The sequence below is a fragment of the Streptopelia decaocto genome (assembly GCF_964273445.1).
Source record: "Streptopelia decaocto genome assembly, chromosome: 14".
NCBI classification, from domain to species: domain Eukaryota; kingdom Metazoa; phylum Chordata; class Aves; order Columbiformes; family Columbidae; genus Streptopelia; species Streptopelia decaocto.
In genome coordinates, this window is record NC_138669.1 from 12873072 (window position 1) to 13017250 (window position 144179).

Genomic DNA, 144179 nt, shown 5'->3' on the forward strand with positions numbered 1-144179 from the left:
GTTCTCCTGTGGAAAGCAAACCTGAGGGCAATAAATATGTTCTTATATACTTTCTTAAATGTAACATCACAGAGCCTGGTACAAGTCTTTCACACTGATGAAATGCAAGGTATTTCCGTATGCTACCAGGTAATAAAATGGTAGTTCAAGTAGAAAGGAATGTTAATTGAAAGGACAGGAAACCGTATCTTATTAGCAACACTTCTGAATTGCTGTAAGAAGAAATGCTGGTTAAATAGCAAGGCACTTCACTTTGTGCTTCATATTTCTAAAGCGCTTTTAAAACCAAGCATATGACATTAAGTCCTCAGAGACAAATTTATCTCCTGTTTGAGAGGGAAAGTACACAAGTGATCTATCATAGCTGCACAAGGAGCCTGAATTCTCAAATCTTGGCTGCAATCTTGCCTCTCCAAGAACCAGCTGTACCATTTCTCACATACCTCTACAGCATCCAAGAACAATACTGTTACCGTCCAACACATTTTTCCTCATGCTAGTCTTGGAAGCCATTTATGAAGCTACCTTGAAGCTGATTATTCCTCTCTAGCATTACCACATGCAACAACTACCTAGTAGTATCTAAATATTGATACTTGTATTGCAAGGAACACAAGTTTATCAGAAGTAATTCGGACAGGTCTGAAACTAGAATGCCACAGCTAGTTTTAAGATAACGAGAAAATTCGAAGGAGTATTTGGCACAAGCCTAAATCTTTCTCCTGTTGTTGTTGTTGTATCAAAGAGAGGAGGATTTTCAATTGATTACTTACGAAAACCCCAGAAAGTCTTTGTATCTGCAACCATACATGAGTTTTCAATTTTGTAACATAACCGAAGTCCTAGAGATCTTGTTAAGAGCTCATCACCTTGTGAAAAGTGAAGTACTGGTGGCATTTCAAGGACTGATGTGTTCTTGCACGGTACTTAACAGCAACATTCCTCCCTCAAGGAGGCAGCACTAGGGTAAGTTAGGGTCTTCCTTTACAGTTAGTAGTTTCTTAGTTCAGGAAAACTACCAGTGGGGATTACAGTGATTTGTAGCGTTGCTGACTTGCATGAATATGCATGTTAGTTTCATTCCCTTAAATTGTCCTGGATTAGCTTCTGTACCGCCCCTCCACTGCAGATTTAGTCCAGGTGAATATTAGCATTAATCTTTCAGTTCTCATACAGCCTAAAGCCCCCTATCAAGCTCACTTTATCTGCATGAATATACAGGTTCCTTAGTCTTTTATCCTGTAGTGCTGTTCTCCATCTTTTTGTCACTTTCCCACAGCTCCATAGGCCAGTATGAAAAGTACTGAACCACAGAAATAAAACTAGTCACGCATATATGAAAGGAAGGTATAGAACAGAAGTCATATGATTGGCCCCGACACCAGCAGTCACAAAAGCCCTACACAAAGGCTGAACAAAACTCAAGTCTTTTATCACTAGGTAAATGTTTACAAGGGCTGTCAAGGCACTAGATAAGGGAGAAAAGTGGAAAGGGTTCAAGTTAAAACTTCAGTACAGACAGTTATACCAAATACTTACAGTAACAGTGAAAAGCTCCACGTCACCAGCAGCACTTGACAAAGGTGACGGAAGATGAGGAACCATCTCCCGGGCCTCAGGACCTAAACTTTGCTGTGAGCAGTCCTCAGGTGAGTGATACAATGCAAGATTCGTTATTTGCAGCTGCTGTAGGAACAAGCACATCACAGGTTAGTGAATGGGACTGAAGAACTAAAGTGTTGAGCACTTGCTCTGTCCATGTGTAGAGATTTGCTCCAGAGAAGGGAGCAGAGGAAGGAAACGTCTGCAACTGCTCTGAAAACAGAGCCTGCACAGCTGCCCGAGAGAAAAAAAATAAACATTAACAAAAAATGAAGCCATCTACTTTCATACTTGAGAGTAAGAAGATACATTCTTCCTCATTTTTACTTATCTGACAAAGTAATTGGAAAAAAAAACAACCCACAACATTTTATTTCTATTTCTGTTTATTATTCCAGTCTGTAAAAATATAAGACTAATATACAACTACAACTAGCTTGATTTTGTAAAATCAGTCTTCATTCAGTGAGATACCAATGTACATTATACATTGAAGTTGTAAGAAAAATACTGATATTTGACATTTTAAACAAGTTCATTCATGTAAAAATCACATTGCAAGTAAAATTTAATTAGAAAATACATAATATTCACAAAAATACACATGTTAAAGACAGCTTGTGAGAACATTGTCCTAAATTTAATTCAGCTGTGGAAAAACACATATGATTCACAGTTAGGCTTGACTTATCCAGTACCATAGCAGAACTTCCAAGTAAATGCATCTTAATTCTATCAAGAATTTGTTCTTTTTCCTATTAAGGTGCACTTAAATCTCCCAGTCACAAGTAAGGAATGACTTGTCCCCCCATTGTGCATGTACACAACATATAACACTAGTCAAAGGAATTTCAGTTGTCCATTCCATTTGGAAATAATTTGGATATTTATAAATTAATTTATAAAAATCTGGATTGGAAATACAATTTACATACACAGGATACTTAATACACAAAGATTACATTAATAGCAGCGTAATATTGTCAATCATGCATAGCATCCTCACTATCGCTTTTGGATTTTTTCTTCTTTCTAAAGATAAAATCGATATAAAACAGTCAAGCCTTTAAGTATTTTCTTCCAAGGAGAAAATTGTAAAGGTGTTAAAAATTTAGGAGGTAGTGAATGAAAGGCTAACAATATCAGCATATTTTTAAAAACCATATACTGAACCCCAGTACCATTTATATATAAAATTAAGTTTAGCCACTCATAATCAGCCGTTGATCATCCTGAAGCAACAATTTACAATATTTGTAATTAACAGTGTACGTATTAGTAAGATATGGAAGAACTTTAGATATTTTGTGGTAACTGCAGCATTAAGCAATTGCATGCTGTGCAGTCTGTCACTGTAACTGTAAATACACACTTTTAAAATCCCATTTTTATGTTATTCTTTAAAGTTTTTATCAAGTCCCAAATTCTTAGTTTTACTACACATCATCAAATTTCTTGAAAACAGACCATGGTATATGTCAAAAAGAATATTACCCCGCATTTAGATTAATCAGTTTGCAGGAAAGCTCCTAAGAGATGAATTCTCATGCAATTTAGAGTAGGACCCTAGGTAAATTTCTACAAGTCCTTAATACTGGCATATATATATTCAAAATATTAATGCAGCTGTGGTAAGCACAGATTGGGTAACACAGGGAGTTTGGCAGCTGGCTAACCTGGCTGTTTGTACCTGCGCCATCAGTTACCTCGCAACACCAGCATGCTCAGACTCCACCCTCCTGTGTAAGTTAATAGCTCAGGGCCATTATCCAAGCTGCAAAATACTAACGTACCGCATTAGACCCATCGTGTATTTCCACTGAAAACATTACACTGTATTAAGTGCGCTACCAGTTCATCCTCTGTATCTGTGGGCCTCCTTTCTCTTCTCATCCAAGTGCCTTTATCTTTATTCTTTAGTTTATTCACAATACATTCAAGTAAAAAAAAAAAAAAAAAAAGGCACAGAAGTGCAAACTAGCATAATAAACGAAAAGTCACTCTCCACTGATGACTTCATACAGGAAGGAAAATATTTTGATAAAGGAAAAAACCAAGACATTTTAAGGTAAACAATCTTCCTTGAATAAAGGAAGTGTAGAGCAGCATGGCCAGAAAACGTATATTTAAAGCCTACATTGCAAAATGAACATTTATTCTCCTCATTTCACACTGAGGATGTAGTTACTTTATTTTTTAATAATTATTAGCAAAATAAGTAAAACACTTCAAAATTCTTGCTCGTGTTGGAAACGATTCCAGGGCCTTTCCACATGCGCACTGAAGAAACCATAAATAAATCCAATGAAGCAGAACTTCAACCTGTATTTACAGAGTACCATTGTCTGTTATGTCAACTCTCCATAAATCAAAAAGGGCACGAATGCAACCTTCCTTGACATCTACCAGACTTGAACTCCAATGGCATTGAAGGCTCGAATATATTACTGCTCTTGAGATACAAATTTGAAATTTACATTTAGTAAAATTAAGCAGCAGTAATTTCTGATGTTTATATCATTACAAAAGTCTTAAATGCAGTTTTAGCCTCTGATATCCCATAAAGACTTTTACAGATGCCTTAACATTAAACTTATAGTTAGCGTCTTGTTAGTAAAGTTATCAGAGGTAGATGTTTCCCTAAGACAGACGGAGGGACAGAAAGAAAGGGGTTTGTCTCTTTTCCCACTCATCCTGTCTCCCCACAGGGTAGAACACACTTGAAGAACCTCGACTCCCGGCTCTGGCAAGGACAAGACCACAGCACAGCCCTGGCAGCATCCCACTTCTTTCCCAGCAGCTGGCACAGGCTGCTGGAGCCCTGGCGAGACGCTCTGTCCATCCTTCTCCCCAGCCCTGTTCAGTCCCCATCTCATTTTCCTGCCACAACTGATGTTCCCAGAGAAGAGTCAGGTTGGGACCCGAGTGCTCAAGTGGTAATGCAGGAGATACTAAAATGGGAAAGGGGAAAAACAATGCCAGAAGCCTCTCCCTGCAGTTCTCCTAGGAAGCTTGCAGCTGATTATATGCATACTTATGCGTTTGCAGCATCAGGACTTGTCATCAGTATTTTGTTTTACATACAGCAACTTTGTAATATTCAAAACGCCCAGCCAGCGGTACACAGATCAGCATTTACAGTTCACTTAATTATACTGAATAATTTAATATCACATGGCTCAAGCAAGTTCTATCAAAGCCTCATTCTGATTTACAACTTTTTTTTTTTAATCCAGGGATTTCACTTAATTTAAGGTGTCCTAACTTGTTCAGGTTTGAAGAGAACTGCTTTTTACATAATTCAGACTCACTACAACAAACCTTTGCTAGTAGAAACCTTTAAACTTCTACCAGGACTGCAATTTTAACTTAGATTGTGTTATGTCATTTCCATAGCATTAAGTTTACATTTGATTTCTTTGAAATTTACTGGGATTAGCAACTAAATCAAACAATATTCTTAAATATTGCAAACTAAGATGAGAACAGGTCTTTGATACGTAAGTGTTAAGACTTTCACATTCGGATTTCAAAATCATAGTCATTAAAAGTAAACTTACCTGGCCGTTAAAAACAGCAAAGGTGCATGACTAACGAGGCTGCGGTTGCACATTCAATGGAACACCCAACTTCAGAAGCCCCCGCCTTCAAATCCTGACCGTTGTCAAGGTGCTGACCACTATCACACATCCCTCTTGCTCAACTACACTAACCAAGAACATCTCTTCCCACCCCACCTCCTGTTTGTTTTTCGGTTTCCTCCCACACAGAGCTTTGCCAGCTAAATAACAGTCCGGAACAGGAATGAAGTGGCTAAAGCAGCTCCGTCATATGTAAGCAGCACTTCAGATGAACATGAGACCACAGCACATTAGATAATCAACCTTGCACAATAATGGAAGTTTACTTCTATAAAACCAGTAGTATTCTGCATTAAAAACAAAATAATCAAGTACCTTTAAAAGAAAGCTCACAGCCATCTCTTAGCTATCCTTCATTTTCAGTTTAAATTTCCCTCATCCAGTTCCAGTTGTTTATCAGTTATCTTCTCTCTTTGTGAAATATTTACACTGAAGTGCAGAATTAACCGAAGTTAGTCAACTTACAAAATTCTGAACTTCCTGCATTTACTTTTTTCCCTCCTTTTAATCTAACTGCAGTGCTCGGTAGATGGAGAGGTATAAAATGTATTACATATTAAGCCAAATTCAACCATGTATGGCATCCTTACTTCATACAAAGTCACTTCATAGCGTTATTATAGTTCCATCCTCTTCTAATGACTTATGATCTGGATCTTGTACTTCATGTTCCATGCTGATGCTGCCTGCTGAATGATTCAAGTTCATCTCAGCGGAAGGAAGGAATCCATTTTGTGTTGACTCATGGAGTTCAATTTGCGTCAATGATTCCAGGCTTTCGCTGGCAGGTGCGGCTTTTGGAATCTGCTGTGGTTCACCACTGTCTTCAATAATAATGTCCTCTTCATCGCTCTCCTCTTCTCCTTGCAAGAAGTTTGCTAAAATATTTGGCGTGCTGCTCGGAAGGCTCGATTCAGTAGACTGACCAGAGCTGCCAGAAGTCCGACTGTTCCTCACAACGTTATTTCTCTGGTTTGCCGGTCTTACCGTAATGATCAGGTTACGGCTGTTTGCAATCATCATGTCTGTAACCTGATCAAGGCTTTTTCCTGAAACCTCGATTCCATTCACCTCCAGTACTTCATCATTGACAGCCAGCAAGCCTGTGCTTTGAGCCAGACCTCCAGGGACAAGTCTGGATATGAAAATCCCGGGAACTTTCTCTAATCCATGTGGCGTTACTCTGACACTAGAGCCATCTCGTATATAGAATCCAAGGGGTTTGTCAGTTCCGTATTTGTAAAGTCGTACCCTACGATGGGTTTCTGGAAGAATATCTACATCTATAATAGAAGACACGGGTCTGAAGTCTTGTGGCATGCTAATGACAATGTGTGGCTTCTTCTTGTGATTATCCGGACGTAACACATTTGATAAGACATTTTTCTTCCGTGTCATAGTATCCGTACCAAAGGCACTGTAGTCTGCGTCTTCTGTAAGACAGAGCACATTGATTATTAGATTACTTTATACATGGTCCATACCACATTGCTACTGTGGTTTTGGTTAGCAGAATGAAGTATCTAATCTAGGAGGTTTCTGGCTTACTATTGTAGAAATGTTTCTCTCTACACCTGAAACAAAAATTCTAACATTATGAGATTCCAAGTTTGCAATACTTTTGGTTTCCTACTACCAAAGACAGCACACAAAAAAATTAAAGCAAGCTAGCAGCAGTAGAGACACAAAGAACAATAGTCTAGCTGCTTGGAAAAAAAAAAAAGGTTAGAATGGAAAGAGTATGTTCCTAGAAACATTTTAATTTTATTCAGAATAATTCCACTTGTTAGTTTTCTATCCTCAGGTTTCAGATCGTTGGAAAAGAGAATGAAAGAGGGAAAGCAGCCAGGGTGCCGCTGATTGCCCAGCTCCTGGCAGCCGGCCAGGTGACCTGGATTCAAACTCCAGAAAGCTTATTCCATTCTGCACCCTCCTCCCGCCCCCAGGAACAGAGGGAAAATGGCTGGGGAGCAGAAACAAAGAGATCTTGCACACAAATACTTCAAGCAAAACTGTTCATACAAGCAACGCTGTAACTGCCACAATTGGACACAAGTATGCAAGTAGCCTAGAATTTTAAGGGGGAAAGCATATGCAAGTCATACAAAAATTTTAAGCGGAGAGTATGTTCTGCAGAAGAAATTCTGATGTCTGAAATGCCTATTTACTAAAGGAAGCTGCCATTTTTCTCTTTAACATGCTGTAACTCTCCAAAACCAACAAGACAAAGCAAATTCAGATCTGAGTTTCCTTGGATTTACACTTGTATTTTTGCAACGTTGCGGATTTTTTTCCACAGCGGATTAAAAAAATAATAAAGCAGAATGGGTTTGCACTAACCCCAGGACTCAGAGAAGCTGGGATTTCTTTGTAGTATCACATTAAGATGCCATTGGTACAGCCAAGAAAGTAACATAATTGCTATACATTTCAACTGTAAATTGAAATAACTATGCAAATGCTGTTGCGTGAAACTGCAGGAGAGCTGTCAATTGCTGGTGAAAAAAGTACACATTGAGAGCTGGTAAGTTACCAGACTTTATTCTGGGCTAAGAGGAAGAAATATGGACACGTACCAGTTGTATTTAGACTCTTCAGATGCTTTAAGCAAAACAGAGAAAGCAGCTAGCTATGCTCGAGAACATTACATCAGATCATTGTGAATAGAGGAAATAGTTTTTAGTTTATTTGGGAATCTGAAGGGTTCTCTTGGAAAAGCATGTTCTTCAGCAAAAGAGGCTCAGGAGGAAAAAAAGTGATATAACATTAAATTAAAATAACATTAGATCTCAACATCAAGCAAGAAAGCTTTAGAAATAGCCTATAATCTGTTCTTCAGATGCTTAAGTGTGTTAAGTCAGTTGTGTTGAAGAACAGGTTGATAAAAAACAATCCAACCTCTCAAACAAAAGCATAGAACATGTGGACTATGTCTGAAGGGCAAAACACCTAAAAACATGCAAACTTACCATTTTCACTATAAAATGCATTTTGGGATATATGACTGAAACCATTAAAAATGCTGTACTGCGTTGCTGAAAACAGGTCAGTTTTTCAGACGTGAAGCAATTCTTTTAATATGTGCTTAAAATTTACGATCTGAGAAAAAAAAAAAGTGAAAAGCTTTGCCCTTCTCTCTCCTGACAACCCATCCAACCAGTTTCAAGTTAGACATCTGGTTGTTGTTATACACTGGGAGGATTTTTGCAATTCAATGAGTTGCAACAGCTTCTCTTTTTATTTTGGAACTACAATTACTTTCAAAACAGCTCAGAAAGGACAATTGTGAAATAAGATACTGGACAGAGGGGTCTTGCTTTAAATATCTTTTACTGCTAAATACAAAGTAACACAATGACAGCAAGAAAGTGATAGTATAGGAGAAGATTGTAGACAAACAAAAGACAATAGTGACTTGGATATTAGAATTAGGAGTGTTAATGAGTGCAAAGGTTATTTTTTGAGGCCATGGATTTCCCCTGGCCACAGCAGCTGCTGTGCAGCTCAGTGCTCTCAAAAACTACATACAAACTTTCCTGTGCGGTGCTGTCTAATTAGTGTAGATCTCTGATACTTTGGAACTCTGGTTTTAAGGCTGCACAATCAACGGCAAATTCAACAAGACTAAAGAAAAATATTCCAAGGACCAGAGAGGCATTGCGTGGACATGACATATCATTTTGCCTCGTTTCAAAAGCTTCACTTCTTTCTGGTTTGTCGTGTGACACATTTCTAGGCATCTAACACCAGATTTCTCCAGAGGAGCTCTGTTCATTGGGAAGTTCTCCAGAGATCCAAGGATTAAGTTGGAAGCATTTTGACTGGTTCGTTCCATATTGTTCAGACATTAAGCCATTTTACGCCTTTTTTTTTTTTTTTTTTTTTTTTTTGAGTAAGGTCATCTGAGGAAAACAGCAAAATTTCACATGCAGAATTTACTTGTGCTGGAGTTCAAGCTGCTGATGAAAACTGTACATTGATGAAACTGGGGCTGTTTAGCTTGGAGAAAAAGAGGCTGAGGGAGACCTTATCACTCTCTACAACTGCCTGAAAGGAGGTTGCAGCATGGAGGGTGTTGGTCTCTTCTCCCAAGTAGCAAGTGACAGGACCAGAGGAAACGGCCTCAAGTTGCACCAGGGAAGGTTCAGATTGGATATTGGGAAAAAATTCTTCATGGAAAGGGCTGTGGGGCATTGGAACAGGCTGCCCAGGGCAGTGCTGGAGTCACCATCCCTGGAGGGGTTTAAAAGGCGTTTAGACGAGGTTCTTAGGGACATAGGTTAGTGCTAGAGTTAGATCATTGGTTGTACTCTATGATCCTGAGGGTCTCTTCCAAACGAAATGACTCTATGATACAGGTACTAACATTGGTACCAGTGAAACACTAGGTTTCTGCTGCTTTTATTACAAGATTTGGCTTAGAAACGGTACACAGAAAAAAAAAAAAAAGTGTATCAAAACATTGTCAGTATTGATGTTCTTTCAAGTACTCTTCCACGTATATCACAACATTAAAAGGTATTCATTTTGGGTTTTTTTCTCCTTAAATGTGTGAACATTCAGATTGTTGTCAAAGAATCAGACAAAATGTCTGGCATGTTAGACGTTATATCCTCCTTGACGTTCCCAGCTTGCCACAGTGGGTTATAAAGCTTCTTCACCTCGGTAGCAGGTGACGTACCAGGATCCCGTCCTGCCCCACACGGCAAGTCTGGCCACCCTCCCCAGCAGGAACAGTTCACTAAAGTCAGCACCCAACCCGCCTTCCCGCAGCCACCAGTGGACCGGGCTTAAAACTTTGGTCCACATCAAATCTTTCACAGTCAGTAGAGAAACATGAAGATCAGTTGCAAAAGGACTGGCTTTAAAAATATTATGTAAATATATCTATATATGAACTAGCTAATTCAAAAGTGCTTTTAAAACAAAAACTAAGATCAGAAAAACATTTATTGGAAAAGATGATCTTGAAAATGCTCTTTCATAAGACAAATATACAATCAGAAATCTTAACAGTGAGCTGGTGCTTTTGCTTTTAGAAACTGAAGTTACATGGCACATTGTTGAAATAAAATCATCCCAGAATTGCAAGTCACCTGTCAAAACATTTAAGAAACTATAAAGCACCAGAGGGTAGTTGGTTTGCGTTGTATTAATACCTAGTCTTAGTGGCCTAATAATTCAAAACCACTACAAACCTTACGATACACAGTTAAGGTTACAGAATTTGTGGGAAAAAGAAATAGTGAAAGGTTGATGAAAACTCATCTCTCCAGATCTCAGCCAAGCACCATGACTCTGTTTAACCTCTCCTTCCACTGCTAAACAAATTTTCTAAAGCAATATCCTTGAGTACAAAGGCATCTTTGTTCGGGCACCTAGCTAATCAGTTTAAAGCCGCAGCGGAAAAATATTCTGGCGTAAAGCCAAAGGACAAGGTGTTAACTGCAGATCGTGTTAAGGAGAACGTCCACATAGGGCAAGAATGAGTTTTCCCTTCGCAGTTTCATGCTCAAGGTGGCACCAACCTATATATGCTTATTCCATGAGATTTAAAACAAAAGCCCACAAATGCCAAATCTGCTTTCAATTCAACATTGTTCAACAGATGTATTTAAAATGTTTTCCTGCTCTAAATGCAAAGCAGTGTAGAGTTACGCCTCATGAATTAAATTTTCAAAACCCCCAAATCATGAGTACATTTGAATATAGATGCAATTTAGCATTTTTTAAATAAGCCCAAACAAATTCTGTCTCTCATTTAGTCAGAAGTTATAACAAAACATGGGTTTAGGAAATTAACCTGCCAGCTTGTCTTACTTTTCAACAAAATAAAACTTCTCCATGAAAAAGCCTCTCTCAAGAGGCACAATGAATTAACCAAACAACCCACACTTTACTGTATTCAGCCATGTACACGCAGAGCTTGCAGGAGTTGTATATTATAATTTAATATCCTGCAAGCGAGTTTTAACAAAAGATATATCTCATTATCATGTCTTTAAGTTCTCTCTATTTTTCTTATATTTACAATGCAAAATTCCCCATGTTGAACTGCCCTTCAGGGCCTGTGCAAACTACATCCCCCCACACACCATTTTATCTTCAGTAAGATTTTTCTCACAGACAGAGCGACTCCCATACATCTGGATTTAATCAGAATACATCAGTTTAACCTTTAAATTCCAGATGTCAACAGTACCTGTTAATCCGTTAAACTGCAGAATGAAATTCCAATAAGCAACTGTTTTCCACAAACCAATAGCCATTCTTGGCTTGTGCAATATCAAGCTCCAATTTACATTTAGCACTGGAACTCTTTAAAATATTTCAAAGGAATTTAGTTAAATACAATCAGAAGAGTCTAAGGGGAATAATGTGACTTGATTTTTTCCACTCCAGGATCTCTAGGTTTCTTACCACATGAACCAATACACATAAATGCTCAGGGCTGACAGCCTTCTAGGTTTTGTAAATAAGGAGTAAAAAATAATTGAAAAGAACACTTACTCTGGCATTCCAAAATGTCTGAAATTTTCGAGTTATGTTACTACAATTGTCACTTATTAATAAAATTGCAAAAGCATCCTGCTGCTCTTATTTCAACCCCTTAAGATGCTCTTTAGATGCAATATAGTAAGAAGTTAATACTATTTATCCTAGATTTTATTGTAGTCTGCTCATACCTTATGTTAGCTTTTCACAAATTACACATAGCTTCTAAATAGGTAAGACAATATAAGATTTAATATCTTTCAAGACAGCAAAAACTTTCTTTTCTGCACAGTAGCTTTTTGCCTTGCATGTGGGAAAGTAACTTGTGTCACTTATCAGCTATAGTTCCAGAACAGCACAGATCAAAGCAGCCCCATCAATAGCAGGTATTTGTTCAGACATTTGATTTTCAATTTCAGAAGTGCAGTCAATTAAGATCTGTGCAATCCTATTAATCACACTAAACAAATTATGCTGCACAAACTATCGCATGTCATTAATTCCTGCAGTTCAGCTTTCATTACAGGTAAATTCTCACAAATAAAATACAGAGTCAAGCTATTTCCTTATTATCCATCAAATCAACCTCTGTTCCATATGGCAAAGGTATGAATGAAGTCAAAGCCTCAGTTTAATCAACAGAAGCAATCAAAGCGGTCACAATTAGTTCAGAACAAAGTACAGTGCTGGACATAGATGCCAGGTCTGAGTTCTTTATCCCCTAAACTCTACAGCCTGAAGACTCTCGTGTCACAAGGAAAGTGACGATAATCAATACTTTCTTACACGGCTTTTCCTACTAATCAATTCTTGGCATGATAAACTTAAGTGGGTTCATCTTATTTCTAGTTCTGTGTATTATATCCATCTATATCTATTCTATTATCAATTCCTCACACCAGAGTAATAAGAAACAATCTATCATCCTTTAAAATAAAGGTACATTGAATAAAGGTATAAGGTGTTATAAATGTAACACTAGTAACAGCATTAAACATATAACACTAGTAACAATCTAAAAACATATGGTGTTAAAATATAACCTCAATAATCCCAGTCTGACAAAGTGGCTTATCTGTTCTCGTCATATGGCTACTGTAAGAGATTAAATGGAATCATAGACCTTTTTTACCTCTAGGTTCTACTAAAACAAATAGTTCATTCCTTTGGCAATTCAAGACTGAAAACACAGGCCTTACTAGACTATACTATCCTCAGTAGAAACAAAGCAAACGTATTTTGCCAGCAACACATCAACTGGCAAGCAGCCACACTGCTTTTGAATATTGGGTTTGTGTCAGGCTGTTGTGGAGCTCGTTCATTTTTTTGGAGTGGGTAAGTTGATAAAAGCTTCCAATGCCCAAGTATTTTCTGAGGGAAAAAAAAAGCCTTGTCTTAGCAACAACCACAAACAGTGCACATCTTTGTAAACCAGCTCAGCAATGAGCAGTCTCCTATTCAAAGATCAGGTGACTGCCTTTTGATAGGAGCTGTGCATGCACATGCTTGTTTATCTACACACAATACATGCGCACTCACACCCGTACGTAAGTAAGCAGAAAACCAAGAAGTGCAGAAATCAGGTTTTCTTGGCTTCTCTGGATTAAAAAATTTCAAATCACATCACTAGATTTCTCCTCTCCCCTTCAGTTCCATGTACTGAATATGTTCTCCTGGACAAGTTTGATCTCTTTTCCTTCATGAACAAAAGCAGAAAAGACATTGGAAAAAGGCAACAAGAAATTTGTGCCTAGAAGACATCCTATTTTTAAACGTAAATCAACGAATTGAGCAGCATTCACATTTAAGGTTTGCTACCCAAAATAAGCTTGTAATTTTGAAAGCTTCAGAATGTTTTTACTAGGAAAGTGTGATAAGAGTAGCATATTACAAAGTTAGTCTTTAATTTATACTGACATTTAATACTTCATGTAATAAGACTTTCAAGGTTCCTTTCCATCCTGTAATGGCCTCTCTTCTTGTCTGATCAAGATCAGAATTTTAAAGTGAAAGGCATCCAACATACAGAGCAGAAAACCCTAGAGGTGTAAAGTTTATTTTCATTTGCTTACATTAAACCAGAAAGGAGCATTTGCTAGAGAACTGACTTTATCTAACTGAACTAAATACAAGCAGAAGAGCACAAAGTATGAACAGGTTGCCTGAGGAAGCTCTTGCAAGAGAGATGAGTTGTGAATACCTTTCATGATCTATAATTATTATGGAATTCAACATGATGAAATAGGACTGAGGGGTTTTTTTCCTCTATACATCTCAATGTTTACTGTAACACAGCAAAACAGGATAAACAGGTGATTCACAGACTTCAGCTGCACTTACCTTTCCTCTGAATGAAAATCCTGAGTAGAGGATTGGCCGTGGAAACTGCTTTATGATAATTGTCATCATTGTTGATAGGCAGCAGGTCTCCATGAATGTCCGTATATCCCACCAGAACATCAACGTTTGGTATCTTGTGCACATGCTGCAATAATCCATAGAACTCCTCAAACTTGCCAGGTTTGGATCTCTCCAGAGAAAACCGTCGGAATTCAGCTCCAAACTACAACAAAATATATCTTATATCATTAATATGGAAATCTCACATCCGCAAGCAATAGAATGATTTGAATGTTAAACCAAAAGTGTTGTGGAATTGGAAGTGCTCTAAAAACTACAATCGGTAATTTCAAAGTGGCATAAGAAGGTCAGATTAAAGTGGTTTGTTTGTTTTCCTACTTTTTTTTTCTTAAAAAAAATTATAACTATTTTTGGACCTGATAAAACATGTACTTTTGAATATGCAAAAGTTGATTTCATTGTTCCATTTCAGTCAGAGCATTTACTAATATGGGAGCTTAGCATTAAAGTGAAAAACTAGTGCAAGAATACTTGCAGATTTTTATATGCATATGAAAAGCCATGTTCTCAGTAAGGGACAGAATTCATAGCCAGTACTGATGTTGGTGGCTCAAACCCAAGATTATGATTAACCTCTCATGGTATGTGATTACCTGGAACTTCTTCAAATGAATTTCAGTGCACTTTAGAATGGCAGGTATAGTAGTTACACAGCTATGATTAACCTATGCAAGACTGAGTAGTTTTCAGATTCCCGGTTGTTTGGACAAGAAAAGAAAAAGCCACTTTGACCTGAAGACTACAAAGAATGGCTGCTGCTTTTCAGTACAGACTACTTGCAGTAAAGCTTTAGTGACCTGATCTCAAGTCGATTCTGCTCTTACCTAAAGAGAGATTTAAAGGGGGCAACCAGCCACTACTTCTTGAGAGCGTTCAGAAGATTTCCCTGCATGATCAAGACTCAAATCTTGATTGCATAGTCTTTTAAAATGTCTATTTTATACCCTGGATATAACCACAAGATTCAGATTTGCAACAAACCATTCAATCACTGGCACTTATCAAAAAACAAAGCTAGCAAGGATTTGGTGGTGGTAGGCAAAAGACAAAATTAGGTGCAAATAAAGGAGTAAGCATTTGATGTACACCAGACAATTGGAAACTTTAGCAAGAATAACTGGTAAAAATAGTGTGTTCTGCCCCACATGGGTGGGACCCAAAGCAAACAGAACAATGGATTAAAATTACTCAAAAACCCCCATATCAGGCACACAAAACATACCAAAGAGCTAAAGGGAATTAAGAGATAGCAGCAGTCAGGTTACTAAAAGCAGAACAGCTTGTTTATGAATTAAAAGGGTCATAAACTAAACACTTTTAATAAGTCGGTTAGTGGCATTTTTTGTTAATTCTATAGCTGACCTACAGTGAACTTAAAGACTTCAAATAATTTCTTTAGCAAGTTTAACTTTAAGCAGAACAGAAGGGCACATGGAACAAAACACTCACTGAAAGTTTGAGCCTCAGTATCACATACTTGGAGATACCTTACACAGTGTAGATGTGAAGGTGCACATTATCAAGCCTCCAGACCAACTTTACCTCACATTTGATTACAGCCTTTTGGAGAATAACAGCTTTAGAGTTCTCACATATAAACAAAGGAATGAAAATAAGGAGACAAGGACCCCATTGCTGGCACATTAGCACCACACTAACTCAAACACAGTGCAGGAAAAACAGCTACACCTTCCCCCAGCCCACTTCATTCACAAGTTTCAAATAAAGGCATTATGTGGGAACATTCCTCTTCTAGAAATACTCCAGTTACTACATTAACTAACAATAAGGCAGAAGGGATGATTCATACATGCTTAGAAAAGCCTGTAGGAGGAACTCCCATCACGGCAGGAGCAGCACACTTCATCATGACGTCAGTGAAAGACTTTATCCGTGTCCCTCCTAGATCTTTCTTCAGCTATGTGAAGTATGAATACCGCAGGAATTGCCACTGCATGGCATCAGTTCCAGTTGTTTGGCTTCAAAAGACAATGTAGTTTAAACATAATCCGGTAATAAAAGTCTGAAAAGCCCACAAGCTCGCTCGCAATTTGAAGTGAGTTAAATCTTCTTGTGACAAGCAAAGGGCCAGATTTTCAAACGTGTGATTTTCATTTTTTTCCACATTATTTTATACATGGTTGGTAAAAACACCAAGACACTAATAAGCTAGCTATTATTTCCTAACACTGTTTGCCATATGCTCGATACTATTATAAAGACAAAAGTAAAACTACGCAATTTTATAGTTTCTTTTAAGTCCCTGAAATGCTTTGATATCAAATGTTGCACTCAATTTGATTAAACAGGCTGCACTTACAACTTTTAAGACGTTTAGGGGAGATGAAAGACTGGAGGAGACAAACTTAAAGAGAAGGCTTCTTGCCACCTGAGCTCTTTACAGCCACATGCTGTTACACGGTAACTCATCTGGGGCAGCACACTACAAGCAATGTCAGCATACTAGGAAGTTACTAGAGATACTCACTAAAGTAAGACTTACTTATCAGAGACAGCTTCAAGTCCTCTGTAACACAGCATACTGGTGCTGTAGGTCTCCAGCAGTTATAGAACATTAACTACAGTAACCATCTGTTTTACTGGTCTATTAGATTTTTTTTTTTTTTTCAGAATGAAATCCAAGTCATAAAAGCAAGGAAAGAAAAACCTGAATTATATATCTAGAGAACTTGAACTTTATTTTGGAGCTTTTATACTATCCCCAAGAACTCTAGTTTGGGGTATAAATCTTGATTTTCTATGACAAGAGAAAAGGCTAACTAGAATTAAAATACCTCAGGGATTCCCCAGGGTAAGTTCAGACCAGTTACCCAAATTGAATAAACTAGACCAACAAAAGGATTTTGTTCATACAACTGCAACTACAGTTGGTCTGTACTGGCATAGCTTTGTCAGATTATTGATTTGGAGTATCTAAATAAAGAGCCATACATTGCTGATAAGCCTTCAAAGCCTAGACCTCTCCACAGTAATGGGTCCCCTCCACCTCCCACATGAGCCTTTCTTCTTTCTCTGTAGAATTGTTTATTTTCATAAAAAGAAGATGGCTCCTATGCTATATTAAATCAAGGTGCTGTTACATAGTGCATTAGTGACAAGTAGTTCTAGGAATGCCTTGAAACCTGCTTCATAATATGCACTAAGAGACAGTCCCTATCCATTAGAACTTCTACACTTCCCTGTACAAACACCAAAGAACGCATCACACAGGTGATCTCCAGACAGACTTAAATCAAGGAAAACACAATGGGGGAACAGTAAGCCTAGAGTATGGGGCTGAGGCAACAAGTATTTTGTTTATAATCACAAGGTACTGATTGTTTTCAACCTTACAAGAGCACAGGTGAAAACAGACTCCACCAAGCATAGCAACAGCTACCCTTAACTAGTATTTGAAATCATGGCTATCAGGTATTCCTGTGCCTTCTGGTTTTGTCCAAATGAAAGTTAATTTAACACTTTAAAGAAATGAGTATCATTCAAGCTGTAGAGACCAACCATATGTTTCCTAGAAGTTTCAGCATTATGTTACGTGATCCTTAAAAAAACCCACACAACTAAGTCCTGACTGCTTCACATACACCAACGCTGTAACACTTGATTTACAGGAAAGGAAGATCCAGAATAAAGACAAGTAGACCAGTTTATAAAAAGTCCACAAGAGATGTATTTTTGCATAAATGGAAGAAAACACATTCCCACATGTAGGTGTACTTGCAATCTGCCTAGACAATGAAAAAGAGGTTTTGGTTCACGGTGTGTAACCTGAGTTACTAGATTGATGCTGTACCTAATACTACACATCCAACACTTTTATAATTGCTAACTGCAGAATGACATGTCAACAAAATATTACAAATATAAACCAGGACAAAAATCTGTTTTTTTTTCAGAACATCAAAGTTCTGTCAGCCTAACCAGCACATGAAAAATGAACACAAAGAACAGATCCAGATACAAGACAACTTACAGAATCATGCAAAGCATCGACAAACTGTTGGTATAAGATGCAACATATACACTCATAAAACAATTGCCAGTGTAAAATCCTCAGAGCACCTTTAAAGAAGGCAGGTCCCAATTTAAGATAAGCTAGTCAGGGCCAACCTCTGTCAAGTAATGCAAGCTGTATGTTGTAGCCCACAAAAAGGAAAAAAAGTATGGAAGCACTCAATAAGTTAAACAAATGTATTCCTTTCCTAATTCAGACAACAGGTTTTGGAGTTTGAATCATGCCACTCAACACCTCTTTGGGCTCAGATATCCCAAACCTACCCCAAACATCCATTTGTCTGTCTTCCAGCCTATATAGGAACCAAAGGGCAAACTGTGCTAACTTGCTTTTCTTAAAACACCTCAAAACCCCTTATTCTTTTGTCCCCCCAGCACCCAGCAAGCGACAGCAGCACCCCACGCCTCCCCTTGGACCAGCCGGGGAGAGCGGAGGGCCCGGCCGGAGCGGGGCCGGGCAGGTGGGGAGGGACGCGCCCCCGCCGCCTCGCTCAGCCTCACGGCTCCAGCGCCACCGGAGCCGCGCACCGGCCGACACCGGCCCCTCAGCCCCGGTGCCACCTGCGGCAGGTGAGTCAGCAGCTCCCGCCATCCCCTCACCGCCCTCCTCCACACAGACCCTGCGACCAGACGCCCCCGCAGGGCAGGGCCAGGCCGGGCCGGCTCCTTCCCGCCCCGGCGCCGCCGCCGCCCTGAGGTGCCCAGCGCTCACCTTGCTCTTCACCTCCATAGTGCCCAGGCCCCGGCTGCCCGCAGCCCCGCGGTGAGGCCGGTTCATGCCGCCGGGGGGTCGGGATCACGTCTTCTCTCCTCGCTCTCTTCCCCGGGTACCCCCGAGCGCGCTGCGGGAAAGGGAGAGCGGCAGAAGGGGAGGGAGGGCGAGCAGCGCGGCCCGACGCCAACTGCCCCCGGCAACCACGGCCGCTCCGCCGGCTCCGCCGCCGCCTCCGCCCTCAGACGGGGACAGGGGCGGGGCCACGGCGGCTCCTGGCACCTGCCGCGCGCCCAGCCAGCGGCCAGCGGGGGCGGGGCAACCGCGCGGGGCCGCACGGCGCCTGCGCCATAGGGCGGGACCGCGCACCTGCGGCTGGCGAGCATGCGCAGTGGCCGGCGGTCGGGAGGGGCCGCGCACCTGCGCCCGGTTCGGCGGGTCCGAGGTGGAGGCGGTGCCTGGCGCGGGTGAGGAGGAGGGGCCGTTCTGTGATAAGGAAGTTTGTTGGTGGTTTTTATTTTTTCCTCTTCCCAGGGAGCAGGTGCGGGATGTGCCTCGGCAACCTTTGCCCTGGAGCAGCGGGTCGGTGTGCACAGCGAGGGCCGCGCTGGCTGAAGCGCGGTCTCTCGCCTTCTCCTCAGGCGCCTCAGCGCGTTCCCCCCCGCTCTGCGCTCGCCTCTGGCCGCGGAGAGCAGCCAGCCCGCCCCCCCGCCTCCCGCAGCGCCGGGAGCTGGACGGGCCCCCCCCAGACCCCGGCTTCTCCCGGCCTGGGTGCCAGCAGACCCGGGCCGGGCCGCCCTGAGGGTGGGTGGCGCCCACACACCTCTGAGTCTGGCTTGGGATCCTGCGAACTGACGGTCTGGGTGTAAAGATGTTCCTGGAGTTCGTTTTCATTTTAACCACGAGTAATATTGCAGGATCTGGTAACATGTCATAGTGGTTGTCTTAGATAACTTTGTTTCTTGGTTTAATTTTGAGATAAACTAATTATTTTCATGTAAAGGTCTGCTTAGCTACCCTGAGAGAGAGGTACTGAAACCTCCTTAGTGGAGAGACCATAAACACCTTACAATTTAAAGAAAAGTTACTTCTCACTTATATAATTTTACATGTATTGGAAAAAAAAAAAAGAGCATGTAGATTAATCTAGTTATGTCAACAAAGCTTTGAAATAAAGGTCTCTCTCTAATCTGTAAACCTAGATGGATAGGTTTACAGATAGAAGAGCACACAGCATGAGGCATCTTGGTGTAGATGTCATGTAGATGGCTGTGAAGGGAGTTCAAACAACTTGCAGTTGAGGCAAGTTCTGAGTGTCTAGTCGGTTCTCAAGTCTCAGCTGGTAATCAGTAATTAAGAAAAACCACATCCAGTGCTGAATCACTTTTAAGTCAGTGCTGGTTTTTCTACACTTGATCTTCTTCCCGTCATGCCAAAGGCAAAGAAAATGCAGCTATCACTCAAGCCAAGTTGTAATTAGTACAAAGGATATTGTTAATTGTTAAGTATAGTTTGCTGTCAGACAGTGTCTAGGCTAATTCAAGTCTTCCCATCCTTTATCTAGTATGTTTTGGTTTTACACTGCAAAAGGATACATAGAGAATACAGTCTGTAAATCTAGATAAAAATCTGTGCTCCTGGTGTAGCAGAAGATAGATTACAGCTATGTGAGCAAGACATGGATAAAATCTCTTATTGTGTCACTTTGTAATTAGAAAATTGAAAAGAGTTTGAACCGCTTTCCATTGCTGTCTTCTACAGCATGCTTTGCTTAATGAGCTGTAGGAAAACACAGAGTGCAAGTGACAGAAGGTAGTTCTCCAGTTTTTTAAAGCTATTGCTTTGCCTCTTTTCCTTCAGAGAGAGGGAGGAAGAACCTTCTGAAGATGATTTGTGCTTGAGGCCGTTGTGCAGTTAATTTTATTGCTATGGATTTATGAAGTATCGCCTGAGATAATGTTTTTTCTGTTTTGCATTCCTCGCATGGTTGGAGTGCCATGCGGTGGGTGTGGTGGCATGCTTAAGGAGTCAGGGCAAATTCATTTCAAGTCACTGGAACCAACCTAATGAAAAGTATTAATCACTGCCTTGCTTTCATCACAAGGAGCTGATGTATGAGGAAGGAATGTGATAAACAATTTGATTTCAGATAAAGGTAGGGAGAGAGGTAGGCTTTTTGTGCCATTTGTAACACAAGTTTATAGAGCTATTTTAGTCACAAGTTCTGTAAAACCTGTGATTCAGACTTGATCAAGCTATTCATGGCACGTTCAGTTCAGTTTCAGCTCTGTGAAGTTGAAAGACGGGTTTGGTTTCCTAATCTCTGGACAGTTGGGGAAGTTTTTTGAGAGCCTTTTTTTTCTCTGTTTGTTTTGGTGTAGAAATTCAATCACTAAGTCCACCATGGAGTATACTGGGGTTCTACCATAATGCTTCTTTCCCGTCTCAAGACTTCCCACTTTTTAAGTGGAGTGGAATTCCATACAACCCTCCTGGGAGCTGAAAGAATACTTCCAAGAATAAAACATAGAAAATGTCTGCCAGTGTGTATTGGAAGTTATTGATGACCCACCTAAACTTTTATTGTATAATTCATGGCTTCTACTGTTTTTATATTTAACATAAACTATTCTTTATTTACACTGTCAGTGCCAGCTCAGAAGAGGAGTTGTTAAATTCAGTACATTGTGATCTGATCTTGGATTGGAGTTAATGAGAGGTTGGTTTTTTGTGGGTTTGTTTGTGAGGTTGTTTTGGTTTTGTTTTTATGAGAACAGAAGAATAAAAGGGGAAAAGAGAAGCTTTATATAAAAAATAAGATCATACCACAGGTTCCCCTGCTTGCTTTAAAAAAATAAAATCTGTATTTACAGGATTTCATTTTTACGTCTTCTGCAATTTTGATGCATTAAACTTGCATACCAGTTACATTTCCCTACAAAGAGAGGAGTCTTCAGGATCGGTGTATACGCCCGGGTAACTCAATTTTCAGAATATTAGGGACACGTGACCTCAAATTGCTTTTACCTTCCCCTTAATACATGAGTAGTACGGACAAGCCATTTTTGTCATGGAGACATAATATGTTCACAAATGCAAATAATATTGTAGAGCACTATTTTTAGGTGCCCACGAAGCCATGGAAATAAATTTCATAACATTCTGTTCATACTCCTGATCCTGGAGCAGGATATATTAATTTACAAATGTTGCATTAGGCAGAAAGAATATGATAGGGGTAGCTTTTTATATTTTGTCTCCATGAAATACAATCCATACCAATAGTACTATACAAACACAAGAGCAAAGCTCATAAGGTAAACCCCATTACATGGCAGTTTAGCTAATTTATTAATAAATAGTATTATTTAAATAGCACCTGTATAATAAAAAAAATGAAATTGTTATCATGAAATTTTGACAGTTGTGGGATTTTGAGGATTTCTTGCTTTTCTTGTGCAGAAATCAGCAATACCACACAATCCTACCAAGAGCATAGTGGCTGTGTCAGTGCAGGTGTATGAGTGCAGTTCTAAAGTGCTCTCCAGCTAGGGACTGCTCTTCCTTTCCTGCCTAGATTTTGTCAATGTGTTTTTTGTACAGGTGCATGGGAAGACTTGAGAAATACTTCTGTATTAATAAAAAAATAACAAACAAACCTAAAGAACTGCAACACTCAGTTTTAAATATCTACTGCAAAGAAGCCAGGAACATGCAAGCCCAAATTAATGGACACTTCGAATAATACTTTTGCTCAGTAACTAGATATTACAAAATACTTATATTCTTAACTGCAGAACTAATGCTATTTCACCTGTTAAATATACGATGGACCAGGGGAGCAACCAGAGAGTTAAGATAGAAGAATTTCTGTGTTCTCATTCTGCCTCTGCTTTCTTCTTTGGCTGCCAGCAAAACAATGAGCCTTCCCCTTGACACTCCTCTTCCAGGCACCTTTAGTTGTTATTTTGATGCAATATTCACTTACCTATTGGTGATAAAATGAATTGATTATTTTTAAAGTTCGTATATGAGATCTTTTTCAACGAAATATTTCTAGTTTCCTAGGGTTGTGGATTTTTCTTTCAGTTTGTACTTTTGTTTGATTTTTGTCTAGCTTTATGGGAAAAGTTGTCTTTGTGTCATACTGCCTGCCAAATAAACATTTGTTTCTGGTGTGCTATAAATCTTCATCTGGTTTTGGAAACATATTTAAACTTACTCATGAAAAATAGTCCCATAAATTAAGCACAGGTACTATAACTAGGGATCTGACCCATTCCAGGAAGAACTGTGTGGAAAGGTGTGCCCAGCAGCAAAACACCCTGTGAATGGGGGACACCAAAGCTGTCACACTGCCTGCTCGGAATGGGGACAGGAGCAAATGTGGGAGAACTGAGAGAACCGGACCTGGTTGGGGCTCCCAAGCCCTCTGTGCTTGGTAGGCTGGAGGATCCACTGCTGAGGAAGTCCTCGGGATATACCGTTATAGAATCATTTCTTCATTAGACAAGAGAAACTGGTGAATTCTTTCAGATTTTCTTACCCTGTAGAAATTTTCGCTTTTCATTCTGAATGGGAGTTGTGACTATCGACAAGCTCTGATATCAGCCCCTTGCTGAAGGTTGTGTTGCAAGTGCTTAGTGTGCCCTTTGTCCCAGCCGTGGAGTCCCCATCTGGAGAATATTTCGGTGATTTTTCTTCATTAGGGGCTTTAGTTGTGATATACTTTTGAAGTTTAGTGAAAATAGCTTTCCTAACAAGTCAAAAGCTAGTACTGATATTTAATTTGACTCTCCGAGGTTTCTAACTAAAGTAATTTAAAACTTTCAAAGCTTTTCTTCCCATTCATCTAGTAATCAATTTCTGTTCGATGACTCAGGATTACTTTTAAATTCCTCCTTGTTTAAACACCGTAGTACTAATCACAGCTGACTTCTCACACTTGCACATGTGTGGAGAGTTTAATGATTTAACTCTTCTGGCTAAAGTGTTCAAAAGAAACCCTGCTGGTGCTCGAGCTGTACAGGTCAATAGATAACACTTCAGTGGGTTTTCCTCAAAGTAATTTGTGACCCTTGCTTATTTGTCTTTCCAGTGCTTGCTGAGTATTCCTCTAGAATTTGGAAAAATTATGACAGCTCAAAGGAATAATTACTCCAAAATTTACTTTAAACCTCACTTGGTACAGCTTAGAATTTTTATTTTGTCTTATTCTTAAATAATTAGAAAAATAACAAGTTTTTTTGGAATAAGGACTTTGCTCTTAAGCTTGTCTGGAAAAGATGTTCTTGCTATTTGTGAGCGAAACAATGCCCTCTGCTAGCGGCTGTAATGTAGAATAAGTAATACTTCAAGTGCCATCTGCTGCATAATGAGCGCTGGGGCCTTTTACTAAAAAATAACGTTTTTATACAGAATGGTAGTTGGTGTTAAAATTATTTGTGACTACAAATAATAAAGCAAATTATTTGGCTTTGTAAGGTGTTAAAAGTAATTTCCTATCAAACAAGGATAACATTTGAGTTTTAAAGTGAACAAGCTACTACGGATTCCAGCAGTTTAATCTTTTCTAAACATCCAGCTCCATTACACAGTAACTTGCTTCACAGCTGGATTGGACCGTGTTGTCTTTGTGTCCCCTTGTCCCCCAGGGTGTGATGTTTATCTCTGCGTCACCCTGTTATTTTGACATCACTTATTGCCAGTTTGTTATTTTGACATCACTTATTGCCGGTTTGTGTATCACTCTTGTAAGCATGTCCCTCCTGCCCCCTATTTTTGCAGGTAATCTTTCAGAAATGTTGTATTTAGGTCCATTTTCTTGAGCTGATGTGGTTTTCTGTGTCCGCCTTCTCTCGGAACTGCTGGAAACAAATCAGTGTCCTCCAAGCTGGCCACACCACCGGGTCATGCAAGAAATGGTCGAAGAAAGGGAAGTGATGGCAGGACCTGTTGTGATCCTGTGACTTGTCTGACTCTGAGACAATTAATTTTGCAAATGACACCCACATGCAATTTGAAAAGTAATGAGAGCTCTTTATAAAATAATTCCTTGGGACTTATTATGAGTGAATTGTTATTGGATAATCCGCGAGTCATCCCAGGTCGCTCACGCGTGCTCGGTGACGCTGATGTTCCGGATGTGCAGAGGTGGATGGGCGCCGGGAGCCGTGTGTCGTGGGGACCGGCCGGGTCACGCGTGGCGCTGCGCGGCGGGGCCGCCAGGGGGCGCCGGGCCCGGTCACCGGGGCTCCGCGGGGACCGGCGGCCACCGCTGGGAACCGTGACATTGGCCACGGCTGTACGAGGTGCTTCTGGCACAAAAACTCCTCTCGTAACCTTACGTGTGTTTGTGACTGACACATTAAATGATTCTTGTCGTCGTTTAATAGTTCATCAATTTGTTGTTGAAGTCATAAGATGAAGTTAGCGGCATTTTGGGAAAATGTAAAACAATGATTGTATTTAAACAATTCAAATCAACACAGGCCTTTTCTCCTCAGTGTTTTTATGTGTGAGGACACAAGCAAGTCAAACCCACTGTGAAACTACAGAGTTTAAGCAGGCAGATGTTTATACACTAACATAATAGAACTGTCACTGTTTATTAAACAAATAGTACTGATGCAGTGGTAATAAGTAAAAATAGAAAAGTACAAGCCAAGGGGAATAGAAAAGCAATTCCATTTTTCCATGTATTTCACATTTGGAAATACTGAGTCCATGTGAGTTCAGCCACTGTCCCAGTTGCATTCGGCTTTTAGAATATATTCTTTGCTTCTGTTGGCTCATCTCTTCGTTTCCCTCCCGAGTTATAATACCGTGAACTATAAACTCCAATGCAGATACATGCACAAAGAAGCAAAAATAATCATGTGCTTAGAACTGTGGATGTGTGTAATTACAGTTTAATCTTACTATAACACACCCTCAGAAATTCTGAGTAAATGCTCTTTATGTAGGGTTGGTTTGTTATAACACAGTCTGAAGTTTGCTTTGTTACAGTAATGAAAGTGCTTGGTCAATACATTGATAGATTGACAGATAATCTACTTCTATGCAAATTACTTCAAATTTATTAACATTTCGGTAGTATTCTAAAATTAAAATAATACAACATAAAAAGGGTGGGGTGAAGGCACAAGCAAATGTGTGCATACATGCTGCTTGCAGTAAGAGCAGCAAGAAAAAGATTGCTTTCTCTAAGTCAGCCTGGTATAAAAGATCATATTAATAGGCCTAACTGCTCAGTTGTTGCTGTTCTAAACAGAGTTATGGTTTATAGTCGCCTTTCTAAAAGTCACTTTAGTCTGCATCTTCCTGAGAAGCCTGGTCTGCTCACAGACTTTGCTGTCTGTAGCTCAGTTGGTTTAGAAAACAAACAGAAATTATTTCATTCAGTACTTAAACAGTGAGATTATAGTTAATCTGCTTATGCCAGAACATTGCTGAGGCCAAAACACTAGATGTATAATATTGTTGCAGCCATCCTGAATATTTAATTGTTAAATGATCTCTGTATATCACTGTCATGCGACTTGATAGAAGTTGAGTGGCTGAATTTGTGCTTTTGTGAAGTGCTTTGGGATCCTTGGAGAAAATGTGCTAGCATGTTTTTAATGTCCCTTTAGGTCTAAGACACATCAGACTGTGTTGGGGTTTTTTGTATATATTATAACGATGCCAACACTGGAGTATTTACTGCTTTTCATATGCATGAGAATACTAAGCATATATATTTTTAAAGGAAATTCCAGAAGAATATGAAACTAGCTTGTAACAATAATTTGTATGTTTGTGTCCATTGTTTTCAAGAATATGTAAATTGTTACATTATAGAACTTACTTTGAACCCTGCTACATAATTAGCTGCACTAAACATCAGTATTCAATTTGGAAAGTCTGTAGCCAAGTGTTTTATTAGAATTTCATGGAAAAGGAGAATGTGAACAAAACCATAGAGCAAATAATCTGAAATGCAGTTAAAAATAATGAAAACCAAGCATCAGCCACAAACATACCAGATGAAGACACAGCAAATGAAGATCATAAAAAATAAACTGGAATAAAAACATGTAAGGCCTCACCACTGAAGTAAATAGGGACATCTGCATCAGGAGTGATCATTTGCTTTAGCTGAGGGTCGGTCCTGTCTGTGAAATTTATTATAAATCTCATGTTTAGGAGGAAATGACAGTAACAGCAAAGGTTTTTTGGTCAACAGGTTGCATAGGGCTCCTGCAGAGATTTAGTGTTCTGACAAATGTCCTCCTGCAAATCCAGTTCAGTTGATTTTAAATAGCCCTTGTGTTCCACCCTGTTACGGAGCTGCCACACAAGGATGTGAGTGTGTACTGCAACGGCTGCAGTTCCCCATCCACATGTGAGCATAGTCCTGTGCTGCGTGAGTCGGTGTGACACCATTCACTCTGGTGGGTGAGGCTGGAGCACACGTCCAGCTTTGCTGACTGTCCTGTAAGGCTGGAAAATGTGAGCAGGGGGGCAGGATGTAGCTGGCTGCATCTTAGAAACACAGAATCTTACAATAGTTTGGGTTGGAAGAGACCTTCAAACATCATCTTGTCCAACACCCCTGCAGTGAGCAGGAACATCTTCAACCAGATCAGATTGCTCAGAGCCCGGTCCAGCCTGGCCTTGAGTGTTTCCAGGGATGGGGCATCCTCCACCTCTCTGGGCAACCTCTTCCAGTGTTTCACCACCCTCAGTGTAAAAAATTTCTTCCTTATGTCTGGCCTGAATCTCCTCTCTTTTAGTTTAAAACCATCACCCCTCATCCTATCGCAGCAGGCCCTGCTAAAGAGTCTGTCCCCATCTTTCTGATCTTGACCTGCTGCATTATATTTACTGAGTGTAGGATTCTTCAAGCCCCCAGTGTGATTGATCATAACCCCCAAAATCCTACCAAAATCAAGATCGGCATTACAATAATTAGCATATGTTCTGTACTCACCTGTACAAGTCCATGTATTTGCACCTCCTTGTTTGTCTTGCTAGGTACACCAGCTCTGATACTAGCCTTTCTGTGCTGTATCACCATTGCCTTTTCCAGTGCTCCAAAACCCAATCAGTTTCCAGATCCGGCATGAAATCCACTTTTACTTGCATCTCAGCACTGTACTTTCTAATATATATAAACCCTAAAGTGTCTGAGTTGTTTGCTCAGCCAAGTCCACCAGCCCATCTGTTTTTGTATCTTATTGCCCTCACTTCCATGTGTGTCAATTCCTCCTGCATCTTAAAAGCATACTCAGCTGTGCAAGAGATCTTCCCTTGCCTCTTTGAAGACTTTCATAGAAAAATCCAAATCCTAATCAACTTCATAAAGTACTGCAAAAGAAAGTAATAACTGTGCCCCAACAGTTTATTGTATGGGATCTCTGGTCATCTGGTGCATTGAGAACTTCAGTTTGTGTTTTATCCTCCTGAAACAGGATGGAAGAGTCTGGTGTGTGTCCTAAATATTGCTGAATATGGTCAAGAGGGGAGCAAACACTATTAGTAATAAAGTTATCGTGAGAGCATGTCCAAATTCCGCACGGTCAGCTGATGGGGAGTGTCTGGATTCCTGTGCTGTCAGTCATTCAGCATGCCAACCTGATGGGGAAATGATGATAAAAAACATCAGGGAAAATGGAAGAGGGATGAGACATACTGTAATCCAGGGTGCTTTGCCCAAGGCAGGAACACGGTTCTGTGTTGGTGTTTACAAAAGGCCGGGCAAGGCATTGTTCAAAAGAAAAGAGGTGCAATTGTGTGGGTTCGTGTGGGGAGGCGTTGGGAGGATGTCAGCCTGCTTGCTACATCACGATTTCACATCTTCTTTTGCCAGGATTATCAGGAAGGTGTCTAGAAAGCTGGTAGAAGGGAGCTCATTCTGGAGGAACAGTACCTGCCTGAAGAAGCAACAAGAGGTCAGTGGTGGGTGCGGCAGAAGGGGCTTGAGCGGGATGTGCTTGACAAAGAGTCAAGGACATGGCAAATTACAGAAAACCTACGGGAGGGTAGGATACAAAAAGGGAGGAGGCAGTAAGAGAAAGATTATGATTAGGGAAAGACCGAAGCTTGTAGGAGGAGGGAGCCTTAAAAGGGATGGTGAAGAGAGAGCAGGGTAAGGGAAAAGGAATGAGCAATGGATGGGGAAGATGGGAAGGGAGCGAGTCTGGGCACAGGAGAAAATGCCTGGGAAGAAGTGAAGGAGTAAGAGTTGAGGGGAGCAGGGGAACGGAGGAATAAGCAGGGGGGCAGGGCCGTGTGTCCCCGGTTTGTCATTGCCCTGCGGCGCGGTGGGGCCTGGAGTAAAACAGCTGAAGCGAGCAAGGGGGCGCCTGGGATGCTCCGTGAGGAACAGCGGAGGGTCCGGGCCGCGACCGCAGGCTCGGCATGTGCTGGAGCAGCGCTGCACTTTCCCAGCCCCCCTGCCAGGATGAGGGGGGTCGGAGGGAGGGAGGGAAGGAGGCAGCGAGCGGGACGGGGCCATCGACATCCAGCAGCAAACAAGCGCTCCGGAGCCGCGGCTTCCTGGAAACGGAGCCCAGCTGGGTGACAGGCAGCGGCGATAAGCGGCGGCTATCGGGGCCCTCCCAGCGGCCCGGCCTCCCCGCGCCGCGGAACAGCGCTCCGCGCCCCGCCGCCCGCACGGCAGGTACGGGACACCTGGCCGCGGAGAACCGCGGAGCGGATCCCGCCGGGGGCTCCCGGGGGAGCGCGGGGTGCCGCCCGTGTCTCCGGGCGGGGAGAAGCGCTGTCCCGCCCCGCTGAGCGCCGGCGGAACGCGGGCAGCGACCCCCGCCCTGCCCGGCGGCGGGAGGTGCGGGGCAGGGGCGCGTCGGGACCGCCGCTCCGGGCACCCGGCCGAGAGACGGGGCCGGGACGCGCGGGACAGCGGGAGGCTCCGGCACCGCATCGGTAGGTGAGAGCTGCAGGGCACCGAGAGGGGGGCATGGAACCTATGGCGGGGGTACATGGCACCTATAGGGGGTTGCATGTCACCTATATGGGGGGTAGGCTCCTTAGGAGTCCGCGGACTTCTGTAAGTATCTGTAAGGCAAGCTCCGAAGGATGCTGATATTCCTTCAGAGGCTGCACTGGCGCAAAGAGGGACGGCAGCTTTTTATCCAGGGGTAAACACATTCACAGCAGGAAACACCCAGGAACCCCCTGGGACGTGAACACTCGGCTGGAGCTGCTGGAAAAGAGGAGCAGGACAATGTTTATGCCATCCTGTAGGGTTTGTGTTTTGGAGATGTCATTGCATGGGCTGGTTATATTTTAGTGAACTCTTTTTGTCTGCGTGGAGATTACATTTTATTTGCTCATAAATACGAATTGAGGTTTTGGGTCACAGCCCAGTTACATTTTGCTTCAGACAGAGTTTAATTTCCCTTTTAAAAAGTGTTTTAAATGAGTTGGGCCATATGGAAATTGAGTTGTTCATCAACCAAAGAAACTTGGAGGAATTTGAAAACTAAGGTTACATATTTCTTGAGCATTTTCTTGAGTATTGAACCAGAGTCAGAGTACAGCACCAGTACTCAGAACTCCTGATTCAGTCATTTCCTTTGTTGGGATCAAGACTTAATCCGTCTCTACCTGTGTTTTCACAGCTGTAAAACGGGAGCTACACCTATTAATGAGGGGCATTACATATTCTTTTTGGAAAGACCTTAATTAAAAAAAAGGCAAGGGAAACTAATTTGTAAGGGTAGTAAACAGTGTAAAATGTACCTGAGGGAACATTTCATGTTGAATGGAGAGATATGTCTGAGAAAGATGTGTCTAAAGGCACATGCATATTAAAAACTTCTTTGCTGTTGTATTCATTTCTTGTGCAGTTAATCGCTTACATGCTGCTGCTCTGAATTCTGCAGAGGGGATGACATAAGCACCACATGTAGAAGTGCAGGAAAAGCTGCACAAACCTGCCAAAATGGGCTGTAGCTGTTACTGAATGGCAGGCCAAGCCCGCTTTATGCCCCAGGTCTAGACGGGCACTTGTATGAGATACAACACATGCGATCCAGTAGCGAACAACTAGCTTGGTAAAATTTTCCTCTGATTAGAGTCTGGATGCTGTTTACAGGAACTAAAGGGCTTCCCTGAGAGGGCAGGTCCTGTGTCCCTGTGTAGTGCTCGATTCTCGAGTCAGTCAGTAACGTTGTGGTTATTTCTGTTAACCACATGGAGCCAAGAACCGGGAAATATAGGCCAAACAGTGAGTTATGTAATGGTATTCCCTAAGGGGCAGTATAAAAATGAGATTATTTCCTTCTGTCAAGACAAAAAGCAGCAGCACAGTTACTCTGCAATGTTCACTCTGGTGCTGGGTTCCTTCGGAGCAATCCAGGCAGGGAGTTGGGACCCTGTAATAGCAGATCCTCCAATATCACTTTATTCCCTTCCACAGCTAATTCCTTCACAAATGCTCCTTTGCAATATCATCATAAAGAACCCGAGAAGTGGAATAGATCCATCATGGCTAGAAAGGGAAACCAGACTCAGTCTATGGGGAAAGTTTTGATTTTAATGTGTCTCTTTTTCAGGGGTTTGAGGAGTGGTAATGGGGGTTATAGTGCACCAGGACAAAAACAGAGGTTCTGTGTACAGAAAGTTGTACAAGGTAAAGCAAGAGAGTGAGAACTGTCCCAGAAGGTTTGTTAATTATGCCATTTGGATGAAATAAGTAGAAAGGCTAGTTTGGAAGTGAAGGAGATATTTATGTAAAGTTTTAGGTTTAATATTAGTTAAATACACACACTCAATCTTAGCCAAAAGGCTCAGAAAAAGGGAACAGACAGAGCTGAATTATCTAGACTGTTGTTGGCCAGAATTGAATTTTGGAAGGTAATTGGCTGGTGATGATCCAAAATTATACAGACAGCAAGTCTTGCAAGGGACCTTTAATGACTGCAGGTGCTCCGGGTGCTGGGTTTAATTCAAATTGTGAGGTGGCACCTCCAGAAGTGCGAAAGGGACACACATATTTAAGAAATACCAGGTTTTGTCCATTTTTTCAACTTTTCCATTCGGTTGCCGTTTTATTCTCCCTGAGCACAGACTGCTTTAAACCAGTATGTCTTCAAAGACAGAATGCCTCAAACCCATCATTTATATTCAATTCAACTTTTTAGGGAAAGAATTTCATTTTCAGCCAATCAATACATCTAATCATTAATAATTTGGAGAATCAGAACACCAAGATGATCTTGTCTTCTATGTCACTAATACAGAAAATACTGCAAGAGTAGTTACCAAACCAAATTATGTGTAACTGATCTAGATTTGAATTTAGCTGTTTCAAATTAAATAATAAAATTTGTTTCATGGGGAACTTAAAATGCAATTATTATTGGAAAAGTAACTGTGTCAGTGATATTTTGTTATTCATCAGATATGTTCTTTCCATGAATTCATCCCTGACCTGCTTGATGGAGTAGCAAAAATCCACTTTTGTTATTTTTTTAACTCTTGCTAGCCCAGACTGAGTTATGTGGTAGCCCTTGCAAATTGCTCTGGCCTTTCTATCATGAATTAACATATACGGTAGAGTTTATATCTTGAGGCGTCAATCTCAGTTGCACAGTAAAATACCCGTAATAACTGTTATTGGATTATAGTCATACAGAATGACTTTAAGATTTCCGACTGAATTGTCAGGACTATTAGTGATTAAGAAAACAAACTGACTTGGGGCTGTAAGCTTTTAGTCTTGTTTTTCTTCCTTTCTCTACAACTAATTTGTTCAGACTACGAATTGGGAGAATGCTGGCAGCTCAGGCTGGGATGTCCAAGACTTCCATTAAGAGTCAGCAGGTTCCTATAATTTCAAGTAAGACCAGTAAAATCCATTGATCTTCAAGAGCTCCAAGAGCCAAGGACTCCAAGTTTCAGTGCGAATAACTAATAATAGAGGCATCAGAATTTAACAGACTCTTCAGACATTTTGGCCTTCTGGGCTTCTGACATATCTCATCTGTAAAATGGTCACAATACAGTAATATTTACATAGTACTGGGGAAATGATAAGAAATCAATATCGATCTTTCTCCATCACATAGGGAGGGTTCTATTGATGATCAGAGAATGGACCTTGTTCCTCTTAGCTGAATACTTTCCTCACTTATTTCATATGGTAGGGCCAGTGGTAACAAAGCACTCGTCATTTGGTTTAAAAAAAGCTGGCTTGTAGAATGTGTGCTCACCACAAGAGTTTTCTCTAACCATTGTAGAAACATTCTTCAACTTGTAATTCTAAGCTATACGTAAATATCGGTAGCTAATATTCCATATGCCTATGGAGGTGAAAAGGGTGATCTGATTACATGTATTTGCAGATCTCTATTTCACATTCTTGCAGACCAGAACAACAACATAACTTTCTTCTTTCAGGATAGTTAATGTTCTGGCCCAGAATTATAGCACCAGATGTGTTGCCACAGAAACAATTTAAAGGGAGAAGGAATTGTGAGCAAATTGTCTTTCTAGTGGAAAATGTAAAAGCAGCATTCACGTTTTAGAGCTTCTCCTTGGTTCCTGTGTGTGTTGTACACGTGCACAGCAGAGACTAGGGAAGAATTTTGCTTTTTTGTTTCATGCATCTGTTAGCATTTCAAAATTCTTTATATAGGGTTGAAAATTGAAAAATATTCTATTATGGGCACAAGTGATGTACCTTAGAGACTTTTTTATTAAATCCTGACTCACTTTTAGAAGCTCTTTTCTTGAGCAGTGTTCAGTGCGCTAGCTGATTGACTTAGCTTCACTTGCAACTTGCTTTGGAATAGATTTCCAGAATAGCTGTTTCTGTGAAAGGAAGGAAACATTTGACTAGATAAAATTATCCCAGATTTTGATGCTGAGAGTTAATAGCACATTCTTATTTACTACAATTGACATGCTGATGAAAGGTGGAATGTATATAGGAAATATTTTGTTTTCAGTCTTGCCCTGGAAACTTTAAAGAGCCAAAGCCCTTGATTTTAGGTAGCATTACTTTTTCTCACAGGATACTCTACTCATCATATCTTTTTGTCAACTGCTACAAAAATATTTGTCTGAACAAAATGCAACATCACTTACCTTAATATCCCCTTTTCACTTTTTTGACCACAAAAGGATGTCTGTATCTTACTGTTTTGCACACCATTTGGGGTAGAATAATGAGAAAAACATCCAGGAAGGCTGGGTGGAAACATAGCTGAAGGAAACATAATTGCATTTATCTTATCAAAACCCAGGCTGAAGTTCATGTCTCTTTGGAGTGATGGAAATATTTTACCATATGCATCTATATGAGTAATGCTACTCTGTGATTTTGGAGGGTAATGAACATATGGTGTTATGCCAGGAAGCTTTGTTTTATAATTGCTTGTTTTGTTTATTATTTTCCCTCAGTGAAATTTATTTTTTAAAAATCTTTTTTCATATAGCCAGACTTTTAAATGTCCCTCGGTTTGGAAAGATGTAATTTATTTCCTTTGATACTAATTTTTTATTCAAATCTGAGATCTTCACTTTTGCTTTGATGAAATAGTTTATAACAGAAGTATCAGAATATATCCAGGTATATTAGAGTTCGATCAGATATGCTCATGAAAATAATTTGACCTTAGTTTAAGTGTCCTACAAGAGTAATCTTTTGAAACCCATCAGTTTTGGAATTAGACTGTATACTGAGTCACACATTTGAATTTTGGCAGGTTCACAGGCATGTGCATCACCAAACAAGATCAGCCATGAAGATAAGAAATTCATTTCTCTCTTGCATTCCTGATTCAGGCAGAACTCCAGCTGTGGGTGTGGAAGGAATGCAGAGCCGGGCCCAGAGCTTGTGTCTGCACAGGTTAGAAATGAACTTTCGGTGTGAAATTTGGATCTGAGTTGGCATCCATATTTCCCTAGAAGACCACAGAGATTTGAGTCCAGGTTTCTGGTTTGGTTCTCCTTGGGGCTAAATCAGGCCTTATGTTTGTAAACTGATCTGAATGTCGCATTCATTAGTTCACACCCCTTTTGTCTCATCCCATGAGAAGATGAGTTAGTCTTTCTTTAGGCAGTAGAGCTTTCCCAGACAGACATTGTAAACTAGAAATATAGGTACTTACAGTTTTCTTAAAAATGTCCTTTGGGCCTGAAATTTCTCGTGCTTGGTTTCAATCCAGTATTGAATAAGACTGGAAAGTTTGAATAATGTCAGTTCAGCTGCATGTGAGTTATTCAAGTGCATTTTAGAAATATGTACTTTCCACTTGCATTTTTTCCATAATTCTCTGCACTTACATAACCTCTGTTTTATTATTTAAATTGACACAGACTTGAAGAGGGAAGAGTCATTCTCCAATACTCGAACTGAACAGATAAACAACAGGAAGGCAGTTCAAAGACCTCAGTGTACTTTAAAATCTTAGTGTTTAATGTTGAAGTGTTAGCCTGAATGGGTTTATATTTCTAGTAGTGCAGACAAAATATAATGTAAATAACCTTCAGTTTATCTGTGGGCTGAATGTCTGCAATTTTTACCTTATGTAATTGAAATGATACAAGAAGAGTTTAGAAGGTTTCTCTGAATTATAAAGAAGGATTTTGTTTGATGAGATCTGTAAAGTTAAAATAGTAGGCCCAGAGTTTTCAGAAAGATTTGACACGCAGAGGTATTTCAAATGCATATGCAGCTGTTTGTGCAATTATTACAATAGAGTACATGTTGTGTAACTGTGAGTGAAAATGTGACCAATACTTGATCTATAGGGAAAGTTCCCAGGCTTTTCTGAAGTTTTAAAAGGTAACTGATTTGTAGCAAGTTAGTTACTTGTTTTTTACAATGGAAAGTGAAACAAAAGTACCGTTAAAATGGATGGATCCTGTCTAAAAATGAATCGATTTAATTCTCTCAGTAACATCACAGCTTCAGCATCACCGTATGCTTGTTGTATAGACATATATAACTACACATTGCCGTGTGCCTTTTTCAGGCTTTTAGTACGATAGTATATGCCCAGACTTCATGAAGATTTGTCACTAGGCTTTTGTTATTCATTGTTTGAAATGGAAGCCCACACAGTGATCCTGGAGGTAACGCCACCTTTGAATAGAGTCCTGCATGTAGAATACTACTTTAATTAGCCACAACTCCCGCTGAAACAATAGAGCCAGCCTTTGTGTAACTGCTGAAGTCACTGCATCTTGTTCCTAATTCCAGTGAGGCTGAGTTGTGCCCCTCCCTTTTTCTGAAGTGTTCACATGCCGATGTGTTGTGCAAGCAATATAATTTGTTAACAAATAAAGAATAATTTAAATAACCTTAGAAAATCAGTGCAGGCATCCCAGCTGCCAACAAACAAACATCAGAAGTGAGTGCAAAACAAGTAAGTAGCAGTACAAAGTATTTCAAAATTGCTTGAGCTTGGGTTCTTCAAGAAAAAACCCACAAGTGGAAGGAGTATGTGCTCTGCAGGAGAAGGCTTGGGATAAGAACATACACAGTATCTTCTGGTAAGATCTCCAGTCCAGACAGAACTTCTTCATCTGCCCAGCCTAGCTTGTCTCCTCCAGAGCTGTAGTAACACATTATGAATCTTTCCCCCCTATGTGTATTAATTTGACTGCTCTTCATTTCATTTAAGGCAATAAGCAAGTATATTTTGACCTGTAATTGTCAGATTATCTTTACAATACAATAAAACTGTAGCTTATTGTAAAATATCTCTCTTGAATAAGCCAAGTCATATGGAGCAAAACAGCATTTTTCTATTATAACATTGGATGCACTGTGGGCCATTGCTGCTGTAACTGTGTCAAGATCTGGATTTAATTCTGAATCTGAGTTAGTATATTGTTGGAATCATTTGTTGACATGCATATGTTATATCTGAATGGCTGTTTCTGAATTTTGAAGATCACTCAAGAGTGATTTTTGGCCAGTAAGTTCTCTGGTCTGTACACTCTCAATGACCATTCTGTAGAGGATCACAAATGCGAGTTCGTGAGATCTATGATCCATGCAGTGATGGTTTGAGGATCATATTACAAGGGTGGGAGAACTGCCAGGGGACATAGAACATGACAGGGACGTACTGTTGTACGTGCTGCCTGTCCAGCCAGGCGCGGTTCCTCATTGATGGGAAGGCGTATGGCTGGTGTGCTCAGAGCACTGGCAGCGTTCTGGACACTGCTGCCCTCAGCACAGGCTCGTCTGGCGAGATGTGTGATGATTCTCTTTCACAAATCGTGCCTGTGTGTTGTCCTGACATTTAAAGTTCTTTGCTGGTGATCTCAGCCATCACTAGGACTCCTTAAATTATTAATCCAGCAACAGCTATGTGAATATAGACTATGTATTTGGCTGTCCGTTTTTCTGTTAGATCTCTCTGCAGCTCTAATAACTATAACTTAATGCAAACCTGGCTGGCTTTTCCCTACACACCACATTCTGAAGGCTACTGTTTGTCTCTGTTCTATTAGGACAGTAGGAGCTGATGAATTAAGGATCAGAATGTACAGTGAACTGGTTGATACCTTCAGTCTTTAGCTCTTTGCTCTTGGGTAAGAGCTCTTCACTCTCTTGAGTCCGTATATGTTGGCATTGCAGTTCACTCCTTCCACGTTGGAAAGGAACTAAGAGAATTTTCTTACAGGGTTCCCAGTTTTGTGAAGTGGCACAATCCTATTCTGCAAAAGTGGCCTCAATTATAATTGGCTCATAGGTAAGTAATGGAGTCTGGGTAACGCAGACGAAGTCACTTTACATCACAAAAATGAGTCTTGTTTTATGAGGCATGAAGGACTTTTTTTGTAACCTGAGAATTGTAGTTGTTCTACACTTGCCATGCAGTCATACTAAGCCTGGTTCTGTGCTTAAATGTAGTACTGCTATAATTTTGTCTCAGTTGAGGTTTTTTTAAATGACATAGCCATATGATTTAAAAGCTCCTGCTGCTGTATTGTTATGACAGTGTTGTATGCCAATACAGTTTCCCTGATGCTTCATAGTACAGTACATCTGTACTAGTGAAGTCCTTGTAGTATCTAAAAAAACCACAAGTAATAAGCCCCTCTCTATAGATTTTAAATCCTGGTCTATATTACAGATTCCTTCCCTCAGCTAAATTGGGTGAGGTCTGTGAAAAACGGTTTCTTTTAGCAACATGGCTGAATTAGAAAAGATGCACATGCAGAAGCCGTTATAGTGCACAGTAAACTTGTGCATCTGTGCATACTAGTTGTTTTAAGTTTGGAGGATAGTTGTAAATGCACTGATAGAAAGCACAGGCTTGCCAAGTTGTACCATTCATTCTAGAACTTTTTGTAGTAACAAATATGAATATTCTGATAGCAGCGAGGTGCTGGTAGTATAGTTACACAGAAGGCATTCACATCAAAGCATTTTTTTAGATTATCCGTAGACTACTAATACCTTTCAAAACTATACTACATGTATTAAAACAACAAAGCTTTCTTGTGTAACTGTATGGATGTATGTTACAAAATTTCTGCCATAGCTATGAGAACTAAGAGGAACATTAAAAAATGAAACCCGTAAAGATTTAACTGCGCTGGCAAAAATACTCATAGAATACGCCTTTTGCCAGGATTGCCTGTGTCTTTTGGGGAGAGCAGTAGAAACACACTGGCAGAAGACCTCAGTTATCTCTGTTGTTGGAGTTTTGTTGTTGTACTTACACATAGATGCAGAGTAAACCAGTCCAAGGTATAGGAGAAACAAAAATGTGAAACACTAAGCAGATGTGACTGCTAGCTACAGTAGAAGCTTCGAGTCCTCAGGGAACAAACAATTGCCTTCAAAGTCTTTGAAGAAATTTGAGACAGAGAGTTGATTGAGTTTTTCGTGTGTGCACAAAACTGAAATGCATTTTCACGAGCGACTCTCACCATGTTTGTTGATGATATTCATAACATTTCAAGGCACCTTAAAATTAGATTAGCTTTTGGCCTAAGTGTCGAAGTGGTTTGGTCTCAGCTGATCCTGCTACTGAGCAACTTCTGCTTAGCACTTCCAGTAACGTCTGCCTTCTCCTTCCAGTGAGTACGTCTCTTGTGCTTGGGCAGGGTGATGTGGAAGAGTCTGCCATTTCCAGGAATTTATTATCTCTGGCAGAAGTCTTGGTAGTGTGCGTTGTTGATAAGTGGGAAGTAAACATGTGGCTGATGAGGCAGTGCACTTTCCGTGGCTTACCACCAGTCCCATTTCACGTCGCAGCACACAGTGGTCCTCTGAAAAATAGCTTTTCTACCATTAATTAATTGTAAAAATTATTTTCACTGTGTTATTTTGGTTATAATTTAGCTACTTTTTGCTCATTTCTAATGTAGAAATAGTTTTTTAGTGTTTACAAATTCCAGTCGCATTAGAGACATCATTTTCTGGTCTTGCTAGAATTACTTCTGTTTTAAGAAATAAGTGTGGCACCACAGAATTACAGAATCCCAGAATGTCAGGGGTTGAAGGGCCCTGGAAAGCTCATCCAGTGCAATCCCCCCATGGAGCAGGAACACCCAGCTGAGGTTACACAGGAAGGTGTCCAGGCGAGTTGGAATGTCTGCACAGAAGGAGACTCCACAACCTCCCTTGGCAGCCTGGGCCAGGCTCTGCCACCCTCACCAGGAAGAAGTTTCTTCTTAAATTTAAGTGGAACCTCCTATGTTCCAGTTTGAACCCATTGCCTCTTGTCCTGTCACTGGTTGTCACCAGAAGAGCCTGGCTCCATCCTCCTGACACTCCCCCTTTCCATATTGATCCCCATGAATGAGTCCCCCCTCAGTCTCCTCTTGTCCAGCTCCAGAGCCCCAGCTCCCTCAGCCTTTCCTCACACGGGAGATGCTCCACTCCCTTCAGCATCTTGGTGGCTGCGCTGGACTCTCTCCAGCAGTTCCCTGTCCTGCTGGAACTGAGGGGCCACAGCTGGACACAAGATTCCAGGTGTGGTCTCCCCAGGGCAGAGCAGAGGGGCAGGAGAACCTCTCTGACCTACTGACCACCCCTTCTAACCCACCCCAGGTACCATTGGCTTCCTGGCCACAAGGGCCCAGTGCTGGCTCATGGTCATGTCACCAGTATTAAACTTCAGTGAATTTCAAAAGGGAGTTTTCATATGCCCAAATAGATTCTTTCTATTTGGTGACTGTGAAACATTTGAACTAAATGGCAGTAACAAAACAGAGCTGAAGAAAGGAATTTTATAAAGGCCAAGGCCGATCTGCGCTCAGTTACTCTGGAGGAAGGCAGCACCACACTCCTTTGGAGACGTGTTGTCAGAACTGGGTATGTGAGCTCTCCATACACACCTTCCAGGAAAACAGCTGCTTTAGGAAAAACACTTGAAACAGTAGTCTTTGCTAAGCTATGTTTTCTAGGCTGAAATAGGTTTAAGTGGCGCTCCATGGAGTCGTGATGATTACAGATTTTTGTAGTCTTTCCTGGGCAAACTATGTCTGGAATCAGTACACAAGTTTGATTCTTCTTTGCGGAAGAGTATTGCTGTAATTCTGTTTAGGCTTGAAATAATCAAAAGCTGTCTTCTAGGCAGAACCAGACTGACAAAGCTTGAATATCTGGTTTAAAGTACATGTAGTCCAGTTCAGACTGCATTTTGCTTAATTGCTCGCTTCACCATATGTATCCTAATACACGTTAGTCTTTCAGCTGTTTCCAAAGCCGTCTCCTTTTGAATGTTTAATATTTAAGAACCAATTAGTTCCATTTTGTTTTGTTTGGATAGTTTGCAATTAAGCATTCTTTCAAGTGGGCTTTATTTAGCTAATTCCATCACAAAAATAAGCTCTAAGGGAATGAAGATAAGTTCAAGCTAGCCAATGTTTATTTTTGTTATTAATAATTTATATTATGGTAGTGCCCTGGGGAACTAGGGCCCCACTAAAACCAGTTTCCTCTGTATGTGATGACTGTGTCTCACAAAGCCTTATGCAGCAGAAAATGAGTTTTGCTGCTTTGGCTTAGTGCAGGGAACCTGCTCTGTACTGCAAGGGAATGTACTGATGAAGAGCATATCAAGACAAATCAAGAAGAAGCTTGCAAAGAAGCTTAAGCTATGAACAGGAGGGAAAACCTGATGCATCTATTCTATAGAAAGCCAGTCACTAATGCATTTTTCCAGTGTGAGCGCCAGATCATGCCTCCAAAGGTCGTGTTTGTGCTCTCTCTGAAGTTCTGGCAATGCTCCCGGTGACTCTGACAGGCGCAAGATTAGGCAGAGAAGCGGTGGTCCTAAAAACCTTATCTATTTCTTAACTAGCAGCAGAAGAGACTTTATTTTATAAGAAGATGCTGATGGGCAAAGTTAGTTTAAAAATTTTTCATGGTTAGTCAGACTTCTGTCAGAAGTTACGGGCTTCACAATATCTGATCCTCAATAACTGGTCTACAGAAGCCTTGAGAGGAGTGATTTAAATTCCTTTCACACCTGATAAATGCAAAGGAGATACAGAGCCAAAGCCTGGACTTCTGTGAATCCGCTGATTTGAATAGAGGTACAGCAGTTCACATAGACTGAGGGTCTGGCCTGGTCTCTGTGGGATAATTGTGTGAGTTAAGTGGAGAGAACCGGTGTTGGGATGAACAGGGCTGCGAAGTGGAAGAGCCTTTAAGTTACTGTAGCACTGCGAAGTTTCATTGTCAGTGGATTTACCATCCTTCTCTCCTCCCCCTGTGTGGAAGCAGCAGGCTTTTCTCTACTCTTTCCATAACTCCAAATTCAAAATCCGGGCAGAAATTTTCCTGACGTATTTGTTCCATATTCCTGTCCTCATTAATTCAGTTTAAAGGGAGTAAAACATCTGTTTCCAAGTACAGCAGTGTGGTTAGTATTTAGGCCTTTTTTCATGCAAAAATCACTAAATCTGGTCATTTAAGACACAGTTTTTATAGGAGCTAGAGCTGGGCTGTGCAAAGTTCACCTCATTAAAAACAAATCCAAACCAAAGAAAAGCAGAGAATAATAGCATAAAAAATGTGGGCCAGGAATGTCAGAGTTTGTATCAGAAACTGGTAAGAAATGAAGAGGAAAGTACAGATATATCCACATATATTCAAAGGTTCTTGTTTTTTTCCACAGGTAAAGTTGACATGCTTGGGGAGTGCCTACAGAAAGGGAACATTAGTATAGAACATAGTGTTAGGTTACTATGACAGCTGCCCTAATTTGTTAGAAAAAATAATGAGTTCAAGCCTGTGTTAGAAGATATTGAGTAAACTCAGCACAGATAAAATGTTCAAACACAACAAATAATTTTTTTATGCTTTGTCTGTTAGTTGGCCATGACAGACATTCTAAATTGTCTTGATTTTGATATCTCTTTCTAAAAAATACACACTTTTTCACTGTCATGAGATAGGTACAAACATTCACTAATCAATAGTGGAAATACTGACTTTGAAAAAACTAAATCTGTGTCTACTCAGCATTAAAGACTTTGCTTTAAAACATAAACCTTTTATCTCTCCTATTTCCCTCTTATATGATGTTTTGTATACTTCTTTTCTTTTTCCAGTGTTCTTTGGGATACTGATCATAACTTAGCAACTTCATTATTTCTGTGGCACAAGATTGTCTTGGTAATACTTATGAGAATAAACCATGGTTGCCATAGGAAATTGACTTAATGGTTTAGTTCTTAATAAATGAACAATTTTCTTGATCAGACAGCTAAATGACAGCGAGTTTCTCCCACTTCAGACACATGCCCCGGGACACATACCATTATATTGTGATTCACAGGCTTCTGTTTTTGAAGATATCAAAATACATCCCACATACCGTGAACATCAAATTTCATTGTTACTGGAAGTTTGTCATCTGTTTTGGTTAATGTATCCTTGTCAGTGTAATAATCAAAACATGTATCTATCCATCATGCTGGTTTCTATTGAAGCTTAGACTTGGGACTTCCTACAACCCTAAGGCTGAGATAAAGGACCTTCCTTATTTCATGGCTGACCTGGAAATAAGCTTTTAGGAGGCTCCTGCATTAGCCGGTGGATGGAGACATGGTCACACCTAATGTCTATCTGTAACATACATTCAGGCATAGATTGAGGAAAACAAGGTGAATGAGATATGTGTTACAGAAGAATGTTCTTTGGGCTTCCCAGTCAAGAACGAGGAAGCTCTCAAGGGCAGAATTGGTAGGATTCAGGGCCTTGCTGCTGGGCATATTTGCCTTTGTCAGAAATGGAAGAGCCTGTTCATCACTTGTAAATTGCTCTCCCTCGGTGCCATCTGCTTCTTCTCTTGTTAGGAATTTAAGTGTTCATTATATTGTAGCTAACTTCAGACTCAAATTCTCCCCAAGCTGAAAAAGCTGCAAGTCAGGCTAGCGTGTGGAGCCTGCCACATTCCTCAATCTCTGATTCAGGCTTGCAAGTTTGTCATCAAGTTTGAAATTGAAACCAGAGGAGCCAGCAGCAAGCCCTGTGCTCATAAATCAGCTGATAATGGGTGAATTGTTCTGTGCCTTCCCCTAAAGAGGAAAGCAAAACTCAGTGCAGAAGTACTCACGGCAACTAGGAGAGCTGGGATCCAGGCAAGACTGGCCAAACTACGTGTGGCTACATGAATATGACACATACTGGCAAAGGAATTAAACGGGGATTTTGGTTATTTGCAGTAACTGATTCTTTTCTTATTACAACAGTACCAGTAAGTTACAGTGGGATTTACAGCCAACTTTGATTCCAAGTAATGAATTTCCATAAAAGAAATAGGCACAATACATCAGCGTGTGATCTGTGACAAGGTCTCCTTTGTGCTTCATCTGTTTGATATCTGCTGCCACTAGAGGGAGGTACCAAATTGACCACAAAATTATGTCTTGAAAAATAGTTTCCAGGTCATTAACGAAGTATGGGCCAAGATTTGCTGCTGGGATTCTACTGGAAATCTGGAATAAATGGCAGACTAATTTCCTCTGGATGTGCACCAGTGTCACTGAGAATAGAACTTGGATCTGAATGCTTAGATGAAAACTAATTAGAAATACAGTAACGTTTTGAATCGCAGGCTTGAAAAACAGGTCATCTTGGACTTGAAAGCAGAGTCCTGCGTTCAAAGAACTCCACTAGAAATGGTTTCATCAGAGACAGCACCTCCAGCACAGGAGAAGCTGGCTGAGGGCTGCTCCAGAGATTTACTGCTGCATAGGAAACCTGGGCTCCACAAGTTCATTTCCAGAAGCTGCCATAAAGCTGTAGAAGGGCCTAATGACTAAAGCAATAACTTGGATCAAAGCCATTTATCTGATTTTCTTTTATGGCTTGAATATGGTTAGGAGGAAACTATGTCAGGTATGTAGTATTTAAATATATATTTAAGAGTTGAATCTGCCTAGATAAAGGTTTCAAAAGTACCAAAATGAGGTACACGCTGGAGCCCCGTCTTTCTAAATAATGTGAGCTGTGAATATAATTCTTATTAAAAATCAATTGAACTAACTCCTGAGAGCCTGAATTACTTTTGAAAATGGTTTCCTATTCCTAAATCATTTAAGATTTTGAAATTACAACCCAGCAGACCTATGTTTGGTGAAAAGTAAAGGGCCTGTCTAATAATCTTGAGTTAAACAGGTTTAGGCCAAGAGGTTCTGTGGAACCCATGCGCAGGTTTGTAGGGAAGCAAAATTTTCTACTTGCAGTGAAATTGCTAAGTAATTGCTCACATTGCTCACTCTTAAACCAGCAGAATATCTGGTGAATCTGAGTGGAAGAAGAACAGTTCATGGCTCTGTACAGCTGTATCCAGTGGGCTTTAGAGCATGGTAACTGACCCTACGTCTTTGGTAGAAATGGTTTTCTGCTGTGAATCCTTGTGCTGTGAGTCCTTTCCACAGAAAGGATGGATCTGAAGAAATATTCCCTGTTTGGGTGTAATGCTGCGTTAAAATAGCTATACCGACATGTAGCATCAAGGGCACTTTCTGTCTCCTTAATTCAAACGATATTTCATCTCTAGAAAAATAACCAGAGAAATTTTTCTTAGTGCTGCCAATAACAGTATAAATAGAATGTTTGTCTAATTGAACAAAAATGCTTAAAAGTTAAAGGGTTTTAGTCATAAATTTGGAATGTTTATCTAGCAGAGTAGGCATTGCTACTGAGGTCAATGGTTTTTCTAAAGAATGCTAAAGAGCAAAGATTAAATACAGTGTGTATTTTCCCAGTGGACTTGACACTGTGTGGTACACAAGACGCACATTTCATTCTTTGTTCAGCCTTCGTTACATCTACCTTTAGCGTAATTAGGGCTGAGTCATGTTATTATCACATCCCAGGAGTTTCATTAATTTTAATGGTCTGGATTCTTTACATGTCCAATGCTACAAAGTAAGTGCCAAGGTCTAGAAATTTCCAGCGAGTTCCAGGGTACGTTGAAATCACAAAAGGTTTCAGTGGTTCAGGCCTAGATCCGCCCTAAGACTTTGTTCAGAATGTTTGACCGTATTGCAATACATTGTGGCAACCTGATTTTTTTTCTTTATCAGTGTCATAAAATGCCATTGTCTGCTGCAAGTGTTTTGAAATCGATACCACCCATCATAAGCATCCAAAAGTGTTTGTTAATTCCATTGTTCCTGAGTTTTGAAATAACGGAGAGGAAAAGAAATAATTGTGATCACATCAATGTGATGGTGGATAAATGTAGCCCAGTTTGCAAAATGTCTTAAATTTGACTTTTGCTGGAAATTTTCTAGTGCTAGTGTTGTCTTTTGGCCGGTTGAGTGTTTGCAATATGTATTTCTGTCAGCTAAAACCCTAATACGTAGCAGCAAAACAGTTATTGTGGTGGAGTTTATAATAAATTCAGGGAAGTGAAATAAGTAACTTAGCACCTTTGAAGGTTTTTTTGAAACAGCAGAGGATTAGTTGGAATCACAGATAATTTCTAAAGTCCAGAGAGTGTCTCTGAAGCCCATAAATGTTCATCTACTTCATCACCACGGATTTTGGTTACGTACAGTGAACACTGAGTTTCAGGAGAGACAGTATAGAACCAACATACATTAATGGCAAATTTGTTTGGCTGTCATGGAGCTGAAGTTAATTTTATAAAACCACCATCTAAAAACACAGAGATTCTAAGTGGCCACCTTACAATAAAATCTGTGTACTATGCCATGCAGAAATCCACTTACTAAGAGGATTCTCCCTGTAAGCACAAGTATAAGCCACATATTTTAGGGTCAAGGTTGCAGTCCCTCCAATGAAATGTTGAGCACATCTGATATTGAGAAAAAGATTGTGTTGTGATAATACAAAATGAAATCGACTCTGTTCAGTTTCTACAACTAGAAGAGAGAATAGCTGTGGTGTCCTTCGAAGTAAGGCTCATGTAATATTTAAAAATAAAATTATGTACAAAAATAACAGCAATAATCTAAAAATGTAAGGAGAAAAGTTAGCATCAAACAGTATAAGATGAATGGTCATGATCACATAATATATCCAGAATCACAAACATGATCCTAAGACACTGAAGTGATTGACATTTGATAGTTTGTGTTCAGTTGTGTTTATTTTCAATAGTAACTAATAATTTACTTGATTTCAAACTGGCTTTTATGTTGTAGGGCAGCCACTGCTCGATGCCCATGCAGTGGGCACTGAGATCACGCCCGGGTGTCGCTCTGTGTGTGTCCTCAGCTGAAGGACACAGGAATCTGCTACAGTGTTTGTAGACACACAACCAGAAGCAAGTGTGTGTCTCTTAACCAACTGGCCCTTCACAATTGGAACACTCTGCATTTTAAGGAAACATTAATATCTTACTCTAGCAATAGTTCACCAAGTTTAAGTGAACCTCTTGGAGATGTTAAAAACAAAATGTGGCTACTAATTTAAAGTACGAAACATAAGCAGGAATATTTTGCAAGAAGTCAGTGAGTCATATTTTCCTCATAAAATTGTTGAAACCATCATGCTCAGAAACAATTAAATATGTGACTAGGGCTGGAAAAGTTTAGCTATAAACACAAACAGACACCAGCTTTTTGTTTGCAGAGGATGAAGGTCATTTGGCTTGAGGAATATCCTAATACCCACAGAGACAAAGCAGAACATGCAGTTTGTACTCACGGCTGCGTAGAAGCTCAAATGTTTGGCCCTATATGCCTGGATACTTGGTAACACTGACGGTCAAACGCTAATAGTCCATTATGGCAAATCATTGGCACATCATTGAAATAGGAACAACCATATTCCTTTAATTTGAAAAAAACACTCTTTGGAATTATAATAAAAATACCTGAAATCTCAGTCTTACAAAACTGCACATATTAAAAAGTTGAAGTAGATTAGTATCTGGCAGTTCGGAGGTCACTTTAAGTCTACCAGGCATTATAAGACTTTTTCAAGTCCTCTTGTTTTTTTTCTATTAATTTGGTGTTTCAGTTGCCCCTGGCAATAGACTCCTCCAGTCTGGGCTGATATGTCTGTGCTTTACCTACAGCAGCCCCTGGCTAGCTGCGTGTTTGGGCTCTGTGCTCTTGGGGAAGATTCAAAGTGCGGAAGCACCTCTGTCCCGGGTATAACCCCTGTCATTCGAGGGTTGGAGACATTGGCCCGCACAGCAGAGGTTACAGCTTGGAAGAGAGATTTGAACTCGCCTTTGTTGGGGGTCCTTATCTGGGTTATTTCTAGCCCAAAGGGAGAGTCGCATTTGAGATGTGCCCAGACGCTTTTTCTCAGCAGCAGTTATAATGGAGCTCAGCACTTTCATACAGTCTGGCTAGCAAGCCCCTCTGTTTAAACAACCGCATTTATAAATCATTCTTACAAATAAAATGTTGTCTTGACATCCTACTCTACTGTCTTCTACTCAGACATGTGAAATGAGCTGTAAGGTTTCTAGGTTGCTACAAAAAATATATCTGCAGGTGTGTACCAAGAGGTATTTGACTTTGTGGGCATTATTTCAGAGTAGGAAAGATAACCTCTTTACTGGTGCTTTCCTAGCATTATTTAGATTCTCTTCGGTCTTACAGGAGGGAGCTGTGAAAATGTGCTTGTGAATTGCTTTTGAATGTGGCTGCGTGTTACAGCAGAACATGACACGGTCAGTGGCCTCGAGGCCTGAGATTTGTGCAGTGAACAAAACAAAACAAACAAACAAACAACTCATGAGAATTTTTAAATGCTTACGGCTATGCACAAGTGAGGTCCAATTCATCTCTCATTTGACTCATTTGCAACTGTGTATCTTCTTGAAGTCCAGAATTATATTTCATTTTAAAAAACCAAAAAACACATGTGGCAACAGAGTCAAGTCTAGGCAATTTAAGCAATTTATTTATTTCACCAACTGAGTTTTGGGGAGGTCTGTGCATTTCCAGCTTCTACACATCTAGAGTTCAGTACCACAAATTTGTTCTTGGAGTGTCTTCTCACCATTTTACACTTTTTGTTCCCTGTTAAGGGTCTGCCTGGTTTTGTTTCTTTCATATTTATATGCTTCAAAGGCTTGCAGGCTCATGCTATGAAGGCTTTAGGAGTCCTGTAAAATTAGACAAGCTTTTCCTGCACTTTCTTCCTCCCTTTTACTCATGAACCAACTTTCCCAGGTTAGAGAGCTGAAGAAGAGATCCTGGGAATCTGGCTTAGCCTTGATGAGGGATGTGGTCAATAGCCATGAGGCTATTCCTTTTATTTCTTCCTTTAACAGCTTGTTATGCAACTGCATTTTTCAGTAAGTTACATGTTTTTTTCAGTCTAATGATCCTTTTGATGGGGTGACTGTTCACAGGCTCATAGGCATCTGAAAACTAGAGGAAGGAATGGAAAATATTTCGAAACTTCAGCTGTGTTGTGATGCAAGTACAATCTCTGATTAAGGGTGTTAAGGAGGAATACTTTCAAAGCAAGAGAACATAAGTGCTGTAGATTTTGATTAAAAGGTGACTAAGATACGCCTAAATTTTTCCATGTAACAGATTTTTATTGGTACTGCTGAGGCTGTGGAGTCACGTGGACTTCAATGCACTGAGATACAAAATACCTAGCCATGCCCAGCACTTCTTTTGACAAACCAGGTAGCTTGCAAAGCAAGTAGCTGTTTGGCTCAACTTTGTCCTTTTCACATCTTGCTCTAAAATCTTCTGTCTGTTTTTCACAGTTCATGAGCTTGGCACAGCCTGTAGAACAGGCAAAGAAACGGGAGCCTGAGAGCTCAGCCCAGGGAAGGGACTGAGCAGCTTCTGCTGAAACAGCCATGTCTCAGTGCAGGATCTCTGCTGGTGGAAATCCGTGACAACTTCTGTTACTGCTTTGGGAGATAATGATACCTAAAGCACAGTCACTTACAGTAATTCCCTGGACTGATAGACTAACTCAGAACTAGCAAAATGCTCTCAAATCTCACCCCCTTGGGAAGTCTAGTTCAGCCATTCAGGTCTTTATATGCAGTCTAGAAGAGCATTGAGTTGAATTGCTCTCCAAGTTAGTGGCAGAGCCAGGAGTCGTCTTATCCTGACATTTCTGGGTTCCTGGTCTGATGAATTGTAGCCATGCTGCTGGGATAATGTCAGGCCTTGGGGCTGAGTGCCGATGTTTCTTTCCAGTATCTGCGCCGATAGATTAAGAGCTCACTGTTCTTCAGAGCACCTTCTATAACGCAGAACAAACTTCTGCATGGAGTATCTCCATGTAGAGCTCTTTATTGGAATTTGTACTTCTCTCTACATATAGATACTCCAGCTTTTTGTTTTACTCAGTTTTACTCAGTTGCGGTGTTTACATTACACCAGCTTGTGGGGGGAAGGAGGGGAATTTTTCTGTATATTAACTGTCTGGGTGATTTTCTACAGCTGCTTTGAAGGATATGTCTGTTACTTATATTGTAACTTGGATTCTATAGACATATGGCAGAGAACACAATTCTCCAGAAAGCAAAAGAGGTTGACTGATGGAAAACAGAAGAGAGCAATCCAAGAGAAATCCTGCCAGAGGAGGAGCATGAACTTGAAATTTACTGTTGAAACCAGACTTCTGCCTTGGTCTTAAGTACCACACTCAGCCAATTCTACCTCTGAGTTCAGTGTGGCTCTGCACAGATACGAGGAACTGCTTTTTGGACCTGACTAAGTCTGGAGTTTAAGTATTGCTCTGGCGTCCATACCGATTTGGAAATACACTGGTTGGCCTGAACTCCTTAAGCAGTGGGACAATTACAGGTTTTTTAAAAAATCAGAAGATTAGAGAGCTGGTGAATTGAAGCTGTTCTGGCTTTTACATAGTGAGTTTGTAAAATCAATCAGAAATTGAAGAAGGCATGAGAGATTTCATTTTAGACTATTCAGCCCCTTATTAATTGCATTGTGGATGGCAATAGAGGAAATGCATATAGCAGACAAGTCTTTTTTTCTATTTAATCTGCTGTCTGTTATTCTGACTTTCCACTTCCTTGCAACTTTGCACTTGCAGCAGCACAAGTCTAAGCCTGAACTGCCAAGAAGGTTTTGACTCATCTGTTTTTCTGTTTATTTCAGAAGCCGATAGCCTTACTGACTGGCAATCATGTCGGTCAAACTCACATTTGTCTCTCCTGGTGATGGGGGTGGTATCAGCAGGAGTTGTTCCTTCACTGGATTCAGCACCGTGCAAAGCAGAAAATTAGCGTAAGTAACACAAAAAGAAAAGCACCTGATCATTTGGGCAACCGACATTGGGTACTGTGAATGTATTTTTAACTTAAGGCATCTGTGTGTATAATACAAGTTGTTCCTTATTGTGTGTTGTCGTGGTTCACGGATAAGAAGCTTTACTTCACACCATACTATGGTTCTGCTATACACACTGTAGTTGAGAGGTGGCTGGATTTCAGAGGTTTTGTGTCAAACTGTTCAGAGCGTCCATTCCTGCTAGAAAAAGGAAGACTTGTGACCCTTCCTGCTAGCAGCCAAATAGTAACCGGTGTTTTCTGACTAAATCCTTCCAAACAGTTCTAGTTCTTAAAAATCTCACAGACCTTTAAAAAGATGAATCCTGGCAAAACATGGAGCAGGACCCGGCTCAAGCTCTCCTGGAGTTATTTAAGCAGAGCAGAGTTACGTGAGCGGAAGGGCTGCATCTGGCAACGCCACGGGAGAGGAGGGAGGAACGCAAACAGGCCAAGAAGGCCACTGCTAAGTAGCTGCTACCAGTAGCAGGTCTATAGTACAGCTGGGGTTGCAGTCAAGTCTTCCAGCTTTCAGCCGACCTCCGTAATTGCTAAACCATCCTGTAATGTTTTTCCCTTTTTGCTTATCATAAGTTGTTGTGTGGTATTGCTCTATGTGGATAACTGCGCAGCTTTTCCACTAGAAGTACTCGTGTTCTTTTTCTGTATTTAGTGATCCCCGTATAGCCTGTCAAGTGCTTTTAGATGTGATCTATAAATGGAAAATTAATCTCTGACTGCCAGTGCATGCTAGAATAATGACAAAGTGAATCATTTAGCAGTATCATATTGAAGTATTGGAAAGTAGGCCTCTAAAAGTATTGTACTCCAAAAAACCTGACTTATGTCGTAAATATGTCTTAAAAAAAACAAATGACTGACTTAACTTTCTAGTTAAACACAGCATGGTAAAGTAGGAGCAAAAATGAAATTCCAGCATGATTGTGATGTAACCAAGAAGTCTTCACATTTGAATAATTTTGTTGTGGAAGCTGAAAAATAGTATCACAGCTAGAAAAGATCGGACATCTTTAGATCACCAATAGCTAATATCTTGAGAAAAACAGTCAATAAATTATATAAACAGACTTGAACTCAAGTACATAGTGGGAGTTCTAGCAGGTAAAGGATCTAGCAGGAAAAGTGTTGAACAGCTGTTTCTGCAACAAATGCACAGTCCAGCAGGATGAGAATGCTCCGAACAGAGAGCCCATATATCGCTGAAGATTCTTCTGTTACTGTGAGCTGCAGAGGTTTTCTAACCAAATGCCTCTCTTTCTGCATTTTTATGATGTTGCTTTTCATTATTTAAGTGTTTAGACAGAGAGTTCTGTTCAGGAATCACTGCAATAAGGAAAATTTGTGTACTAGCTAATCAGTCACAGCCCACTGAACACCCAAGAGCCTTCCCCAGCATAGCGAAGAGATTCTTTAATCACCCTTTCCTAACTTATCTCTCCCTCAGGCACTGTTGCAAAACACAGCAAGGGATTGCAGGGGCCCTGTGCCACGTCTGTCCGAAGGATGACACACAAATCAGGTCCACATGGAGATTCTTAAGCAGATGCTAAATACACTTTTGTATTTCTTGAGCAACTTCCCTTTGAGGCTCCCAGTCAGACACACCATTTTATTTTTCCTCACAAAGGTCTCCACAGGAAGTAAACATTGTTACTGTTATCTCTAAAGTGGGAAATCTGATACTTAATGTATTAAGTTCACAAGGGAAAGCAGCAGTAGAGCTTTTAGCTGCTATTCCTGAAGGTGCATGTCAGCTGCTTTGCTATGAAATGTATGAAAATGGGATTCTTAACATCAGTGCGCTGAGTATGGATGGGCCACATGAGTCAGCGGGAGATGCTGAGGTAACCGGCGAGTTTTAAACCCCAGCCTATCCGTCCGCAGTGCTTGGGTGCTGTGCTTTAGCTGAAGGGAAACGATTTCCTGAATTTAGGATTTGCAATCCAAAACTCTGAAGGTAGATATCAAAGTCTTTTCCTTTCAAAAAAATAAACAAACCCCAGGAGTAATTTGGTCCTTTTAATTTCAAAAGATAGAATGATCTTGTATCTTCCAAACGATATCTTGCTAATTAGAGTACTCATCTAAATCATGGAACTGGATGCTATTTCCTTCTTTGCATGAAAGAATTTTAAGTGATGATCCTTCTAGGAGACTCTTTCAACTGCTGTTATTGGCTGGACTGTCCCTTCCAGTATTATGCCCGTTGAAAGCCTATCGCTTTGCGTGGAATACGCAAAGATTCATTATCTTACGAAATAAAACCATATTAATATAGGTTTCTAATTTAACAGTGATGCTTCTCATTATATGTAACCTGAGCTCCAACTGATTTGCTTAGTTAATACTTTACATTAAGCCATCATAAAAAACTAAAATAATCATTGGGCTGAAGAAATTAAACATCAAGTAATGGTTAGCAACACTTAATTTTATCGGATTTTTTGCAGATTATGTGTTAAAAATGGAGCTAAGTAGAAATTATTTAGCATTAGGATAATTACAGTAGTTACTTGAAAGTTTCTATAATAGGACTGGGAACAGCTCTCAGGTGTGCTGGGCCTAGGATTTAATCACCAAGCTCAATAATCTCATTAGGCCTTCAGTCACATGCCTAGAACTTAAAACAGCCAGTGCCTAAGCACTGAGCCTGTTGGAGTTGATCATTTCTCCAGGTGAGCTGAATTTAGGACGGGGATTGCAGAGAGGGTGAAAAGCTTCTCTGAGAGTGACCAGTTGTCTTGGCTTGATGGAATGGGAAACTTCTGTAGGTAATGTTGGTTTAGGGGGGCAGCTTACAGAGAGTGTTAACAAAACTATATAAAAATAAGTAAGACTTAGAGGAGTATACAGACAGAGGTAAGCCAAGCAGAAATCTGACAATGTGAAAGAACCGTTTGCAGAGAGTTTGTTTTATGGTTTAAGTGGTGTAGCTATGATTAATGGCTTTGGGTGTTCTAACTCTTTACGTTAGCACCAAAAATCCTGTGTGGGGACTTCTGTTAGAAACAGTATTTAATGCTGGTTTTGTAGGTGCTTTTAAAAGTAAGTGAGGTGCTAGACACTGAAAGAAAACAACTTGATGGTTATGTATTTTATGCAATTTGGGCTTGGTAGCTTGCTTTTCTGGAACATAGTAGGGCTCTAAGCCATCATTTAAATGAATGGTGAATGCAGGCAAAGTAATAGCAGTTTCTAAAGGCTTTTAATGCTACCTTTATCAGCTAGACCTTGAGCAGATCAAAAGTTTGTTGCCTCATTTTCCTGAATTGCGGGTGAGAGTCAGAATGGGAATGAGCTTGTCCTGCAGCACGGCTCACTTGACTAGTTCTGCAGTTGACCCAGCGACTGGTGTGAATGTGCGCACAGAAGCACAGCCTCAGTGAGCTGCTGTGTCTGTTAACGCAATTGCTAGCAGTATGAAAATGAACTTGTTATTAACCTGTTATGAAAATGAGCTGTTCTTTTTCTTGCTCAGTGCCTGCTCCCACCTTCCCAAAGAAACGGGGACCTGTGCAATTTTCCTTTACTTAAAAAGGGCAAGAGAAGCACTAGGCTTCTCAGAGTCTGTGTCAAGCTTGGAGAAGGAGATGTTTCTTATTTAAATTTGTTGTTGTTGAAGTCACAGACAGCTAGTAGCTTTTTTGCACTAGGTATTTAGGACTGGGCCTTGACTTTTTAATATTATTTGTGAAAGTATTCTCAGTGTTTCCAAGAGCTTTGTGTTTTTGTGTGAAGTTATATGGGATTGGGTGTGGAGCTTGTAGCCCGGAAGCTTCGTGGGTCCGGCATCTCTCTTCTCTCAGGTGATGGGGTTTGCATCTTTCTCATATCTATTTTCTTTTTCCACAGAAAGTCTCTCGGCAGAAGTTCAGTGAGATCGAGAATGTCACTGAAACCCCCCAAGGCTTATAACTCCCTGCAGAAGGGGGCCGTCGTCTGGGATCCAAAGCCACTGCAGGTGAAGAAAATTTTTGAAGCTTTGAAGAAAGGACTTAAGTAAGGACTTTTAAAATATTATAATTTGCCTTACCTAGTCACGCTGCTGAAGTTTATCACTGTTCTCTGTCTACATCTGGCATCTCTAAACATATGTAGTGACTTTAGCAGACGCTGGCTTTGGGACCTTGTGAAACAAGTTTTATTTGTTCTCCGACAGTCTGAGAGCGAACAAACAAAGTGCTCTAATGTTTTTGTTTGTTCCTAGGTTGTTACACTTCTCTACAAAGTCAGTGACAAGTAGAGCTGTGGGGAGGTTCTCCATCTCTTGGGGAGCAACTAATCTCTCTGAAGGGAGGGAGGCTTTCAGAGTGTGCGGAGTGGCAGGCAGGACATCTGCGGATCATGGAGAGACCTGGGGGGATGGGACAGCCAGATGTGGGGGGCACTGGCAGAAAGTTTCTGTGTGAAGTTTGCTTTGACTCAAAAACCTGACATAAAACAAAGTCTGAAAGTGAGGGTGTGCCCTGCTAGGACACAGTGGGGAGGCTGGTTCATAAATAATTTCTGTTCTCTCTATACTAATTAAAGAACAATTAAAGAGTTAGATATTCTAGTTGGGGGGGGGGGGGTGGTTTTTATTTTATTTTTTTTAAATAGATTTGAACTCTGGGGTTCAAAAGTCCTCTTTCATCTCTGGATGGCTTATTGTAAGGGAAATGTCTAAACAGATCCACCTGAAAAACTTCAGCTGACTTGAGGTGATGAAACAGAGCTGTAGAATAACTCCATCTTATGGCAATGTAAATAACATTATCTTGCTCTAAATGTAGCGTTATTTCAGAGTCTTTGTTATGGTTGACTGCACAGTCACTGCTGCATCAGTACGGACCTGAGTGCAAAGGCTAAAGACCAGTTTTGTCCATTGGCTCCATCTGGCAGTTGTGGGGAGCATGCAACACACATAAGAGATCAAAGGATGGGCTGGTGATCGGAATTTAGGGCATTCAGGCTTTCAGGAAGCTGTTGGTTACTTCATAGGAACACTGATATTATTCAATGCTGAAATGGCAAATAAAACATAGATGTGCTTGCTCTCTTGGTGTTATAGACCACGAATGAAGTGGTGGTAAGTGCTGTTTGCCTCCGTCAGTGGTTGGAACTAGTCTAACTTTAACTGAGTCCTCAATCTTATATTATAAAAATACATCTTAAATTGTTGATGAATCTAGTCTAATATCCCAAACTTCACTTACACCCTGAAGTGACTATCTGAAGACAAAATATCTTTCCTTGCATTTGTAAACTCTGTAGCCCTTTCTAATAGATTCTACAGTTCTTTCATGTACGTTGTTGCTGCCCTCAGAATTTTGCTGCTGTATTAATTCTGATTATAGTTTGTTTTCTTAAGCAAAGAGCATAAAATACGCTGTAATAATACATTGTAAATTCAGATGTGTCACAGTTTTATTCTAATAAAAGACTAAGTCTTAGCCCTAAAAATATCAGTCCATGTCTTATTAGTGGATTTATATTTAAAATGAATAATAAATTCTAAACTCTGCAAAAAACATTTGGTTTCATCAGAGCTTAGGGAGGAGAAACCATAAGGTGGATCAGAATTTGTTCCCAGTTCTGCAGGGAATGCCATATAACCTGATTCCTGCCAAAACTGAGTATCTAGCTAATTGACTGAAGCAACCTACAGAAAACAACCGTATCAAATAGCAATGCAAAGTCCAAATTTTAAGTAAATGCAGACTAAGTCTGCCTGGTGATGGAGCGACTTAAATTTTTAGTACAGAACGTGTTTTACGTGCCTGTTTCTTTATAGCTATAGCAAATAACTCATTATTCTGTTAACCATCTGGGTACCATTCCATTAAGCTGGCAATTCCAACATACTTAAATCTAAAAGTGATGAAGCTCTTCTAAAAGTCAAGTGAACCCTTTCCTGCCACCGGCTGTGGCTGCTTCTGCACTGAGCTGTTCTAGGCAAGTGTGAAGAGCAACCAGCTGAATGCTGCAGCCACTGAGTGTCTTGGGGGAATGGGTTTTGTAACAGTCAGAAAATGAGATGTGTCAAGGAAAATGTGGAAAAGTGCAGCTATCTGAAATGAAGGTATTTAACTGCTCAGAGACTGTCTTGTATTGTAGTATTTAGTGGGTGACTCTTGTTCCATCTTTAGCATATGAGGAAAAAGTTATCTAAGTCTGCTCTGTATTAAAAGCAAAGTTGGAAGAGGGTGGTCTCAGCAGAAATAGTTTAAGTCCTTGTGGTAACTCCTAAGGGGCAACCCTTGCATGCCAGTGACTCTACAGAAGCCAATCGGCACCAAGTGCTTCATACCCTGCAAAATAGTTCCTATTCTGGAGAAAGTAATGGCTGTGTTCAGGAATTGTCTAGCATTCTAGAGGGTGCTATTCAGCTTTGTTTGCTAAAACACAGAATTACATGTGGAGTTCTTCTGTGAGCTTGGGTTTGTAGTACAAGTGTTTCATATTGCAGTTCTTTGACTTTGTGAAATGAAGTTGGTTGATGACTTTTTGTTCCTCAGTAACTGTAAGAGACTTGCTCAACAGATGAACTGGTCTTCTGCCTTGCAGAAAAGGTTCCAGAAGGCCAAACAGGAATAGTTAGAAAAATCTGAAAAGGAGATGTATGAGCTGGGTTATGTGTGTGTTAGAACTTGCTGTTCTCATCCTACATCCTGCCTTTCCTCTTGCCTTTAGTACTTCCAGCTCTACAGTGTTGTTTTGTTTTGCCTCCTGTTCCCAGAATAAAGCCTTTCACTTGAATGAGCTGTTTCAGATGAAGGGAAATGAAAAATAGTAAATGTGTGAGTGCAGTGTATGCATGTATGTACCTGATGCAGCAGTGGTGGCCTTCTTGAACTGCACTGTAGCAACGCAAGAGAAGTCTTCTAGAGAAGGGAGTTGCTTTGTAACGTTCTGCTGAAAAATACTTTGGGGAGGTGTTATAATGAATGTACCAGAAGAATGTAACTCTGGGTTTTCTTCCTCTCTCCAGTGAATACTTGGAAGCACATCAGGCTGAATTGGATTATCTCTCTGGTCGACATAAAGATACAAAAAGGAACTCCAGATTGGTGAGATACTTTTAATGTTAAATGCTTAAATGACTTAAAGTCACAGAAATGAATGTTCTCTCGCGTCTAGGACTCCCAGGGGTTTTTCAGTTAAAGCACTGAGGTGAGATTCATGAAAGCATCACAGTCAGACATTGACCAAGCAAGTTAGCTCTTGATGTGGGAATTAAAATTGTGATTTCTCATTTTCAATATCCAGCAGTGTTCTTCAGATAGTGTTCCTTTACTGGGATGGTATCTCCTTGTGTTCGTTTAGTTATCAGTATTTGTACGTGACTCTAGATGGACAGAAATGGTGATAAAGATTGAGCTTTTTTTATCAATAGTTGGTGAATGTATCCTGTAATAGCAACTCACTAGAAATACCTTCAGCAAAAATGCTGATGAAAAGACAATTGGTAGGTCCAGCTTTGCCGTTCATTTGGGAAATAATAACTAGATTAAAAAAAAAAAAAAATCAGAAACTCCCATGTACTATGACCAATGTCCAAGTCCTTGTCACAGCTGGTGCTGAGACTTACTGTCTCATTTCAAGCATCTGTGAAAACAAACCCACCAACAGTGTACAGAAGATGAAACTACTTCTAAAAATGTTGGATTGTTTCCTTGTAGTAAATAATGCATCTTAATTTAGTGTAACTTAACATATGCATACCAAGTCTTGCAGTGAATAAGAAAACATTGTTAATATGTACAAATACATATGCTGTGCTGTTCAGCCTGTACTATTTATCTTTCAGGCTTTCTACTATGACTTGGATAAGGTAAGACTTGTGAGGATGAGATGAAATGTTGCAAGTGGAGGAAGAACTGACAATGTGTCTACTGTGTTACTTAAAATCATGTTTAGGAAATAATTTCTCAAGTCCCCCCCTCTTTCCCCTCTTCAAAAGCAAATCCGGTCTGTGGAGAGATACATCAGAAAACTGGAGTTCCACATAAGCAAGGTAAGGAGTTTTCTCTTGTATGTGTAAGGCTTATGCTGCTATCTAAGCAAACTATCTAAATAGAAAACACTTTAATTATAATTCGTCTGAAGGGGAATAATGCTGGTTACTTTCTGAAAGCTGTAACTGCTCTTTTTGCAGGAAGAGGGGTGTTTATTTATTTATTTGTGCTCTTGAATGGTTCTATTCAGGCTGAATGTTGGGTGCTACCCAACCTGAGTTTGCCTGTGAAACCAGTTTGTGAGTTTATTCAGCAAACGCTGCTGTGGGAAGCCGTGTGTGCTCTTCCCACGAGGGGCCCGGTGGGCAGCTCTGCAGAGCACACGTCTGCTCTCCGCCGTCTGCTTCCAAAGGAATCCCATCTTTCCTCCTACATTGCTAAAGGTGTAGGTGTTTTAAGCCGTATTGAGGGAATCAGTTTCCTGCTCCCACAGTAATACTTCCATAAACAGTGTTATTCTACTCCTTCTAGTCTGAGCAAGTCAGAGCAAGTTTTTCCTCAATATCCCATGCATTTTTTTTCCAGCAATGTCTACAAACTGTTGCACTCAAGTCTGTAAAATGCAGGAGTTGCAGTATTCTGCAATACTATGATAATGAGATTTAGTTGTTATTTTTGCCAGGGAAGACTGCTGATGTTCCTTTCCAAAACATATTAAAACTATGCTAGGGTAATTCTTGTCCATTCTTCCCCCACCTCCCAAATCTTAAAGGTAGAAGAACTCTATGAAGCTTACTGTATCCAGTGCAGACTGCGTGATGGGGCTGCGAATATGAAACATGCGTTTTCCTTGTCTCCTTCCACCAAAGCGTCCAGGGAGAGCCTTGTGGAGCTTTACAAGAACTTCCAAGAGTGCACAGAGGTAGGAAATACCACACACATGTAACAAAGACCTGACTGTTCCACAGCAAAAAATGTGCTAGGACTTGCTGTTGGCTTTTTTTTTTTAAATGGTGCAGGTTGAAAACCTAATGTGTGAACGAAATACAGGTACATAATGTGAACTGAAACTTGTGAGATAAATACCTTGCAGGCAAAGCTCTTGAATTTGATGCCCTTCTTTTGCCCCTCCTCAGCTTGTGTTCATGTATTCACAAAGACAAGTGAAAAAACTTGGAATTTCTGTTTTAATTCTGGGGTCCATTATGAATTCCAGTGGAAATAATGGGATGAAAGTAGAATAATGAATAAGCTATGCTATTTCCACAAAACGGGCTCCACTCTTCTGTGGAGTGGCAAAGAAAAAAGCCAGAGTCCTTTAAAGATAAGAAAATGGTGTGTTGGGGAAGGTGGTTTCCCAGTCATAGTGACTGTTCAGTCTGTCTTCTAGGACATGTGCTTTATAGAAGGGGCGTTGGAGGTCCATTTGGGAGAGTTTCACTTGAAGATGAAAGGTACGTTGCTTTCTTGTTTCCTTAAAGGCTGATCAATTGATTTTGGGTTTCCCATGTAGTGATCTGATCCATTGTGTGCGTTTATTCGGTGTCAGTTTCTTCCACTGGCTTTCTGGATCAGGCCCTGAACAGAGTTTTAGCAAACTCGTTTGCTTCAGCACTGTAAACCAGATTTGCACTGGTATTTTGTATCTGAGTATAAAAGCTCACAAGCTTTCTTTCCTCAGCTCAAAGTTTGTCCTTGTAAGAGTGTCTTGGGCTGGTGGCACAGCTTCTGCACAGGGTTGAGCGTGAGAGGCTGTTACCCTGATAGTAGCTTTATTTATTGCAAGCAGGGGTGGTGGGGGGCATTGTAAAAATCTTCAAGTATTAGGAGTTTTCCTTCTCTTTTCAGGCTTAGTGGGGTTTGCACGTCTCTGCCCGGGGGACCAGTACGAGGTGCAGTATGCAGCAATTCATTTTGTCCTTTATTTTATGCTGTGAATTTGCAGTTAGAGGAACAGAAGAGCAAGAGTGCAACATACAGAAGGGGAGCAGGAAACAGCCTATGATAAAGCCATGCATCGCCCTGCTGAGAACAGTGCTTTGGCATATCCACTAATTACTCTGCTCTCTGAGACAGAGGAGGGAAAGATTGGATTTAAGTGTTATGGGAGGATTTAAAATATGGCAGTGATTATCTATCAAAACCAACTTGTCAGGTCTTTGTCTTCCAAAGTTGCCCAAAATTAAGTAACAATTGCTGCCTGTTTCTTGGAAGATTGCCCCTGATGTGATTTGAATGCATCTTGGTATCTTGCTGGGTTCCTCTCTTACTTGTAACAGTTCCAAATGAATTCCAGTGTGCCTCGTATTTCGGTGCAGCTACCCTTGCTATGCAACATAGTTTTGCAGTTCTTCTAGAATGGGTGGGATGTGTCATTTGACACTGAGTTAAGGTATTAAAACCAGCAACCTGAATTCCCACCTCCAGTCTTCTAGCTTTAGCCAAGTTCCTAAATGTATAGTCATCAAAGGAACGGCTTTGCACCTGCAGTACTGGAACAGCATGAGGCCTGTGGACTGAAGGGAATGTTCTGGGATATGTTGACCCAACATCCTTTTTTTTCTTCATGATTTCTAGGTGTTCGTGCGACTGGGGCGCCAGAAATGGAGGCTGAAAGGCAAGATTGAGACTGATGACAGCCAAACATGGGATGAGGAAGAGAAGATTTTCATACCCAATCTCCATGAGAAGTTTGAAATCAAGGTGTGGTGTATAATGGTTGGATTGAAATCAATGGGTTAACAGGTCTTCTGCCATACTACTTACCTGTTAGGCTACTGAGCATTTGTCAAAATTCTTAAGTAGTTTTCTTTCCCTAGCCATGCAATCAATGTTCTGCTTGCTGAACAGACATCTACTTCTGTTTTACCTTTCCTCCAGGCACTTGTAACTGTATCAGTGCATCTGCTTCCTTGTGTTCTGGAGTCTGGTATATGTGGTTGTTCTAGTTTTGTTTTGCTTTTAACCCCAAATTTCTAGATCAATATCTGGGATTTTCTAGGGTGAAGTTTAGATATGGAGACAAAAAGATATTTCTGTATATATTATGTCACTCGCGTGAAATATTACGTACCTGAAGTTCTGTTCTCCATTGAAAAAGAAATATGTATATGGAAAAAATGTGTGTATGTTTCGAATGTGTAGTTGAAATGGCCATTTATCTGAGTGCACTGTAGATTCTTTCATCATGTTTTACTCCAGTGATGCTCCATATCTGCAAAGAATCATAGGCATTTATATGCTGGGACAAACTGTACTGTATATCTTCTTGTAGAGTTCTGACACTTTTTTGTTGAAGTCCCTCAGAAGAGGTCGTATCTCTAACAGCAAGGGACCAGTGCTAGTGGCCTATGATACGTAGACACCGCGTTGTGGGTGCCTCTTGGGAGCAGCTTGTAGTTTTTATAAAGATCCTTGTGCAGCTGCCCTGGGTGTTGGTTCTGGCATTTACCTAGCAGGTGGAGTTAATCCTGAAACACCATTTCCACTGCAGTCTGGCATCTCTTGTGGGCTGGACTCCGCAGCACGACTCCTGTCAACCTAAAAGGAGCTGAGATGGAAGGCTGTGCTGGATCCTATTCTAACAGGAAACTGTGCCAGTGCAGGGCTTCAAGTTTTGGCAGCTGTGTGAAAGCAGCTATTGCAATGTTCCCCTCCTATCTGGCAGCAACAACTGGGTTACATAGGAGAGACTCTTTGGCATCTTGCCAGCGCAGCCTTTGGAAATGTGCTTATAATGTGTTTTTTTGCTGCCACTGCACAATGAAGATCAGGTGAGAGGCTAATTTAGACCCCTGTTTTCCCATAATAGTTGTAAAAACTTGTATTACTTTGTATGACAAAGACAAGTTTTATTCTTTTTGTCAGCTTATGAAAATCTACTGACTAAAGTTCTCCATACCCTCCTGCTCTTTCCACTTTGTACTTAATAATCTTCACTCAGTATGAATATGTAGGTTAAAAAAAAGCTTGAAGTGCCAAAGAGTGTTCCAAGAGGATCCTAGCAACAAAACTTTTGCCAGCTCTTAAAGGAGATGTAAGCATGTAACTAATTCCCAAAGTGGACTTTTAGGCACTTGTGCTAAAATTCTCTGCTGAGTCTGATGCTTTATGTGCTTCCAGAACACCTTGATCTTCAATTGGAAGTGTGTTTTTATAGCAAATATTTGACTAGATTTTTTTTTTTTAAATAGTTCAAGAAGCAAAGTGCCAGGATGGAAAAAACACAGGCCTGTAACTACACTGATAACAAACTCAAAGAGCTGCCACTTACAAGTTCTGATTTGGGTCCACAGCTGAGCTGAGGACAGTCAGGAGGTCACGACGGATGCAGAGAGTTGTGCTCCCAGATCCTTTAGGCAATTGAAAGCTGCAATAGTCTAGTGTAGGTAGGCTGATCTACTTCTCTGTAATATGTACTTTGATGACAGCATTGTTCTAATACAGTACAGAGTCTAGCTTGTCTACAGAAACGACAACTATTTGTATGTATACCAGACCTAGGATTTCCAAATTTCAGACTAATTTTTCTTAAATTCATAGTCTACCAAATTCTGTTGTCAGAAGTGCTGAACAGCTCTTGCTCTCCAACTCGTATGACTCCTTTCCTCTTTTCCAGCCAGTAGCTGTGGCATAGTCCTTGTGGGGACGTTGGCTCTCAACAGTTTAGAAGCCCAGAATTGAGTATCAAGGTTTTAAGTTTGTGAGCCTGGGGTGTTCTCCTTGCCATGAACATGGCTTAGGAGTGTCTGCTAAGATGAAAATCGGTATGTTTGTCCCTGCAGGTGACAGAGCTGCGAGGACTGGCCACTATTCTAGTTGGTATTGTGACATGTGACAGCATAAACTTCTTTACAACCAAGCCTCAGTCGATTGTTGTGGATATAACTGAACTGGGCACCATCAAGCTACAGCTGGAGGTCCTCTGGAAGTAAGTACAGCTTTAATGAAAAAAACTGGAGCTAGAAATTTGAAATAAAGGTTCCTAAGTCTGTCACTTAGTAGCATTCAACATCATAGTCCTCTTTCTATTTGCAGAGCAGGGGCAGGATAGGCAGCAGCCACACGCTTCCTCACAGCAGCCCCGGCTCCTGGGCTGGTCTCTGACTCTGGGACTGGTCCTCAGGGAGCAGGGGGAGGGACAGAAGCTATTTCTGTGACCCTTTGGTTCTTTGTGCTGGTGTTACCAGAGCCATGGCCACATGGACTCACCAGCAGGCTTTTACTGCTCTTCAGAATGAACACACAAGTCTAGCTCCACGCAATGTATGTGCAACTATAAAACATGAACAATATTCTTAAAGATGGTGAAAAGAAACAGCAAATAGCAACTTCTAGGCACAATGAAAACTATAGTTGAAATTTTAGGACAATCACCATTACAAGACCACAACTTGTTAAAAAGGGAGCTTTACCAAAGACTTGGCACCTTCCTTATTTACACTAGGATTGGAGTTATTGACACACAGCCTGTTTGTGCACTACAGGGAAGCCTGGTTGCAGGTGCACTTTTAAAAGAGCTGAGTATTTTCATGGAACATATGACCTGTTAAATTGTTTTATAATTTGTAAAATTTTTGTAGTGGATTACTGTGTTATTAAAAGCAAATTCTCACTTTTGTGGATGCTGCACTGGAACTTCTTTTGTACTCTAGACATGCCACCATAGATTTTTTTTTTTTTTTGAGACAGTACTGTTATTTCTGCTTTATGGGACTGTAGGTCCATACTAAGAGTCTTCAACAAAGGTTTTTAACCTGTTTCCATTTATTACTGTCCAGGGGTTAAATCTGGCCACCTCAGTAAAGTGCCCAATTAAACAATGGACACTCTTCACTTGTACTTTTGTACCAGGCTTACTACAGCCCTCAGTTCTTCCCAACCCGGTGTGGTAAAGAGGCATTTGAATGTGCCTCCATGATAAGGACCTTCTTGGAAGGCCACTTTGTGATGACTTATGGATCTAGGCACTCTCGAAGAAAAGCAACACCTGAAGAGTGTTCAGATTAGGAAGGGCAGGAAGCTTTGCCTTGCAGGCCAGACTCACCTGTGACTCAGGCTTATAAAACTCTTCTTCTCTGGCCATGCTGGTTTCTTGCTTTCTTCAAAATTAGCCCCAAATAAAAAAGCTTGTATGTGGTGAGTGTGTGGTCTGCCAAACAGATCTTTTGGTAAGAGAAAAGTTTCCCTGCCCCTAAGGTAAAGTAACTAAAAGCAGAAATACCACAAAGCTTTTCAGTTGCAATTCCTCTTGAATTGTTGAAAAACAGTTTTCAGGCTGCATTTCTGGGACTGAGGAAAAAAAAAGCTTTATTGATCAACATACTATTTTCTGAATGTCTTTTGTGTACGCTGTGGTTCTCAAAACTTACTGTTGTCTTGTCCATGCAATTGGGCCAAAACATGAGTCTTGCTAACAGCATCTGAAAATTGTTTTCAAGCACACACACATATTGCTCTAAGTCAATGAGAAATAAACTCGCACGGCAGAGTTTTGCCTGCACCTGGTTATGACACTTTGTCCTCCGGAGATCTAACAATGGGCATCAGTGTATGTTTTGTTCTGCTGAGGTGCTGCAGCTGCTCTGAGACTTTTGAGGCCTCTGTTTATTATTTGAGAAGTTGAGCCACTAATTAGTTGAGCAACAAAGCCTCATTCCAGAAGCTTGCTGTGATCTTGCATTCTGTGTCCTATGAAAATTCCTCTTACTTGTGCCCTTGTGTGTGAATTCCCATTGGAATCTGAAAGCAGAAACATTCACGGCAGTGTTATCAAAAACTGAACTGGAGTGAGGGTGGTGCAGGTTGCATGAAATAGATATTTTTTTTAACTAGTTTTTGAAATGACAGCCCTTTAAAATGAAGGCAAATTAAAATATTCTGTTTTGACATTCATACATCTTAATATTGAGGAAAGGAGGAGAGAAAAGGGGCATGGAGGGTATATGGGCTCCTATACCATCCCCAGCAAAGTCTGATACATTTATTTGTTGTCTCACTTTGCAACAAGCGCACACCGCCAAAACTTGCACTGCCTTTAATCTGGATATAAAATGATCAAAAACTCTATATGCAATTTCAGAGCTGAAAGGACTCTTCTTGCAGAAATGCTTTTCTTATAGGGAAAGTCCTTTTTCATTGACTTCAAGCCTAAAGTCTTCAGAAGCTACAATTGTACAGTGAAGGAAATATCCTTCCTTTATTGAACTAGGTATAAAATCTTGTTTTCCCCTAATACGGGAAGTGCTGTGCTGAGAGCCGGCACATTCGTAGTGGAGTCTGGAAGAAATCTTTTCTTAACCCACTCAAATGGCACCTCATAGATAGATTCATTTCATGTACTTTTTTCTGGATCTACTTGCTTGCCTTTCTTCACTGTCGATGACTTGTGTAAATAATTATGCACAGAAGTTGTTCTTCCAAAATGACTATATGAGGAAAATCCCTTTCTATTCTGGGATATTGTGTAGTTTCTCAGATAATAGCCTAAATCTTCAAAGCAAATTATACTTGTGACTACATTTTCGAGAAAAATACTATCTAAATGGTGTTGATGCTGGATTGTTGCCGTAGCTCGCAGCTCGGAGTGCAGCTTTTGACTGGCAAGATGAGCATTTCTGTGGCATTTGGGACAAGCGTCACCCAGCTGAGCTGCGAGCAGGGCTAGTGGTGACGTGCTGGCTTTGGGAGTTAATCCCACTTGGAATTTTTCAGTGTATGAGAAATCTCCGTCTGCGTGTCTCTGCTGTGTTTAAGTTCCGTGAAATGTGTTGGTATCGTACCAAGTGGACTCTCCAGAGCACTTCTGCACAGAACTGGCAGGCTCCTTCTCTTTGACAGCCTGTTTGCTGAAGTCATTTACAGAAAGGAGAAATCGCATGGTGATAACTCAGGGTGTTTCTGTTTGCAAAGACAGAGCACTCAAAATAACAGCTGCTTTTCCCTTTGATTTAAGAATAACTAAACAAATCCATCTCATTTGCGCAGACTCCCCTGAGAGGCAAGCTTTCAGTCTAGATCTGCTTTGTGAGAAATCCAAGTGCGGATCACTCTTCCACTTCTAAATGTATATATTCTTTAAACAGGCCACTAGTCTTCTGGGCTCTGACAAAAGTTCCTTCAGCTCCTTTATAGATTATGCCATGAGGAGTGTGAATGAGTTGGGGCCTGTTGCAAAACGGCTTTGTTGGCCAGTTTGGCAGAAGACTTTGGTTTTTTTTGCCAACCTAAACAGCAGTCTGAATTCTCTCCCATGAAGGACAAAGAGAAAGCCTCTATTCTCTTTTCAGAATTTCAGTGAACACCCTGTACTGGGATCTGAGGGTACCATCCATACAGAACCACTCTTGTCATTTCTGCCTGCTTTGAGTGTGTGCTGGCCTGGCAAGTGTGTGCTGGCCTCACAAAGTTTGTGGAGGAGGAAAACAAATAAATAACAAAAAAACCCCTTAAAGGAGAATAAAAAAAGAAAGTCTGGGGTTTTCTTGATACATAACTACTGACAGTCTTGCTCTTATAGATGAAAAGTTCTGTGAATAGGTAGTTACTGGTGCAGGCAGCTTTAAGCAGTGGTCCATCAGCGCACCTCTGTGGTCTTGGTGCAAGTGGTGTTTCATAGCTTAGATTTGTGATAAGCTGTACTAACCTTGATGCCAGTGCTTCTTATGCTTTAATGAGGAGTAGAAACCTAACAACGATCACACTGTTAAAATTGTATGGGCATGTTCACCTGTGTTCAATTGGGGAGGGAAAGAAATCTCTGTTAATGGTGAGTCCAATCCAGTTGACCAGAATGTTTTGTTTTGTTAATGTAAGTCTGGATTCACAGGCTTAGTAATGGGATTCAAACAGGTCTGTCCACCAGGAGCCCTTCTGTCCTGGTGGTATTTAATACATGGAGAGTGCTGAGGGCACTGTCTTGGCAGTGGGAGGAAGGAGGGTGGATCCCATGGGGCTGAAAACCAGATTTAGTTCAGCTCTTACATGTTCTGCCTCATTACTTTTGCTCCTCTGAACAAAAACCAAGAAGCGTCCTCCTTGCACACCCAACAGAGAAATGCAGCAGGATGAGGGAAACGGTAGAAATTTCACGTCTTCCATCCCTCCACAGCTTTGGTGCTTATGACAAAACGGTGTCTCCCTGGGAGTGCTGGCTGAGGTGCCGCTGACTGTGTGCGGGTGCCAAGCTGCTGGCGTGGGAGGTTCAACCTGGGAAACGTGAGCTCTGATGAATTATAAACCCCTTCAAGCTGGGTTTTGGAGTTGAGCACTGAAGTCCTGCACTGGTGCTCAGGGAAGCTAAAGGGGAGTTATGTTTGCTGACACTGGTCTTGGCCAATGATGGCACTGGAGTGTTGTGCGTTTAGTGCCAATATTGTAATTAGTCATAACCAAAGGCCAGTGTGTTTAGCAATGTAGAAATGGAATGGGGACAGCAAAGACGATCAGAAAAGTGGAGCTGCTTACACTTTATTTTTTTTTTAATAGAATTTTTCAGCCTTGAAAAGGTGTTGATGGATAACACTGCACAGGCTTAGAGGCACTTGCTGTGGGGAATGTGGAAAGGAAATGATTTGCCACTGTTTCTCTCAGTGCAGGCACAGATAGTCCCCCCCAGTCAGAGTACTTTTTTCCACAATTTAAAGTTAGGTAATTAAATTTGTCCATACTCCTGACCTGTGCAGAGATTTTTCTCTCAGTGATTTCAGGAGGTGACTAGACTAACTAAGGAAAAGCATGTGACAATTAAAGGCAATAGTCTGCTTGCAAAGTCTGGTGCATGACAGATGTAAGCTATGGATTGCCTCAAATTTGAGCGTGTGTCTGGGGAAAGCCTACTATATTTGACTTATTTCCTATGCTTTTCCCCTGAATATCTCCTACTGGCTTCTGTCAATGTCAAGATGCTGAGAGAGATGGATTTGTAGATCTCTCGCAGCATGATGTTTTGTTTGCTGTACAAATGTGGAACAAGATGATGGATCATGCCCGAAGAGCTTACAACCAAGAGATAATAGATGCTTGAGAGCAGACTTCAGATTTTCTTTCGCCCTTTGCTTTGCTCTCTCATTTTCTTGCAGTAACAGAGTGCGTGTTCTTGTTTGGAGGGCAGCTGAATAGCTGCATTTTGCTACAGGGTTTTAGTAGTTGTTAAAGAGGCAAAACAGATTTAGCTTGTTATTCCCATCCCTTTCCTCCAAAGTGTCACTTTGCATTACTGCATTGCTATATTAAAAGCTAAAAATGAAAAATCTGAGGAATGAGTCCCTGTGACTCTTCTTAAAGGAACATCATGGATGGGAGTAATTTGCTTCCATCAGTAAACATAGCAGGCTCTGGCAAACAGGCTCTTACTGTCTGAAACCTGATTTATCTTTTGCATAGTGAGACAATGCAGATGGTTGTTAATGTGACTCCATGGAACTGGCCTGTTTGATGAGCCCCAGCTGAGTGACACTGGTTAATTTAGCCAATTAACCTGTATTAGAGGAGCTCACAGAGCGTTCCCTCCGTGCTGAGGAGGACAGTGGTGCATTGGATTGCTGCAGGATGCTGCTGAGAATTGTCCCCGTGCGACATGAGAAGCTGGAGAGAACTGGAGCTCTGCTCTTCAATTTCTGCTAGAGACCAGAGCTTAATTTCCCTGTAATTGATTAGTCCTCGTTGTTGTTTGGATCTTTTCAGACTTCTATATTGTACAGCTAAGTGCAGCTGACTTTATCCTGCTGTTTGGTCATTATATTTCTCTCTATGGGACTAGAATTGTTACATACAATTCACTTTTTTTTTTTAAAATGCCAGCATTTAAGTGGAAAAACAAACTTTATTTTGGTGCTACAAGACATATCAGTAGGGAACAAAAGTAACATACAGAAAAAAACAAACTTGCTTTGCTTAACTTTCAGTATGTTTTCCCTCTTCTGGTCAGCTGAGCTGTGTCAAGGGACATAGTTTGTCTAAGTTTCCTTAGACTGCATTGCAAAGCAGTTGAGAAATGAATGGTAGGTAATTGGAAACACTTTAGAGCAGGACTTGTCCAACTCCTGTAGACCGTAGCCGGTGTCCCCTGGGGCTACAACTGGACTCATCCATGACTGTATGGACCGCGTAACTTGTCATATACCACTGTACTAGCTTCCTCTGCCAGCCAAAGGCGGTGTTTATTAATATTTGAAGGGTAATGAAAAATCAAATTAATATTCAAAGGATAATGAACCTTTTTTAGTGGCTTTTCCAGGTGGTGTGTGCTCTGCAGCAGGGAAATTAATGACAGTTTTCCTTTATTACATGTACAGTGTGCGATGTTCCTCCCTGCCCGGTGCGGTGTGTCGGTGGCTGTCAGCAAGCAGCCCGTTCTGCCCCTGCTAGTGTGGGGTGTGTGGCAGGATGGGGAGCACTGCAGGCTTGGGGGCTGTGGGATTCATCTTCCAAAGACTATGGCACAGGTCTCTGTCTCAAGGGTGCTGAGAATTCCGTGTAAAATAGGCAACCTTTTCACCTACCTCTTTCTCTGCTGGTGCAATCACGGATACTGGGCAGAGGGGCAGTCTCTTTCCTTTCATTCCCTGTGTTGTTTATTAAATGTCGCAGTTCAAATCCTGGCAGCTGTTCACGCTGCTAAACGTCCCCTGTGCTTTCTGGACTTACTGACACTTGGGCCTTTGTGTCTTCTGCTACAGCCCCTTTGACACGGAGAACCTGTTTCTGTCACCTGGAAGCACTGCCAAGTTTTCGGTGGGTAGCAGGAAGAGCTCGCTGTACAACTGGACCCCCCCAAACACTCCCAGCTTCAGAGAGAAATACTACCTGGTGAGTACGCCAAGGAAAGCGAAACACACAGGGTGGACCTAGGATTCAATTTTTGGATTAGATTAGACTATTGAAGAACATTAGAAATGTGGAAGCGTAGCACTCCAAGGCCATTGCAGTTTATTTTGAGGCTTTGTTATTTTTTTTTTTCTTTTAACCCCTATTCTTTTGAGTTGCATTTCAGATTTTGTACAAGAAAAAAACATGCCAAATATTCTTGGCAGGCAGAATTGTAGAGGTGTGGGTACCTGCTGTGACAGTCTGCAGTGGGAATCAAACAAGAAACCCGTCTGTGTCAGTAGCCATGGAGCAGGATGGTGCCATAGAGGTGCCTTGTGAAACAGGCCTTCCTCTTCCTCACCCCACCTTCTGCCAAGTGGAGCCCAGGGGCAAAGAAAACCCCATCCCTTCTCATTCATTCAAGAGGGTTTTGTTTTAATGGTTGTTCTATGTGATCCTGTGAGTTCTGCCATACATATCAAACACTGGTAACATCATATGTATGTTTCCTAACATCAAGTCTAAGTCAGGTTTGGTGTTGCCTCACCAAGGCAGCAGAATACGCAGTCTTCTTCAGAAAGGTCTGTTATTTGTACAGGGTATGTTTGACTCTTAAAAATGAACATTTCCTCCAACCAGTATGTTCACATTCTGTCCTGAGCTGATGTGACCTGACAGCTGCTTGGCAAGGTTCTTTTTCCAGAAACCATTTTTTTAGCTGTCTTGGTAACATTCATCTGAAAGTTGTGAAGCACAGTCACTACTGCTCTGCTTCCTTCATCCAGTGGGCTCTTAGTACTTTGTTTTGATAGTTTCTTCTGTCCAGTCTGTGTTGGTGAGCTCCTTTGTGCATGAGAGCCCTGTGGTTTTGATCAGTTTGTGTGTGAGTGTGTTTCCAAGAACAGGAAACCCCAGTTCTTCATCTTAGATGGTGTCTTATGCTTTTCAGTTATGTGTGTGTTCGCTTACGAATCTGTTCGCTGCAGTCTGTTTTGCAGCAAAGGCAGAACCAAGGGGATGTAAGTGATGAAGCTCAGACCCCCAGCATATTGAGCTACTTGGCTGCCTGTGATTTTAATGTGCCTGGAAGGAACAAAACTCACAATCCTGCAGAGACAAGTGAGGCAGACTCGTTCAGCAGTGAGGATCAGAAAGGGACAGAATCCAGAAACACAACTCCAGCTCTGGACCACAGGATGTTGCCATCAGTGATTATTAAAGAGTCTAGTGCTGAAGAACAACAGCATCCTCTTCCAAATCACACAACTCTAGATATCCTGAAGAAGACTCCATGTGTGGATGGATTTCCAAATCACCCATCTAGTTTTCTGAATCGTCGCAAAGGTAGCAGAGATTCCTTCAACCAGACCAGAAATCGCCGTCTGACAGAGCAAGAGGACATTAGTCAGAAAAGCTCAAATGCTGCAAATAGGCTAAAACTAGATGGATGTACAAAGTCAATTGATAAGACTCTTCTTGAAGTGTTAAACTTACTGAAATTACATGATGTGGGGAAAGCCCAGCTGGAGAAATTGGAATACCAGGTTTCATCCCTGAGGGATAAATTAAAGGTATGGTAGTGTTTTACTCTCAGTAGATGGTGTAGCTGTAGCTTCCCCTGTGACTCCTAAAACTGTAGAAGTTCCATGACTCTGTGCAAAGGGTGCATTGATGGCATGTTCCCACAAAGCCAGCTTGGCCACCAGAGGTCAGGCACTGCTCAGGAAAAGCTGCCTGGAGAGCCAGCTCTGCAGGAGCGCTGTTGCACAGCACCTCTCGGAGGCTGCCTTCCTAGGCTGTGTGCACACCCCATGAAATCCAGTATTGATAGCAAAGTTCTTGGATGCTACACTGGAATGTGACAGAGCCCCAAGATTGCTATTTCTAGATCTGAAATGGGGAATAAGTGACAATTGCACTGACAGTGGAAGATGCAGAGAAAATCAGCTCTTGTACCAAATTTAACAGGCATGGGAATCCAAAGAGACAGAGAGACAGAAGTACTGAAGCATAGTGTGAATTCAGTTAGCAATCTTATTTTGGGATCAGAGTGCAGTACCAAGAGCTGACTTTCCTGATCTGTAAAGAATGAAATCAGAAAAGCAAACTGATTTGTTATTAGGAATGATTTGAAAAACAGCAAAGAACTTGTGCAAAATGACTTGATAACCATAAACAACAATCTTTTACCTTTCATTTGTTCAACAGCTAACGACGCTTCATCAAAAACATTCATCTATGGAAAGTCTGATGGTGGAGACAGTACTGGAAAGTTTTGACTTTTTAAATGCCGACTGTAGTGCTGACGAGCTTTCGTTATTTGGAAGCATAAGAACAGCCAGTATTGGGTATGTATCTGCAGCCCTGTGTTACAGGAGACAAGGGAAAGGGGGAGTGAGAGCTGTTCCCAGCAACACTTATTGATACACGATACTCAGCGAAGTAAAGATTGCGCAGAGCTGTTTGTATAAACATCCAGCACAGAAACCTTTATTTAATACTCTGAGATTCATAATTCGGAATACCTACCAGATTGAAATAGCGGGAGAGTTAAACTGAACTTAGAGAAAACATTGCAGAGCGATACCTGAAGGGGATGGGAGAAGGCCTAATGCGTGGGACTGCGGGAAACGGGATTATCAGGGTGATGCTGAGCAGCCCTGCGCTAGTGAGGGAGAGAGCTACTAGTGACTTACAGAGCTCTTCTGCCTGTTCTTGCTTTCCATTTTGCAAGTTGTGTAGCACTGAAACTTACATTCCAGAGCTATAAACCTGATCCTGGGAGACTTACCACACTCATGGTATCATCAAGCTGGGAGAACACAAAGGGATTTGTCTGTTCTACGTGCTGCTTTTGCAGTTGACACACTGCAAATGATCCAGCAACTCAGTTCACATTATCTGAAGTGTATTGATTTTCCTGGTATTGATTCTCCAAAATGGGATTTTGTGGGATCACCTGATCTGCTATTGCTGTTCTGGAATGAGTTGTAGAAATAAAGTCCTTGTGTTTAGAAAATGTCTTAAATGTGATTAAAAAATGGTGTTATCTGTTAAATGCTACCTGGTTTGTACTCTTGCAACTTGCTTGAAGGCTGCTGCTGAGACCGGACATCTTCACATTCATTTGCTGCTGAGGTCACGTTTTAACTTCTTTTTCCCTCATCTCAACAGCACGTACAATGACAGCACGCTTCAGTCCCCGAGCTGTGACACAGGAACAGAAGCAAGGGACGTAACGACTGGCGATGACAACTTAGACACGCTCTTGATAACTCATCTGAAGTTGTGCAAAGGTCTTTTGCAGGTAAGGAGTAGCCTGTGGGTTTCCAGGGTACTGGTTGTAATTGTTGGTTCTGGTTACAGACAGAAGTGAATACGTAGCTGGTTCTTTCATAGAGCAGAAAGACTCAGAATAGAAATTGAGTCCCCAAAATGCCGTGTGTATGCACAGAACATGTCATACAAAATGTTGCTGCTGGGTTTTTTTTCAGCCTCTGGGCTTTGCTGAAGCTCTAAATAACACCTTTGTGCCCAAAGCAGGCTGCTAATGCAGTGGGACAGATTTGGGTTGAATTATGCACCAATAACAGGTGATCAATTTTTTTAATTAATGAGAAACTGCTACTACTGGTAGTATGTAGATCAAGAAAAAACTCCTATCTCCCTTTGAGACCTCAATCCTCAATTTCGGTTATAGTACTCAAGCACATTGTTGTTCTCAAAAGTATTGCCTGGGATGGGGGTGTGCAGCAGGGGATGGTGTGGCCGTTGGTTTTGATCTGCTGCAGTTGTCAATGGATGGGGACAGAGAAGAATGTCAAATGCTGGACAGCCTATTCCAGCATAATATGATTTACTCAACCTATTCTGCTGAGCAGCTTTGCACTCAGAAGTGACCTGTCCACGCTGTGATGGGCAAAGAGGCCATTTGAGTGCAGCTGGTGTTTTCTCAGACTTCTAGAAGTTCAAGTCTGAGAAACTTGTTCATGTTGAGCTTGGTGCTGCCTTTGTTTCAGCTGCTAAGATAAGCATGTTGCATTTCAGAAACTGAGATCACCCAATGTAGCCCAGGTGGTCCAGGAGAGCATTTTGGAAGAAGTATCAGAGCAGACGCGAGTCCTGGGGGATGTCTTGGATATGTCTGTTGAAGAAAGTGAGTAACTGCGTTATTCTAAGGCACAGCAGAGACGTGAGAGGTACAGGTAACACTGAGCTTCTCCAGACACATCACAGTTTCATTCTAAATTCCTTACAAACAGTCACATAATTAAAACTGCTCTTAGGACAAGGGGCAATGGGTGCAAACTGGAACACAGGAGGTTCCACTTAAAGATGAGAAGAAACTTGTTCCCGGTGAGGGTGGCAGAGCCTGGCCCAGGCTGCCCAGGGAGGTTGTGGAGTCTCCTTCTGTGCAGACATTCCAACCCGCCTGGACACCTTCCTGTGTAACCTCATCTGGGTGTTCCTGCTCCATGGGGGGATTGCACTGGATGAGCTTTCCAGGGCCCTTCCAATGCTGGGATTCTTAGAAAAAACAGGGCTCATAGTTCATTTGGGTTTTTTTTCCTGCAAGGAAGGAAAAGATTTGAAGATGTTCAGCTCAAAGAAATAGGAGCTGAACTGGTGTGTCTTAGAAACAGTGATGTTATAGGTGATGGAGTTTGCAGTCAAAGAACAGCAGAATATCTATGCTTTTACTGTAGTAAGCAAGCAGCCCAACTTGTGCACACATTTGCAAGCAAAGGTGGGTGTGCAGTTTTTCCCATGGCAGGTCTTTCCGCACTAAATCCTTCTTTTGACTGTTGGGTGTGACAAAGTGATAATGGCACAATGGGAGATTTTGAAGGGCTTTGTTCTCATCTTGGTAAATATAGTGGCAGGGATGTAAATTTTAGTTGGAAGCATTTGCTGACAGATTTTATCCTGAAGGATGTGAGAATAAGCTGTTCCCTGGAGCAAAGGACCTTTGGCATGATGGGACGAGGAATGTGTAGGAGTCTTAAATGCAGGACACGAGTTCAACATCTCTGTAGGTGAGAGTGTGAAATTATAGGGTTTAAATGACAGTGAGAAATCACAGGGTATTGCTTCAAGTGCTCTTCTGAAGTGTTTGACGGAAAAAAGCCTGCGAGGTTCAGAGTTCTCCACTTGGGAAGGTGCATCAGACGGGATCTCTAGAATGCTGGAAATGGCCCATCTCTTGCTTTAGAAGTGGAAACACTTAAACTCACAGAAAGTTCTTCTGGAACTTGACTCAGATGCTGGGATGAAATGAATAATGAGAGGCAGAAGAGTTGCTAGGCGTCTCATTCGGGTCTCACAATGACAGTCTAGGAGCTCAGCCCAAGCTTGGTGAAATCAATGCTTGCAGATGTTAAAATACTGGCAGCAAATCTCCCGCTTTGAACAAAGCCATCCACATAACGCAAATGCGAGTTATGCTGACGCGTCTGTAGATATGCCATCTGGTGCCTAATTCTCACGTAAAATCCAAAATCTGCTGGGGCTCACTAGCTTTTCGAAATGTGGATTTTTTTGTTGCAGTTATTCAGAAGGCTAAAAAGAAGAAGCACTATCTGAAAATCTGGAGCGATCTCGCGGAGCCGGGCAGCATCTTGCTTGCTTCAGCAGAAAGATTCCGCCATGCACTCAAATACACACTGACGCTTAAAGTGAAGGAAAAATACCCCCGTCAGTTAGAAGCAGGTACCGGTCTGTTCCTTGAACACAGGGCCCCTCTGGCTTCATTGTATCGCGTGGCTAAAAATTGTGCATTTGAAAAAAAATAAAACTTGTGTTTTCTTTTTTAAAAAACAGCTTCCATCTAACCAACCTCTCATTTTCTCCTTTCTTTTCTGTGTTACTTCCAGTATTGCAGAGGTTGCTGGAGCAGATTGTTACCTGTGACGGGTTGCTCTCCTCTCTGTGCCTCCAAACAGAACCGGTTACTTTATTCCAATTTTATAGCTACCTGGAGAAACACCGCATTGCCAGCCTGGAGAAACACTTGGGCAAGCTTGCTAAAGAAGGTAAAGGCTGCACTTGGCTCCTTCGCTTGGCCTCAGAGCCCAGCGCTGGCTGTTGCTGGCCAGGTTACTGCTCAAGATGTACTTTGAGAGCAGAAAACAGCCCAACCATCGCACTGACAATTTATTTCCATTTTAATTCCCCTTATGATGATGCAATTTAAATTATAACAAGAAAAACATGCTTGATGCCTCTGTCTAACTGGGTAGAAACAAAGCAGGATGGTGTATCTGAAGTGCCCTAAAAAGTGGGTTCTGTGATATTCTGAAGTTAAAGCAGAAACCAAGCTGGCGGCAATCCATAGCCAGACCGACAGACGGAGTAAATGTCTGTAGCTTTGTGTGACTGGTGCAGCTGGAATCAGAGATGATAACAATAAAATTTCAGAGGTTACTAACGTGCATTTTCTAGCATGAGGTAGCCAGTGTCTTGCTGAAGTCTCATCCAACATGTGAAAGTACTTTAAAACTTAGTCTGTATCAGAAAAGAATGATTTAAAAAATACTCCTGCTATTGGCTGCATCTTTAGTCTTCTTTTGTTGTAGAGGACTCATCTGGTGGGGGATTAAGAACTTGTGCATTGCGAGTCAGTGAGAAGGACCTGGAATATACTTTGAATTTAAACTGTCAATCCAGTGCCTGATTTCTCATCTTTAAAAAGCTGGAGTGTTTTCTCTCTGACCAATCCAGCTAAATCTTGCAGAGACGTTGAAAAGTGTTTTGCTTGATTGTGTTTTCATTATTTTAAGATTAGCCCGTTTGTCCCGATGTCCGAAGGTTCTTTTGCACTGTGTGTTGTATTCGCTGCACTCGGGTCCCACAAGGATCAGGGCTCCGCTGCACCCTGTGAACTGATGTTGTGAAATAATCGTCTCTGCTCTGTTCGTCAGAGGATTTTGGCACAGGAGGAAATGAAACAATGAAGGGGAGGAAGACAGGATGGTCAAAGGGGCACTTGTCCTGATTTGCTTCCTGCTGTGCTTGGCTACTTATTAACCTTGTGAATAACTGTGTGTGGCTAAAGGAGGCTAAATTAGAGAGGAGATTGTCTTCTCTTGATAACGTCTTTGTTTGTCAGTTGAAGTTGAGTCCTTTCGCTTGCAGTGATGCTAATTGAGGAGCTACAATGCCCTGGGCGGCTCAAGACTCTTAAAAAACTGAAAGGAAAGCGCCTGAACAAACTGCAGCCCCTGCCACAGACTTTACGGCTTCTGGGGATTTTACAGCTCGACGACAACCACCGAGTCAGCAAAGCGGCCACGGCCGTCCTGGCCCGCGCCGCGGCCAACAGGAGCTTCAGGGAAAAGGTAACGGCTGCATTTGTTACAGCTTCTCTAAATAGACACTGAAATACACCTGGGGTAGCACTTTTGTGCTCTCTGCGCTTCGCCAACTAGAACTAAACTGCATCGGTGCTCAAGTGACTTGTCTGCATCCTCTGTTCCGCTGAAGATACGTAAGATGGTGTTAATGCCAGTCCGAGTGCCTGATTATGCTTAAGTTCATAAAGCCTTTCTTCTTTCTTTTTTCTCCTTTTTCCTCCAGGCTCTCTTTTTTTACACCGATGTTTTAGCTGACTGTGATTCAAGACTCCAGCAAGCTGCATGTTTGGCCCTGAAAAATCTCAGAGTAAGTGTTTACAGCTCTACTTTTACTGTGCATGTCTGGCCAAAATTGCTAGATGCAAAACTGTATCTAGCTTTTTCTTTTTCCCCCATAGCTGTTAGGGTTACTTTTTCAGCTTCCTTCTATTTGGAATTAGTGAACTCTTTGGCTGCCAAAGTTCCAGACTATGAATGTAATGATTCAAGGGCAGCAGGCAGAGGGAGCTGCGGGCGTCTGGAGTGTCTCCGTTGGATCTGGCAGGACAGTACAACAGCAGAAAGGATGTTTTCTAGCTCCTACAGCATTCTCAGTGGTGCAGGACGACACTGGCTGACTGGGGGACATCCAGCATGGAGAAAAATGAGCGAGTCAGCTCTATATAGAGTCAGCCTTAACTGTAAACATTTAAACTTAAATCGGTTCATCCTTTTAACAATAGCTCATTATATTCAGAACATAGAAGTAATTTGCATTGCTATTCTAAAAAAACTGTCAGGACAGATTTAAAGCTTTCTGACAGCCACAAGTCTGTAGTACATTAGTTTGCACACAAAGCATTATTGTGAGCACAGTTTCTACAAACAGGCAGTCGCAAGATAGGCCCAACAAATCAGTCTTACTCTCAAAGTCATATTTGCAAAGTAAAATGTTGCCCTTGTACAACCTGCACTGACTCTTTCAGTGAAGGCCCTGATTGCTTTACGCTGTTTTAACGGTGCTGCAGCAGCGAACTGCACCCGAGAACCTTTACGCTCTTTCACACCCCAGCCCAGGAGGGAAAGCAGCGGAGGTGCGGTCGCGCTTAGAACAGATAATTGGGAGCTGAAATGCTGGGGGAGCAGAGAGAGGTCACAGCAGATTCAGATGCGAGAAGAGGTGGGAGGTCGCGTGTGTGTTTACCTTGCGAAACGTGTTCACCAAAACACTTGCTGAAAAGCTGCTGTTGCCAACGTTCCTTTTCTCAACCAGGGTGTGGAGAGTATTGAGCAGGTTGCCCACCTGTGCCAGTCCGAAGTGGAGGACGTGAGGAACGCGGCCAGGGAAACAACGCTGTCCTTTGGTGAGTCCGTCACACTACTTCAGCGATTATAAAAAAAAATAACACAAAATAGTGCAGAATCGGAAGTTGGGCATGAACCCCTCCGGGGCAATGGAAATGTGTTGTTAACGGCTGCTTCATACCCTTAAGATAAACTTCATACCACATGCAGTAACTGAAGGCTCCTGTTACAGTTTGTAGAGCAGACCATGGAGATTACTGTAGGATAAGGCACTTTAAGAACCACTCAACTATTTACAATGGTTGCAGATAAGTACTGAAAGTGCTGACCGTGCTGCTGGAGTACTTCCTAATAGTACTGCTGGCATCAGCAGTTTCATCTAGATTTTGTAAGAAGGACACTTGAACTTGACAGATCTCGACAGAAGCCTCTTCTACCTCTGAGATCAGCTGAGCTGCTTTGGAGATCTTTTATATATCAGAACAATAACAGACCCTTCAGGTCTGGTAATCTTTTCTAGCCACCTACAAACTGAGTAGTTGCTTCTAATTTTGATATTCCTATTCTTCAAATGGTTCCCCTCTGAGTACTGGAGCATTAAAGAGTACAAACAACATGGTTTTATACAGGTCCGTTCCCCGTCACTTCACCTGACCTCAGGAGATCTGCAGGGGCGTGAGCTGCTGGTGGAATGTCAGGACTCCCAGTTGGTCACTGCACAGTATTTGTGCTTCTCCTGAGGGCACAGAAGCGTCTGCGCTGTGCACCCGAGGTGCGGAGCTGCTGGAGGGCATGTCCTGTTCATCTCAGTGTCTCGTTAGTTCTGGAGATCCCCAGACTTGCTTCACAGATTCATGTGTACGACAAAACCCGTTTTCCAGCGGTGATGCACCAGATCATTGCTCCTGTGGAAATGTTGACAGACGGTCCGATTTCTCATGGTGGCTTCTAGTGGGTTTTGGAGCCCTGTTCCCTCAGATGTGTTTGTTACTGCTGGAAGTTCTTGTTAGTTCTGGATGAGGTCACAACAGAATACTTCTGAAGTACCACTTTTCTCAGGGTGTTTCTGACTTCTTTTCCTCAGCACAGGATGTATTTTCTGTTTCTTCACAGGTGACAAAGGACGGCAAGCCTTTGAGAAAATGGACAGGATTTGCTGTGAATTAAGAGAAACTGTACAGCAAGAGGCTGAAATTGAAATCACAGTATTTTAGTAGTGGAATATGAGGAACTGAATTGCATTTCCCTCACAGCCACATAAGGGTACCTGAGGATTTGGGTTTTTTATCAGTGTCTGGTTCCCTTGTGCCCTGTGACAGACACGCTGTGCCCCACAGGGTGCAGGTTCTTCCCAAAGGGGCAGTTTGGAGTCTACACAAAGTAGACTGGAATATATTTTCTCACTGCCCCTTAGCACACAATGGAAATCATTGCTGGACAAATAGAAACTGGGATCTCTCATGAGAGAGTATAGAACCAGGTTGTCACTTGAGTTAAAATCCCCATCCCACAGCTGGAGCAGGGGCAGATAATTCCAGTAAGTCAACCATGATCTGTTTTCCTGTGAACTGTTTAATTTACATCTGCCACATGCATTAGGAAAATCCAGCAGCATTGCTTGGTGGTGTCTTTTCCATGTACAGTTTACTTGCAGAAGGGAAGGCTGGTTACTTCTAAAGCTGTTTTCCTCGTAATCCCACCTGAGGGCAGGTTCAAGCAAGGCCTGGCAGGTCCGTCCTCAGTTCCCAGCAGGATGTGCTGTGTAGTTTCAGCCGTGCGCAGGTCTGGCCGACGTGTGCACAGCTCTGCGTAAGTTGTTTTGTTTGTTGTTTTTAGAATTTATTCATTTAGTCATAGATCAAGACTTCTCATTATCGTACACCCGCTGTCAGGCTCCTGACTCAGTACTTTAACTTGGTGGAGCATAGCCATACGGGGAAGCCTGGCTTCAGGTAAAATACTTGAAAGGGTTTGGCTTGTGTGTATATATATTTTTTTATATATATATTACTTTTCTATTCAGTATTTATTTGTTGGATTTCATACTGTTTTCTAAAATTCTAATAAAACATTAGAGACAAGTTCCTGCAAGTGCTTCCTACTGCTGTACTTGTAGCATAGGGGACGGGTACGAGGCACTGCAGCCTCAAAGGGAATTAGGATGCTTGACACGCATCCCGGCTTGACCTGCAGTGTGTCCTGCGCCGCTTCTCTGTCCGTCTGTGAACCAGCCTGAGCTCCTGTTCTGCTGTTCATGTTGGAAATGTGCAGTTTGCTTATCCAGTTCAGGTTGTTACTGTGATGAGCTCAGGCTGGCAGGACCACGGTGTTCAGGTCACACGATGCGATAGCGAAATGGAACTTAACAGGCTGCTCATCTGTGCTGTGATGCTGCTTTTAATTTACAGTTTAGAAGCAGGGAAAAGAAGTTCTGCTTTGGGAAACTCCCTCCTTCCCCGGAATGGGGAAGGACACAAGGGGTCAGAGGCGGGTGTTACACAGCGACAGTGCCAAAAACCCAGCACAGCTCTAGTGCTGCCTCGTTGCCCTGCTGCGAACTCTTCACACACCTCTCCTCTGCTTGGAGCTTTCCTTAGAAATAGCAACAAAAAGGTAAAAAAGCCCAACAAGAGGGCAGTTTAACAGCTGCAGCTGCTGAAACACAACACGGTACAGTATGGAGTCCCCAGCAATGCAGCTTTGGGTTAACGTGCAACTGAAACTCTTGGGGGGAAAACAAACAAATATCCCCTGCCCAATACAAACCCAAGCACACCAAACCACCCCCAGGTGTGCAAGTGACTCCAAAGCAGAGCTGGGGCTCCAGCTCTGGCAGACAGGAAACAAGGCGACTCTCAGGCAGGGTCTGTTCTTTAAAAAAAGAATTTTATTGTTACAACTAAAATGAGAACCGAAAAGTCGTATGGGAAATTGAAAAACTGTACAATTTTACTGTAACCTGTGAGGTTTTTGCCGCGGCTTACACAAAAGACAAGATACCTGAAAATGTATTATACCAAAACATTTAGCTTTTTTGTTTTTTAATTTTTTTTAAAAAAGTTTCTTCTATGGCAATCTGTAAAAAAGAAAGACCTGATGAGTAAATATTTGCTTAAGGCATATAGCAGAGCAGCTCACTAACTTCCTAACAAGTTTAACATGGATATTTGTCCATTTTTCCAAGAACAGGTTAACCAATACACCCACTTTGAAACGCTACTGTATATACACACCCAAACTACTACATACATATACAGGACATCAGAACAAAAATGTTTACAGTTCAGTATTAAGCCTCCACACCTCCCGGGCTCGTGGGCCATTCCCGTCTGTGCCAGGACAACGTACGGTCGGGGTTCCAACAGCTACAAGAACCAGCGCAGCCCGGCGGCACAAAGGGGGCGTTCAAACCTTTCTCAGCTGCAGAAAGTTGCTCTTGTTAGAATAAGCGAGTTATTCTGGGTTCCAAGGAAGGACGCTTTGATTTAAAAGATCCCCTCTTGGGAACGGTACGTTACAGAGCGTTTGGAAACGGGGCGGCACGTGGAGCCCGTGGTTGTGCAGCCCCGGCCGTGTCCTGAGCTCCTGCGCCCCCCCAGGCCCCGGAGCAGCGGGAGGTGTGGACGGGGCTCACGCACCCTCTGGAATGTCTGTACTACGCTTACTCAGCAGAAAGGAACCACGCGCAACACCCGCGCTGCACTGAGGCCACGGGAACTGGAGTCATGCCGGGTATCGGGTGAGTACACGTTTTCTGATAAACACCAAATCAGTCCGTGCCTTGGAACCACAGCCACTTAATGATCAGGTCATGCAAATATAATTTGGGCACATCAGTTAAGCAGAAATAGAGGTTCTTTCACCCTTCAAGCACATGGTATTCAACCAGGACACGAGGAGACTTCACATGCATTTAATACAAATGGGGTACAAATGTTGCCTTAGAACAATATTCTACCAGATGATGGAGAGAACAGTGGGGACAAAGCAATCACATACCGTATCTTAAATACACAGAGGAGCCATTATATATATTACCATTTTTCTATACTCATTTTTCATGTTTCCAATAATATAACTAAATATTGACTGATTACAACATTCCTCCTTTCAAGTACTGGTCCGACCAACAGTCTCACAAGTAAAGTATTGATTCCCAGTACTACCTGAGGATTTATTATTGTACTTTTGAAAAGCCCTTGATGCAAGCTTAGCAAAACACAAAATAGAACCAAATCCCACCTCCCTCGCCCCAGTTCAGCAAGTTATTCACTGCAGGAAGAGCCACAGCAAAAATAAATACGGAGTGGAGAGAGACATATGTGAGACTCCATAGCCATGTCTGCACTGAGAATGGTAAGTGCTATACACCTAAGCCTTTGAAAATAAAAAGAACTGATTAGTAACACTGTTGCAAACCAGCTGTCACGGTTTAGTTTCAATCACTACGACTTTCCGCAGTGACTTTACTCCCATCCGCTGCCTCATGATGCAAGCAAAGAAATCTTTGCTATTATTGTTTAAACTATTAATAATTTGGTACTAACAAGCGGAACGACAACGCCCACTTCCAGTCACAGTTCTACCAATGCACCCAAATCCGTATTTACAAGCACTTTACATGATCCGAGTCGCGGAACAGGCTGGGGACGGGCTGGCACAGGACAGGCCTCGACACCCAGGCCCACCCACCCCGAGAAGCGCAGCTCAAGCCAAACTAAAGCCAGTATTTTAAAATCTTTGCTTTAAAGAAAAGCAGAACACACAAACACTTGTGTCATCAGCCAACTGCCCCGTGCGCAGCGCAGCGCGTCTCCGGGCGAGCTTGCTGTGGCTCCAGGAAGCCGCGATGGCTCCGGGTGACCGAGCCGCGTCCCGCCCGCGCGCTTCGCGTGGAGCTCGCGTCCAGTGAAACTGCCTTTTACATTCCAAATGGTCCTTCGACTGCCAACCGCACGGCTGCGAAATGCGGGTGGACGGGGTCGGGTTGAATTTCTTTCTCCTGTTTCTCTCCCTCCCCTCAACCTCTCCTAACCCAGAATATAAAAGTAAAAACAGCTTTACAAAGGATGGTGCAATGTAAATAGGCATATGTGCAAGTAGAGTGCAACAAAAGTCAATGAGGAGATAAAGGAAATAAAAAAGAGCTTGACATGTCGGGATACCCTGAGCAAATGCAGAAGCCTGTTTCTATAAACACATGTAAAACAATAAGCTCTTTAAGAACAGTTATGCCAAGATTAAATATATCAATACCACAGGCACTGCCCACAACTCAGTCTTTAATGATGAAGCAAGTTAAAAACCAAAACAAAAACCCAACCCCAACCCCGTCCCCACCACCCACGCCTTCCCCTTCCAACGTTACATTCTTCACGGATGTGGGGTTCTTTCTATTGTTTTGGGGAACTCGTCAATGTAAGTGATGGATTTGGTTACAACACTTGGAGAGTACAAGCAAGTTTCACTTGTGCCTAGTTTTTCTGAAACACAAACGAAAAAGAACTGGCTTTTTAAAAAGGCTAAAAACAACAACGTGTTGTAATTCTATTATTTAGTTTAAAAAAAAAAAGATAAAAAAAGGAAAACAGACTATTTGGCATTTTCTCTGCTTACTCCTGAATATTTTAAGGCCCTGAGATTAGAATATTATGTTCTTGGGACCACAGGGCTGAATAAAACCCTAGTGCATCAATTCTCTTTAAGCCCTACCCAAAGTTCTGGCCTTTCCCCCTAAGATCTACCTCCACCGAGACCAGGCGCACGTGCCTCCACCAGCGTCTGGCAGAGAAGCTCGTTACAAACCCATCCAGCCGGTGTTGCTGCAGGGTCGATCTCGCTGGCGCGTCCGTCAATGAAAACACACCCTGTAACAGAGATAAGCTCCTGCCGTCAGGAACGTGAACATGCATATATTCACTAGGAATGGCTTCCAGGTTGTCACCATGTTATCATCATCCTCTTCTGAGTTTTCCGACTTCATCGACTCGTCTTTGTGGGGCGAGAGACGCAGGTTTTCACCAACAGTTCTCCTCCGGATTTCAGTGTCTTGACTAGTGCTAAGGACAGAGAAACAAACACTCAGCACGGGCAGAGCTGGAAACCTCCACACCAGGAGCTGCGGCAGATGATGAACCCAAGCCTGTCATTAATTAATGCAGTCCTGGCTATTAAATTACAATGTTTGTCATCAAAAGCCGTGCTTGGGAGGATTTTGTGCCCTTTGATGAATAAGCTGACTTGGTGTTCGACACCACCTGTGTCAGCTGCTTGTCACAAACCTGCTGCCTGCGCCGAGACGGGCAGCGAACAGCACGAATCGGGTCAGGAGAACACTCAGGTTCCACGATCGAGTGCTTGCACAGCAAGTCAGAAAATGACGGAACTGAGGTTGCTGGTGCGGCCGGAACTCAGCAAGAGTGGCCAAATGCACTGTGAGAGCTCCTCACCCGGAACACTCTGCTAACGCGGCTTTGTTTGCAGACACTGGCCGTGCAGTGACACCCAAGGAGGCTTCTCAACCCAGCAGGAGCTTCTGCATCTACTGCACAAGCTCTTCAGCTGAATTAGGAGAGCCAAGCGCGGCCGTGCCGCGGGAACCGCGGGAGCAGCTTTGCCAGGGGCTCCCAGCACATCCACCGGATCGAGTACAGAACCCAGGACCTTCCATCCCAGACACCACAACACCTGCGCAGGAAAACAACCGTGCCTGAGGCTGTCACCTTTCTACACTCGCTGTCCCGGACACGAGGACAGGAGCGCTGAGCACAACGCGGCTGGTCCTGCAGCAGCTGCGCCGGTGCGGGCTGAGGGAGCTCAGCACTCAAATCCAACCTCGAGTGGGCCTGAATCATGGCCTCAGGGAGGATTCACTCGAGCGAGGAAAGGGGGGGATGTCTAGTCCAAGCACAGCTCTACAACCAATGAACCAACGACTCCACTCCAACCTCAGACAAGGGACTATAATCAATTAAATTAATCTGAGTCTCTGGAGTCTTTAGAGCCAGACATTTCTTGTGTTCATTTACACTAAACTGCGTAAAGGATTTCCAGGAAATCACTTACTCACTGAGAAATTCAGATTTATACAACTAATGAGAAGACACAAGACACCAGCTTTAAATCCATACTCTTCATTAGGGATGGAAAGCATCAGCTGGCATCTCACAGCCCAAGGAAACATTCTGGTAACAGAACTGTATTGTCACCAAGGGCAGACAGAGGGAGGTGCTACCGCTGCAACATCTATTTAACTTCCAGAATCTCTCCTCATTAGGAAGAATCCTGATTAAAACATTGTTTCACTTTGAACAGGGAGTCCAGTCCCCTCCAGTTTATCTCCGTGTCCCCAGCAGAATTTGGAGGGAGACAACGGGTTCAGCTCAGGTCTCGGCCTCTCTGCTGTGCGAGACCAGTTTATTGTGGAGACAGATGACTGGAAACGCTGCTCGCCCAGCCCCGGTTCCCAGAGCCACACACTCCCCAGGGCTTCAGACAAATAAACCACCCCCGCCTGCCAGCCGCGTCTGCTGAAAAGGCTCCAATTCTGTGGGCAACACTAAAGCTTGGTATTATAGTCCAGCTTTCCTACGGGAAGCTGAGGATGTCTTGTTAGGAGATCATCTAGTGGGGGAACACTCAACTTTCCCTTGATTATCTCTGGTGGGTGTAGGGCGTTTTATTTTTTTAATTCCTTTGGTAGGTCTGAATAAAACCAGCCAACACGCAGCATTTCAACCAGCCCCGCTCCCTCCATAAACCAGGAGTGACACCTAGTGGTGCCGCGGGCAGGACCCGCGTTCCCCGCTGCTCACGCACAGGGCGTTTCTGCACATCTGTCCGTGCTCACCACGGAGCGTTTCTGCACATCTGTCCGTGCTCACCACGCACGGAGCGTTTCTGCACATCTGTCCGTGCTCACCACGGAGCGTTTCTGCACATCTGTCTGTGCTCGCCACGCACGGAGCGTTTCTGCACATCTGTCCGTGCTCACCACGGAGCGTTTCTGCACATCCGTCCGTGCTCACCACGGAGCATTTCTGCACATCTGTCCGTGCTCACCACGGAGCATTTCTGCACATCTGTCCGTGCTCACCACGGAGCGTTTCTGCACATCTGTCCGTGCTCACCACGGAGCATTTCTGCACATCTGTCCGTGCTCACCACGGAGCGTTTCTGCACATCTGTCCGTGCTCACCACGCACGGAGCGTTTCTGCACATCTGTCCGTGCTCACCACGCACAGAGCGTTTCTGCACATCCGTCCGTGCTCACCACGCACGGAGCGTTTCTGCACATCTGTCCGTGCTCACCATGCAGCGTTTCTGCACATCTGTCCGTGCTCGCCACGCACGGAGCGTTTCTGCACATCTGTCTGTGCTCACCACGGATCATTTCTGCACATCTGTCCGTGCTCACCACGCACGGAGCGTTTCTGCACATCTGTCTGTGCTCACCACGGATCATTTCTGCACATCTGTCCGTGCTCACCACGCACGGAGCGTTTCTGCACATCTGTCCGTGCTCACCACGGAGCGTTTCTGCACATCTGTCCGTGCTCACCACGCACGGAGCGTTTCTGCACACCCATCAGTCCTCACAGCTCAGGTTAAAATGACAGCTAGAAAAGTTCTCTGGTCACAAGCCCCCTCTACACTGTTTATCAAAAGTAGTTTCGCTTGCAATTAATTCCACATTCCTAAGTGCGGCTAAAGCTGGTCGGCCTAGTTTTCAGTTAGGTGACTAACACCACCCCAACCTTCTGACCCACACTAGTCCCGTTCTATAAGCAGTGAAATTGCTCCTCCGCAACTTGACACACACTGCACGTGAATCCAGGCCGCACCACGTCCCTGTGCTGCCGCTTTTCCTCCGCAGGATCCCGCAGGAGGCCCTGGCTCAGGTGTGAACTTAAAACACCACGAGCATCAGGCCTTCACTGAAGAGACTGAGTAACTCAAGCAAGGCCCTTCTGGATGAAATGCCATTCATGAGCAAACATCTTACAGCTTCTCAGCACCATGAGCCAACTGGGCAGTGACACGAGGGAAACGAAATGAACTACCTGTCTGTGCTGAGTGGTACAGACGAGTGAGCTCTGCCATCTGGAACCGCCTCTTCCACAGCGCTGACCGAACAGCTCATCTCTTCCTCTGCTCCTTGGTGTTTGGGGAAGAATTCCGTGTGCTCGTGCATCTTTCCGTTGTGCATTTCCGAGGTTCGCTTTGGTGGTCTGGGGGGTGGTGGCGTATGGTCGGGCGGTGGGGCCAGGTCTTCGTTGGAGAGCTCTTTCCACTGTTCCTTCGGGGAAGAAAAAGCCCTGTTAAGCTTTCCTCTACTTTTTCTATTGTTAACTTATTTTTTCTCTGTTAACTTTTAACCTTAACACAGCAGGTCTTTATATTCTACCTTCTCATTTATTCTTAGAGTGGCTGTTCACTTGCATTGAAAAAAAAAGGAAAACACGAGATACAAGAACTCCAAACCTAACCTAACGTAGAACACTACAGAGATAAATGCAGGAGATTTTAATCTAATTCTGGAAAATCTGAATAGTATAAAATGGAATCCGTGTTGCTGGAGTTCTGCTTACCATAAAATGAACTTCTAAGAGTTAATCATAACACATTTCTGGCATATTGGTAAATTTTTATTCTCTAAAATGAAAGGCAAAGTCGATGCAGCCAGTCTACACCCCAGTTACGGTGTTGGAAAGAACACAAGGCCCCCTGTTATATCACAGGTACTTTTTTGAAATTTAAGCATGAAATCTGAAGTAAGTTTCTATTCTGTTCATGCCACACATTTGCCGCAGGCCAAGCAGAGCAGCAGCTCCTACAGCAGGCACAGCAGAGCGGAGCAGCAGCCCCTGCAGAGCAGAGCGGAGCAGCAGCCCCTGCAGCAGGCAGAGCGGAGCGGAGCAGCAGCTCCTGCAGCAGGCAGAGCGGAGCGGAGCAGCAGCTCCTGCAGCAGCCCCTGCAGCAGGCAGAGCAGAGCGGAGCAGCAGCCCCTGCAGCAGGCACAGCAGAGCGGAGCAGCAGCTCCTGCAGCAGCCCCTGCAGCAGGCAGAGCGGAGCGGAGCAGCAGCCCCTGCAGCAGCCCCTGCAGCAGGCAGAGCGGAGCGGAGCAGCAGCTCCTGCAGCAGCCCCTGCAGCAGGCAGAGCGGAGCAGCAGCTCCTACCGCAGGCCGCGCAGCGACTCGGACTCACTTGCACTGAAGCATCTCCCATAATGAATTTTGCGCCTTCAATAACAGCCAAGTAGGAGAAACGGAGCTGATCTGCAGTTTGTATGAGTCCCATTCTGTACTTTCTCATCTCTAGGAGAACCTGTTTAACATCCACAGAAGAAGGATCTTTCCGTTTGTCCATCTGAAAATAAGAATTTGAAACACGCTTTACGTTCTGACGAGACTCACTATGATGACTCATTTTGTAGTGGGGCCTTCAGATTACCCTCATATTACAGAATTAATATACTAATAAAAACTGGTATGAGCTATTCATTGGGTCTCTAAAAGACAAAGAGAGGAAAACATACTGGGCCTTCAAATTATTTTATGTTTTTTCCTTTTTTGTCTTCTTGTTCTGAAAATATAATTATGGGGGAAAAAAAAGAACACTTGAACCTAGGCCTGACTTCTGTGTGTTAGTTGTTCACACAGTGACAGTAAAAGCAAGAGAACTCCAGTTTTATCTCAAAGGCAGGACAATTTCCCCCTGCCTATTGGCAAGCTTGACTCTAGATTTATTTTGCGTTGTTTCAGGCTGGTTCACACTATTACTTATGATGGGAAAGCTGATCTTTGCAAACCACTTGATGAACTAGGGGCTTTCTTCTCCAGCCTCAAAACGGCCAGTTCAGAATGGGATCTGCCTTGGAATACACTCCCAAACCAGAATGCGTAATGGGAAAACGGCAAGGAACGACGCAGGTCATCCCACAGCTCTTTGCCAGCCTCCAACAAAGCATTCCTCAAAAGGGCCCTTGAGAAGCAGCGCAGCACCCCGCAGCAGCGGCTCTCACCAGCAGCAGACACGTGTCCACCAGGCAGAAGGTGCCGGAGCGGCCGATGCCGGCGCTGCAGTGCACCACCACCGGGCCGTGCTCGCGGCACAGCGAGCCCGACTCGCGCACTTTGAACAGGAAGTTGAGGAACGAAGCGGGTGACTCTGGGACCCCGAAGTCAGGCCACGTGGTGTAATGAAAGTGCAGAATCTCTCTGGTTTCCTGTGTCTGTAAAACAGCGGTTAGGGAGCCTTTCAGCTAGGACAGACCAAAGTATTCAAGGCACAGTTGCCTATAACAATGTTCTAATCAGCAAATACAATTCCTCGTTCCTTTTCCCAGCAAACAGTCACTAGACACACGGCTTTAGACGCTGGACATTTGTATCTTTAGGTCAATTTCAAATTTGTATATTTGTATATTTGGAAAAATTTCAGCTACTTTCTTTGAAAAGAACTCTGACTTACCCAGAACGGAGGCAAGTGCCTCCTCAGCTTTGTATGCCACTCAGACTATTTGCTTCACTACAGCTTTACAACAGCTGGGAAACCCAAATGACAAACGAGACTGAAAACTTGCCTGGTAGTAGTTTCAGTACTTACTGTCAGGTTTTCCAATTCTAGCTGTCGTACTGTGTAATATGATTTTATATCTTCAGATATCAAAGTTAGTTTCAAGTTTGTATCTTCAAAAAGCATTTCTTTCTCCTCCTTCCGTGGCCAGTACTGTGCACACTTTACCTAAGAACAAACAGGAGACGTTTATATGTCATTTATGTTTGTGCAAAAGGTAAGGGATAAACATCCTTCAACACAACACTTTCTTATGAGACAATTTCTTCGTCTGCTTTGATTACAAGGAGGAGCAGTTCCAGTGGGAAGGACACCTGCCTGCCTTCATGATGCAGAAACACACCTTCTGCGACCCTTTCTATGGGCCTAATTATTTGGCCCCTGACTGACCTTGTGAAAGCAGCAAGGCCTGCGGAGCGCTGTGTTGGGGTAGAGCTCTCTTTCTCCTACGTGTAACCAAAACCACCGACACCACCATTTACTTCAGCTTGTGTCAGACCAACAATAACAAACGAACGAAAAAATCCAATTACTTTCTAAGTACAAAAGCTCTCAGAACACTCCACCCAAATCTGAATTGGAGTCAATTCTGCATTTTGTTTATATGATCCTGATGACAAATATTTAAATTTCAAAAGAAGAGAGAGATGTTAACAAGAGCAGATATTTCTCAGATAAAATTACTCGTGGTCATAATCTCTTCGCCCTGTTCTTTGGGTTCGTTTTTTGGTGGTGGTGGTGGGTTTTTTTTTTAATTATTTTATTTTATTTTAAAGGAAAACCATAAACACGCAGCAAACACACAGCTGGACACAAGTAAGTACTTACGGATCCCTTTTCCATCACTCTGTTCAACATGACAACTCCACGGCTTTTCTGTTCCCAAACCATCTCCCAAAAGTGACCACAAGTATTTGGCAAAGGTCCCTGCAGAGACAGAACCCCCAGAAATGAGCGTTATTTTCTGTTCATGTTGGTGCAAAGTTCCTCAGGAGAAGTTACTGCACTAGGAAACAAATTTTAACCAGTAAAAAGCAACTTCTCATTTCAAACTGTAAAAACTGCAGTGATACAGCTTAAAGTTCCATTTTCCCACTAAGAATTTACCCAGGACAGCACAGTTAATCTTCTGCCCCCATGCAGAACAGGAAGAGAGCATCTCATTTGTGAGAACTGGGAGTGAAAAATGCTGAGAGAATTTTCTTCGGAAAGGTACAGGGAGAATGGGGAAACAAACCCTCACTGACCAGCCGAGAGCAGAGCGGACACGTGTGCTGAGCTGCTCTGCAATGCGTCACTGCTGCTCGGAACACTTGAAAATTACTGGGGGTGAACATCGAAAGACCGAAACAACGCCAGATCAGTAACAATTTCACGGTTTTCCAGAATCTTCATGGATCTGCCATGGGACTGAACGAGACAACAGCTCCTTTTAAAGACTACTATCTACTCACAAAGTAGATTTTCTGATATCTTTTTATTTCTGCTATGCTCCTTTGTTGTTTTCTACTCCAAAAGCATTGCTCTGAATTTTGGACAACACAAACCGGCACCATTGCGTCTCTGATATTTGCTACGCATCACTTTGTTCAAACAAAACCACTGCCAGTCAGTAAGAATGGCTGGATTGAAATAGAGCCATTTAAATCCATGGGGTGCTGGAGCGGAACAGATAACTAGCACCGGTGAGCTCACATTTGACTATTCCACACACAGGTCTACAGTCCAACCCCACGCTCCACCTCCCCTGTCCTGAATGAGTGGAGTGAGAGCTGTGTGCACAGGTTCCTTTCGTATTGAACACTGTACTGTCCACTTCTTCCTTGGCAGATGTATCTTTATTCTCAAGAAATGGGAAGGAAGAGCTGCTGCTTAAAAATATGAATCCCAGTCTACCTGAAGTGTGGGAGGAAGGGATAAAAAAAGTCAAGACTAGAGACCAGAACAGTCTCCAGGGAACCCAGCATTAGGGCAAATGAGAATTCTGGCACAGTCGTGAGCGCTCACAGTAAGACAACAGGGTACCCAGGTATTTTTAAATTTGTTATATAGGTAGGTGTGGAATGCACAGATTGAGTGAAAAAAGCCACTTCCCCCCACAGACCCCCTTCTCCATATTCACAGCTTTCCTCTCTCACACACAGGCAGAAGCAGCAGCATTGCCAAACTCAGACCTTTTGGAAGTTGTGTTATCAGGAATGACATTATTTGCAAATACTACAATGGCATCACTTTCAGAAAGACTTTTAACAAGAATTGTGTGGTGGAGCATACTGCTTATTTCAAACAGGAGGTCAGGTGCCCTCAAGCCTTTGTGCTGCCCTTCCATCTAGAAAAGCGTGATTCATTTCAACCACATCAAAACGTTGCTTGTCATAAGCCGACAAGCAGATTTCTACAAGTGTGTTATCTTCTAATGTAGGTGGGTCTAAAGTCACATAACAAAGTGGCTGAAATACTGCACAAAAAGTCAGCGCTAACAGAAAGCAGTAAGAAATATGGAGCATTTCTAGAAAATTGTTGTACGTGTATGTTAATATATGCACAAAGAGATGTTTATATACACTTAACTAGCTTTGCAAATAAGAAAACAAATAAAATAAGGCTAAAGAAAACCCATGAAAAACAACTCCAATCACCATATGATTTTTATTATCCACTGCCAGCAATTACCTGCGTAAGGATGTAGCTCCTTTGGGCCTCTTCCATTTTTATCAAACTAGCATTGATATAGTCATTGTCACCTTGGTTTAGCTTAATTCGACTGTGATCAACTGCAGCATAATTAGAAAACACTGGTTAATGTATATGCAACACAGCACAATCCATGCACAACCTCACCAGATGTTAGGATCAAAAAAGCTGAGTTGTCCTGAGAATGAAAGGAGTTGAACTGCAGAGAGTGCAGACGAGTCTGCTGGTGCTTGTAACTCTGGAAACACAACACAGGTACTACAAGAACAGCACTAGAGCAGGGCAGCCAACACGCTGCACGCTGTTTTCCAAAATACATTGCAAGAATGGAAATATTTGCATCGCAAGTAATCACAACAGGAATTTGCACACCAGATCACACTGACCTATTTGTAAAGTTACCGAGTTACTGCTTTTAAATAAATCTAATTACACAACCACTTATCTTCTGCAGCTTAAATATTCAAACCCAGCTTGTTCAAGATTGCTAAAGGTTTGCCTAAACATATATTGGCCACATGGGACAGAGGCTTCTTGTTCTTCTTACAGACATTTAGCTACTGTTCCCAACCCAACCACACTGTAAGGTACATAAAGAATATCAAAGTTCAAGAATTAGAGCAAATGCAATTTCATCGCTCTTTTGTTAGTCTCAGCTTGCTCCATTCAGGATTAAAAAAAACAAACCACCACCGAAAAACCACAGACAAGAGTTCCCACAACTTGCAAGAAAGCGAAACAGATTGGAAGCAGCGTTATCTAAAGGCACAAGGGAACCATTTGTTACTCACAACCCCAAACATTAGAACTGCTTAGTAGAGCAAACTGTGCCACGTTATTGTTCCTAGTCAACTGCACCAAAGACTGCAGCAACTTTTACACACGAAGTATCCATTTTTCTGATATACAATAATACTCTTTTCTTTGAACTGTGCCTCGGACAGAGGACACATGCTCAGGGATGCACTTCCCACCAGAATCCACCTGAGTATGTAATGATAATCATTTCAGAAACACAGGGCTCACACTAGTATTTCTCTGGCCAATTAGCTGATTAGCTTGGGTTTATTTCCAGCAGTCATGGGTTTTCCGCAAGGCGCTCCCCGTCTCCCAGCAGGGGCAGTATTGACCAGGGGGATGCTCGAGTCAGCACGCTGCACTAGAAAGGATACTTGCGATTTTATTAATGCTACTTCAGCCACCATTCTTCTCTAGCATAAGAAGGTAAAGCAAGCTCCTTTCTTCAGACTTCTGCCGACAAAACCAGAATCTACTGTATGCTGCTCTAGTATGGGTATAAGGGCATCCTGTGATATCTATCTCATAAATAAATATATTAACAAAAAGAATTGTCCTGGATGCATATCTAACAGAAATCTTGTTCTTACAAAGAAGATTTAGCTGTTAGAAGAAGGCATTAGAGGTCAGTGGTCTTTTACAAACAATGGAAAAGAAGGCGTACTTACAGGGGCTGACATCTCTGTACCTATTCCTATTTTTGTTTCTGGGATGTTTGGCCACTTTACATGGAAAATCACTGGCTTCGTGCCTGATGTCCTGAAAGAAACAAAGAGAGAAGTCTTAGATACAAACCCATCTAATATCACCATACCATTAGCTATTTTAAGACAAATACCCATTTGATTTCACATCTTCATGTGTGGGAGAGGTCTGGACAGCAAACACTTTGGGCTTCAACTTAAAAACTGAGTTTAAATTTATAAGAATCCAATACTAACATTATATGTGTGTTAAAGTATTATTAGCTCACAGAACAAAGTAGCAGAACATTTCCCAGACATTGTGCCTTTACAGTCCTGATGGAGCAGGGTCTCTGCCCCAAAGCACTCATACCCATATAAACTGCTTTAAGCGGCTGTTTCCACTATCAGTGAAAATACCGACTGTACTGCTGACTCAGCAGCAAATAGAAAACGTTCATTGTGATACAAAAACCACTTGTTACCCCCCCCTTGGCACCAAACACAGCCATGGAGTGGTGACTCGCCTGAGATCACTTACATCTTTGCTATCAACAAGATGCCACAAAGCTGCGAATGGCGAACGTTATTTGTATCCAATTCACATGCTCAACTAAAACATATATATAATCTCAAGCATATAATTAGGGTTTCTTTCAGGTTTTTTTCAGATGCACATAATAGCTTAGCTACCTGAGAAAATTTCAAAAGTTACAATAAAAAGAATTCTGCTGTCTTTGGACATTGGTCCCATTTTCTAGAAACAACTTCATGTTGTAAATAGATCCTGCATAACTATACAATTCTTAAAAATCACAGTGCTAGGAACTTCAGGGTGAAGCTGTTAGATTTAACTGAAATTAATGAAAACGGAAGGAATGGATTTACTGTAGAACAGATATTTCAATGGCACAATTAAGTTTAAGGAATCCTAAGAGAGACATTGAGCACATCCATGAAAGGAACAAATGAACCTAGCCCAAAGGCCACGAAAAAAATCATCACTAAAAATTAATTATTGAGCTCAATTCATCCCCTTCCATTGGATGAAATTAATTTTGTTAAATATAGTCAACTAAATGAAGCAGAGTTTACTAATCCCTCCAACGCAGGCCAAACCGGAGCGCTTTTCTCTTCCTCTCAGTTTTGCATAAAGAATCATGTACAATGCTGAAGATTTTTTACATGGGCCCTCGACTGCAGCTTATTACTTGTTCATCTTTTACTACCCATTATTCATACATGTATCAATTTACATGGAATGCCACGTGTGAAGGGATGAGTTCTGTTTTACATGTACCTGCTCAAAATTAGTATTCTGAAACGGCTCCTCACTGAACTAAGCCCTGACACCTGCTGCTATCTTTTTATAACCGAACACCCGGCTGCCCGTATTCCTGCTGGTGAAGAATGCAGCCTGGAGAATGTGATCCTGACTGCACAGTCTAATACCTCAAACACGAGGCGGCTAAAGCGGACATTTGCATAAATTTGTCTGACACTAAATTGGTGACTTGGTATTTTCCAGGTGTTTATTTTTCTGTACTGACTGTACAGGCAAAAATGGAACCAGGAAAAACGGTTTTCTATATCTCTAACTGTATTTCCCACAGAGTCTACATATGTTATTTTTTTAAGCGCTAAAAAAAAAGAATAAAAAAGGCAACACAACCACCCCACCACTTGGGATTCGTGCTCAAATCCACGCCTGAAAAGATGGCTCATACTCATCTCAGCAATGTGGGATAAAAGTGGTTTGGGGTTTCAAAAAAAAATCTAAGATCCCTTCCAGGATATGAAGCTGACTTCAGTGGAAATCAGATGGCCTTCAACAGAGAAAATTATCAGAGGGACACGATCTCGTGACGAGTTACGCAAACGGCTGCGTTACAGGCTTCCTTGTGCCTTCCTCAAAACCCCCGGTTATTGGTCACTGCAGGAGTCACGTAAGTCGTGGTGCTCACAGGTGTGAGGGTGGTTTCAGAACACGTCAATAATAGTACTACAGGATCTCTGTGTTGGAGAAAGCAGACTCATGCAAAGCATTATTATGCTATGAGGACATTGAAGCCAGTGATGTCATGCGAACTGAAGCGAGTGGATGGACACAGGGACTGGTAAAGTTACGAAACACCTTCTCGAATCACGCTCGTAGTCACACTGCAAGAGATCCTGTCATATAAAAAGGAAGCGCGACATTTCATTTAAAAGGTCGTGCAATATAAAACTTTAAAGAGGAAGGGCTAGGACTGAAGTCAGTTTTCCACAGTCAAACGCTTCTGGTTTTGAGCATGAGTCATTCCATGTCACTCATCTCCTGGTTTTAAGCCTGGTACCCTGTGCAAATACCCCCAAAAACTTCAGGAGTGGAAAGAGGAAGTCTGCTGAAGCGCTGTGCTTCAAATGGAAAGTTCTTGTCGCTGGTAATCTGCAGTAGTGACTGGAATAAGAGGTTCTTCAGTGCTTTACAGGAGAAGGTTGTCCTCTGTGGCATGACCAGGTTCCACCTGGCCTGACAGCACTACCTTTCCTGCCACAAAGGATGGACACACAACCCAAGGGCAGACGGCTGTGTTGTTCAGACAAAAGGGGTCAGTTAACTTTTCCAAAGTCCCACAGATGTTCATCAGGAAGAGGTGCTCACAGTGGCTCTCAGCCCACAGCCTTCTGGACCCCAATTCTGGACCCTTCCTCCCTTCCCCTGCCAGAACCCCAACAGCAGTGACACACTGCAGCCCATGGTCCTTTCTTCCATTCCTCTCGGCCTTCAAAAAATGACCCTCCGGTCAGTCTCCTAACCCGTAACCACTCTGCAGCCCGAGGTCCGTCAGCTCCCGTTTGCTCAGTGTTTTCTGCAAACACTCCGGCCCGTCCTCGCCGCTGCCACTCTGCACCACGCCGGAGCTGCCGCATGTGAACTCTGAGCACAACAGCACATTGCCCTGCTCTTTCCCCATCTTGTTCAGACACCAACAGGAGATAAAGAAAGAGCAGATATACCCCAAAATCTTCAAGTAAGTATCAGGTAAGATCACACAAAGAGGTGTCCATGACATCCGGCATTCAAGCCCGCTGCAAAGTTCCCTAGATCTGCATGGCAATATTTCCAGAGAGAATCTAGATGTCCAGTCTAAAGACCTCCAGACTCAAGAGAAAGGCTCCTGGGGAACTTGGCAGCAGGTCTCTGATCACAGTGCTACTACACCATGAACTCTGGAGCAGCTCAGACTAAGAGATGATAGATATACTGTCATCTTAACAGTTCTGTTCCTACGGGAAGCGGTGACTGCCAAGATCTTATCATGGGCTACAGAGATGCACAGCAATCTATCTGCTGAGGCAGGCACACTAATGAAAGCAATTCACAACAAGTATATAATGACTTAAAAAGTAATTTTAGCTTAAGAGTTTAAAAAAAGAATGTTTCCTCTTAAGTCTAGCACTGAAAAAAAAAATGATGACACTGCTGTAAAAGGTGGAAGAGTAAAAAAAGAAGTTACAGTAAAGTCAAGTGAAAGCTGCTGTTTTCTGAGGTGTCATTACAGGCTGATTTCAGAATGGAAATACCCCTACGGTTCTATGAGCTGGCAAAGACTGTACGGAGGACCACAAGAAAAACAGGTAGTACTAAGGGATCCATAATAAACAGCTGCTTTACACAAATGGGAAAACGTCTTCAAAATCAGTGTGTAAGAGAGCAAACTGAGTCATTGAGAAGAAGCAAAGTGACTCTTTGCTAAGATTTAAATCTTTAAAATAACACAGATAACTGCTCATTCAACTCACCTTGACAAGCAAGACTGGAGTTCTTATCCTATATTAAGCTTTATATCAGGATGTTTGGACAAGGACAAGAAGTGAGGATGTAACTTGTAGGTAACAAGATCAGATAAATGAAATCACATAACATTAATCAGTTTCACTTTCAAATAAAATATGCTAGTACTGATTTGCTTATTAACGTCCCTCAAAAAAAAGCCAGTGGGCTGGTACGCTGAGCTTCTTCCTGAGGTCAAGCAGCATGAAGGAAAGGGACAGGCTTGTTTAAAGTTCAACAATGCTACGACATGAGTTTAAAAAAGCCCAATCACACACTTGCAACACGGTTTTCCTAGAAAGCCCCTTGCTAATTCAGCACTATGCGGGCAATGTGGAACAGGTTGCGGAGCGCAGCGTAAGCGGCGTTTCTGACACCAGTCTGCTGGTTGCAGGCACGGAAATAACCCCTCGGGAGAATGTAAACTGGGCATGATCATGTTATTAAATCATATCAGCACTTGTGAAAGCATATTAATTTTTTCTGGGCCCACACTTATTGCAGCTAGCAAGTGTTATAGATAGTTTCTCACCATTGACTAGTTTCAACATGCCTAACTGTAGAAATTTAAGAATTATGAAAGTGATTCCTGTAGGACTTTATTGCACCCACTTCATCATGGCAGATAAACACACGCTGAAAACGCCCAATTAAACACCTGCACCTGCATCGTTCTTACAGCCTGGGTACATACTTCCAGAAGGGAGAAAGTCATAGACTTGTGTCATTTCCATTTTATTTTGCCTGTTGTCAAAAGGAAGATATTGCTGTAGATTAAATCATTGCAATTCTGCAGAACTCAGCTGTTCCAATTTTCGTATTGCTTCAATGTCACCATCTGCAATGAGTAAAAACTGACTTCTCCGTTCTGATTGTTTTGAAGGCTGCAGCAGAGCCAGGGCGATCAAAGATTCAACTCTAATATTAGGTTAAAGAATTACATGAGACTTCTCAAATTTCAGTAAGTTCAAAATACAGTTTGTCCTTGAAATTTATGACCCATAACAGCAAAAGTTCAGAGTAGCTGGCAGCAACACTCTGCTTCTGCTGTTTTGTAGCCATGTACTCACTGCCAAAACAGGAAACAACCGAAAGGAGTGTCGGTGTAAGAAAACAACTGAAGTTCCCTTCTTCTTCACGTCCATCTCTGTTTTTCCGCCCAGATATTCCATCTGCTCCAGAAGTGTATCTTAGACATTTTGGGAAGGATAGAGACTTTTGAGAAGATTAAATGGCTTTTTCTTGACAGCTGCTGCGCAAAAGAAAAGCTTTACTATCTGTATCATCAAACAGAGTCAGTGCCAGGAAATAAACCACCATCTCTTTAAAGCGTCAAGAGGTTCTAACTCAGTCACTCTTGTCCTATGAGATCCAGATCTTGATTTGCCCAAACATTCGAGGTCTCCAGAGAGAGAGTTTTGGTTTAACCTTATCTCAGCCTGGTACACTGACAGCCCAGATAGCTCTGCAACTCCAAAGGAAGTCAGCAAATCCAGACCTTCATTTGTTTGCAGTATGGGTTTTGTTTGAGTTTAAAAATGTGTGATTCCTGACCTAACGGGTGTTCCAGGCTCCATAAACTGACAGCTGTGGCTATAAACAGCCCTCCTTTCCTAGTTACCTAATATTTTCATTCTGACACCTCATGCACCACCTAACAGCATCATGGCTTTTACAGAGCTACCGCCACACACACACAAACCCCCAAACCCACCGACGAGGTGAAGCCCACGTGTGCAGGCTTTGCAAGGGAGGGTGCAGAGAGGAGGAAAAGAGGACACAAAAACTGTACGTACTAGAAGGTGAAGGAGGGGTGAGAAAAGCTGCTTCTCATACCTCTTCACAGCAAAACCAGGTCACTGTGCTGCTTCACCAGGATATTTTGCAGAGTTCAGACAAGCTGCAAATCACAAGTTGCAAACTGGAAACAAAAGGACAAGAGATGCCCTTGGGACCGCAGCGGAGAGTTTATAGTCTCTCAAGGGGAGCTCTGACTTCACAAAATAGGAACCATACCATTTTTTATTTATACTCAGAATCCTCTGCTCCCTCTCACAGATTCTACATACGCTGTTAGTAACCTCGGGTAATGTTAAGAAAGCAAGACTGTACTATCACCCCGAATTCCCACATAATCCATTATCACCATTTAATCCTAAAATACATGAGCTCATCCAACTAAAATAATAAATAATAAAATGTAAGAATCTTGCTTTTCAGTGCCCCTTTTTCATCAACAAGGGCAGCTTGAAATGAGCTGAAAGCTAATTGCCCCGGGTGGCACAGTTAATAGCACTATGACAACTGGCATTCAGGTGTGAATTTCCAATTTATTTTTTAAGTTTTATATCTGGCTTATAGAGATGTATTTTCTTCTGTAAAAATCTACAATAAAACTGAGCTTAAAAACTTCCTACTAGCTGTTTAAGAGCAGCCAATTGACGCCGTATCTCTCGGTAGCCAGGATCCTATTTACCAAAAGATAGTAGAAGGCAGTGCCATGTTGACATGGTTTAATCTGTAACAGGTTTATCCAAAAGCTGTGTCAGAAGGATGAAGTTGTGGTGGTTTGTGTGTGTGTAACCCGCATTTGATCAGGCTATGAAAACCCACTTCACCATTAGCAAAATAAAATCTGGATTTTGCTCTGAATTTAACCTGCTAATCCAATGGATGAAAACCCTTAGAGAGCATATGCATATTCTGCACGTGGAGAGGATAAACCTGCTTCTCTGGTTAAGTTTTTAAGATGACTGGGCAACTAGAAGTACCCACAAAACGATCATCAATCCATGATCACTTATTTAGAACAAGGGCTACACTTTTTGGAAGAGCAATAAAAGCTGCTTGAGAGCAGTTACAGGAGAATATTGACAGAAAGGATTTAAGGAGAGTTTCATATGAATCGTGGTAAGTACAGTAATAGGTGTATAAAAACCACCACTAGTTGTGTTAAATCTATTCAATAATAAAGGCGCTCAGTAAATGTTTTGATTCGGTTAAAATTGGAGCAGTCAAGCAATCCTGCCTACCTTAGTATTTTGTCAATGAGCATGAGGTTTTGGTAATCAAGTTGAAGAATATTTCACTCTCCATATAAAGTTTTTGCACTTCAATGCAATAGAGCTCTAATGCGTCCCTGCATTATTAATCTGGGTAGTGTCTTAACAGATGTTCTCTAAAACAAAAATGTGAAGTGATCTATAGCATATTTCAATAATCATAACCCTTTTCATTGTAAAACAACAATTCGCCCTAATTCCTCTAATTTCAGAAAGATTTATATGCTGTTTTACATGCTGCAGAATTAAAACTAAGGAAAAAAAGGGTGAAAATTAATTTTGCATTAAAACCAGAAGCAGCAGACAAAGAGGGGGGAGCTGGAAAAAAAAGGTCTTGTTAATCCCTATACCTTAACAGAATAGAATCGGAGACTGAAGGAATAGGCTTTAGTATTATCCTCTAAGTTTTCCACTCTCTCAGGACCTGCCATCGGGTGGTGGTTCTTTACCTGTCATGACCGACATACGGACAGCCTGTTCTCGGAGCCCTGAAAACAGGTTATCTACCTGGCAGTGGCTCATTTATTTTCAGAAGATGGAGAAAAGGTACTGAAATAAAGGCAGGAAAACACTGAGAACTCTTGTTCTATATAGGCACAAACCAGTTGTAAACTTCATCACCGTTACGGGAATCACCCAGAATACTTGTCACTCAGATTTAAATCTCACCTTTAAAAAACCACAACCTTCAAGAATATGAGAAAAGGCTTTATTATTTTCAGTCATTTCAAGTGATGTCTTTAAAAAAAACCAAAACAAAACCCATGCTTTGTTAATATCAGAAGTTTCACTTTAGGCAGAAATCGATATGCAGAAAGTGAATCAGTCGAGCCCGACTTCCTGTAAATTGATTTCTGTACATTGAAACAAACACATTTAAGCCCTGAAGCAGAAGAATGTTCCTGTAAACGAGCACGGGCACACAGTTCCATTTCCTAACTCGCCATCCTCTCCTTTCACACAGGAGGCGTGTGTGACTTGATCTGCTCAGGTGCGGGGCACCAGAGCCTGTGCTCCGGAACAGACACAAAACCTGGCTCATCATTACACTCATTCCCGTCAGCTGTATGACAACTCGTCTGAAGTTGTCTTTTCCCCACTGCTCTTCCCCACTCTGACAAACTGTCTCATTAATTTGGAACAATAGAACAAAGAGGCACCTGTGGATTTCTGAGTTGTAGGTTGGTTTGTTTGTTGGAGTGGGTTGAGTGTTTTTTAAATCATGTCTTTCCTAATAAAACTACAGTTGCTGACTTCTTGTCATGTTTAAAAATAAACAGATCCTTTAACTGAATTACTGCTCAGAAGGTAAACTTGGCCTGGCATCTGGAAGACAACAATGAAGCATTTTGGATCCAGCTGACATCCTGCAACCAGACCCACCTCCATCACTACCACCCTGAGCGCCCTCAGCAGGCAACGCATTCAAGCTCTTATCAGTTAAAAGCTGAACGGTTCTTCACTGATTCTTTTTCCTTATCTCCCATTTTTGACCTCGTGAGCATGCTGCCCACCAATAAGAATGTACCTTTTCAGAATATCTGGCGTTTTTATTAGTACTGTTAACAAGGAATTGGAGATGGCACTAAGGTACTAGGTATTGTACCAACATACGTAACATAGGACAACATAATCTCCTGCCTAAAGAGAGACTCCAGGCGGTTGTTTAGTATGGGATCTGCTGTTGCTGTTTGGGAAGATCATGAACATGCCCATCAAGTGAACTGTGACACAACTACAGTGACCAAAGGACCCAGAGCATCCAACCACACAACAACTTTGGTGGTCATGATGAATAATATCCCACTTCCCAAGTCTGAAAGCAAGCAGCCCTGCACATTTGGGGAGCTGAAGTTTGAGTCTTTCTACCGAGCCTCAATGAAGACTTTTAAAGAGAGACTTCATTTTAGGTTAAAACATACACTTCACATTTACTGAACTACAAACGAAACTCGTCTGTGGTATTTGTGTCCTTTCACCTTTTCCTGGAAAGTATGTTGACTAAAAGCCAAACAAACAGCACAGCACTTCAGCTGCTTAATAGACAAACATCACAGTCATTTTGCTCAGGACAAATACTTCAAAGAAACAAAATACGATTACAAAGGTTCTTCTGGTTTTTACTTTTTTTTAAAGAAATACCAACATTTGTGCACTTGTCTGTCAGCGGTTTAAACATACATTAAACACACATTCTTAAAGTCTCCTAGTGGAAAAGAGAAGAAATACAGAACTTCTATTTTTCAGAGAGTTTGATTTGACACCCACACATTACACAGCAGAACAAATCCCTGAAAGGGCCCCGATTCCCCGAACAAGAATTGAAGTGCTCCAGGATCATTCTCATATTCACTTTTCAAGCTCCACAAATTCAACTTGACTTGGCACCTTACAGCACCTCCTAGAACCCACAGTTCATGCAATGAGTAGTAGAGAAAGCAGGAGAATTTGTACGCTCTGAGATTTATCACCAATTCATTTTTGTTGTGCTGTTAACATATCATTAGAATTTGCATGCAAAGGGAAAAAAATAGGCTGTATGTAAGAATACGCACGCACATAGTCCTTTCAAGTTCATTAGAGACTCCAAGTTACGAAAATATCCTTCTAGGTCTTATGAAGGAAAATACCATCCATGTTTTCACATCACTGCCTTGTCCTTTGGATGCTCTAGTGTCAGGTTTGTTGTTGTTGTTGCTGGCATTAAATTCCAAAATAAATATTTATATCAGCTTGGACTGCTGAACATTGAATGGTTTCAGTGAGAAAGAGACAGGCCTTTATGCTGGACTAGTAATTTTGATTTACCCTCTCTTCCCAATAGCCAATTGTGTCCCCCAAAAACGCAAATGCACCGGTTACTGAAGTCACCCATTGAAGATGGCCAGGAGACACCTCTTGGCTGCTATTATGCATGCTACTTGTGTTCTCCAAGCGGATTAGATTTCGTCCTCAATGCTTGAACACATTAGGTTTCTAACTTAAGAGTCAATGTTTCTCACTTCCATTTTAGGAATCCAACCACTTCGCTGTCGGGCTCTTGGGCTGACAGCTGTGTTGGAACAACTATAGATTTCTCCTTTCAGAAGGGAGACTCTTTCTCCAAGCAATTTTGGTAGGCTCTTGTAGGAATGCTTTTGTCTTCCCTGCTCCCCAGAGGCAAGGGAAGAAAGTTTTACATTATCTTCCCTACCCCATCATTAGCACTATAGAATAAAGAACTGTCACTGGAAGCGGACACCATTCAGCCACGGGAGCCAAGCCTGGAAATCACACGTTTCCTTCACAAATCTTTCTAAATACAAAAGCACTTCTGGATGAACCGTCAATAGCCTGTTTGCCACCATGACATAAAACCAGAAACGAGAGGATTATTACTTAGGAATAAGAACTTCTGGAGTTTGCCTAGTTCTTATTTTCTTGATTTGAGTTGGTCTGAAAGTCTCTCACCATCATGAAAACCAGAAGTGAAAATAGGATTTTGTGAAAACGGGATTAATTTGCAAGCGTCATCTTCTACACTCAACACTGACTGCAAGTAAATTCAGGTCTTTACTGTAATTTAGAGGACAGAGTAAGCAAGCTATTGGTGTTAACAGAAGCAAAGAGGAATTCAAGTAGTTTTACTAAGCCTTAATTCTTATCTCAAGTTAAACTAGTTATATATGCCTTTAGAAAGTACAGCCAGTTAAAGTAGTTTTAGACACCAGCTCGCCATATGTTATGTTAAAATTAGACTGACTCTTTTTTTTAAAAGCAACAAATTTCTGCATGAGGTATGTCTGTTCAGTACACACGGATTTTGAGGAAAGCTCTTGCTTATCCAGTAATAGTTGCCAAAGCCACCAAGTACAGCTTACCAGGAAAAATAAACCAGTTCAGAACGTAATTTTGAAGTTAATCTTGACAATATCGTGTATAACTGTAAGCACTTTACACAAAGTAAGCTCCACCAGCACTGCTTTCGAAATTTTTATTAGTGCAGTTATTTCATAGTCTGCAGAAGTGCAGTTAACTGCAATCATTTTTAGGTTTCAGGATAGAATTTATAGTAATTTTTATAGGATCTGTACAGTATCTCAAGGAGCAACAGAAAAGCATCTAGAATGCAAACAACAACATGCAAGAAATTATTGTATAAGGGAGAAAGGCAACTTTCTTGGAGGGCAAGAAAAGCGGGAATATGTATGCCAGACCCATTATATGTAAACGATTTCCAGAAAACAACAACTAATTCATTCCAGGGCTCATGCCTCTGCCTCTGAGGAAGCTTCAGTTTGAATTCATACAAGTCATGGACATGATTTTAGTGTTAACACAGCCCACATGCCACCTGAAGTGTTCCGTTGTGTCTGTATATCCACATTGTTTGTTCAATTTAAAAAGTAATGGACAGGTTGCACTAAAAATGTTTATTTTACCTAGATATTCAGCATGATAAACACACATTAATGTATTTTTTTTAAATTAACAACATGGGTACCATTGACAACTAGAGACATTATAAGCTGCCTAAAAATAGTAAGTTGAATTCCTAGCTTAGTCAGCTTGGCAGAAACAGCTGTGTTCACTGTAACCTCTAATTAGTTTGCATATTATAAGAGTTCCAAAGGTTATTTCCCTCTCAGAAACCTACTAAATTAGCCTTCACAGCACAATACTGTCACCATATCAAATGCAACAGCAGCAGATTATTCAGACTTTAGAGACTTATCACTATTTTTTCTATAATGTTTCTTTGAATTTACATGGCAGAAGTAGTGGCAAGCCAACGTTGAGCATGCTTGGATAAGAATTAACAGAATCACAGAATCCCAGCATGTCAGGGGTTGAAGGGCCCTGGAAAGCTCATCCAGTGCAATCCCCCCATGGAGCAGGAACACCCAGATGAGGTTACACAGGAAGGTGTCCAGGCGGGTTGGAATGTCTGCACAGAAGGAGACTCCACAACCCCCCTGGGCAGCCTGGGCCAGGCTCTGACACCCTCACCGGGAAGAAGCTTCTTCTCAAATTTAAGTGGAACCTCCTGTGTTCCAGTTTGCACCCATTGCCCTTTGTCCTGTCATTGGCTGTCACCGAGAAGAGCCTGGCTCCATCCTCCTGACACTCCCCCTTTCCATATTGATCCCCATGCATGAGTCCCCCCTCAGTCTCCTCTTGTCCAGCTCCAGAGCCCCAGCTCCCTCAGCCTTTCCTCCCACGGGAGATGCTCCACTCCCTTCAGCATCTTGGTGGCTGCGCTGGACTCTCTCCAGCAGTTCCCTGTCCTGCTGGAACTGAGGGGCCACAACTGGACACAATATTCCAGGTGTGGTCTCCCCAGGGCAGAGCAGAGGGGCAGGAGAACCTCTCTGACCTACTGACCACCCCCTTCTAATCCACCCCAGGATTTTAAAATTAAAACATAGGTGGCTCTATACCAGATGCACCACATGTCTGCAGCCTCCGCAGGAACAGGTGTACCAGTGATGAAGAATGAAGGATGAGGAGGAACAGGCATTATCACAGTGCATTTAAAATTGGCATTCACAAATTAAGTCACATTTAAGCCATCACATTTTCGGTTTATAGATATTACACCAGGTTTTGTATTAGTATTTTTATAAATAAGAAAGGTAAGAGAATAGTTTCTTGAATTCTATTGCTATTGGCCACAGCATATTTTTAAATCTACTTGTTCTAGATACAATTATGAAAAACTACTGTAACATAAAAATCTCAGACCGTGCCGTATTATTTTTGTATTTACAATAGCACGGGGCAGGCAACAGCCATATTTTCAACTTTTTATTAATTCCATCAAAATTCTCCAAGCTCTGAGCTTACACGTGGAGGCAGAACTAAAACACCCAGGGAAGGAAGCAGCAGGGACTGTTAAATAGGGAGTTGTGAACTCTGCATTACCTATTAAAAAAACATTTCTACATCTTATTTAGTGGTAAACTTCATTTCCTTGACGATGTTTGTACCATACGCTGCTTTACTGGCTTGCTTAAGACGCAGTTTTAAAGTTTAAAGTGTGAGTGGGAATTACTAGATGTATGTATCGATAAACCCTGTTCATTCCAAATGACGAATCATACGTTACAACAGGTACCAGCCCCATAATATAAGTGGGTTTCCCTCCTGCGTTCTGTTTCTTCCCTACAAATTATGGTATAATACAAAATCCCAGCAAGATCTAATCTATGGCATAAGAATGTTGGCCATCAATAAGAACACAGGCAATGGAACTGAAGATTCATTCTCCCAAAACATACTTATGACACCATTACCAAAACCTTTTTACCATTTCTAACATAATGAGATTCAAGTTTACAGAGAATGTACAATTAACAGGATTGCACAAACCACGTTCATGCCTCTGCCTGCAGAGGAAGGCCAAACATGAGCTCTGCTCCCACAACAGAAGCAGCAAATAGTCACATTTTCAGCGGTTACGTTTTCCAGCATATTACCCAAATCTGTATTTAGGAACTTTAAGTAGCTGTAACTGTTTAACTACTATTCCCAGAAGAAAAGTTACAAGTATCCTTTCTTAACCTAATTTCAGGAAAGACTTTTGCACTGAGATTTGAAGAAACACACCGGATTGCAAATTTGCATGAACAGTTTGTTTCAGCCGGGATCTGTTGAACATGGTATAATCACAGATGCCCACTTTGCCGTACTTATAATATTCAAATTTGGAAAGGAAAATTTTCGCGATGGTGAAAAGCACACTGAATTCATGGAATGGTGCAACCTACAGGTTGCCAAGTTACTGCAATGCACACAAAAACCTGCTAGGCACAAACAGTACTGCTGAAAACAGATGTTAGATAAAGCAGAATTAGGATACTCCTGTTTTCTCACGACTGTCTAATACGTGTCTAGGAAACCAATCTAAGCTACGCTAGTTTAATACTAAAGCTTGGAGCTTTCTAAAGCCGAGGTGATCAGTTCACGATCTATGGACCCAACACAGTTTTGTGGATAAGTCAAATGCGGGTGCCACTTCCCCTGTCCCCAAACACAAACCCACACATCTGTTCACCTGCCAGGCGCTCAACAGCCCACGTCACAAAAGCACAGGCGTGTTGGTTGATGAAATGAGGGGACAGAACAGCCTGTGCGGGCTCCACGTGGCTCCGGGACAGCGGGGTTGCGCACCCCTGCGCCACGCCAAGGTTTAACACAAGTTGCACTTACAGCTGAATGTTTACGCAACTACTTCCACAGTAGTAAACTGTTCTAAGAAAAAAAAATACAAAGAGAAAAATCGATACTTTTTTGGAAAGAGAAACTTAACCCTTAAATGCTGACAGCAGAGATTTAACATTTACTGAACTGACATTTCAGAGAAGTTAAGCTACTTAGATTTCAGGTAGGTTTCTAAGTGCTTTGCTTTACTAGCTGCCCTTCACACACAAATAATAATGCATATTAAGTCTCTAGTCACAGTGGATTTTGATACTGCATTTTACTCATCATAAGCATAATTTCTAGTGTGTATAAGCCTTCTCACACAGGAAAGGTAAATAAGAGTATGTCTTCACAAAAGACAACGTGTAAGAAAATCTACCTATGGCCAACAAGCTCGAGAACTTCCTGTGGAAAGGATACAACCCCTCCCTTAACCCCAAACCAGCCAGACCTTAAATGCTAAAATGTATTCTATATTTTGTTATTTCTCCAAGCTGCAAAGCAATAATTTATGACACTGACAGAACCAATCTGTGCTACCAGAGACTGTATTAACTGTCACTGCAGTGAGGGAGAGCTTTCAGCCCCGCTCCACAGGTCATCTCCCCATCTAAAAGCGAATGAGGGTTTAAAAAACAACCGTCAGTGTTAAAGCAGCACATCACGTAACCACGACGAGCTTCCTCAGACATCCCAACGCAGGACAGATTAGCACTCTGGATTCCAGTGCATGAAAAAGCCTGCAAAACTCAACAAGCTAGGCCTTCAAAGGACCATGTAATCCCTCCTGTGCTAATGAAACAGATTTGTGAGTGAAAGTAAGTTTGCCTGGATCAGATGAGATAAACAGTTTTGCCACTTCACGCATCTACTAATACTGCTAGTTTAAAATAGTTCATTCTGAGAACACCCATTGATTTAGCAAAGCCACGCGACTGTCATAACACGTCCCTCTCTAGCGACAGCATCCCCTCGGAACGGCACGACGGGGTCCTGCGGCCCCGGCCCGGCGCTGGAGCCAACCCCGCGCTCCCTGCAAGGCTCCTGCTCACCGTGCTCCCCTTGCTGCCAGCCACACTCAGTTATCGGTCTCGACTAACCATCCTTTACCATTTGGTGGATACCTCAAACTCTCATTTGCAGTCTTAGCACATGTCTGGAACACTTATGGAAAAAAAACCACAAACAAGTATAAAACGCAGTACCTTCCAAATGCCTTTAAAACGCCCTTCACCCCATCACATCCCTTTTGTTCCCCTACCCCCAAAAGACTGTTACATCGAAGGCTTCTGAGCACTGACCCCTAACTAAAGGTTTTTTACTATTAGAATCACACAAAAGTACCTCCTCTTAAACAGTGCTGAGGGCAAAGCATTTTTACTAGAAGATTAGAAGATTTTCTCTGAGCATTCCAAGGTAGAATTTTGTGTGTAGAGAAATAGTTTTACATGGAGAACGCATTATTAGCAAAGACTGTAGTACAAGAAAACCCTAAAGATGTAGACATAATTACATGAAAACAATAAATGTTTGAGTGCTTGCTTCTAACTACGTAGTAATATTAACTTACTTAGCTACTCCTAAAAAAGATAATAAGCACATAACAGTTTTACTGCCCCAAATCCCCACTTTATGTGGGAGCCAACTTAGCAGACACAAATAAGGAATTTCCTGCTGTCCTACAGTCACAGCAAAGTAACCTGTAGATTGGACTGTATAAAGCTATCAAGTAAAGCCCAGCATAATGGACTCGGCTCCTAACAGAAGCTCTGTATAACTTTACATAAGCTATAAACAAGAAATCGATGACAAATAAGGCATTAGTCAGTAGTTTCCACAAGGTCTTTCTGCTCTGCCTGCTTCTTAACAAGCTTTAAAAAGACTTGTAAGATTAGACCTCTCCACTAATGCTCTCATGTCGGCTAATAAATCCAGTAATTTAGCAGCTGTAAAGATTTTACATATTTTCAACCTCCTGTTCCAGTCTTTCACCTCGGCTGAAAACAAAACGAGCCTGATGGACACGGAACAAACAAGCTGCAGAACCTGGGGGCAGCCCCCAAATGGCTCTGTTCTGAGCTGTGTGCACACAGCCAAGCGCACTGCGCTGTGTGACCGCTGGCTGCTCAGAACCCCCCGGCCCCAGCCCCTGCCCAGCACCCACCAGGGCCAGTCCCCACACACTCCTCCACAGCCCAGCTGCCCGGCATCAGGGTGCTCATTGCACAAGAACTGAAAGCAATCGCTATCTAAAGGGAAACCAGTCATGAGCTGTCTATGTAATAGTGCTCACACACAAATCAAACCACCAATGTCCCCCCACTCCATATTGCATTTTTCAGCACACTACCAATTCAACCACAGCTAAGGTTGTAAGGTGCAAGGATAAAGAAGATGAGTTTGTTGGTTCCCAACATGTGTTGTCCTTCACTTTTTTACTACCATGGTTTTGAAACAGTACAAGGGCAGAACTGCTCTGGTCATGAGACTCTTGAGGCTGATTCTGAGAAGTTATCAATATTGGGAATGAAAACACTGTACAAGTTGAAGCAAGATTCTTGTTCATGTCGCCCTACAGACACCACTGGGCACTGCGCAGTTCTAGGTAGCAACTGTGATTTCATGTGAAAATTCTCTGTTGTCAGAAGTTTGAGACACAAGTGACAATGTTGCTTTCTAACTTAATTAAACTGTAAAGGGAATAAACAAGAACATTTTTGAAAGCTGGGTAACTGTCCACACCCCCTTCCTTTGCTGGTTAAAACACTCCCCATTTTTCTTCGATTTCTCAAAATATTCAGAAAATTTCTGAAATCTGTATATGTGTATGCTACGTAGTATCTTTCTGGTTCTTGCTCCAATGACGCATCCTTGCCTTCTTTCCAAAAGAAGTTCCTCTTACCAAAAGCTCTTGCACGTGTCAGAGTTCTGTTTTTCCAGTAGCCTCATCTTTAGTCATTTATCCCTGTGCAATGCAGAGCAAGGATGTGCAGCTCTGCACAAGGATGGCACAGGTTCAGTCCCACTTCGAGCCGCTGCAATGACTGTACAGAAGATAGTGGGAAAAACGGGCCTTACACAGTATAATGGCATCGAGATCTTCTGAACCAGTATGGGTTATTTTTCCCGTCAGAAAAAGGAAGTACACTCTTCCTTAGTCGAAGATGCATTTTTAAAATAGATTTCACATTTTACTTCCTGTGATCACATTAAAAGGTCACACTGTTTATGCTATTGTAACCTGTTACTGTGGGATTAGAAATGATATAAACAAGCAATTCTCCTTCAAATGTGCACAAGGGAAGAAGGTTATGGGAACATTCCTCTTTATGTGTAGAACGCTTGTTCTTGTTCCAAATAAATATAAAGAATCGGAGAAACAGAGTGTCTTTTGTAGAACGCCTCACAGCATCAAGTACTCGATGAATCAAGCACTTCACAGAGTAGCGTAAAATTCTGTGAACTTGAGATACAAGAAAAAGCACCTGAAAGATCACAAACAGAACAGCTACTTTATGTTCAAAATAGTACTATTTACTAGTATTTTTGACAAGCAATTATTTTAGTCAAAAAAATATAGTGAGCTTTCTTCCCATAGGGGCCAGTTTCTCCCTGCTTGCAGTGAGATCTGCACAGCTCTACGCTCAGACCGGCAGTTTGTCTGTAACTGCATATACTGGCAGAATGCAAAACCTGCTTTGTAGTTGCTTTATTTCCTATCTCTACTTACATAGAAGAAACTTAAAACAGTTTTTAAGTACAGGAAAAAGACCACACCACACGATTCAAATCTGATTTACCAATCTCTTAACAGCTGCTGAGACAAGTCAATCTCATCATTGATGTCTTAACCCCCAGTGCTCAAGGTGACTTTTTACCCCTTGAACCACGTGTTCCCAAAGCATCCGCAACAACCAAGAGCTGAGACATATGGAGTTGAAAAACATATAAAGACTCTAGCTGCAACAGTTAAAACCACAGAGCTCTCAAGTAAGCTGCCTGTATTTATGTTGCTTCCATAAGTAGTGGCCCCTCACCAGCTCATAACTCCATGACCAATAAAACTTATGGAAATAATACGTTTATCAGTCCCTATTCTAGGATAAAGTATTGTGCAAGGTGAAAGCATATGGAAATAGAATCTACAGACTTAGAAATAAGAAAAAATAAAGAAAATTAAAAACCTTTCCAAAAGTCTCCTATGATGCTCATTTTCCTTCCCAACAAGGACACCACATTTTTCACTGCTGCCCTAGGAACCTTTTTTCTCAAATGCAGAAAGCACAAACACAATTCGAAAGTAGAGCAGCTATCACTATTAGCAGAATCACATGCATTTCCAAGAACCACTTTTATCACTTTTTCTTAGCATAATATGATAGGGAAGCTGTTGAACCTTAGCTGTGTTTTGCGTGGGTGAGAGAAAAAGCACATCTAAATTCACAGGGTTTGGTAGAAAATGAATTGGCGTTTGTACTCCATGATCTACAAAGTGAGCACACAAAGGCATTCTGATGCTGTATCAAGTGCCTCTCCCAGCCAAACCAGCAAGGGCATGTCTACTGGCACCAGAAAGATCAACAGAAACATGTTTCTTGTGCAAATCAACATGAAACGAGTTGACCAATGACTAAAGAAAAAAATAAATAATCTCAATGGTAAGTGCTGTAAACATCAAAGCTTACGGATCGGATCAAGTTTACATTATTAATTCTGAATACTGCACAAAATCTGTTTCTACATTTTCATAAAGTTGGTTGTTTTAGGAATAAATGCACACATTGTTGGCTAGGGCTGCTTTCCTCTGCCAGGGATGCTGGACGCACTTTTACAGAGGTGCAGATACAAACATTCTAGTCTGATAGTTCTAGTTCAGTCTAATATTTTTAAAATAACATTTATGTAATTCTGTAAAACGTCTGAACGCTGACAGCACTTCAGATCAGCACTGAGGGTGCCACAAAACCTCAGTCAATCCTCTAATGTTTGTCTTGCCTCTCTGTTTTTACAAACCTTTTTCCAAAGCAGCATTTCAGAAATAAGCAGAATTAAGTAAACTTTAATCTGAAATCCTAGACTTGGGAACATTCTAATTAACCACTTCAGCCAAGGGGCTGGGGTTTGTTTGTTTGTTTTGTTAATCTGTTAGGTTTCTGGCACAATATTCAATTTTCAAGTATTGATGAATTTGCTGGTAATAAGCCTCCTACTCAGCTCCCAGTTTGAGAAGCTTTCACTCCATGCAGAGCAGTTAACCCTTGCGGTGCTGGACAACAGGCCTCTGTTGCAAAAGAGCACAACAAAACTGCAAGGCAGACGATGGTCACAGAAGCAAATCCTCCTGAGATGCTGAGCTGCCCGAAGCATTCCAGGAGCTGAGCTTTTGTCCCGTGGCGCTAACCAAATCTGCAAGTGCTTTTTAAAAGAACTTAAACACATAAACCCCAAACCCTGCTAGAAAACTACTTAATATATTACCAGTAACAGAATACTGATACTGTAGATGTTTTTTGTTTCTTCCCTTCTGTGCTACAAAAGGCAGAAAAGTAATTTTGTGGTTTAAAAAAACCAACCAAGCTCTCTAACACTGTGTTGAATATAAATCTCATTTTGCAAATGGTGAGACTAGAGAAAAACTAGTTCATTTGATGATGAGAAAAATTCAGTGGCATATCTGGTGACTGAAACAACCCACCCGATTCTCACATTCACTGAGTACAAGCAACAGCATGACTTCAAGCTTTTACCCCTTTTGACAGATTTTTTTTCCTCCTCCATTTTCTTTTAATTAAAAGACTTATAATATGAATCATACAGGAATTCTGAATTTCAAGGAACCAGTTAGTATCCTTAGATATTTAATGAGATTAAATTCACAGTTCAAATAGATTATTATGTCATGCTAGTGACACTAATCTAAAACCTGAGGATTCGCACATTTACAAGAAACGAGCAGCGATATTTCAGTGTAAAGCAAGTCTCAGCTAAAGAGAACCCTTGGAGAAAGTCCATTTGCAAAGCAAGTATTACAAGAAAAGATTTCATTTTAGTGTTCAGTTAACTATAGGATGAACTAATTCAAACCTACTCAGAATATTTATAAAGTTATTTTAGTTTCAAAAATACTTGGTCTACCACTACCACACTTTACTTACAAGGGCTATTTCTATTTGAATTTAACATCATTTGGCACGTGGCCAACACTGCATTCTCCTTAACTGTCATTTTCCTTCTATATATACATACCCTTAGAGCAAAGAAAGAGGAGCAAGTAACATGTGAAAGAACACAGTAAAACCATCCAAACCTCCTGCAGGTGCTCAGAAGCAGGTGTAGCACTGTCTGCACACTGTATCATTTCATTTAGCAAATGGTATCCCCATAACAATAAGCCGCCACATGTTCCATTTTTCAATGCTCTGCTTACAGCAATGCTATCACAGGATATTTGGATTCAAGTACTTAAACTCTGAAAAACAAGCAAAACTAAGTGGCTCAGTAGCTCCATATAACAGGACTTGCGCTATCTCAAATTCACCATCAGTAGACACAATTGGTCTTGATATGAAAAACTTAGCATAACCAACCAATGCAGGAGGGCAGCCCGAAACATCCTCAATGACACAAACCACAGCACTGTCACTTGCCATTGAGAGTAAACTCAGGTTTTCAGAGAGGATATTGACTTTGCAAGCCACAGAGACTTCGCTACTTCATCATCATTTGCCCGTCCTTCTACAAAAGGCACTTGTATCAAGATTCAGTGGCTGTAGAGCACTGGAAAACATGGACTATCTTTAGCTGTATTGAAGGAATAAACAAAAGAGACTCCCTGAAACCATCATTCTAAACTAGCTTTCCATAACCAGAGCCAATTAAGCTAAGCCTCGAATGAATCAACATAGCATGAATTAAGAAGTGGCAAGGCATGCATGCAGAGACCTGCACTTTCAAGTAGCAAGAACTGGCAGAATAAAGCACAAAGATGCATTTATAATAAGTCATGCTCATGCCACAATTTATCTGCTGCAAAGAAGTTTAAAGTTTTTTAGCACCAGAGCAAAAGAGTGACCCAAATCTTACAGAGTGCAGCAGCACAAAGTCTGAACCCCCACTGCAGTTTATAAACCAAAAACACTAGCAGAATTTCCTGTTCATTTACTTTAAATACACAACACAACCACACTATTATACATCTACAGGGTCAACCATTTCACAGTTTACTCTCCACATTAAAATCTATCTACATATTCTACAAATATTTGTCCAGAGACAGTGAATACATAAAAATCTTCCCATGGCTTTCCTCTCTTGACAGAGATCCAAAATATCCATGACAGTTTTATATCTTCCTCCCGTAATCTGAGTAAAGCTTATTAACTTCCATAATTTCTAGGATTTTAATTTAGTTTAGAGAAGTCTGGGGAAAAAAGTAACATTCACATTAATATTAGCTTAAAATACCCTCAAAAATTAATAAAGAAACTGAGAACAGTTATATGTCTCTCGCAAGCCTCAAACCAAACTGTATCTGCACTTCAGCTTTCCAGAGCACACACAGCAGTATAGTTAGTTCTGGTTTCAGTATACTCGCAAACATATTTGAAAGTCTAGACTGTACCCAGTTCTTTTTACTTTATATTCTACTGACTATAAGCATTAGAAAAGAGTGCACATTTTAGTTTAATTTTGCTACCTTCACATGGCAAACTGTATGAGCTGTCCCAGAGATGTTTCTGTAAAACCAGGAGTCAGCTCTGCCTCCAGCCACACCGTATGGGATCTCCCGCTGAATGGTACTTCAGTAAATAATTAAGAGGTGTCTTTACTGTTACTGATAAGCACATCAAAGTCAGTATCATTAGCCAACATACTAACGTCAACACTATCTAGTTTATATAAACACTAGAAGCAACTCTACCTGTACTTGAGGGTTGTGTTTTCAAGATACTATCTATCACCACGTCTAAGAAGCTAGAAACTAAGATACCTCCTAAAATTCCCAAAGACTTCTGCATATAAAATTACTATGAAAACCGGATATTGCACTCACGGCGAGCAAATGAAAATCCAATGTTCCTTTGATATTCTGGACAAATACCTCTTTTTCTCTCCTGCTCTAACAGCAAGCCTAAAGAGTGCTTTTCTTAGCTTTGGGCTATTGCTTTTTTGTTGTGACATCTCCAGAGTGAATGCTTTTCATTCCTATTGATGCTTCCAATGATATTTATGCAGGGTGCGTATCATTCACTTACCCTTAAGCATTTGTTTTCTGTTGCATACCTTTACCACAGTAACACATTGCAAAGCTCATATTTAATCTGCTGTCCATTTTCCTTTAACTTACGGTTTTCTGGAGGAGGACTTTAATTTGAATTACCTTATGCCTACATCAGGTCTCATTTTACTAGGCATCTTCTAAGTATGTTTCTCTACAATAAAACCAATGGCCAGAACCGGACCAGTCCTTTTTATCTGTTGGGTCTCTGAAAAAATTTTGTGGGATCTCATAGTTCATGTAGCAAGGAAATCTAGACAAAATTAAGGGACAGTATTGGACCTTAGAAACCAAACAAACCCAAGGAAACAAAACCAACAAAACATGGACAACTTCATCAGCGTTCACCCTGTTTTGACCAGCTGCAGCAGAGACCAGTTATGCTAAGCATGCAGCGCCCAAGACACGATTGTCACAGAATCACCTACACAATGTCTTCATTTTGAAATGTTTTTGTCTCCATTGTGCAATTATTTATGCTTAAAAGAAGTAATTATTTTTTTTTCTTTGACAACTGTACTATTATCATAGCTGAACATAGCTTCCCCTTGTCCAAAAAAAAAGAAGCCTGGACAATTTTAAACTTTCGAAGTCACGTGGATCCCAGACAAGTCTCCCTGTAGTATTCATAATTCCTCCCCTAGATACCTTGCGGTTGTATATCTCTAGATAATAGATTTAGCCAAGAAACAAGAGGAAGCGACTGTCAATAAATTGCATTATGCTTCACTCGGAATACGGGTGAACATTTCTGGAGTTTAGCCGCTACATTCTTGACACCAGATACTGGAAGCCTGTGGTACAACTAACTTGGGAGAAAACTTTTCAGCACCAATAACATACATTATTCTACTTACTCCATTCTTCAGTCAAAAAATGGTATTTGTAGGAAAACTGCATTGTTAATGTCACAGCCCAGACATCAAAAGCACAGATTATAGTGAAGCACATTGTTCTTCCAGATGTACATGATCTGCCAAGATGTCATTTTCAACAGCTGATATTTAAAAGCAGGATGCAGTTGAGTTACATGACATAGATGCACATAGTTACTAATCAATCTTAAGAAAAAAAAACAAATAAAAAAGACAGAACAAGCAAAACCCCACCTCTTGTGCTTGTCAATAGTTGGATACAAGTCAAAGAATCACTTTAGTCTCTTTTTTGTTTTTTAGGTTGAATTTTAGTCCTCAATGAAACCTCGTGCTGTGCCATAGTCTGAGCAGGCTACTGAGTTACATCATTCAAAGAAAGCAGGACAAAAATATCACTGAATGCTGATCCCACATTAAAAATACGCCACGGTCCCTCATTCTCCTTACACATTTCATTTATGCAATTAAATAGTATCCGTGGAAATACAGCACCTCCATTACAGAGCCACGTTACTCACAATCATTTTGTGAGCACTAAGCCTGCAACAAACAAATCGTCAAGAACAGCTTAGCGAAAACATAACGTCATATATGCACATGACTTTCAACTGATACAGTTAGCAAGCACTGAAACTCTGCGGGAAATTAAGTACTCTAACAAAAACCTGACCTTCGGAAAAGCATGCTCAAAATTGCATGCTTGTTCTCTATGTGCCAAAAAAATGGAGCTGCTCATCCTGCAAGCTACTACTTTTAAAACTTGCCTGTTGTGATTCTGAAACTGGAGTTCATTTATTTCACTGTTATAAAACTCAACTCCTTCTTTTAAAAGTCTATTGCCAGAGAAATCCATACTGAAAGGGAAGCAAAGCTCAACTTGTGTTGCAAATAGAAACTTAAAACTCATTAGTATATGCGATATACCAGCTTAAACAGCAACGCTGCCTGATCTGACTGAACGCATCCACCCAACCATTTGCGTACTTCATCTTCTCTTACATTTCATTTTGGATAAACGCACAAAGAATGTTTTAAGGAGAAAAGCCCTAATTCCTTTTGCTTGTACATGTGAAGCTGGATCCAGTCAGCAAATATTCTTATGAGCGTTCTCGTTTGCCACACAGGTTTTCTAAAATGTCACCAAAATAGCATCTAAATGCACTAAACTAAATAATAAAAAACAGCACCAGATAACCACACAAGTATTACTAACAAGCCTTTTTCAGGCTCTGTTCTATTGTTAAAGTGACTGAAAGGCTACATGCATGCAAAGCTGCCCATCTTTTTCTGCTAAAAAACCCCCACAAATACGATAGTTAGATCTACCCCCTCAAGGTTAGGAAGGGGGCAGTTTTAAATGGTTACTAGGAATCTACCTCCGTGCTCAGCTCCAGGGAGCCCGGAGCGAGCAGCGGAGCGCGGTGGGGGCTCTGGCGGAGGCAGCTCCTGCCGGGCCCGCTCGGCGGGGGTGCAGCCCCGCTCCCGCCCGCAGCCCCGGCTGCAGCCCCGCTCCCGCCCGCATCCCGGGCTGCAGCCCCGCTCCCGCCCGCAGCCCCGGCTGCAGCCCCGCTCCCGCCCGCATCCCCGGGCTGCAGCCCCGCTCCCGCCCGCAGCCCCGCTCCCACCCGCATCCCGGGCTGCAGCCCCGCTCCCGCCCGCAGCCCCGCTCCCGCCCGCACGCCCGGCTGCAGCCCCGCTCCCGCCCGCATCCCGGGTGCAGCCCCGCTCCCGCCCGCATCCCGGGCTGCAGCCCCGCTCCCGCCCGCACGCCCGGGTGCAGCCGGCCGCCCCCGCCGCGGAGCGGTGTCCCCGGGGCGCCGCCCGCCCACGCCAGGCGGTGAGAGGGGCTCTGCTCCGGGGGAACAGCAGCGCGGGGCCCCCTCTGCCCCCAGCGCCGGGCACAGCGGGAGGGAAGGGAGAAGGGGGAAGGGAGAGCGGGGAGGCGGCGGGCGGCGCTGGGCCGTCGGCAGCCGGGGCACAGACACGCCGCAGGGTGGGGAGGGCAGAGCCGGGCGGCGGCTGAGAGAGGCTGAGGGGAAGCGCGCTACCCCCGAGCGCCGGGCACAGCCGTCTGCCCCTCACCTGGTAGATGGCGGCCCAGCTGGCGGCCTGGTCGAGCCGCTGGAACTCCTTCTCGATCTCCATGGTGGGGACGCCGCGCCAGGCCTGGCCCCCCAGCGCCGCTGCCGCTCCCGCCCGCCGCTCCGGCAGCTCCGGCTCCAGCTGCTCCCGAGGCCGCGGCCGCCCGCTCTGCATGTCACCCCTCCCTTCTCCCCGCCGGAACTACGCAGCCCCGGCGACGCGACGTCCGGGGCGGCCCAGGGGCCGCGGGGCGGCGGGAGGTGGGGAGCGGGCAGCGCGCGGCGCCGGCGGGCAGCGATGGTCGCTGTGGAGCGGCCGCGGGGCACCGCCCGCGTCAGGCAGCGCCGGCCCCGGGGGCTGCTGGCCCGCGGGCCCTGAGGCGACAGGCCGGCGCAGAGCTGCCGGCGGCGGCACACGGGGCGGGCTCGGGGGCGTCCTCCCCTTCTGCAGCCGCGGCCGCCGCAGCCGTCCCGCCCCGGCCGCGCTGACAGGTAGGGCGGCCCCGGCGGGGCTGGCGGGCCGCAGGCCGGAGGTGGCAGCGGGGAGTCCCGGCCTGTGCTCGGCAACGGGATCTGGCTGGGGAAGCAGCTCTCTGGGCCCTGGGCTGGCGTCGTCTGGTTTCTGAGCCCGAGGAAGGGCTCGAGTCGTGTTTTCCAGCTCTTTGTCTGCGGCAAGAGGGTCAGGAATTTTAAAAAATTCTCAGGCAGCCATCTGAGTGCCCAGGGCTGTAAGGGAAACGCAGTCTGGCAGCAGCGGGTGCTTGGGTGTACGTGTGCTCACTTCAGAGCTGGGCAAGACAACTGTAACTCTCTCACTGTAGACAGAAGATGGAGAGTTTATTTTTTGCTCTTACACAGTCTGCTGAATGAAACATGTTTCTGTCAGTTGTCCCGTACCCTTTGATTTAAAGGAATGTGTGATGCGACAAGCTCCAAATGGAGTTCCATCATCTGCCCTCGGCTCTTAGATTACTATTCTGAAATGGCCATTACTATCAAAGTGCTATGTAGTCCTATCCCAGGAGGTAAACATTTGTCATTCTACTGCACCCTTCATAAGGCAGTGCCGAATGAAATTCTAGCGTACATATCTCATGTTAGAGAGCCAGCTTCTTTCTTCCTGAGCTTCAAGAGCAGACATTCCAAACATATGGACGTAGTTATCCCGTGTATAATGCTAGAGCACACTTTGTTTGCAAAGCAAGGAATTTTACTTCTCCTGTCAGCCAGCTTCTGTTTGTTAGAATACTGCTGTTTCTCAGGCTTTTGGAGCACACTGCTGCTTCTGAGGGCTGGTGCAGGCCTGGTGTACCTGGTACCTCTGCAGCATCAACACTGGCCCAAAATAAGGTTGTGAGAGTGGGTTTGCAGGATCAAAATTTTTAATGAGTGAATTTGATCATAAGCAGAGCATGGCTGACGGCAATGAGAGTGGCCGAGTTCTCAAAGGGTGTGTCCATGTCACGGAAGACAGAAGTATGTCACAGCTCAGCTGCAGCCCTCGCACCGCTCAGCTTTTCCTGCCAGGGGAAGCTGTTCTATTGCTTTTCCTAATGGTTGAACTGAGCGGTTTTTGGAAGGGGCTCCCTTCCAGTGTTCAGCCCGAGAATGCCACCCAGTTTGGGACTCACTTATTAGGCTACTGACGTGCAAATGGATGCTCTCCGAGAAGAGAGGACTAGTCAGAGATGTGAGCTGAGGGGCCTAGAATTTTGGGGGAGAGTTAATAGTAACACCCACAGTAAAAGCAAGCTGTGGAAAGTGTTGGAACAGGCTAAGCGACTTAACCTAGGCAAACAATGGAACATTATTCTCTAGTCAGCTGCTGCATGTAGCGTAGAGGCATTATCAGATGGTATTAAAAAGATTTCTTGCCTTTGTTACTGCATGGGCTTTCTCTTGACCTGATTTTTGTAGGTAGGGAGATGCAGTACTAGTCCCATGAATGAAAGAATTTCCACCTGTTGAGACCTGCTTCCTTATTGCTAAAAGCGATGGATGGTGACTGCAGCTTCTTTCCCATCTGGCTGCTCTGAGGCGCTACCCTTATCTTGAGTCCAGGTGCTGAATTTTTAACCTACTGGACCTGGGGACATAAAGACAAATTTAACAACTGCTTTCCCCTTTCCCTGTTATTTCAGGGTGATGAATTATGAATGTGTGTGGGGAGTCATGCGCTGTTTCAGTGATTCCATACTTGAGAGGTGAATCTTTGTAATGTCACCAAAGCGCAGTTCCAGTGGATGGCCATTTTTCATGCAGGCATAAACCTGATCCTACCGAGAAGAGACCAAAGTTTGTGATGCTACAGCTAAATGCAGCTGAATTACTGCAGGTGCAGAAGCATTTTATAAAGAAAGATAGCATACGCTCTTTTATGTTTATATCACCTGAATGGGCGTAATAAATAAAATCAGTACAAGTCCTTCAGTCAATGATTCATCAGCCATATATTCTGCTGTGTACTGTTGTCACAGAAATAATTGCCTTGAATGATAAAAACTCATATATTGCGCTGAACAAATTGATCTTCAGCTGAAGATTTCACAGAGTAACCCAGTAAAGATTATAAAAATTGCCAGCGTATCTTACATTTCTTCATAAAACTCTGTCTATCACAGTTGCGATATGTGTGGCCAGTGACATTTTAAAATGTGTCAGTCTGGTTGAATGAAATATTAAATAACTGTAAATTCTGGAGGGCGTAGACTGCGTTATGAATATTTGCTTTTACCTATATCTACCTATACAAAAGAAGTAAACAATTTGCAGCAGTGATACATGTTGTGACTCCTATTTCAGAAAAGCACAGCTGATTGGTACATATGCTCTTGAAGTCTTTTAGCTTTGTTTTTATGAACAATTTCAGCAAGAGTACATGCAATGGCATCTAAATCTAAAAAACTGAGATCCTTACAATATGCGGTTAGACACTAGTTTACGTCAAATAATAAGCTTCATCTCTTTGGCACCTTCTAATGCTAAAGCAATGTAAAGGGCACATAGGCCACTTTATGGAACCATCAAGTGCATTCTGAAGTTGAGAATTCTGAAATTCCCCCTGCTGAGTAGGGGAGAACACCCCACCTTTTTATATGTAACAGCTGTAGGGGTCTGCAGTAGTTTTTCTTTGTCCTCTAATGTACACTAGGCTCTTGCTACCCACAGAGCAATGTGAAACAGCCCGGCTTTTAGTTTAAAACTGTACACTGGCAGAACAATGAAACTAACTCTATTATTCTGAATTCATTTGAAAGCCATAAACTGACTTATTCATTCTAATCATGTTAAAGTCTTTAATTTGCCATTCTCGTAACAGTATTCAGCATTTTGAGATGACCTAGTTTAAAACAGCCAGTGTCATAAATCTCCATTAAAGTGTTTGCAAATATGATACATGTTGTTCCTTCACTGTTTCATTTTTGAATGCAACTTTTTAGTTACATTAAGCCAGTTCTAGCAGGCTGCATCTCCAGGGTACAGCTGGGGAGCTTGTCGTTCACATTCAACACAATGATATTGCACTGTACATATTTGTATCTCCGTTGAGCAGAAATACAATCTTATGTGAAACAGAGCTCAGGCTTGGATCTTCTAGTATGTCTTTTTGGTGTTACATGTTAGCCATTCTTTGTTCTGGTTTTCTCTTTTGTTGTAATTAAACATCCAGGATTGTTACTGTAGAAAGTTCAGTTCTATCTTGATTTTCCCGTCACTAGTATTCCAACATCACACAAGACTCTAATGATTCACATCTTATACCTTGGTTACTTTGAAGTGCCTGTAAGTTCATGAGCAAAATTCAGTGCAATTGGACATTGTCAGATAGTGTAAATAGACTGGTTTGCTTCTGATTTTGTTCCGATGTTAGCCTAAGTTTTAATGTGATAAAATTATTCTTGGTTTACATTACTATATGCAAGATCAGAATCAAGCCTGGTATGTTCTAACTTGTGATTTTGTTGGTAAAAATTTACATTAGCTTGTAATATTTTAATTCTAAGGTTACATACACAAATTAATATTCAGGCTCACCTAACTTTAAAGCTTATTGAAAAGATATGTAGTTACGAGCGGAACTTAGAAAATATAGCACGCTTAGTGGAGTCTCAAGATGAGAGACTACAATGGGAAGTAGCAGAAATAGGAAACTATTAAATATTTTAGTTCATATACTTCTGAGAGTCCAGGTAGAGAATTTTAGACTCAGAGTTTTAGGTTGGTGACCTAGGAGACCATGTAATCTAGCAAAGGATTCATATTGTGCTGCGCACTGCACAGGAACGCTATAATAGGATGCTGGTGTCAGAAATCATTCACAATTTATCAGAGAAGATGCAATGAAATGACTTGGCTAGTGCGACTCGAACAGTGGTACAATTAGTGTTGAGCTGCTGTCTCACTGGTCACAGAATCCCAGCATGTCAGGGGTTGAAGGGACCTGGAAAGCTCATCCAGCGCAATCCCCCCATGGAGCAGGAACACCCAGATGAGGTTACACAGGAAGGTGTCCAGGCGGGTTGGAATGTCTGCAGAGGAGGAGACTCCACAACCCCCCTGGGCAGCCTGGGCCAGGCTCTGCCACCCTCACCGGGAACAAGTTTCTTCTCTTTCAGTGGAACCTCCTGTGTTCCAGTTTGCACCCATTGCCCCTTGTCCTGTCACTGGTTGTCACCGAGAAGAGCCTGGCTCCATCCTCCTGACACTCCCCCTTTCCATATCTGTAAACATTAATGAGGTCACCCCTCAGTCTCCTCTTCTCCCAGCTCCCTCAGCCTTTCATCTTCTGCGCTAAGAAGCAAAGATGATCCAGGTTATTTCTTGACAGCTCCTTCAGCTGAAGGGATGAGAACGTGAGTAGAAAAGGTTTTAATGGGTGTATGTCTGTACATCTAGCAGGAGGTCTGGTTGGACAGAGCCACCTTGGATCTGCGGTGCTCCAGAAAAGCGATTCAGGATCTCGGCCGGTTCCTCCCGCGTCCCCTCGCAGAGGAGGAGCCGCTGGCACAACCACCGCATGAACGCCCGCCACGGGCTCACCGCGCGGGGCGCGGAAATGACGTCACTCTGGCGTGCCGGTTCGGAGGCGCCATCGCGCGGCTGTCGCGCGGCTGTGCTGCGGGGTCACCGGGCGGCCGTGCCCTGGAACCGTGAGTGTCTGAGGGGACGTTCAGCGTGTGCGCGCGGTGACATGGCGCTCAGGGCCGCTCTCCTCCGCCTGACTCACCGCAGGGCGCTGACCTCCCCTCAAACCGTGGAGTTCAACGGGGCCTCGACATGATCTCTGGTAAAGGGGCTACTGCCAGAGAAAATTACCTGTAGAACAAGAAATGTCTGCACCGTTAGAAGTAACCGCTTGGTGTCACTCTCTTCCGTAGTTAATACTATATGGAGTGAAGGAAATACTGAAATTGTTTAGTCGGTGTCTCCTTTGGAAGCGTTACTGTACACAACTGGGGAGGAGCAGAGCTGGTCATGTCATGAAACGAGTCTCTTCCTCCGTGCAGTGGGCTGTCTAACGGTAATTACACCAATATCCCGTGTCACTGATGCACTGCTGCTGGTGCTCCGAGGATGAGGCTGACGTTTAGAACTGGGTGGATGTGCCATGTAAACCAGGGGCAGATGTAGCGCTGCTGCGTGTCAGAGCTGCGTGTGCCGGCTCCAGGGCAAGTGCTGGGGCAGCCGCTGTCTTCTACAGGGACACTGTGACCATCGTTTTGTATGGTATGAAAAACACAACTTCTAGCACAAAATGTTGAAGCAATGCTGTAGGGTCTCATGCATAGACTGGCCCTTTCTAAATTAGGCTCTGCATGAAAGCAGGATGAAAAGATTGTCCTTGATCCATTTAATCAAGTTATAATTAAAGTTCTATTTTATTTTCCTTCAGAATAGGGTCTTAAAACTGTTGGTGTATTTTTGAAAACTTTGCAATAAGTGTCAATGGAAGGTTATTAGGAGTTGAGTCATCCAGCTATTTACACTGTTCCTTTCTATTGCTCATTGTGGAGATAAGCTTTTCCACTGGTAAAATATTTCAGTTTTTGAAATGATTCTGTGGGGAAATTTGACCTTGCATAGCTTGGCTTGTTTTGTAGGATTTTTTTCAGTGATTTCTGAACTTGTTCCATCTTGAGGAAGCAGTACAGATTTTAAAAAAAAAAATCTTATCACACAATCTAGTGATGATTGGGATAGTATAGGTAATAGGAATGACTGGATTGGAATTTTTATGAGAAGGTTTGTTTTCACGATATTGCCAGTCCTGGCTTGCAATGTGAAGAGGGTAAATTAATCTCTGGGTTTATAATTCAAGTTGAAGCCAGGTTGAATACCTGTTTACCATAATAGTGAATTGGACTCGACAGGCTCCATGCTTTTGGATGCTTGTCCTGGTAAAACCGAAGGTGTAAAATACATTCCAGTTAAGAATATGGGCTGAAAAGGGCCTCTAGGATCATAGAGACCTGTGCCCTACAAATGTATGCAACCACTTAATAGATATTTAGTCCTCAAATTGCACTCTCCACACAGATTCAGGGCAGCAAAACATTTCCTAACAGCCTATAGGAAATTTATGATCTGCCTTACAAAATACTAAAGGTTGCAAAACCTGCAAAACATTGCAGGAAAACAACAGAAAATATTAAAAGCATTACTGGTGACTTAGATCCTTATAATCATGGAGGATTAGGTAACTGAAAATATTCTGTGATCTCAGGACAACCCTTTTTGCACTTCAGAGAAGGCAGTCCCTCCTCAAAATAATTCCAACCTGGGTAACCTGGACCACATTGCTTTTTCATCTCAATATACTCTGATTTGGGGTTTTTAGTTAGTAAATTGTCCATTAGAACCTGGAACTTGAAAAGAAAAGAAGAATTAAGGGAGTGGAGCACCTCCCTTATGAAGAAAGGCTGAGGGAGCTGGGTCTCTTTAGTTTGGAGAAGAGGAGACTAAGGGGGGACCTTATTAATGTTTATAAATATATAAAGGGTGAGTGCCATGGGGATGGAGCCAGGCTCTTCTCGGTGGCAAACAATGATAGGACAAGGGGTAATGGGATCAAGCTGGAACACAAGAGGTTCCACTTAAATTTGAGAAGAAACTGCTTCTCAGTGAGAGTGACAGAGCACTGGCCCAGGCTGCCCAGGGAAGTGGTGGAGTCTCCTTCTCTGGAGACATTCAAAACCCGCCTGGACATGTTCCTGTGCGACCTCACCTAGGTGTTCCTGCTCCAGCAGGGGGATTGGACTAGATGATCTTTTGAGGTCCCTTCCAATCCCAAACATACTGTGATACTGTGATACTGTGAATCCTAAAGAAAGGACTGTATCTTGTTTCTTATTCCACTTCATAAAAAAGGAAAGTGCTTGTCCAAACTCAAACATATGTTTCATATCCTCTCTCCATTCTCCATAGTTCAAAGCAATTTGATAAAGGAAGTTGCAAATACAGGTCAGGATACCAAAAACTCTGCTTACTGCCTCGAAATAATTTGCTGAATTATGTGTGGCAAGGAAAGAAGGGATATCCATCTATTATCTATACATTGAAGTTTGAGCTGATATTTTTCAGACCTCATGGGTTTTGCAGAACGCGTTTAATGTCATGCGGTGGCAGAAGCAGCTAGAGGTAGAAATTTGTGAGGAAGTCACAGCTGCTGAAAACCATTTTACCATTGGATGGCACTGTAGTCCTTACTGCTCATCGGAATCACAGCTCTGCATAATTTTACTCCTCATAAGAATTTTAGGTCAAACAATAAATACTGTGGAAATAGTTAACGGGCAGACTTTTTTATGGCTAATGTGATGTTAATGAAATAAAATTACACTTGCAGAGATGGAGCTAGTTTTGCAGCATTAGATTTGGGGAAGTCTGTGTTGAAATCTTGCCAAGTTATTTTGTTTTCTAAATAAACATGTCAAAATGCAGTTGATTCTGTCATATAGGACTTGGGTGCTGTGTGCTCTCCGCTGTTGTAAAAAATGTAGTGCGTATGTTTTGTGATTATAGGGTATTTTACTCCAGGGCTTTTACTGACTGTTTTATGCTATATGCAATGTTTTATATTAATGAGATAATGTTTTCAGCACCCCTTTGCTTAAATAATCCCTTTTCCTTACAGCAGATATGCCATATTGGAATTTGGAATTGCCTTCACCTGTGTATCCCACGGCTACAGAATGGGTGAGTGTTCAAGGCTGCAAACCTGTAGTCTTGCAAGCATAAATGTTTTTCACATCAGTGTGAAGACACCAGTGTTCAAGGGAATGTCTGTAGATCATGCAAAGTTGTGGCTGCTGTTTTCACATATGCAAGGAAGCATTAGCCTAAATTTAGGTTATTGATACACCATTAGTTTATTATTGAGACAGTTATGTCATTGGTATCACTGCGACCACAGCACAGCATTCAGTGCAAGCCAGTTGCAAATTTACCTGAGTTTCCTGTAGGGTTTTGCAGTTGGTTCTGAGTTCATTGCAGCCAGTACATTTAGTTTGAAGCTAAGAGATTATGGACATGAACTGCTGAGTAGACTTGAGGCTGCATCCCGAGAAAGTGTTTGGCAGTAGTATTATCCCAGCCTCGCCTCCTTTGCCACCTGCGCTGGTTTCTGTGGCGTCCCACCCTTCGGCTGCGCCAGCCCAACTATTTGTGCAGCTGCACTTGGAAATGGAGCTGGAAACTCATCATCTAAAAAAAAACCAAAACACCCTAGGTTTTCTTCTGGGTTAGTTTTAAGCAAGATCAGGTCTTCACTATAGTGCACCACATGGCTACGCAAACAATTGTTCTACGACGACAGGAGACATACGCGCTGGGGCAGGAACATTACAGCAGACAAATATCAATACCGTAAGCCAGTATTGCCACTAAAGACTTCACCTTGAGACACCATAACTAAATCTACAATTTCAATGATTCAGAGTAAACTCTGTTTCAAATTAAGATAAGGTCATGTTTGAAATTATTCTGTTTGGGGCTACTTGCATATGCCAAAACACCACACATAAGTAAGATCACTGTAGTGGCAGAAAATGCCTTATGTGGAAAAAGTGCTCTGAAATTCTTTTTACCTAGTGGTGGAATGAGAGCCTTCTAGTTTCAGATAAGCCTCTAAATGGAAAAAACAGTGACAGGAAAATAAGAGTATGTCCATTTTAACCATATTGTCCTCTAAAGACCAGTTATTTCTGGAGGTGTGTCTTATTTCTGCTGTAGTGTGTGAGTTTTATTGCTCTTAATTAATTTCCCATAAAGGAAGAGGAGCTCAGGTTGACTCCTTTTCACTTAGTTCAAGCAGAGCTCAATAAACTGCTTGAGAAACTAACACCACGTTTGGGATGACAGCAGGTAGATTTACGCACTGTATATCTCCAGCACTGTATATAAGCAAGTATGTTACAGCAGAAATATTTTTTCCAAGTCTGATATAGTAAAAATTTCAAATCTGGCCTGGTTCGATAAGAGGGCAAGCCAGAAAAATACTGCTACAGGGGAAATCAACCTCAGTGCATGGTTGGCCTTGGTGACTGTCTGCTAGGAGAAAAGGGACCTATGAAACTTTCTTCTAACGGATTATCTGAATCTTATCTGTGCAAACACTTTAGAGTTCAGGAAGAGCAGCCAAAGTCAATTTTTGCTTAGAATGTTTAAAACCCAAAATAAACAGAAGGGAGAAGTTGTGCGTGTGCAGGAGGAGGTGCTGGGGTGGAGAATGGACAGGGTGGTGGGACTGGGGAGGGAGTGTTTTAACCTACATTGACTGTTCTGAAATCCTCTTGGAAATATATGCTGTTTTCTCAAATGACAATGAAATTACACAATACATAATTGTGGTGCTGGAGAGCTGCTGGCCCATATCCAGGGGCCAGTATTGATCTGACTGCAACAGGTAGATGAAACAATACTATAAATTAGAGAACAGCTTTGTCATTACTGTGTGCTAGTTATCTGATTCTATTAAGCCTGAAAAATGCCTTCTGAAATGTGTAAAACAGAAACTGAATTTTCAGCTCTTTGTCTGTTAATATTTTAAAATATTAAAAAAGAAAAGGAAATGAAAGCTTGGAGTGTGCAGTACTCCAAAGTCTCTGAAATCCTGTGAACCCTCACAGTGTGCACTGTTGGTCCAGACACAACAAAATCCTTAGCATTTCAGGAACATTTTGTGACCTTCCCTTCTGTCTTGCTGTCTGAGGAGAGGTACCTCTGCTTCCACCCACATCTGTCCGGCTGTGCAGAGGTTAGTTATCCGCTCTGCCCTTCCCACTTGAATCAGGTATTCTCAACCCAGCCATCAAGCTAACTTAACCCTGCATTGAAATGGAAATGGTAGTAATGTGTCTGTAAAATTCTCTTTCAGTCTATTAACACCTTATTTATTGAATATAATGACTTATAAAAACTACAAGGGCTAATGCTTTGAAATAGCTTGTCGTTTAGTGACCAGTCACCACCGTTGTTCCAAAGGAAGCTCCAAGAGTGCTTGTGCCTTGAGATGCAATTCTTCCCAACTCTGTAATACTTGTGCAGAGTATCCATTGGTTGGCATCATCTGTTGTGATGCAGCCGTGTCCCTTTTGTTACGTGTAATCCGCTCTGTGATTAAGAAAAAAGGGTAAGGTGCAAGTTGCTGCTTTACTACTTCTTTCCTGTTGTGTGAATTGTATAGGGTAGCATAGAGAGACGCATTTCCTTGAACAAGTTTTAAGTGGATTGAGCAGGGATTCAAGAAAGAATTCTAATCTGGTATTTGAATTTTATTTCAAGTATATACGAGAGAGAAGTTGAAGCTTTGTTACGAAATCAAAACATTGCTATGTATTCTGCCTGTGATCTGTCTAGCAGCAAACAGGTCTGCTTCTGTTCTTATTTAGGAGTGTCAATAATACATTTGGCATTTTTATTGCAGAATTATGACAATGTGTTGCCCATGTTCAGCCTCTTCATGTATCCTATGAAAACCAGGGTTGGGGCAAAACTTGCGGCTTGTGATTTTTCCAATGTATTCTCTACAAACTGACCACAATTTGGCTTTATATTCCGTGAAAGGGGAATAGTATTAAAGCTTTGTTGGAACAGATCTTGAGAGGTAAAATTAGAGATCACCTACAGGGATGTTTCTGCTACATGTTTGTCTATGAGATTCTCAAGCTGAGCTCTGCAGAATATATTGGAAGTGGAAGGGAGGATGATGTATGGCCAGAGTTGTTGGGAACAGAGTGCAGGATGTATCAAGGAGTTCAAGATAAAGCAAGGAATAATCAATGAATTTCCACTCTTTTGCCTCTCATTACCTTCTTCCAGACACATCTTCCATTCTCAGCTTAGTACCTTACAGCATCTATAGGGGTATCTCTTTCTCACCATCAGTGTGAGCACCACTGAGAAATCAGCTGGGGAGAAGGATACCAAAGGCACAAAGAGTGTTGGAGCAGGGAGTGGAAGCATTCAGATGAACCTGAATAGACCTAAATGGATGAAGATTCTCTGATATTCTCAGACATTCTGTTCCAGTGCTTAAGTAGCTTCATTATTTGCTATTTTCTCCTAGTGACAAACCTATGTCTTTATTTCTAGTTCTGTTTGTAGGTCTGTTCTTGCAGAAGACATCTTCAAATGAGGTTTTTTCCAATGCTAAAATGAGTGGAAGGATTAGCCTGTATATCTTGAAGGATTATGTATTTTTTATACCAATAACTGTAAGTGATATTCCAAAATTATTTTCATATGCGATTTTTTAGCATCCAAATGCCATATGTAAAATGTCCACAAGACTGGTTTGCAAACACATTAGGAAGGTGAATGTTACTGTATTATCTGCCATGTGCACGTATGGACATTAGTAAGGACCTGCAGCAGACGTGGAACGTGAGCATAGTTGTGCAGCTGCTTGGGTAGTTGGAAGGAACGGTCTTACATGCATTTTGAACTTAAATTCACATTTAGATTCGTTAAAAATCAGTTACTTTGTCTGTGGCATCAGGCTGTGAGTGTACCACATATAATTCATTTCTGGGTGCTCTTGCTAAAGGATTAAATCACAAATTCTCCTTACTTATAAAGAAAGCTCTTCCAGCAGTCATTAATCTCTCTTTTGTAACTGATAAAATAGAAGGAAATTTAACCAAATCAATTTTTTCTGGTTCCTATGAAAAATATTGTCTGCGAAAACATAAAAGCACTTAGAAAATGTCAACATTTCACTCCTATCTGCGTGTAGATCAATATGAATGGGTCACAGTAACCTCTCTGAGAGCAGGTCTGCATGACCACCAAAACTAATATGTACCTAAGGTTCTTAAAAAGAACTGCAAACCACCTTTATCCATGGAGTATCTGCTCCCAACAGGATAGTTTATATCAGATTGGGCTGAATGATCTTGTATTAAGATGGCTTCTTTTAACTTCGCATTACAGCAGAGGTAAAACTTTCAAAAATATAGACAGGCATATTTAATCTGCAAGTATATATTCTACATTGCTTGTTGTTGCACTTCTTTCTCAAATGACTATCTTACTAGGATACTTTTAAAGATTTTTAACAGGCACAAATGTAGGAAAGGTTCTCAAATGGCATGTGTAATTATCACCACTGTATGCAGTAAGCTGTAAGCATCTCTAGCTTGGGATAAAATCTTCAAAAGCTATTAACTAAGAAGTTTAAAAGACAAGTGTGTAGCAGGTGCTGATATGAAGGGTGGAGGTGCCATCCTGACGCAGGGCCGTGGTGCAGCACACTTCTGCTGATGTGTTATTGGGCAGCTCTAAACAGCACAACTTGAGTGCAGCGAAGCTCTGGTCAGCTCTGCCTCCCTGCCCCGTGCTGGGTGCTGAATCACGGCAGAGATGTGATGCAATCCCGTGCCTGGTTGCGGTGCTACTGCTCTGTCACAAGTGTGTAGTCTTAGAAGTGTATGTACCCTTTATGTGATGTGAACATACCAGAAATTTGTTTGGAAGTTAAAGATTCAGACTCCCAAGTATTATAAATGCTTTTGAAAAAAGCAGGATAACTATATATTAATGGAATGTCTTTGCAGATCATGTGTGGTGTACTGAAAGTCTGAATCCAGCTGGGAACTAAATTGCAAAACAATTCATAAAACATTACCATATTGTCTGGGCTAGATGTCTTGGAAAGAATTCTTGTTACCTGGATGCATAGTGCAGTAATATTGATCAAAATCTATGTACCCGGTGATTTGTGTTTAGCACCCTGGTAGCTTAATCAGGAGACAGGAAAATGTTGATGTACTGAAGATAGCTTTAATTTTAAAATCTGAAATTAAATAACAAAATCAGAAGAAATATGAGTACTTGTGATTTAGATTTAGCTGCTCCTTTCTGGCTTGTTTAGTGAAAATTTAAATATGAAGAGGTCAAGTATGAAATACATGGCAAAGACTTGGAGTTTCTAGTTTTGCTTCCTTCTGAAAGCTTTTCTTTCGCTACTAATTTCAATTTCATATGCAAGATAAGATTCAGCAAAGTATTTGGCTGTATGATATATACTTGAATTTAAGAATACGCCTAACAGGTTTGCAAAATCAGTCAAAATTCAGAAAATCAATTTGTCTATTTCAAATGTAATATGGAATACATACCCGTTTTTTCCTCATCTGACGTGTTTCTCTATTACATATTAAGATACTGTGCTGTTAAACATCACAGCTAAACATAGTATTCAATAAATAAGAAACAAGATGAAAAGATTAATCTGTTCTCCTCCACCCAAAGGATCAGGCAGTTAAAACTATCATCAGATTCCTCCGAGTCTGATCTTTTACTGATGGTGAACACTAGTTCACTAAAACCCAGAAATACGTGAGCCAAAAATCTGGCATGCAATCAAGGCAACTAAAGGCAACTAAAAATCTGAACCACTGTAAACACTTCTTGTAAATATTTCTTATCCAACAAACCTCAAATTCCTAAGTGTTTGATAATGAATCTTTATTGCAGCTCTTTGTAGCATCGCTTCTCAGTGCAGGTGCTGCGAAGGCACCAAGTCCAGTGGCGTTACGCTGCGCAGTCGGGGATCACCGCGTCTCATCGGTTCTTGTCCGGGTGCTGAGCTGTCGTCACTGACCATGAAGTCATTATTTAACCTGTGACAATTCTGTAGTAAAATGTGTTGGATTGAATCACTGTGGAGGTTAAAGGTATGGCCTAGTATTACATTTTTAGTTGCCTTGATTGCATGCTTGTAGACTGGAGCAGAACTTTAATAGGAAATTAAATGGCAGGAGCCTTTATGGAGCTGATAAAAGACAATGCAGGGTGGGAGTCCACATGCACTTCTGAACTGCTTATGGTTACTTGAACATAGGGAGGGAGTAGTGCTTGCGTGCAGCTCTGAAGTTTATTTTAGTTGCATTGTTTGCAGGACTTTAATAACTGATACAGGAACTCTGCAGGAGCACACGTTATTATCCCTTTGAAATTTGAAATGCACATTAGAAATTCAAGGATTAACCAAAACTATGATAATTTTAAAGTCTTTGATTTGTGTCTACAGACAACATTTTTCCTACCTGCCATTTAGAAATCTCTGATTTCGTTGCAGAGCTATGAGTGTGTGCTTTACGTTTTGTGGGCTTTGTATATAGTACAGTATGTTTTGGAAGATGCGTGCTGGATCAGTTCCAATTCTTTATCCCAAGCTTTATGCATAGGGAGATTGCTGGGAAAACCAATGTTGATCCTTTTCGTAATGGGGACAGGGATGCAAACTCTCACCTCTGTAATAGATATCACAGGGGTGTCCTTCTAACGCTTAATATAGAAACAGCTGCCACTGAGGCCTGTCTTGTGCTGAGTGATAATCAATAAATCACGTGCGGGTGGTGCTTGGTCATGTTAGATCTTCTTTAAAGACTTCAATATCTTAAGCTGCATTGCAGTATTTGCTTGTTTTTCTTGTTGCATATTCCATACTAAAAGCTGCAATGTTGTGATTTGCAAGAATATGGGTTCACATCTGACAGGATAGAAAAAAAAAGGGATTAATTGTTCCCTTTTCTAACTGGCTGTTTACACTTGTGTAACCGAATCAACTCCAATAGTGCTACTCCTCATTTAAGTATGTAATAAGAATTGGGCTATTAAAGAATAACAGCAAGAAAAAGTCTGTTTTCCCAAAGGAAGAGAATGAAAGAGTGAAGAAGGAAACAATGCTTCATTAGGTGCACCGAATGTGTGCTTCGCTACAAAAGTATAGGCTCATGGGGATGGCATTCAGCAAACAAACTGCCCACGGGAAGAACCAAATGCCACTGTTGGGTGTTCGCTGGCCACTTACTGACCCAAATCACACTGAAAACCTGCTTTGTCACTTGTGGATCATGAGCATTTGATTGACATAGCACCCGTGTCCAGTTGTGCAAAGAATTAGTTTATTGACAAGTTGAAAATCAAATGATGTAGTGCAGAAGTTTTATTATCTATAAACTATGTTTTGATAAATTAAGAGAACTTCACTGATACAGGTTTGAATTGGGTGAAGGTTTGGCTGTCAGTTCGGTTATATATGTGTGTGGATGTACATATAAAATCATGCAAACATATTTATTTCTTCCAACATAAAATTGACAAATACCAAGAACAACTCACGAAACAGGCCATGATAATTTCTCAATACAATGATAAATTGTTTCTAAGATACAGATATTCAGTATAAACTCTCTATGAAGGCTTTTGTTCACATTATTGTTTATAAATATTCTTTTTGGTTTTGGTTTTTTTTTAATCAGTCTGTGCTTTTATGTGATGGAATTGAACAGCATTCTTATTCCCTAATTACAGGCACATATTCCATTCCAAATACATACTCAGCTTTTAATTACATGTACAGTAAATGGAGAAAGCTGGCGATATAGAGCTCGATGCACTGAATTGTGTTCCAAGGATACTGCCCCTCTGTGTCGACAGTGGATTAAGCAAGGAGAGCCAGCCTCCCATTTAGCTATCCAGTTTATCGTGCACAAGTCAATAGCATGAATTTCCACCTCTCTTCTTGATAATCAATTCAAAATTACTGATTCTTTGCCCCCATAATGTGCTCCCATTTGTGGCAGTTAGCTGCTGATTTTGATGAAAATGAAACTGGGTTTTTATGAGAGGTTGGGAGACTTTGGCAACGATTTCCTTAAAGCAGTAATTCATTTGTTCTGATAAAACTGCCAAGAACTCTAAAAGAGAAACAAACAAAATTCCTTTTGAAAGGTCTTTGTATGACTGTGCATGCTCTTCAGAGTCAGCAAAATCAGATAAATGTTCATTTTAAAAATAAAGTTTTAGAGAAACTATTTTACAGTTGGTTTCAGAGCCATATTAGCACGGGGTTGTTGGGTGTGGTGGGGTTTTTTCACAAGGAGCTTTTAAGATGGAACAAGGGACTTCATTTTTGCTACAGCAAAGCATTTTCGAATATTAGAACATCTTGTTTTATGAGGTGAAAAATCTCTGCTGCCAGAGTGTAGTTCTAAGTGCTGGAAAAAGCAGTGTCTCCACAGAAAATTGGACTATTTTTGAGCAAAGAAACGTGCAGATCTATGAAATACATCCCACCATGCAATATTTCAGTGAATCACAAAAGTCCGTGGTTCAAGGTTGGTTTTTCCTTATCTGAAATGGAAATACATAGCTAAGCTTGTAAGAGGAATGACTGAGTACTGGTTGAGAACCTTTTAGCCAAACATTCTTTGTCTGTTCTCTGTCTAAAAATGCTGTTTTGTTAGAAGAGAAAAACCCTCGTGGGCATGTTGTTACAAAAAACTCCTGAGATCCAGAACGAAAAATGTAGTCAGAGAACGCGAGAGACTCTTCCATTGTGGCAAATGAAGAAGTCCGGTGGTTGGCGCTGCCGCTCGCAACAGGCACTTTATCTTTGGTCTCCTGTGTCTCAGAGAAGTGCCTTAAAGAAATGGCTGTTGGAGATTTGGCTGCTTGTACACGGGTTGTGTGCTCCTGTTCTCCTCTTTGTTCCAGTGTGGAACGCAGCTAAATGTTGGTACTTCAGGATCGTTCTCAGATATTTTTTTTCTGTCCCCCCAGAAATAGTTTAAATAGTAGTTTAAATAGAATGGCTTTTAGCCTTTGCATAATCTTACCATGCATCTCGGTCTCACTCATCCTTCTTTGCGATATGTGCGTCCCGTGTTTGTCCTACATCTGTTACCCAGATGAGCAATGCCATGGGATGCGTGACCCACCTAATGACTTGAAATTCTGGCACTATATCCTTGGTTGCAATAGGTGGGGCTGTGTACACCCAAAACCAAAAAATGTGTGTTTGGACAATAAGATGATTTGGGTTGTTTGTGTTTAGGTTTGCACATTCTGCTCATAAGCCATTGATCCCAAGTAAATCATGAAGAAGAGAAAATCCATGGAATAAATTATTCCAAGTATCATAGAACTTGTCAAATTAACAATTTCACAAGCTGCATCCAACCAATTGTTTTTTCTGTAGAGCAATTTTTTAGGGATTAGAGAAAATCCAGACTGTTCTCAGGCAGAATCCAGCTGAGGTGAGGCCAGGATTTTGCACTAGAGCTTAGGAGTCCATAGGATTGTGAAAAATGTTGAATTTAACAAGTTTTGTGAATGATCTTATTTTTTCACTTCTGTGAGGCAGCTCATACCAATGTAAGGCCAGGCATGGGCAAAGTACAGTGCCACTGCCCAAATGATGGTAAATGCTCAGTAACGAAACTGCTCAAATACAAGTGGCTTAATAAGATGTGAAGCTAGCAGAGTATCAATTACAAATTAAGAGATTAATCTGTGGCTACTTTAAAAAGATTTTTAGTGCTCAGACTAAGAGCAGCCAATCAGAACTTAAGAAGGGGACGGAAAAAGAATGTTACAATTATGATTTAGATGTTATGACATTAGGAAATTGGTGTTTCACAACTACCTTTAATTTTGTCTTGATGAAATAATGTAAAATTGGCAGGAAATACTTTGTTTTTCCACGTCGGGCAATGTGATCAGCGCTGTGGTGAGTAGGGGGAGAAGAGCGAAGGGGCTGAGCATGGTGATAGTGAACAGCTGAGTGAGTGGAGGAGTGAAGTGCTGGAAATACATCACACCAACACCTGCCCACACCCGGGCGCACAAACGGCGCCCAGCGGGGTTTGTGGGCTTTGAACTCAGACTAACGTTTCTGAAACCAGAATAAAATTCTCAGTGCTAGTATGACTTGACAAAAATTCTCTCTAATGGATACATTTCTAGATGCGGCTAGGTGTAGCTTATAGCTCACATCACAGAGAATGTCCCGTGACCGGACAGGATGGTATTTTAGCAGTACTGAATTTTATCACTGAGAATTTTATCAGTTGGCATAGTTAAATATGCCTCTATTGCTATTGCTAATTGGCAGGTTACAGAGGTAATGAGGAAAGTAATGTATATGAGATTTATGAGACACTGGCACCCCAGTTGAAGCTCTCCATGGAACAGATATCTGTACTTGGGGCAGGATGTTTTTTCCATGCAGAGTGGGTATGCTGTTGTCCATATTTGTCTAATTACAGCCTAAGTAGTTCCAGATTTCAACAAAACTCGATGTTTGTGAACTTTTTCCACTTCATGTCTCTAAAGACTGGGTATATCCAGCTGAACAGGGATTTGAACACTCCGCTTACTAATGGTGTGAGTCTGGTCATGACCGAGGCAAAAAGAAATTGGTGAAATTGGCTTCTGGAATGTATGTGCAATGTACCGTGCATGATTCTAGTTTAGCGTCAAACTGCTGAAGGATGTACCATAGCTCATTTCTCAAGATGTCCTTCCTGTTTTGAACTGAACAGGAATATAGCCCTTGAAAAGGCACTGAAATCCAGAGAGCTGCCTGGTGCTGTTTGCTGAGCAGCCTCAAATACCAATGTAATTGAAACACAGCGTTTTCTGTGAAGAGCCCAAGAACTCCAACAAACAGGGAGGTGATGGACATCATTATCAGATTTTCTTGAGGATGACATTTTAGATAACTGCCAAATAAAACTTCTGTTTTCCAAAATTAATTCCATGTTAGACTACCATACAATTTATAAATAGTTCAGGAAATTTCTCCTATAGACTTCCAGAAGTCAGTGGCTGGAATGACACAACTTTGGGTGTCAGTGACTGGAACCCTCAAAAGAATTGAGGGGTTAAGACTTTGGTGCTGTTAAAATTCTCATTAAGGCCTTGGTTCCACATTATGAGCTTAGTCTTTGGCACTGCTCAGCTAATGATCCGTTCTGTGTAATTCTGTGGAAGATTCTGGAACACCGATTTCTTTTATGCGAAGGTGCTTTTTAGAATTTCAGAATGATTTTCAGAATCAGCACTCAAGTTTCTAAAAAATTGTACAAGCCTGCACTGAGTGTCTCAAGGGTCAGTACTGGGGCCTGTATTATTCAATATATTCATCAATGATTTGGACGAGGGAATAGAGTGACTGTCAGCAAGTTTGCTGCTGACACCAAGCTGGGAGGAGTGGCTGACACTGGAAGCTGTGCTGCCATCAGAGACCTGGACAGGATGGAGAGCTGGGCAGGGAGAAATTTAATGAAATAGAACAAGGGCAAGTGTAGAGTCTTGAATCTGGGCAGGAACAACCCCAGGTTCCAGTGTAAGTTGGGGAATGACCTATTAGAGAGCAGCGTAGGGGAAAGGGACCTGGGGGTCCTGGGGACAGCAGGGTGACCATGAGCCAGCACTGGGCCCTTGTGGCCAGGAAGCCAATGGTACCTGGGGTGGATTAGAAGGGGGTGGTCAGTAGGTCAGAGAGGTTCTCCTGCCCCTCTGCTCTGCCCTGGAGAGACCACACCTGGAATATTGTGTCCAGTTGTGGCCCCTCAGTTCCAGCAGGACAGGGAACTGCTGGAGAGAGTCCAGCGCAGCCACCAAGATGCTGCAGGGAGTGGAGCATCTCCCGTGTGAGGAAAGGCTGAGGGAGCTGGGGCTCTGGAGCTGGACAAGAGGACACTGAGGGGGGACTCATTCATGGGGATCAATATGGAAAGGGGGAGTGTCAGGAGGATGGAGCCAGGCTCTTCTCGGTGACAACCAGTGACAGGACAAGGGGCAGTGGGCGCAAACTGGAACACAGGAGGTTCCACTTAAATATGAGAAGAAACTTCTTCCTGGTGAGGGTGGCAGAGCCTGGCCCAGGCTGCCCAGGGGGGTTGTGGAGTCTCCTTCTGTGCAGACATTCCAACCCGCCTGGACACCTTCCTGTGTAACCTCATCTGGGTGTTCCTGCTCCATGGGGGGATTGCACTGGATGAGCTTTCCAGGGCCCTTCCAATCCCTGACATGCTGGGATTCTGCGATTCTGTATTCTCGTTGTCCTCTAAGTTCTCCAGGTACAGGGCACTGGGTTGAGCCAAAATCTGATTTAGTGTGCTGGACATAAATTGTAGGCTTGGCTTCCAAAACCTGGGCACTGGATGCCATGTGCAGTAATTGAGTACCTGGATGCTGAGTTCAAGTATCAAAGTTTGGGACTGAAAGCAATGTCATTTGAAATATCAACATTCTGAAGAACGGTAGAGCTTGTAAGAATACTTCAGTGGGTTTCTAAAATATTCACCGTGCACATTTATAAAACAAATTGTAAATGAATAGCAGTCTACATCAGACATGCTTAACATGTTTTGGTCCTGGTTTCTAGATGTTCTCTTGTCCAGCAGTGAATTTGATAAATCAGATACCTGCTTTTGAGCTGCACAGATATTCTACACAAAAAACTCTCTGAAGACAAAATTTAAATCAGTTACTTAATTTAGAAACGCGTAGGAAGTAGGTCTGCAGGTACAAAGTATCTGGTAAGAAATGAACAAAACAAAATTTTGTTAAATGAATTAATGGTGTGGAGTGATGGGAAGGTGTCCTTGTAACGTATGGAATGAAATGTTGTGAGGGAAACAAAACATGGTCAGCAATGAGTGCAAAACATACAGCTGGGGTTGTCTGTCTGGCATTCGAAATTCATGTCAGCAACACCAATTTATTTGTTGCTGTGCAAAGATTTCCTTGTATTGTCTATATTTTATTATATTTTTTATTTTTTCCCTGCTTAGCAGTATTTTGGAAAGTTGTTGGCCTTCATTTTTTTCCCCAGCACTTCAGCTGTGCCCGTGAAGAGACTGGAAAGATTGGTTTTGTGTCCTTAAACCGATTTCTGGATTTTGCGTATTAATGCTGCGAACTTTTTCAGTCTCTGCTTAAAAACCTGTTTAATATTTAACTGAAATTAACAGAACTGAGATTTTTTTTAATACAAAGCTAGCTGTTGCAGGCCAAAAAACCTTCAGATTATTTTGTTTCAAACAATTTAAAGTAAAAAACATGAAAGATTGGACCTTTTGTAATACTTCAGCAACTACTACAAAAAGTAGGGTGGGAAGTAATACGCTTTTAAGGACATTTTTTTTTGCTGTGTGTGCTATTTGGGTTAGTAAGATGAGTACTTTTGAGTATTAACTTAAAAAGGTGCTGTGAAGAAAAACAAAAGGAAAATATTAGGCCTGTTATAGTTCCTTTAATTTATTGATTTGCCCTCAATCTCCTTCTCTTAAGTCATTGTCCCCGGCTCCTGTGATAAGTTTCTACTTGTCGCTGTTTTTTTCCATAGTAAAACTGTTGTCCCAGTGCCAGCACATTATGTTCTGGTTAGAGCTGTGACGTCAAATGGTATCTGGCCCCAGGCCAAGGAATGCTGCTGGGAAGCAGTCAATGAATGAATGGATTTTTCAATTCACATTGTAGTTGTCTCCTTCAAAACCAGGAATCTCCATATAATGTTCAGTCAGCTGGCTCGTGTACATGAGCCACCAGTGTCCCTGGAGCCAGGAGGGCCCCGCGTCCTGGTGCACCCAGCACAGCACGGCCAGCCGGGCAGGGGGGATTGTCCCGCTCTGCTCTGCGCTGGGGCGGCCTCACCTGGAGCATTCACTGTGTGCAGGGCTGGGGACACGGGAGGAAAGGAGATAAAGCTGCTGGAGAGTGTCCAGAGGAGGAACACCAAGTTAGTGAAGGGTTTGCAGTGAAGCTGTGTGAGGAGCGGCTGGAGCCCCTGGGTTTGCTCAGCTGGAGCAGAGCAGACTGAGGGCAGAGCTCATGGGCTGCAGGTTCCTCAGCAGGAGCAGGAGGGGCAGGGTGAGCTCTGCTCTGGGACAGTGACAGAGCCCAGGGAACGGCAGAAGATGAGCCAGGAGGGTCAGTGGGACATGAGGAAAAGGTTCTTCACCCAGAGGTGCTGGACACTGAACAGGCTCCCCAGGGAGGTGTCACGGCCCCAACCTGACAGTGTTCAAGAAGAGACTGGACAACGTCCTCAGACACACGGGGTGACCTGTGGGGGTGTCATTGCAGGGACAGGAGCTGGACTCGATGATCCGCGTGGATCACTTCCAGCTCAGGACATTCTATGATCCTGTCACAGCTGGATTACAGAACAGAGGAGGATGTTCCACTGGCTGTACCTGGCTGCGGTACCTGGCTGCACAGCGCTGAGATGACACTTACTTGTGCCTCCAAGAACAAACCTTTATTGGGGCAGAAATTCTCGTCAGGCACAGAGCCAAAGGTGCTTCTGGCATCGTTGGTCCAGCGCTGGTACCTTGTACTGGAGCAGTGCAGTGAAACATAATATAAAGTAACTGTCCTTCCAGAGAAAAACAAGTCCTGCTGCTGAAGTGCTGTTATACTGATTTGCTCCTACATTATGAGCTGCTTCTAGCCCATCGTGCGTACCTCCCCACACCACACCTCTCACCTACATGGTGTTTGCCCCTGGAGGTCTGTAGTGTAGACCTAGCTGGAGACTTGAATGCCCCAGTGCTCTTTTCCTTAGAAATTGCAACAGCACCTTTTTTTCCCCACAGAACTAAAGGGCACAGTAGTGGCTGTGGGAACTTTGGACCTCAGAACTTCACATTTTATTTGGGTTAGTTCCCCCATTTCCATGCTGCTAGCCCAACCAATTCAAACTGTTTTGCTCGGCAGACTTAAGCACAATATAATAGGACTGGATTGTATGGTGGCACTTTTGAATCCAGACAGTGTCACAACACATAAGTACAAAGAGGTAAATAATGACAATTAACTGGACTTCCTTGAACCTCCCCAGAAATACTCTGGTTTACTCACAGGAAAGGTTCAGCACTGCTCATGTTTTAATTGAACCACTTCACTCATCCCTAAATGAAAACAGTTGCAAACAGTGTCCAATGTACATAGCCCCAGGCACTGCAGAACACTCAAATGAAAAGCCTTTTGTCTTATTTATTTACTTGAAGTTAAAGAAAAATGCCAAAATTCTACCCTTGAACAAATCACCACTTTTTACATACTTTACCCCAGGCACAAGTTCCAGTTTTTTCCTAACTTAGGAGTTGTTTTCGTTTGTATTTGTGTTTGTATAATTTTGTGTATCTTATTTGTTTACATTTCCTGCTTCTTAAAATTGTCTCCTCTCTTTAGAAGTGGGGGAGAAGGAAAGAAATTGAGGTGAAACCACAACGTGTTTTCATTTTCGTGTAACAAACAGATCCTTTTTTTCACAAGCTTTTGCAGGCACTAAATACCAAATACAGCTTGAGACAATAAATTATGGTGTCCTTCAGAGACTGCAGAGCTGGGAGAAGAAGAAATGCAAGTTTTTGCAACATGTCTTAAGAGAGACAGTTGATTGAGATTTCTTTGTTAACTCTACATTGTCTCATAATTTGTACTTGCAAAGGATAATAATATCATTACTTATCCTTGTGCTGCTCACTTTCAGTTTGCCAAAGTGTTTACAAGTGTGAATATACATCTTTATTTCTGTTTTTCAATTGTATCTCTTATAAAAGTAGCAAAATCCCCATGGAAGTTGTGACATTTTCGAAAGGCTGAGTGTGGTACGTTACTCTTCATTGGTGGCTGCTCGGTGAAAATTCTGTGTTGCAACTTACAAGCAGCTGAACCTTAAGTAGAGTGACAGGTGAGCTCATCAGCGGTAGAGAAAACTGTGGAAGGGGAGATAGAAAACTTCATTTAGCACCCATTTCAGAGAGGCCTGAATTACCTACAGTAACATTGTCCAGGAAGATTTCCTTTCATGTGGCAAGG

At 42.1% G+C, this 144179-nt stretch overlaps 4 protein-coding genes across 15 annotated transcripts in view; 2 read left to right on the forward strand and 2 right to left on the reverse strand.

The window, feature by feature from the left end:
- Positions 1-5745: 5745 nt before the first annotated feature.
- PARD6B (par-6 family cell polarity regulator beta) lies at positions 5746-19137 on the reverse strand. Its single transcript, XM_082065577.1, has 3 exons — positions 18904-19137; positions 14079-14301; positions 5746-6676 (listed from the first exon to the last, which is right to left on the reverse strand). Exons 1-3 carry the CDS (start codon positions 18967-18969, stop codon positions 5850-5852), a joined length of 1116 nt encoding a protein of 371 aa, XP_081921703.1. The 5' UTR covers positions 18970-19137; the 3' UTR covers positions 5746-5849.
- A 9883-nt stretch (positions 19138-29020) lies between these two features.
- RIPOR3 (RIPOR family member 3) lies at positions 29021-81083 on the forward strand. Of its 8 annotated transcripts, XM_082065198.1 has the most exons (23): positions 37405-37464; positions 37557-37625; positions 50431-50559; positions 54474-54620; positions 57592-57670; positions 58411-58434; positions 58564-58617; positions 59331-59480; positions 59949-60012; positions 60407-60450; positions 61136-61261; positions 63343-63488; positions 70237-70366; positions 71353-71937; positions 72575-72714; positions 73541-73673; positions 74414-74522; positions 75914-76075; positions 76240-76398; positions 77501-77703; positions 77942-78025; positions 78971-79061; positions 80116-81083. In XM_082065198.1, the coding sequence occupies exons 3-23, from the start codon at positions 50459-50461 to the stop codon at positions 80214-80216; spliced, it is 2832 nt and encodes a 943-aa protein (XP_081921324.1). In that variant the 5' UTR covers positions 37405-37464; positions 37557-37625; positions 50431-50458; the 3' UTR covers positions 80217-81083. The 8 variants fall into 8 exon arrangements, with proteins under 8 accessions (XP_081921326.1, XP_081921325.1, XP_081921320.1 ...); XM_082065200.1 differs by lacking the exons at positions 37405-37464; positions 37557-37625 and adding an exon at positions 29021-29035; XM_082065199.1 differs by lacking the exons at positions 37405-37464; positions 37557-37625 and adding an exon at positions 29430-29569.
- Positions 81084-81869: 786 nt separating this feature from the next.
- On the reverse strand, positions 81870-120263 carry PTPN1 (protein tyrosine phosphatase non-receptor type 1). 2 transcript variants are annotated; one of them, XM_082065246.1, is made up of 9 exons: positions 120055-120263; positions 94741-94831; positions 93254-93354; positions 91409-91507; positions 90611-90748; positions 90027-90236; positions 89210-89371; positions 88066-88295; positions 81870-85061 (listed from the first exon to the last, which is right to left on the reverse strand). In XM_082065246.1, exons 1-9 carry the CDS (start codon positions 120226-120228, stop codon positions 84854-84856), a joined length of 1413 nt encoding a protein of 470 aa, XP_081921372.1. In that variant the 5' UTR covers positions 120229-120263; the 3' UTR covers positions 81870-84853. The 2 variants fall into 2 exon arrangements, with proteins under 2 accessions (XP_081921372.1, XP_081921371.1); XM_082065245.1 differs by having other exon boundaries at positions 88066-88301; positions 120055-120260.
- Positions 120264-125562: 5299 nt separating this feature from the next.
- The window catches only part of LOC309446106 (uncharacterized protein), a 164179-nt gene continuing 145562 nt past the window's right edge, over positions 125563-144179 (forward strand). For all 4 annotated transcript variants that reach the window (XM_082065528.1, XM_082065529.1, XM_082065526.1 and 1 more), the window contains exons 1-2: positions 125563-125574; positions 128188-128249. The gene's annotated coding sequence lies outside the window, so the exon portion shown is untranslated. The remainder of the gene's footprint in view (positions 125575-128187; positions 128250-144179) is intronic.

What these genes read in the sequence shown, in the direction of transcription:
- RIPOR3 (XM_082065200.1), top strand. Translation starts at nt 50,459, where the DNA reads ATGTCGGTCAAACTCACATTTGTCTCTCCTGGTGATGGGGGTGGTATC. An exon ending in TGGAGTTCCACATAAGCAAG is followed by an intron (nt 58,618 to 59,330) that starts GTAAGGAGTTTT and finishes CAAATCTTAAAG; the next exon opens with GTAGAAGAACTCTATGAAGC. An exon ending in ATGAGAAGTTTGAAATCAAG is followed by an intron (nt 61,262 to 63,342) that starts GTGTGGTGTATA and finishes TTGTCCCTGCAG; the next exon opens with GTGACAGAGCTGCGAGGACT.
- PTPN1 (XM_082065245.1), bottom strand. Translation starts at nt 120,228, where the DNA reads ATGCAGAGCGGGCGGCCGCGGCCTCGGGAGCAGCTGGAGCCGGAGCTG. An exon ending in TGGACACGTGTCTGCTGCTG is followed by an intron (nt 89,372 to 90,026) that starts GTGAGAGCCGCT and finishes TCTTATTTTCAG; the next exon opens with ATGGACAAACGGAAAGATCC. An exon ending in GTACCACTCAGCACAGACAG is followed by an intron (nt 85,062 to 88,065) that starts GTAGTTCATTTC and finishes CTCTGTCCTTAG; the next exon opens with CACTAGTCAAGACACTGAAA.
- PARD6B (XM_082065577.1), bottom strand. Translation starts at nt 18,969, where the DNA reads ATGAACCGGCCTCACCGCGGGGCTGCGGGCAGCCGGGGCCTGGGCACT. An exon ending in CTATGGAGGTGAAGAGCAAG is followed by an intron (nt 14,302 to 18,903) that starts GTGAGCGCTGGG and finishes ATTTTGTTGTAG; the next exon opens with TTTGGAGCTGAATTCCGACG. An exon ending in GATTTTCATTCAGAGGAAAG is followed by an intron (nt 6,677 to 14,078) that starts GTAAGTGCAGCT and finishes TCTGTCTTACAG; the next exon opens with AAGACGCAGACTACAGTGCC.